This window comes from Cryptomeria japonica, chromosome 6, assembly GCF_030272615.1.
Source record: "Cryptomeria japonica chromosome 6, Sugi_1.0, whole genome shotgun sequence".
In the NCBI taxonomy this organism is placed as follows: Eukaryota; Viridiplantae; Streptophyta; class Pinopsida; order Cupressales; family Cupressaceae; genus Cryptomeria; species Cryptomeria japonica.
Genome location: NC_081410.1, coordinates 149,252 through 293,430, shown reverse-complemented (window position 1 = coordinate 293,430; position 144,179 = coordinate 149,252).

Here is a 144,179-nt window from a genome sequence, read left to right as displayed (position 1 = left end):
AAAAATAAACACAATATTATTAAATAAAATTGAAGGTAAACATAATTAGTTTTTTAAATAAATTAAAGTTAAAAAGTAAAATCATACTTCAACTAAAATATTAAAAATTTAAAGCTAAAGGGGTTGACCCCGCAGTGCAACGGTAAGTTGCAACCCACTGTTGATAGTGGGTCTTGTGTTTGAATCCCCACTCGTTCACTTGTGTGTGCCTATGCTGGAGGAGTTCATTAGTGCATGCTTTCGGTCCCATCGTGTAGCCCGTGGTTGGTGTTGTCTGTTAGAAGCGTTAATGCCTCACCCTATACAATACCCGTATACTAACGTGGTGGTCCTTGCGAAATGCTTGACATCGACTTACATCCTACAAATCGTGTGTCTTGTGACTGGCAATCTGACGAGGGTGTTAATGCCCCTTTCAATGCTAGCTGAGGCGGTAGGCAGATTCATTGAACGATGTGGTGCGACGAATAACACATTGAGCGATAAGGTGCGAGAGATATAAGGGGTTATGATGGAGTGATAAGGAGAGACCGTGGAGAGATAAGGAGAGGAGATTGGAGAGATAATGAGGTAATGGTTGTTGATGTTAGAACTAATTCTTAGAGGTGTTAATACCTCAGATATGTAAAAAGCGGGGATGAGGCCCCCCAGTTTATGACCTCACTTGCGATTGGACTAGGCTAAAAATCCATGTCGTCAATCATTAAAAAATAAAAAATAAAGCTAATTTTTTTTTTTCTATTAAAAGTCATGAGTAAAACCAAACTTAAAAAGTTAAAAAATAAAATGGAAAAGGTAAAATATTTTTTTATTTTGATTATGTAATTTTTAATCATTTTTTTATTTCATAAACTAAAATTTGAATGTTTTTAATGTGAAATATTTTGAAAGTTGATTTAAAATAATTAATAGATATTTGAAAGGAAAAAATTAAATATTTATATTATTAATTGATATATTTTTAAAGAATTACAATAATAATGAATATTTTCACTATTATTCAAATTAATATAAAATTTTAAGTTATAGATATAAGATTTCTATATATATTTAAAAAAATCAATCAAAGATTGAATTTGAAAATAAACCAAAAAATAAAAGTCATTTAACAAAATTATAATATAAATGAGTAAATAAAATATAAATATAAATAAGTGTATTAATTATTATTTAAATAAAAAAACACATTGTAAAATCAATCATTTGTTGAAACCAATTGATTTTGTTTGAACTATCTAAATTATTTTACATAAATTATTAATTATCTTTAAAATTAGTTTACTACTAGGAATTGAAGGGTGTATATTTTGACAAATTCAATTATAATTATCTTTAAAATTAGTTTAGTGGTAGGAAATGAAGGGTGTTTATTTCACAAATTCAATCAACAGATGATTATGACATCATCTTTTTGGTGTTTGTGAACCTTTCAACTTTATTATATTTCATTTATTTTATAAAAAAAACTTTAAAACAATCAAAGTCTAGCTACTACTATTATTACCTTAATATAACTACTTGTTAACCCATATAATAATCTCATTACATTTTCGCATTTGCTTCAAAATAAAATTTAGATGTTTCTTTGCACACCTGTTTTATCAATATGCTTTAAATAAATAATATATACTGATGCACATGAAAGCGGAATAGGCAAAAAACAAAGCTCAAATGATCAATAAGTTAGTCTCAACAAAAAACCAAAACAAAAGAACTCAAAACTTTCACATACATATTAAAAGAGAATAAAAAACACACAAATGAAAGTAAAATGAAAAGAAGAGAGAATAGACTCCTTAAGATTCTCCCAATGTGCTCTTGTTGCCTCTCCCTTGTTCTTCTCCTCTCAAAGATCCAAAGCTTGCTTGAATGTAGCCCTCAGTTTTTAGCATGAAGCCATGGATGTCAAATGAAGGATTGAGAATGGTTGAAAGTGTAATTCTATTGCTATGCAAATGTATATACTAAAATGCTATGAGAAAGCTAAGTAAAATGGTAATGCAACTATAATAAGAATGCTCAAGATGCGTCCTCCTTTGCTTGAGGAATAAGGCTCCTTTTATAGGCAAAATGGGTAATTGGATGGCCGAGATTGATTTGGCTTGGCAAGGGTTATGATTTCATGAGAGAGGCATGATCCTCAATCCATGTTTGCAACTTCCACCAATGCAATGGTGACAAGTGGCATCATGAAAGGGCTTGAGAGGAGAGAGAAGAACCATTTAGTACTTGAGGAGACATGAGGGTAACCTCATGTGGTTGGGTTATTGGATAAAGCTATTATCCAATGGTAAAGTTATTATCCAACGAGTAAACTGTTGTGTAAGGTTTATCCATGGTTATGCCTTGACTGAAGGGACAAGACCCATGTGGATTAACTTGTTGAAGAAGGAAAGCATTTAAGATTTTGTAATAGTCTTAAATGGGTGAGATGATGGGTTGGGAGTTAATTTGGGTTTAGGATTGTGCAAGTGAATAGAAGGGGGTTTAGGGTAATTTAGAAGGGCTTAGAATAATCTAGAAGAAGGTTAGTGGGCGAGTGGGCTTTGTAAGTGGGTGAAGATTTAGGGATTTTTTAAATAAATAATTTATTTACTCAAAATAATGGTGCAACTTGCATCATTTGTAGGAGAATGCAAGTGGATAAGGCTTTTTAAATAAATATTTGATTTATTTAAATAGGGATTTTGGCTAGGCATTTTATATAAATGTTTAATTTATTTAAATGAGAGGAAAATGGAATTAAATAAATTTATTAATTTATTTAATATTTGGACTATAGTTAGTAAATAAATTTATGAATTTATTTAATTAAATTAGAATAATAGGATTGAGATAATCATTGTGTATATCTGATATGTATGAGCTAGTCATCTTGTGTATATATGAGCTAGTCATCTTTTGTATACATGATGTGTGCTCGAGTTTCTCTCTATGCAATTGTGAAATTATTAAAGGATGTGGCCCTTGTGTATGTTTTTACACTACTTGATGACAATTAGTCATTGTTATAGTATGATTTCACTATGTTTAATAAATAGCCATAGTTTAAAGAGAGTACAAAAATCTCACACAAGAGGAGAGAACGAACTCCTTCTAACATTTAAAGGCAAACTACAAAGCCTCTAATTTTCCACCAAGAGATACATAGGCAAGGTCATCAAGAGTGAATCCTTGAGGCATAGGTCTAATTCCATGGGGGACCCTGACCTCAAGAGCTTACCGCCCTTGAGTGTAAACATGTGGTGGCATAGAGTTTTCACCATTGTGGTTTTTGAAGAAACTATGTGATGCAGAGCATCCTACAACCTCACACGAGTACCACTCAAGTAAGGACAAACTTCAACTCTCAACTCAAGCCAATCTCTAATCACACATTCACTCAAACAACTTCTGATTCAAGACACAAAACCTGATCACATAAACCCACTTAACTAATTTCTCATAACTCTCATACTTTCCACTTGAACACTATGACAACAACACTTGTTCTTCACCCTACAAACTCAATCTAGGAGTCTCACATCCCATTGTCCCCATCAAACACTTAATACTCGCTAAACAAACCAACCAACATTAATTCTAATCACTGTCCTACTCACTGTGACCTTCACAAAACTTGAACCAATCCCTAAACTCTTATATTTATTCCCTTTAAAATATCAAGACTTTTCCCACACCCTTCCAATACCTATTAACTCATCCAAACACAAATATTTACCTTTAACAAAGTTTAGTGTTTCTTTACTGTCAAAACAAGAAGTTGTTGGTCTTTTTGATAGACCCGCATTCAGTCAACTATATCTCTTGAACCTGAAAATATTTCTTCAATCACTCCTGTGAGATCCTTTTAAACTTGTTTCCCACAAACATATGTAAAAATGAGAAAAATCCAACGGTTAAAAATCAAGATATTTCCCCCTCATAGAGACTGTATTTTCTATTACAGACATTCATTCCCCTTCAACAAACCTTTCTCCTTCTCCATCCAAAACTCATGTTGCCTGCTTGCATGGTTGCCTGCAACTTTTGGGTAGGTAATGCACACTCTTCCCCATCTCCCTGCCAAACATGGGCTTAGACCATACGTAAAATGAAAAGGATATTACATTTTAAATGTCTTTGGTTTCTCTAAATGAGCGTTTGAACAGTAAATAAGAAACCAATGGATCTCTCCTAAAACTTAATGAAAATTGATTCCATAAAATCCAAAATATTATAGATTTTATGTTCTAATACATCATACAAATTGATCTTCAAAGACAATAACAAATGGATCAGAAATAAATGCTACAACTATAAGTTTAATTGTCTAACATGGAAAGATGCAGGGAGCTTTTTAATGTTTTATTAATCAGAACTTCATACATTGACTCCAACCCATTCCATCGGGCATTACATGCTTTTATAAACCTGTTCAATCCTCTAAAATTGATAACCAACTTGCAACCACCCATAAACCACTTTCTAATCGGTCAAATATACTGATTTTGTGTTGTCAAGTTGACAACTTTTAAACTTAGATAATTCCCCCCTTACATTCAAATGGTCAACATGAGATCTTACAAACATAATTTATTATTAAACCCTTAAACTCCCATTAAACCCTTACAATTAGCCCTTATAGACCACACTAGCCATATTGGCAACATTGACACAACTTGACACATTTGGATTCAAATTACTTTCAAATGGCTCTAATGGCCATAGTTACATCATGAAATGACCTTATAGGTCTTATTAAACTTCATATGCTCTTGGATCACCATGTGACCCTCATTGTGTTCCTTTGACTCCTAGGTGCTCTTGCACCACTATAAAATCAACACTTGTCAGCTAGAACAAGAAGCTTGGTCAATTGATGGTAAAAAACAATAGTAGTAATTATGAGGGGTTGTTGTTACGAGCTTTTAATCGATCAGTTAGGAGAAGCTTGTAACATCTATTACTAATGGTGTATTATATAATAGTAATTTCATTATATTGTTGTAATATTTTTTGTAGACACCTAAAAATGTCTCATTAATTCTACACTAATTATTCGTCTATTTAACAAAGTAATTATTTAATTATTTGATTAAACTAACTATTTCTTCTAATCATCACATTCAACATTTCTAATTATTCAATTTCTAATCTCAAATCATTTTAATCAGTTAACCCTATCTCAATTTTTTATTTTTTTTGATAGGTAATAGGTCGTAGCCGCATTATTATTATTATTATTATTATTATTATGTTTGATTAGATTGACCCAAGACCTTCTCCATCTTATGGAAGGCCAAGAGTCACAACTTAGAATTCCACTTTAGATGTCCCTATTGGGAATTGAACTTGGGTCTCCACAGTGAGAACCCAGTGTTTTAACCAGTTAAGCTCAACCCCTTGGACACCCTATCTCAATTATTAATTAAATATCAATTATTTAATTAATTGCAACATTTTCCTTAGTTAAATAATCTTTATTATTCAGTTAATTCCATTTCCTAAGTTTAAATAATTTCATTTAAATTTTTAAAATTAATTAACTTATTCCTCCAATTCCCCAAATGATAATGTCAATTAATTCCATCTAATTTCATTTCATATTTCCCCAAATTCAAATTTCACTTAATTTCATTTAATTTCCTATTTCCAAATTCACATTTCCCCAAATCTGAATTTCTATTAATTTCATGTGCATTTCAACATTCGAATGACCAAATTGAAATTGAAATTGAAAATGAAAATCAAATTCAATTTCAAATTCCTGCAACACATCAATCATCCTTTTTAACTCAAAATCAATTCATACTTCTAATCAATCAATTCAGTCATCTCCCCAATCTATTCAGTTCACTAATCAATCAAGTGAGTTGACTAATCCATCTATTTAGTCCACTCTTCAATCAATCCAGTTGACTACTCAATCAAATGAGTTAAAAAAACAATCAATTGAGTTCATTGATCAATCAATTTCAATTGTCTCCCAATCAACATTTGAGTTCTATTTCTCACCCTCTTTGTGTTGAAAATCTATAAATTCAACCTATTTTCATCAATTCAAATTAGCTTTTCTAGAATCATAGAATCACAGTCTTCAATATTGTTGCTTATCTTATGCAGGAAATCAAGTGCAATACCTGAGAGCCATCTACATCAACAACAATGGAGAAGAGCAATGGAAGCCTTGCTATGTCAATTGAGGGAATCTTAGATAGATCATTTCAATTTAATTAATAATTATCTTTATTTGATTGTTATTTAGAAGTAATAATTAGATTTAGAGTTGTGATTCATTCTTTGATAATCTGATTTATGCAATTTATGCAATTTATGCCTATTTACTGCCTGAAGACATTTTCAAATGGACAAAATTTCATATAGCATTTTTTGGGATATTGTTGCAATACAAATATGTGGTTATATGGCTCTACCAACTAAGTTACGTGTCCTTATAGGACCAACCCATCTTTGGTTTGGATGTGGCTGACGAAACATAGGTGGATATTTGATGATTACATTGTGATTTAGAAGAATTATATATAATGCATAGGAGGTCATTAGAAACTACAAAACCAACAATTGATAGTTATAGAAATTGTAATGTAATATGCCAACATTCTCCCACTTATAACATTGTTCTTAAAAATGTACTAAACAAAAATGGCAAAAACATAAATTCAATATATATTTGAGAAGATATTTCCTTGAAGAATTAAATCCTAAATCAAGTGGAATGGTGCAGGAGCACCCAGGAAGACAAGGTGGAGCAGGGTTACTAAAAGGCCCTCTGGAGGATTTGATGAAAAATGAAGACAAACAAGACCTATAAGGTCTTTAAATGATGTAACATGGTCATGTGAGCCATAAAATGTAGTGAAATGCAATGTAATGGTCAAAAAGTGTAAAATTGTCATTTTGAGCAATTAGGCCTAGAAAAGGCTAAAATTGGGTTTTTGGGATAGAAGTGTGTTTAGATGGATAAAATATGTTTATAAGGTCATATAATGACCATTTTAATGTTTTAGAAGTTTTATATATAGTTTTGGCAAGTTGACATACATAGTTGTCAAACTTGACAACTTTGGAGCAACTTTTTGTTGTCAAAAAGTTGTCAAGAATGCAAAAAGTTGTCATAAGTTAGTTATAAGTTGGTTTTAGGTTGGATTTTGACTTAGAAGGCCTTGAGGGTTATAAATGGATGAAATTGAATCATTTGTGGTGGTTGGTAAAGGTTTTTTGATCGGGTTTGGAGTTTTGAAGCAATAAAAATATGATTTTCATGTGTATTTTCCAGGTTTCCACATAGAACAGTCTGATTTTCCATTGTTTTGAGTGCTTTTATGAATTAGTTTTCATTCCTTCATGGTTGGAGATGTTTCTATAATTAAATAAGTTTATTTTGGCTTTGGTTTGAAGTGATTTTGTTTTGTTTTGGTGAATATGTCTAATTTCTTGTGAAAACAGTCATATCCCTGCCATAGGGTTAATAAAGAGCATGAAAATGTTGTATATTTTATTTCCAGATTGTTCTAACCCCAAAAATGGGTATGATGGTGTATTATATTGTATATTTTCATAATATTTTGTCTCAAGAGGCCATGCACAAGATGACATGTGCATTGTGGGAGTAAAGGTCTGAAATTTTAGGGGCAGACTGTTGCAGAAAATATAGTCCTAATACGGGAGCCATATCTCACATTTCCACCATTGGATTTTGCTTATTTTTAGATATGTTTTGTATATCCAAGCTATGAATACTTTCACCAGAGAGATCGAATAAATTTGTTCATTTTCAAAAGTTATGAGTGACTGTGCAAGGGTCTATCAATATGGCAGCAAGGTGGTAGTTTTGCAATGATTTTTCTTTGTCAATACATTGAGGCAGTTTGTAAAGTCTCAAAGGGTCTTGTATTGTTAAGTTTGAGTTGGGTCCATTTGTCTCCCTATCATGGAACTCCCCCAAGTTTCCTTGTGACCCTTTTTAAGGTGTAGCTTCAAGTTGAATCCTTGAGCTCTGAGTCCCAAACTCTTGAATCACATACATTGAATTATTCTCGACAAAAATCCTCCAAATTGTCTCTTAGCCCTCATAAGGGTGGAAATTATTGATCACAAGCTCGTGCTCTTTGGAAAACCATCCATACTTGAGCTCTTCACCAAACCCCAAACATGTCTCCAAAAATCAAACTTCACAATACATGTATTCTTTGAATCTGTCATCGTCCACAAGAAAGGCGAGAAGGGTAAATTTGGCCTCATTTTTACACTCCTCGAAAGTGAATTTGAGCTTTGCCAGAGGCCCTTGCGAGTAGATTATAACAAAAATCATGGTGGTTCCCATAGAAAATTATCGATTTGAGTGGATTTGAAGGTACCAGTGGTCAACTGACTATGGACCCCCAGTAAGTCCAGTTCTGACTTTTGCCTTTTTAGCTCATTTAATGTTTTTTTTAGCTAGTTGAAGTCAAGTCAACACAAAGGCACTAAAACTATGTTTTTGTGCTCTTGTCACTCGTTTTAGCTCCTTTGTGCCGCAATGGCACTATTGTAGGGTAGCTTTGGCGCTTTTGTCAATTTAGCGCCTTTGTTCTGTTGATCTAGCATTTTTGTATTCTTATTGAGATTTAGCGCTTTTGATAAGCTGTGTTAGCGCTTTTGCATTTTTTGATAAGTTTTAGCACTATTAAGAGGTTGATTTAGCACTTTTGCATTTCTGTAGCACTTTTGCTAGGTAAAATAGTACATTTGTGTGTTCTAGCGCTTTTGATAAGTAAAATATTGCTTTTGGCACTATTTTGAGTGTGTGGAAATATGATTGCCCTAGTTAGATTTGGATTGTGACAGTTAATGTCAGTTTGCTATTTTAGGTTGTTTGTTGCATTTGCGAGACTCGTTGTACCTATTGAGACTAGGCAATTGATGTAAATGTATGTTGTAGTCTAGGTGTTTGTGAGTCGAGTTACCTGTTGAGACTTGAGATACTTGATCAAAAAATATCTAATGTAGTCTAGGTATTAGTCGATTATATAAGCAAAGAAGTTGACATTGTCACTTGATTGTGTTTGTAGGAGGACCTAGGTGTGTTGCAAGCCTGAGAGAGGCATCCCGCCACTCAGTGTCTATAGGACTAGTTGTCTGAGATAGATATTGACTATACTTGTTCAATCAATTTGTATGATATGATGCACCTACCCGTGATTCAGATGAATCGCGGACTGTTGACTATGCTAGCCAAGAGATGGCATAGTGAGACTTGCTCCTTCCATCTGTCGATGGGAGAGATTTCAGTCACTTTAGAGTATATTTGGAGGATTCTGCACATACTAATCATAGGTGAGCTTGTGACCTATGATATGTTGATGGGTGAGGTTGCACTGCGGTGAATCTTCAGGTATCCTGATCTAGATGTGCATGACGGGTCAATGCAATGGGAGGCTATCATGGAGTTGTACGAGCCACTTCCTGTTATTCTCTCGGGTATTGCTAGCAGGATGCTATGTCTGAATTGGAGATTGCATGGATTATCCGTTGGCTGGGGATATGTGAGTGAGATGATGGTCAGCGATGGGACCTACTTTGCCTGGGGGCCATGTGTCTTGGCCCATCTGTACAGTGATTTGCATGATGTTGTGTATCATGAGAGGACCTTTTGGGAGTGGGGATCACATTGCTTCATATTTGGGCATGGGAGAACTTTGCCGTCCGTAGACTCATGTGTATGAGATTCAGGATAATTGACGAGCCCTATATATACATGTATGGAGGTGTGATGACTCATCCCCAAACAGGTAAGCTAGAGTATTGGCATCGAGCATTGGATGACCTAGACACAATTATCTAGCGGCCATACCTAGACTGTGAGTCATGGGAGGATGACGCAGAGGTGATGCCATATGTATATTTGTCTTGGTTTTTTCTTGGGAGGACATCATACATCATCAAGAGGCACTTGTCGGGTTGAGTGATGAGACAGTTTGGGTGGACACAAGGTATGCCGAGGGGATTAGGTGAGTATGCTCATGTGGTCCGAGAGAGATATCAGTGGGGACCTATGCTACCTTATGATCAGACCTTAGTAGAGTTTCAGAGCCTACAATTGAGGCCATGGGCGTATAGGGAAGTTATCGCAAATGCAGGGGTCACAGAGGAGTATGCACAATATTTGGTTGCACATCATTTCCTTGTATTTCTAATTCAGTGGAGCCATTCTTGCCATTTGAGGATGATCGGGCTCCTCGACAGGGCAGGAGGAGGAGGAGATTAGATGGGAGAGGGGATGGTGGATGAGGAGATGGGGGTGGAGGAGGTGGGGGTGGTGGAGATGTGGGAGGAGGTAGGAGAGGCAAGGGTGGTCACCTAGTTAGATTGTTACAGGCTCCACCTGCACAGGTAGCACCATCACCACCACCACTAGTAGTGGCAGAGCTAGCAGGACAGGAAGACCTTTAGGAGGTTATTCTAGTTCGATTACAAGCCCGTCTGACCATGGTTGAGGCTCAGATCAATGTTGTAGAGGCACAGTTGGATGACAAAGATGCAAAGATAATTCCCCAAGATGTACAACTATTTGCATGAGGAGTTGAGGTGAATGTTGTGCTCAGGGAGCATGATGATGCTATCGACCAACTAGCACCAAAATAGGAGAGGATTCAAATTTTGGAGTAGGTACAAGGTCAGGGGTTGACGATTGAGGCTATGAGGGAGATGTAGGGAGTTTGTGAGGAAATTTACTACTAGTGAGGTTTATATGAGTAGGTAATGCCCAACAGCCAGCAGGCAATGATCTACTCGTAAATGCAGTGAGCCAGATTTGAGCACTCGCATAGAGCATAGAGTAGCAAGGGTGTCATGGGTCCTCCTTGTCCTCTAGGAATTTCAACCGGTGGTACCCCTTCTACATCTAGCGAGAGTGCTACTTAATTTTTATTGTCCCTTGTATTTTGATAGTTGGATATATTGTTACATATTGATACTTAGATGACTCTTGGTAGCTGATATTTTTGACATCATTGTATCTGATGAGATACAATGATGATATGAGATGCTTATGTGATGATTTATTTCCTATGCAAGATGCTTGATATGTGATGGATCTTATGTGATGATACATTTATTTATGATGATATATGGTACATAATTTTTTGATATATGATGATGTATAAATGTAGACATTTTTTATTTATGACATGATGAATATGATATGATTCTGAGTTTGATGTTGTGATCTTATATTGACTTATATTCTAGGATGTATACATGTTGTGGATGCATATGTTGATAATTCGTTAATGAATGTGATGACTAATATGTAATAAATGCAATGTTTGATTGTTGATAAAATTTATGAAATAAAATTGGTTTCGTTGTTTTATGATAGTGATGTATGTAATGAATGAATGCATGTAATGATAATATTTTTAATAATGATATATGATTGATGATATAATGATGAATTTGACTAATGATAAAATTATATTTAAATTGGTAATTAATGAATTTAAATGATGAAGTTGAATGCAACGATAATGAAAAGATGAATGAATTTTGAACGATGAGGAAAAGATGAATTTGGTAATGAATGATGAATTTGAATGCAATGATAATGAAAAAGATGAATTTGATAATGAATGATTTGAATGATGAAGTTGAAATGCAATGATAATAAAAAGATGAATTTGATAATGATAATGATTTTGAATGATGAACTTGAATGCAATAATAATGAAAAGATGAATTTGATAATGATAAATTTATGATGAATTAATACAATATAATCTGAATGCACCTAAAATGCAAACAATAAAGATAATAAATGATGATGTCTGATGTTTTTGATAATGAAATAGCCCTAATGCAAAGGGTCCTAATGATAATGTGAAATGCCTTGTGTATTTTAGTACTCTTTCGTGAGTTTTAAGAATAGTCCTGCATACTTAGCTTTCTCATAGCAACATATTGTGTGCATATGCATGCCTACAAAATATTTATAATGTATGAATGAACAAATGTATGGGCAACTGTTACTATTTACTAAGTTGTCATTAATTTTATGTCCAAAGTCATTCTATATACTCTAGTCAGTTATTACTACTGAAATATTCAGTTGGTAAGAACAGAGCAGTCAGTTACAGAAGTTACAAGTCACAAAGCTTAGTATACACCGAGCTGTCTACTGAGTAACATTCTATCACTACCAAGTAGCAAAGAAAGTATACCTAGTTGATACACACCGAGTGAAATGTGTTAACAGATTCATTGAACCTAGACACATATGGGAAACGTGTTACAAAGATCGAGGAACAAGAAATCGTTAACACATTGGAAATTGCACTTATAGATTTTATATGATTTTGAGGACATCTTGGTGGAACCTAAAATTACAGGCAAAAACTTGGTAATTGATAACCGGATTGCTCAGGTTGGACAATCAATAAATTATTCTACAGGGAGTATATCTTACCCAAGAATATTTTTTGCAATGTGATTATATTTGGCATATAAATGATTTAAAAATAAAATATATTTTTACAAAAGGGCAGGGAGAGGGAGATGAACACTCAACCTCTCAACTCGACTTTCCTAACTACCCATACCTACCCTCCGCTTTTACCAATTGCTCTATTGTATTACTTGAAAATGTTTATTGGGGTGAATTACTATGGATAATAATTTGCAAATATTTCCACAAGATTTTAATTTATTAAAGTAATCTTGAAATGTGGAAATACATTTTGAAATATGTGATTTAAATAAATTATTTTTACCCTAAAACATTGGTAAAATATATATTAGGGTAAAATGTTATTTCATATAAATGGATCTTATTTTGAAAAATATGTTAAAAGGTGTGAAATGCAATAATGAAGAAAATTGAATTTCGATATTGTTATTACCTTTTTTACTCTCTTGTGAATTATTTTTGCCCTTAATCACTAAATTAAATACTTTAGGGTGAATTTTATTTATTAAGAGATTAATTAAAGGATAAATATTTATTGCAATGTTGTTTTATGTGCAGAAAGCTAAAATTCTTGGGCAAACATTAAAAAGGAGTATTCTTCATCCAAAATTACATTTTGACATTTTTTTATGATATAATATTTCTAATTATTACTTGTGAAAGGCATTTTGAAAATAATCTTATTTATAGCATCTTGATATACTTATGCAAGTGGTATTTTCTTTTTGCCTTTTAAGAAATTATAATTGTAATATTTTTTATCAAAAGGGAAAATATATGTGGTATTGGATGACCTAAATTGGGTGTTATATATTACTATGTCATCTTATATTCTCTTAATATTGTTTTCACCCTAGATAAATAATTTGAACATATTCATTAGGGTGAGTCATTTAATGTTTGATTGGTTTTTGCAAAGGTTACTTCATATGATATAATATTTCCAACCCAAATTAAAGATTACCAAAAGGTGAGAAAGTATTGTAACATTATTGGAAGGGAAGTATTTTCTTTTACTTACTATACAAAATCTTTTACCTTATGTTATTTAATAAAAACTATTATTGGAATAAATATTTACAAGTGTTTAATACTTTGATTTAAGTGAATTATTGTAAATAAGTATTTTACATAGGGTAAAATGATTATAGCCTAATCTAAAGTGGAATATATTTTAATCTTTAATTAATAAGGGTTTTGATTGGTTTATTTTATGTGCAGGAGATATTGAATATTTACGGGAAGTATTATCAAAGCGAAGGATAAAGCATATATTATTAAAGCGTTATTTAGTGTGTATTTTAGGGATTCAAATGTAATTATCTCTGTAAACCAAAGGGTGTGTCCTTTGGAAAAACAACTGTCTGTAACTCCCTCTTGTATGCAAAAGGGTGTGTCCTTTCACATATATCTTTTGGATCAGGTATTTATAGGGAGTCTTTTTCAATTAAGAAAAAAAAAAAGAGACAATTCATAATCTGTCAGGCTGCCAGTAAGGGCTATGGGACGTTTGTATTGGAGAAGTCTGTAGGAATGGAAGTATCATTTTGAGCAATCACTGTGTAATGGAGTATCTGTAAGTGTAGCTATTGTATGCATTCATTCTCGAGAAATTAATATACAAGATTCGTTGTTTCAATTCCAGAATTCATGTATACTTTTGTGTTGATGAATTTCATTTTGTCCTCTTGATAAATCTGATAAAGGGTTTAATACAGTGTGCCACCACAAGTTGTTATAATTAAATATAAGATTTGCTTCTTCATGTTCTTATAGCACTTAATGGAACCTCTGTATTGATAGTCTTGTGCTACAAGTTGCCTGAAAACTATCTCAAGAGTTTAATGAAATTATTTGTCCACAAAGTATCGTGCATATTCCTGGATAGAGGCACTGGTCTGTCATTTATTTCTGAGATTTTGATTTGTATGCATAAGGTCCTTATAGAGAAACATTCTTCCATATCCTATTTTAACTAACCCTTGCAGATTTCATTCAAGTCCTGAAAGCATTTCATTTTCAATATACAATATCTTTAACATACACTTTTATTCATATTTAGTTCAGTTTTCAAAGTATTCAGCTAAAGCACATGATATAGCATAGTTGCAGAACACTAATTTGCCAGTTGTGTAAAATTGCTTAGAGACTTAAATCCACATTTAAATAACTCTTTTGTGCTTGAGAGGGAAGGGTACACCCGCCTAGGTCTTGTGGAGCCTGAAGTGCAGAGGGATTTGGTCTTCGACCATCCTTGTTCGTTGCCCAAGGCTGATTGGATTTCCTAAGGAGTTGGCAAGTCTTTGGGTTTTCCAATCTGTGGTTTTGGGCACCAACACATCTATCCAATGAAATAATTTTGTATGGATATTCATTTAATGAATCATGTTTGTAAGATCGAAGCATGAACAAGATCACTGTCACAAGACGTCTATTTATACAACATGAATTGAGGATCAAAAATATATTTGTGTGAAGCAAGACATATGTGAAAAGCAAAATCATGGGAAAGCACAGAGTGTTATGACTGTTACGATTGATAGAGATACATAGAGGTCACCGAGAAGGATTTCAGAGAACAGTCAAGGAACAGAGTAAACAGAAGAGTTTACCGAGTTAATTTATGATTTACCGAGGTATGCTATAAGCAAGGTAATTTCATTTTGAGCACATAGAATGTGCTATAACATTTCAGATGTGAAGTTGCATATATTTGGTAAGATTTTGATTGTAATATTTTGAGTTGTAAGAGAAACCTTTAATAGGGTAAAAGACTCTAACAAAGTCTATAAATTGTAAAGCCTTTAACCAGGTGCAACATTTAGAATAAGTGTTGTAAAATCCTTTAGCAAGGTAGATCTAAAGATCTTGATACTCCTAACAGGGTAAGCTATCAGAAATAGCTAAACATGTAGCCCTAACCGAGCAACCTTTATTATTGCAATAGTGAAGTTATGGGTGCCATCCCCACTGCAGTTTTTCTCTCTAACAAGGAGTTTCTGCGTAACCAAAATATATGTGTTATGGAGTGAATCATGTATGATTGTTATTTATTTGTTTTAGCATTGTATTATGTTACAGCAGTTTTCAATTTATGCTTAAGAATAAAGTTATTGTTGAAGAAAAGATTTGAAGTACCGATTCACCCCTCCCCTCTCATGATGTTTTTGATAATGAAATAGCCCTGATGCAAAGGGTCCTAATGATAATGTGAAATGCCTTGTGTATTTGAGTACTTTTTTGTGAGTTTTAAGAATAGTCCTGCATACTTAGCTTTCTCATAGCAACATATTGTGTGCATATGCATGCTTACAAAATATTTATAATGTATGAATGAACAAATGTATGGGCAACATGAAACAAAATGCAATATATACAAATGAGATGAAATTGGCAATCCATGGCCATTCATAATGCTTTATTTCCTCATCAAGCGTGGTAGTACCGATCTTGGTCAAGGTATTAGAAACCAAGGTTCAACACTCCACCTATAAACAAACATCGCAAACAAGAAAGGTTCCCCTCCGTTCTGGCTCATATACTCCTGCTCAAGGTATATGTTGTAATCAGTAAGCCATAGGGACCCATGACCTTGTATTGTTTTCATAGGATCTCGTAGCTCAGTGAACTTCCCATGTAGACACCATGAGTATTTTTCCCAGAACTTCATTGGAACAATCCACAAACAAAAAACAAAGAAAAATATAACAGGAACCATCCCGACCACTCTAATCATTTGTGGATATCTTGGAGTAGTAATGAACTTGATATAAAATGTAGTAATCTGTCCAAGTTCCCATCATCCAAATAAAATCTTGTCAGTGGTTCTCGTTTGAAAGTTGCTAACTGATATGCCCTAGAACCAAAGACAGCGGTGATGGCATATGGACCTAGCCAATTGGATTTAAATTTTCCCTAGTGTTCTCTATTTGGTTGATTGCAAGGATTCTCTCCGAGAAAAAGATCTCCTACCTCAAATGTGTGAGGTTTGACCCTATGATTATAGGTTCTCCTAATGTGTTGTTTATATGCTTTAAGGTGATTGTAGGCAGCTTGTCATCTCTCATCAAGAAGTTCTATGTCTTGAAGATGGGAGATTCAGTACTCTTCATCATTAATAAAATTGTGTTTGGAGACCCACAAGAATGGTAATTCAACCTCAATAGGCAAGATAGCTTCTACTCCATAGACAAGTGAGTATGGGGTGGTGCCTATAAGGGTTCAAATCCTAGTTCTATATGCCCATAGTGTGGGATTCAAATGAATGTGCCAATGACAATCGACATCATTAACTATCTTCTTTAAGATCCTTAATACGTTCTTGTTTGAGGCTTCCACTTGACCATGTCATTATGGGTATTATGGGGTGGAGAAACGGTGTTGGATATGAAATGTCTCATAGAGTTCTCGGAAATCCTGATTTTTGAAGGGAATCTTGTTATCTGTGATGATGGACATGAGTACACCATACCGAAAGATAATGTAGTTCAGTATGAATGAGACGATCTACTTGCTAGTGACTTGGGTGAGTGGAACACCTTTGATCCACTTTGTGAAGTACTCAGTGGCGGTAATGATGAATTTATGACTTGTAAATGAAGATGGATGGATTTTATCCACAAGGTCAAGTCCCCATTAATAAAAGGGCCATGGTCTTGCCATGGGTTGTATTTCCTACACAGGTGCATGTATCAAAGCTCTATGTACTTGGCACTTCTTGCACTTTCTGACAAATTAATAGGAGTCTTTTTCCATGGAGGGCCAATATTATCCTATCTGCATGATCTTTTTAGCCAATGAAGGACCGCTTGATTGGACCCCATAGATACCTTGACGTACTTCTTCTAAAGTTGTGGTCACCTCACCTTGCTCTAAACATCAAAGGAGAGTAATATCAAGACCTCATCGGTATAGGGTTTTGGGAAGGATGGTGTATCAGGCCGATTGGCATAGGAAGGTTTTTCGTTGATTGTTCGATTGGTTTGGCAAAAGGATTTTATCATGTAGGTAAGCGTAAAATTCACCATACCATGGGGAATCAGGATGGAGGAGTTGATATACCATATTGGATTCTAGGATATCATAAACTGGGATCCAAAGATGTTCAATTAAGAACTTGTAGCATGTTGAGTTATGTGGAAGATCGAGAAGAGAGGCTATTGTAGCCATTGCATCTAAAGCTCTGTTTTGCTCATGAGGAATCTGATCAAGTTCCATTGTATGACCATTCGTAGTTATGTGACCAAGGCCTCATACTCTATTATGTTGTTTATGCATGGGAAGGTGAGACTATATGTACCTGTATCATTGAGTTCCAGCCATGGGATAAGTTATTTCAATTCACAATGAGTGTTGATGCCCACCCTGATTATCTATACTCGTATCCATGTGGATTAGACACTAACTCATTGGCAGTAGGGGCTAAGTCCACTTCAATATCTTAGCACCTATCCTTTGTCGATAGATCAGGCACTACATCTCCTCTAGTTGCCACTCTCTATTATACGACGTATATGCCATGGGAGGAGGGAGTGGGTTACTAAATGTCTACATTATCAAAAAAGAATAATATCTCTTGGATTCGACATCATCAGTCCAGGGATTTCTACGCACAAGCACTCAAAATGGTTGTCCATTATCTTGGGTCGGTTAGGCGGGGGTTGGGAATTCATAATGAATGAAAGGAAGAATAGCACCACCCTACCTAAACTTAGCTAAAGAAGGATTCCTTTGTGAATAAATCAGTAGGCTTTGCAAATGCATGCTTTCTCTTTCCGAATGGATAGTCTTTTTATCTATCATAATTCTCATGTCGAAATGATATTTCATGTTGTACTGTATATGTAACTGCTCTAGCTACCTCTAGACTCTACAATATCTGGCATGAGATAGCTGCTTTTTTATCTTACCTGTGGTCCTTAAGCTACCTTAGCTCGACTCATACGATGTTGCTTGGTGTTTAGGCATCGAGACGTAAAAGGAGAATATAACCTTTACTGCCTTGTGTTCTCTTTGTGCTATCTATTATAATTATATATGCTCTGGTAGAACCTTTAGCTCAGGTTGAAAGACACAACCTTGATCTTGATTGGGTTCCGTCATCTCTTGCTCCTTCCTATAGAGGTTTAGGGGAGATCATCTTCAATGATAGCACGTCGTTGCTCCTCACTGTTACTATGTTACTTTGTTCACTAATATATAAGAACATACCTATATCATATCAAGTATGTAATAGATGGATACATAGGGATTATCCATGTCCATATAGAGATGGGGTTCATTGGGATGGGCATCGCACCCATATCTATACTTCCCCACTATACTCCCAGCAGGATTCACCCAATAAGTTAATGACATATAGGAGAAAGGAGGAACCTAGGGGCTAAGTATGCCTTCTTGGTTTAAACAGTTAAAGAGATAGAGACTACCGATGATGCATGCCTTATTTGGTTGGTCCATCAACCAAAACTCCTCTTTGCATATGATATGTTGGCATAGGAGATCAATCGGCTGTGGATCGATTTCAATCGATTCTACTTGCTCCACTGTCGCTAAATCCTATTTGCGCACCTAAATCCACTAGACTTGATGGACTTGGCTATGCTACTACTCTACCTATGTATCAGACCATGCCTTTTCCCCAACAACCTCTATTATGCCATTGGAAAAAGAGGGGTGGGCTCTTCCGATGTTTGGAAAGGAAGAATTAGAACTGAAGTTCACACTTCTAGGCCATTTACTTAGTTGTGCAAGGTCTCATCTATAGACGTACATTGATCATAAATCAACCCCTCACTCTTCTTACCCTCCTTATTTAAGCTTCCCTTACAAAGACTTCTAGCTATTGGTCCTACATGAGCTATCCACTCCATCCCACCTTTCGCGAAGTCATTATCACTGCTTGGGGTAAGCTACAAGCCCCTACATAGCTCCAAGGATGAGCCCTGTAGAAATCCGTCCAAAGCACTTCAAGAAAGGGCTCTCTCTAGTATAGGTACTATTGTATTGGTTCGAACTGTCTGGGCTAGGTCTTTGTGTCATATTACTAGCTCTGGGTAGTGTAATAGTGGTTTCATTTGGTTGAATCAATATGCGTGTGCTTCAGTGGCTTACGATCAGGGGTATTACCTCGGTGCTACTCTTGGTATTACTAATACTTTTTTCGGTGCACTCCAACTTTATGGAAAGAGCAATGCAAGCAAAGGTTCTACCCATACCTATGGATCAACCAACAATGCCCTATGTAAGTCATCTATAAACTCAGAAATACCAATGCCACTATAAAAGGTAGGGCAATCAAACAGATATGAAAAGCCAAGTTATCCCTCAGAATAGGAGCAATGGCACTAGCACCACTTGCAAATGGCGTATTTTATGGGTTAGGTCATCACTAGCTAAGGGGACAACTAAACCAACTAACCACGAGAACATGCATTAACCCTCACCTATTAAGTTGGTTGGTGTTATGACTGAACCGACTAACCTAGACGAGTTGCCATCTACACCTCCCAACCTATATACATAGGTTGGTTCCCATCCACACCTCCTCACAGAGGCTAGTCTCCCATCTAAACTACCTAAGACACGACGGTGGCTAGCTTACCTAATGAAAGAAACACAGGACACGACTAAGCTTACTGGCTAACCTACCTCACTACCTAAACTTACTGGATAACCTAGAGCTTAGGGCATGCCTACTTGCCCTTAAAATAGTAGGGGCTTTGTCCACTTTGATATCTTCTTTCCTGAGCGATAGCATAGGCGGGTGATACACATGCTACCGATTACTACTCTTCCATTCCTATGATCTGCTTACTCAATATCTTCCCTTTATGAATTAGTCACTAGACTTAACCTTTAATGACCTCAAATTGAATAGACCAAATGGAGGGTTTGACGTCTCTCTTCTCTCCCAGCAAAGGCACGATCTATTGCAACATAGTCAGTTGATTCACCACCATCATTTTAAATAGAAGAAGGGGTTTCACCAAATCGAGATCAAGACCTACCCTCAATGCGAGCTGTGCCAATTTCATATCCTTCAGGTGTAGGGGCAAAGCCAAAGCTAGTAAGAGTTTCGCCACCATCAATAGTACTTTTAGTTCTATACTATTAGGATCCAAATGCATATGCATATTAAGTTTCATTCATTAGGTATCCAACGCTAGTGGAAGCAACACCCCTTCCTACCCCAGTCAATTCAATTTACCTTGATGACTTAGAACCACAAACGGGAACCCCCTCACTAAAGGAAGATGCTTGTCAAAATCCATTCATTGCATATCATCTAGGTGCAAATCGAGATACCCTATGAGATAGTAGGGCAATATTTATCATTGTTGACCCAAATTAAGGTCTGGATGTTGCAGTTCGAAAGTGAGATGCAGAGTCCCTGGTTCGAGATCCTGTGCCAGAACCGGAATTCCTTTAGATGAGTCAACAACCCTTGCCAGATATAGGGATAGGGGTGGCAGATCCAATTCTAGGTACAGATTCTTTAGTTGTAGAGCCAATTTTAGTTCTAGTTGCCCTACTATATATAAGGGGATCTAGTTTAAGCTGATCCACCCATTGATTGCCTGCAGAGGAAAAGGCAGGATAATTCTAAGGGATAGTTATAGATCCACTAGGTTCAGACCGAGAAGACCCTGTAGTGAAGGCAAAGGTAACAATAAGAGAGGCTCTAATTGCAGTTGATTCAGGACCAACATCCTTGTCAATTTGAATTCCAAAACCTATATATTCAATCCACCCCATAGCCCTACTATTCTAAGGGTAGGAAAAGATTCCCCAACAAACTCTCCAGTAGCAAATCTACTATAGCTCCTGCCATCTGCGGATGTAATTAGTGTTTTATTCCATATCCTCTACGGGGTGATATCACACCTTGATATAGTCCTTTGTATCTATCCCCGATCGATCACTTTTATGCAAATGCAAAACCAATTAGTGATCAAGCAGATTTAGTAGTTGCATCCCTAGTTCCAGAGTCTGTAGATCCAAAGCTAGTCGATGCCCCATTATAAGTTAAATAAGTACAAGTCACTGGGGTAGGAGCAAAGGCCCTTTAAGCAATGGGAAAGGTATAAATTTTATCACCATAGCTAGAAGTTTTCACTACCAGTGGCAAAGGAAGTAGGGACATAGGTAGGCACATAGCCTTTTCCATAATCTATTTATCCAAAGTCTGGTATAGGTCAAGATAGAGATCAAGCAGGTCCATATCCAGATTAGGTTGACCTAGCATAAGCATCGCCTATTTAAAAATATAGACAAAGATAGCTTCAGCAACGAATCTCATCCTTGCATAGCTTGTTATAATCCTGACAATTTAAGTATCTGGTGAAGAACCACCACCCTGCACAGATGCAGTAGATTCACCCGTATTTCAAAACCAAGATTGAGATCGAGTAGCAAATTATCCAGTCGAAGAACCAGAAGCAGAGGAATAGGCAGAGGTAGTAGTTTATTTAGTAAAATGCCCATTACTACTTATTGTGTTAGGCCCAATATGGAAAGCTAATGTACTGAGAGGGGAGGGGTGAATCAATACTTCAAATCCTTTTATTAACAATATCTTTACTGTTATGCATAAACCCAAAACTGCTGTAACATAACATAAAGTTAAAACAAATAAATAACAATCATACATGATTCACTCCATAACACATATATTTTGGATACGCAGAAACTCTTGGTTAGAGAGAAAAACTGCGGTGGGGATTGCACCCACAACTTCACTACTGCAATAATAAAGGTTGCTCGGTTAGAGCTACATGTTTAGCTATTTTTGATAGCTTACCCTGTTAGGAGTATCAAGATCTATTAGATCTACCTTGCTAAAGGATTTTACAACACTTAATCTAAATGTTGCACCTGGTTAGAGGCTTTACAATTTATAGACTTGATTAGAGTCTTTTACCCTGTTAAAGGTTTCTCTTACAACTTCAAAATTTTCAATAAAATCTTTACAAATATCTGCAACTTTACATCTGGAATGTTATAGCAAATTCTATGTGCTCAAAATAAGATTACCTTGCCTATAGCATACCTCGATAACCCATAAAGTAACTCGGTAAACCCTTTTGTTTACTCTGTTCTTTGACTGTTCTCTGAAATCCTTCTCGGTGACCTCCGTGTCTCTGCAACAGTCATAACACTTAGTGTTTTCTCATGCATCGCACATGTCTTGCTTCATACACTTATGTATATCCATGTCTCTCACTTTTATCTTTAATCCATGTTGTATAAATAGATCTCTTATGTCGGTGATCTGATTCATTGCTTCGATCTTACAAACATGATTTCTCAAATGAATAACCATGCAAAAAATTTCATTGGTTAGATGACCTCAAAATCATACACAATCTTTAAGTGCAATTTTCAATGTGATAACGGTTCTATGTTCCTCGATCTTGTAACACATTTTCATATGTGTGTCCAAGTTCAATGAATATGGTAACACATTTCACTCGGTGTATATCAACTCGATGTATCATGTTTGTTGCTCAGTAGACATGGAATGATACTCGGTAGACAGCTCGGTGCATACTGGGCTCTATGACTACTTTCTTCTATAACCGATTGTTCTGTGCATACCGACTGAATATTTCGGTAGTAGTAACCGACTAGAGTATATAGAATGACTTTGGATATAAAACTAATGGCAACTTGATAAGTAGTAACAATCTCCCCTTTTGACATTAGTTGAGATGTTTGACAAAACTACTTTCAAAGTCATAACTCAATAATCTATATACTTTACAAAATTTGACTACACTGACAGTATATACATTAGTTGATGAAATAGTATATCCAGATATACTCCCCTTATCAATATATTGTACAAAACTCTTGTTCTTTGCTTACTGTTCTATTCACTGCTCGGTTCACTACTCTTGGATACTCTGCTCACTCTGCTCGGTATACTCCCCCTGTATACTACACTGCTTTTTTTTGATACTATACTTTGATGCTTTGAATACTATATCACTTCCCCTTTTTGACAAACATCAAAATTTATTTACCATTCAGTGGTGGCAACTGGTCAAAAATGGATTTGTACTTTGTCCTTGCTTCAGTGAGAGCGACAGAGAGGGCATCCTTTACACTGCCCATTAAAGAATTTTGCACTTGAATATCAACCAATAATGATATTAAGCCATCTAAAGTACTTCCCTCTTGTGTAGTAGATAGGTATGTGGCTCGGTTGATCTGTTCTTGGACGAAGGAAAGATGAGGAAGGAATAATGTCTGAAGTGTCATTATGTCCATCCTTATCTTGTGTTCTTCATTTCTTAGGTCCAATTGTTGAGCCATGAGCTGTTGTAACTTTGTATAAAAATTCTGAACTGAATTGGGCTCTGGGGTCAACTTATTTGAGAGATCGGTGATCTCTTTCTCAATTGCTTCAGTTTTATTTTTGATGTCTTTAATGAATAAAGAAAATGTACAGAGTTTCTAAAATAAAAAGAGAATGTGCTTGAGTTGAGGGGACAACTCAGCAATAAATTTGACAAGTTTAACTTTGCCAATAGCTATAGCTTTTTGTACCTCTTCTATCATTTTAGCAGTGAGCTCCTTGTCTTTTAGCTTGCTCAAATATTTCGATGCATCTACTCCAGATGTCAGATGTCTCTATCTTTGTTAGGAGTTCATCCAGTTGAACATGGATGGTTGCATCTGTTGTCACTGTAGCTTCAGGTAGCATATCTGATAATAGTGTCTTTACCTTCTAAAGTACTTTATTTTTCTTTTGTATGGCCATTTGTTTTTCCTGTTCGACCTTTGCTTTGCATAGTTCACCGAATTCAATGAGTGCTTGCCCTTTTAATTTTGATATTTCTACATTGGGCAACACTATTGGTTTCGATATATCTATCTTGAAACTATGCTTTTTCATCTTCCTTTCCTTAGATTTGGCCGGTTGAACCAATACAATGGCTTGTGAGGCTTGATGACCCTCGGTAGGTTGCTCAGTAGAGGCAACACTTTGGTCGGTTTCTTTAGCCTCTGTAGTGTCCTTTGGTGTCTCGGCACTTGGTGTCTTAGTTGCAACATTTTCAGTTTTAGAAGGTGCTTGAGAGGTCTATTCTTGAGTAGTACCTTCTCCTGTTGTAGACTTGTGACCTTCAATGCCTTGATCTGTATCCTGAGGGGCTTCGGTTGAGACAGGTTGATTGACCGGTGGATAAGGTTGAACTTGTTCCAAAACTGATTCACTGGATACAAGTTTTGCATATGCATTGCCTTCTATCATTTCCTGTTCAGGTGCCTCTGTATCCATGATATCTTCATCTATTTAAATAATGTCAGCAGGGTCTTGCTCGGTGACATCAACTATTTCAACTTCAGCTTTCTCACCAGCATCCTTGAGTCGAAAGATTTCCTGCCACTTTTCTTTTGTCTCATTTTCCATTTCAATATACAGGCCATTCATCGGTTTCAAGGCTTTTTGTTTGACGAGGAACTTTGTGTGGTAGGTTGTCATATGTTCTTTTATTTCAACTACCGACATGTCTGGAAAGAGATGTACCAGACTTCTTTCTCTGATCTGTTTCTCTGAGTCCATTGCATATTTCCACCTATTATCAATATGCAAATATAATTCTTTTGGAAGAGAATTAGAGACTTCTAATGGGACCAATCGAAATTTTAGAAGTGTGCAGATGATAGCTTCTTCAATTTGTCTCTTTTCATTATCAGATCTGGTTTCATACTTAACATATCTGAATCCTCCAATTCCACCATATTGCTTTAGATTTGCACAAAAATTTTCAACACTATGTACATTGTCCTTTGTACTCTTAACAATCAGAAATTTGTTTGCATCCTCAGATTCGGTGTCACTAGACTCTTTTGCCAAAATGAGTCTCTGAGTAGATTTCTTGTAAGTTTTTGTTACCTTGGGAACAATAACACTCTTTGTTTTCTTACTTGGTGAAGCTGCATATGCTCTTGTGTTAGGTCGCTTTGCTAGAGCAGTTGGTGAGGCCTTTGATGTATCCTGTTTCTTTCTTTCAACACTTTTCCCTTAGGCAATTCAGTGCTCAGTGTTACAGCTGCCTCTTGGGCTTCAAATTCCTCTTTGGTAATGGCTATAGTGCCTTTGACAGGTGTGGAGGAAGAATCTTCTTTGAATTTATCTGATAATGCCTTTATCATCTTTGTTGCCTTTCTTGTAGCTTTGGGTACTACAATGCTCATTTTTGCTTTTTCTTTCACTTCTTCATAGGTTCCATACCTCAGCTCGGTAGCATGCCTTGGTAATGTAAGAAATGCATCAATTTGTTGTTGTGTGATGTCAAAATCAATCTCGTAACCGATAGGTGGCAAAGATTGAGTTCTTGGTTCCACAACATTCGCATAACAGTAATCAGTGTCCACTTCAAAACATATGTCATCTTTGTATTTTTCCACTAGCTTGGGTGGAATTCGGTACCTGTTATGCATTTTCTCTTGAAACTTACTGAAGTAATCAACCATAATAGCAGTAAAATTATCACCTAGACGTTTTATGTAGTCATTGATTTGATGGGTGATTGGTCGGTGTAGCTCCCAAACAACTTTACCTACTATTGGAAAGAATTTTTCAAAATAGAAAAATATGCATACAAGTAGTGATCCAAACTTTAGTGTATTAGCCGAGTTGTTCTTCTTCGGCTTCCTGATGGTGTTCAGATTCTCAAATAGGTTTTTCAGCAACACCTCACATAGATCAATTTTCATGCCTTTCTTCACAATTTTATATACTAAGTCTACTGTTGCACAGGGTACACTGTTTTCCCTTGCCGATTGGAAGAAACAGTAACCAATCACTCTAATGGCAAATTTTAGTTCTGCATCAATGACATTGTTCAATTTTAGTCCTCTACAATCTGATTCTACTCCGGTTAAACCGATCAATTCCTTCTGTGATATCATTTTATGAGCTTGGGCATGATCATAAATAGGGTAACTGGTGATCAAATGAATGATTTCCTTGGTAATCTTAAACGGTTGCTCTTCTAGCCACATGAAGTCACCATGAACTCTGCTCAGAACAAACTTGACCCACTGGGGTTTGAACACATGGGGACAGGTTAGGGCTTCAATTAATCCCTTGATCTTAATGTGCTCATACTTGCTATCCATTTTACCATCGGTGCACAATTCATCATATGTGTCTTTGATTTCAACGTGACCAAGTTATTCAACACGACATTTGGTGAAGAATCTCACATCCTCGACTAATAACACTCTATCTAGGATGAGTGAAAATGCGGTTTTGTCATCTGGTTCAGATGCAACTTTGGGAGTTAAAGAGTATTTTACTGAGGGCTTTTCAACATTCTTAACAACAATGGGATCTTGGATCTTAGGTGCCATTTGTAGATTTCAAATAAAAACTAACAAAAGATCCTTAGGGTTTGAGGATTTTCAAACGGCAGACGCTTCACACTTAGCAGATAATAACAACTTGATAAGATCGGTAAACCAGCTTAACAATGCATTGAAATTGATGTAAATACCTTGAATTTTGCTTTGTAGGAGGTTTGATCGCCTTTGGTTTGCTTTGCTCTGCTCTCTCGAAAACTTGGTGAGTGAAAAATGACCACGTAAAAGCTTTAAGTACACAATATACCTTATCAGGCTTCGTGCAAGTTAGGTAAAAAACATTAAATGCACTTGGTTCCACTAAAATTTCTTTCCTTTTTTTGTGCTTTAACCGAGTAACCAAACTTCCTTCATTTATCGACTTGACAGGCTTCCTGTATTCACCACTTGACAGGTTTCCTGTATAGTGCTCCAAAAGACTTTGATAGAATTTCAAACTTACTTCTACATCTTAACTATGCAGATTTTGAATTAAGTACATAATAAAATAGGAACTGTTAAGATTTAATCTTGACAAAATGCAATCCCTTCATACCTGTATCGATTAATTTGGAATAGGAGCACCTAACTCGGTAGGTAAGGTGCTTTCTTCATTTGACACAATTTCTTTCTTTTTCCAAATCATCTTTAATTTTTCTTTTATTTCCTCAGTGTCTTTTCTAGGTTGATCTCTGCAATCTCCAGCCAAGTGTCCAACTTTGTGACAATGAAAACATGTCATACCAGGATTTCTTCATGATCTTCGGTTGTTCATCCCAAACCTTATAAAGCAGTTGGCACTTATATGTCCATATCTTCCACAACATTCACACCATATCCTTGTATTGTAATCCCATGGTACTGCAACATATTATCTGTTAAGATCTCTGTGGGTTCGGTAGCTTCCAGTATTTGCTTGGTGTGCATACCACATATAGTTCTTTTGCTTATACCAACACTTCTCGGTACTATGTCTATATCTATTGTAGTTTTTACAAAACCCTTTGAATTTTTCCTTCTTATAATTGTTAACATACTTTGTCCTACATTGGTTAAATGTGTGACCATATTTATTGCAATTGTGACAATAATTATTAGACTTAGTGACATTCGGTTGCTTACCTTTTATGATTTGGCACATGTTGGTAGTATGACCTTGATTTCTACAGTAGTTACTGTAGACATCCAAAATTGTTATGTCTAATTAAATAAATATTTTATTTATTTAATTATCTAAGCCTAATTCTTCTATTAATTAAATAAATCTTTATTTATTTAATTAATTCATTTATCCTCTTCTAGCCTTATTTCTCATTTAAATAAATACATTTATTTATTTAAATTATCCTTTTCCTAAATTAAATAAATATTTATTTATTTAATTGATCTCATTTCTTCTATTAATTAAATAAATCTTTATTTATTCAATTAATTCATTAGCCTTTTTCTACCCATGACACATGTCATTCATCTCTTAATTCCTACACTACCTACCTCTTTCATTATTTTATTATTTCTTCTACCTACCCTCTAATCATAGCCGACCTCCTTTTACACCTCTCAATCTTATCCCTCCATTTCATATTCGTGTCTTCTATATAAGGAGATGCTTCCTTCATTATCAAACCCTAATCAACCTAGCTAATCATTTTATGCACTTGACTACACTACGATCCTACTTGCAACCACATTCTGTTCTTTGTTGAGCTCTCGTGCACATAAAATCTGAGAGCAAATATATCAAGCAAGATCAATGGAGATAGGAAGAATGGAGATCAAAACCCTATTGGACATGTAATGGTATAATCTTTGTGATTTCATTTGATTTGCATTGTCTTAGGTAATCTTCATATGTTATGGTGGATCTTTGTTGTTGTTAGGCTAGGGTTTGGTGGTTGAATTCATTTAGCCTTTCAATTTAGTTATTATTGTTATCCATTTTCACCATAAACATTTTGGCATGCCTCGAGGGACATGGATTTTTGTTAGATCTGTGTTTTTTGTAGATTTTTCTAACCCTATATTGTTGTTTTGTAAAACAATTTGGAGAATAACCTTGTGCAGCTAGGGTTTTGGACCAAAAATCAAGATCTTGGAGAGATTTGATCATATCTCACAAACGGCTACGAAATTTTGCACCAAATTTTGTTTGCAGGTTGAAGAAAGTATCAGGAGCTCTTAATACAAAATTCAGATTTTTTGGAGCACAATTTCATTTTCTATGATTTTTTTATGATTTTTCATAAAAAAATAATTTTGAGAGCAAATGAGAGAATTGTTTAGATTTTCTTACATTTTTGGAAATCTCTCATAATTATACACAGGATCTGTTTTTTGTGATTTTAATTTTGATGCAAAATATTTCCCTAAAAATCAAATCTTAAAAAATTAGGGTTTTTCCTTATTTTGATCAGATCTCACAATGATCACAAACGGCTTCAAATTTTGGCATCAAATTTTTTTTACAAGTCAAGAAAAGTATTAGAAGGATTCAATAAAAATTTCAGATTTTTTGGATCAATTGTTCAATTTATATGATTTTTTTATGATTTTTCATAAAAAATTAATTTTGAGAGAAAATTAGCGAATTTTTTGGATTTTCTTACATTTTTTGAAATCTCTCAAAATTATACATAGGATATATTCTTTGTGATTTTAAATTTGATGCAAAATCATTCCTTGAAAATCAGATCTTTGAAAATTAGGGTTTTGCATTATTTTACTCATATCTCACAAACTACTTGGATTTGTTGTAGAAATTTTTTTATCTAGGTTTGGAAGACCATCAGGACTCTCCAGTAAAAATTTCAAATTTTTTGGATCGATTTTGCATTTTATATGATTTTTCATAAAAAATTAATTTTTGGAGCAAATTAGCAAATTTTTTGGATTTTCTTACATTTATGGAAATCTCTTGAAATTTTACAGGTGGTCTTTTTTTATGATGAATTAGATATTTGAATTGGTCAACAAAATGCATTGTTGAAGGCCCCTATTTCGCAAAGTCTTTTGGATCTAAAATTTACCTAACTTGTGTGCTTGCAGGAAGGGGTGATCATTTGAAACAATCCAAACTACTAATAAATCTTTGTTGCAGGTCCTTGGCAAGGGTTTTTGGATTTTTATTATGTGCCTTATTTTCATAGACTAGCAAACACTTCAATTGGTGCACTAAAATTGAATCATTGTCTTTTGTGTCTTGAGCAATAGGCTCCTTTTGTTTAATCTTTAGAGGGCCTGTCTTCCCGTGTGGTCATTAGGACTACTAGTGAGAAGAGAACGACCCAAGTGGTAGCAAAAGAAAAGTCATCTTCTTCCAAACCACTATAAATAACTGTATTTATGGTGAAAACTATGAATAACGTGTGCTGATTAGTTCATACCGACACTATGTCTTCCCATAAACCCGTTTGTTCAAATTTATTTGATCAGTTGTAGGGCGTAACCCCTACCGGCTGGGAGCCTTTGTATTTACAGAGCTGAAAGTGCCGCATGTATGGCCACACGAGCGGATGCCCTTACTAGCACCTTTTTGTTTTAGAAGCCCAAATCCTTCTAGTTGTTGGGGCAGGAGGTCGGACCTCTAGTAGCGGCCCACACACATACAGTTCTTAGTAGAGATACAAAGTTCGCCACTGGGAGTTTTTGTGGGGACTGATGCTTGGCTGACCTGAGAAGTGAGTGCCGAGAGTGGAGCCAGTGAAGTCAAGAATCTAAGTATCCGCTCTGAATAGCATAGCCTCGGGGGTAAAACCCCATGTGAGATCAACAACTATTGTCTTGGCCAGCCATAAGAATTGTGCTTGACTTATTTTAAACATTCAAACATTCAAGACCAAACAACAAAACATTGTGTCTTTTGTGTCTTCAAGTGTATGCAAAATAAATTTACATCAAACAACACACTTTTCTTGGAGTCATTGTCAGTCTAAACACTTGCAAACATTGAGTCCTCATCAACATTGTGTCCTCTTGTCATGAAAAACAGTCAAACATTCAGATTTGGTCACAACCAACAACTTCACAAATTGGAAAAATTTTACAGTCCAGCAAATAAGAGCAATCAGTTTCAGAATTCTTGAGCTTCCTAGGTTGTTTCTCTAGGTTTTCATCTAGAATTCAACTTGTCTTTGGGTCTCACACAGTCCATCATTGCTTCACATCTTGCTTTACATTCACAATTGTCTAAACTTGAGTCAAAAGGTCACTTGCTTGTCCTCATCATACTTTGTCAACACACTACATATAACAACACTTTGCTAAGTGGTCCCTCATCAAGGTCTATCACCTTTGGGTCTCATTTGGTCTTACTTAGAGTCAAGGTCAACTTACCTAATCAAGTGAAACTATCTTCTCTTTGGAAGTCACACCTACTCTACTACATACATACTTGGTCTTACACTTTGGACATTGCAAGTACACCTTAGATTCATTTACACTCCATCCAACTCTTGGTCTTCCATACTTTTTCCATTTTCATCTAGTCTCACACATCTTGGTCAATACCTAGTTCATGGTTGAAACTCGTCTTCAAAAATCTAGGAGAGAAACTAAAGAGGCTCAAGAGTCCGCAAACATGAGTTCTTATGAGTATGACAATGATGTCTTTTTCAATACTGATCATACTACATTACCTGACGTGGATGCCTATAGAAACATTCCAAATGTTGAGAACATGAACACTACAAACAACAATGATACACAAAATGACAATATAGACAACTTTTCAGTACATTCAACAGATGTGGAAGAATCCATTATGGACCCCCACTTCAATCGCCTGATTGAGGAAATAATGAGGAGAGATAGACAATACTTCTTACAAATGATGGCACAAAGTGGAGCCAAGATACCTCATGATTTTGACATGTCTCAAATAATGGAAAATCAACCTTTGCAACAAACTCACTCCAACATGGATCAAAGGAGGCCTAATAGTGGAGGAAATAGAGGACCACATCTTGTGCCTGAATCACAATCATCTTTGTTTCAAAAACCAGTGGTCCCACATACACATGGTCAAGCATATGATACTCACCTTCGCAGACCATTATGGAAGTCTTATGCAGAAAAATATGCTCAATCACATACAAATGCTAAGGATCAACCACCAAAGCAATTGGATATTCAAAGGCATGCTCAAAATTTGTACACAAGGAAACCCCATGTCAAATTTGGGGGCAACACATTAGAACATGACATGCCTGTAGAGTATGGTATACATGGACAAAATAGATATTTCGTTCCTCAACATGAATCTATACCAAGTGGTCCATATATGCAGCATCACTATAGACCTCCTCCATATGAACATGTGTATGATCAATATCATCCATATATGCAACATGTTTCTCCTCCAATTGGTGCCTCAAGCATGGGGTATGGTCCAAGAAGTTGATCTCCACCTAAGAGCAATTTGGAGCAACAAATCAGGGACTTACAAAAGAAAATGGAGGACATAAATACACCGAAGCCAACATACACAATGAGAGACATATGTCCTTATCCATTCGACAAGAGCATTCCAATGCCTCCATTTCCTACACACTTTGTGACGCCTAAATTTGATAAGTATAGAGGAAAAGGGGATCCTAAGGCACACATAAGGCAGTTTTTCACAACTTGCATTGAAGTAGCTTCAGAAGAGACATATTTGATGAGATTATTCCCACAAAGCTTAGGTGATCAAGCTATGGAATGGTTCTCCCAACTCCCACCTAGTATTAAGTCATGGGGTGACTTAGTAGAGGCATTTATTCAACGTTTCTCCTACAATATAGAGACAGACATATCAATCACTACTTTATGCAACACCAAGCAAAAAGAGGGAGAGTCTTTTGCATCATTTTTACAAAGATGGAGGAATCTAGTTAGCAGATGCTCTTGTGAAATTTCACAAAAACAAATGGTAGAGATGTTCATACAAAAAGTTAACAAAGCCATTGGCTATGATCTAAGGAAAGCTTGTTTGTCCACCTTCAGGGACGTTATTGAAAAAGGCTTAGCAATAGAAAAGGTCCTAATTGAGCAAGGAGTCATTAAGATATTTAACGAGAACAAAGATGACTTTAAAGGAAAAGACAAGCCAAGATTTTGGAATAAAAACAAGAACACAGTCAATGATGGTGTTGTTGATGCCAATACAGTGCGACCCAAATTCATCTTTTCGGGATCAAGTTCTACAAACAATCAAGTGAATACTCAAACAACTTCTAGATCACGAAGGAAGTACACTCCATAGGGAGAACCACTTGAGTCAGTCTTCAAAAAGTTAGTGGCAAACAAGGTAATCACAATTCCAGATTTTCCTCCATAAGAACCAAAGGTTAAACCAAATTGGTGGAATGATGATGAGTATTGTGAATTTCATAAGAGCAAGGGTCATAAGACACGAAATTGTCATCGACTGAAGAACATCGTACAAGATCTCATTGATAGAGGTGACATTGAGATTGAGGGACACTCATCCAATCAAGAACATGAGATGTTTAAGGAGCCATTCCCAAAGCATGACAAGGGAAAAGCTAAAGGCACAGATGATCAAACCAACTATACTAGAGCACCTTACAACTATGATTCAACCATCAATCACATCTCGATGGATAATTATGTCTCTACTATTATCATCAAGGACAAAAACCCTGAGAATCCTACTCAGAGACCCAAGATTGTCCTAAAAGGTGTTGGATCTTCTTCCGAACCTACTTCTGAATGTCATGTTACAACCCGTCGAGGTAAAATTACTTTGCCAGGTGCTTCAACTAAAAACACCGCTTCTTCATCAACCAAACCTGAGTATGACCTTGTAGAACAGTTAGGGAAGACACTCGCACTCATCTCCATACTTGAGCTTTTACGCATATCCCCTGCTCATAAAGATATTCTTGACAAAATCTTGAGAGACACCACCATTCCTACTGATCTGAACATGGACCAGTTTCAAGCCATGGTGGGATACCTATCTGTTCCACATTCCCTTACATTCACAGAAGCCGATGACGCCTCTGTAAGTCAGCCACATAATGCACCACTACATGTTGAAGCCTTCATACACAAACATCAAATAAAGCGAGTCCTAATAGATGGAGGAGCTGGTCTAAACATTTGTACATTGAGCACAATTAAACAATTGGGATATTCTGATAAAGCTGTGAATTCTACAAACAAAATTACCATCAAAGCATATGATGATGAAGAGCGTTCATCCAAGGGTACAGTCACCTTACCTCTCAAAGTTGGGCTAGTTATAAAGGATGTGGTTTGTCAAGTCCTTAACCTTGATCTCACATACAACATACTCTTGGGACGTCCATGGATTCATGAGATGAGAGCAGTCCCGTCTACATATCATCAATGTATCAAGTTTCCTCACAATAGAGTTGAAGTGACCGTCAAAGCTGACCCAAATCCATTCATATATTGCAACAATCTGCGACCTAGATCAGAAATAACAATACCAGTCAATCGAGAAGCTATTCCTTCATCAGCATATGTTGATTCAGAATCCTTAAAAGCTTCTACATCAAAACAAGCAGAGATCAAAGAAAAGTTCAAGTTTAGAGACATGGGATGTGGTGAGTATATCTTTCATGTCGATCAACTCCTACTATCTCCTAAGACATTTATTCAACAAGAACAATCTATAAACAATTTGCAAGGAATTGGGTGTGAACCACCTAGGGTTGTGGCTACTAAGTCGGAATGCAAATCTCCTCTAGTGGTGCAAGCATCTCTTGATATCAATAGTCCCAAGAGTGGTTCCAGCGAAGAATCTATTAAGTGCATCGCTAGTCCTCTTGAGAACTCACATAGCTTTACCATATCATCCACTCATTCCATTTCCACTCCACTCCCAGACTTGGATCAACAAGAATTACAAAAGCCCTTACTAATTGGGGATCAAGAATCAAGCTTTGAAAAGAAAAATCTAAAAGTCAATAATAAAGAAAAGTCTTTTAGTCCAAATCAAAATCAAAAGCTACTAGACTCCACAAAAATGAAAGTCAAGGATAAAAATCCTATGAAGTAAAAAGAGCAAGAGTTGATCTCCCCTAATATCAAAATAACTGGGGGCAAAAGTTCTAAAATTTCAAGTCAAAAAGCATACTTTTTGATCCTAAGTCTCCATCATGCTATCCTACTTTCACTTCTTTTCACAGTCACAAGCCTTCATTACTCATCCACTTGTTCCGCACATCCTTTCCCTTCTAGTGATACATCATGGACCTTTAATGGAGCTTCCTCAAGGGACTTTGTTGTCAGAGATTCCCAAACTTCTTTAGGTGACACGCATATGGGCCTACGTAGTCCACACACTAGTAATTCTATCTCAGTTCCTTTATCAAGGAAGACAGTCACTCAAGCTACACATCATTCACTCAAGGAACAATGCAGTTACAATCACAAAGTCAAGCCTCGCACATTTGAGGTAGGTGATTTGGTTCTCAGAGAAAATCCCAAAAATTAGCAAGACAGAGAGAAGAAGGGCAAGTTCGAACCAAATTGGCTTGGTCCTTACATCATTATAGCAGCTTATGGATCTGGGGCATATCACCTCTCAATTACAGAAGGTGAACCTTTGGAGGATCCTATCAACAGCATGCACCTTCGCAGGTTCTACACATAGCTCTTCAGAGTATCCTAATTTAAAAATACAAAAAAATTCAAAAATTTCAAAAATACAAAAAAATTATAAAAATATAAAAAAATCGTTACTTGGTGAAAACCTGGCAAACAGGCACCTTGTGACACAAAAAACATTGAAAAATCGAAAAAAGTAAAGAAAAAAATTTCGTCCAATGGTGAAAACCACTTCAGTGGCGCCCTGGGCAAGTACCATGGTGAAAACTAGGTCACCAGCGCCATGCGTAGAGACATTGCTCCTCCCTCCTTCAGGATTCACTTTCATCCCTTCACTTTGCACACACTCACAACCTATTCATTCATGACAAACTTACCCATTCCCATCATGGCTTGTTATTGATCTACCCAAGATTGGTTAGCCATTCATAATAAACCTCCCTTTCCATCCATAATAAATCAAATCCTATCTGTGGCTACGGCAAATCCTATGTCTAGTGATGGGTGTGGAACTAAGAACATCACATGTTTCGAGGAGTACAGTTTCTTCCAGCTTCCTTCAATCTATTCGTGCACAATCCACAATAAAGCAACATTTTCATCGCCAGTCCGCAATAAGGTCTCATCTTCTTCGCAATAAAATATCAGTTTCATGGATTCAGTCAGTTTCAGATGAGACAACAGCAACAATGAGCTTCAACAAAATCAAATCTTTCCACAAACTTAGACAACATATGGTTTCATGCTATCTATCCTTTCTGTGAAAGTAAACATTGTGACCACAATCAAATAAGACTTATACAAGTGACAAGAGACACTAAACTTGAGGACTACAGTGGATGTTGGTGTCGAGTCTTGGTTTTCTTTTGATTTTATCTTTAGGTGACATGTCTTTTAGCTTTTCTGGGATGTCTCTAACTAGAGATTCTATCTCCAGGATGTCTTTGACTAGAAAGGTGAGGATGGGGTATCATCACCTATTTGTATTTGCTGTCTGTGGATTGTCTTTTAGTAATGCTATGACTTGTCCAAAGATATGAGGACACTGTGAGTCTAGTGTGAACTGGGGCATTCCTTGTTTGTAACTGTCTTATCTCCATGCAAACAGGTACAATGACTTTCTGGGTCGAACATATGCCTCAATTTTCATAACCTACTTGCCATAATAAAGCTCAATGATGATAATGCACAAGAATCTCTTCCATGTTCATATCTTCTATCTTTCATCCCCCTTTCTTGATTGACTTCCATCGTCCTTCTTGAGTCCATGTAGCCTGCTATCACATGATTGAGTATATGACACACCAAAAATATTTGCATTTCATGTAGTTGCACCTGCATTACCACATATAAGCATTTCATACATACATATAGATATCACAACTGCATCACATACTGCACACAACACCTGTTAGCACAATTTACATTTGCATTATCATATTCATCTGCATTACATACATTCACATTTGCATCATGCATACACATATAAAACATAAAAGAACAAAAAAATATATTGCATTGCATCATATACATATTTGCATCCATATCATAAGCATCACATAGAAACATACATCACATAGGTATGCATGCATATAGCTACCGCAAAGATGAATCATCTCATATGTATATATAAAGTGTCATGATACAATGATGTCAAAATCATATGACTACAATCACCCGCAGGTGTCTACATCATCATACAAAATGGTACAATACTGATACATAGGGAGCCCTCTACGGCTATGATGAATTCCCTTCCTCAGAGCTGGCTGGCCTCGACAGAGTCTGAGCCCTAGAAGGACCCACCCCAAGATCATCTCTCCTGGCCCTTATGTCCCCTGCAACCACCCCTCGTGTCGCCCTATCCGGACAGAGGAACCCACTGATAACTCCTGCCAACACTGTTGGTAGTGCTAATCCTGTCCATGTCATGGTATCCCATGCCACATGTCCCACCCTCATCTCCAGTCTCGGATCCTAGAACACTAGTCTAGGGGCATCCCTGTCTCCATCTCGATCGTACAGAATTAGCTCCCCATCGATCGGTATCTGCAGAATCCTGTATACATCCTCCAAGGTGACTGTCATCTCCCCCATCGACAAATGAAAAGTGCAAGTCGCAGAGTGCCACCTCTCTGCTAGTGCAGTCAGCAGTCTTATGTTCGCTCGAAACTCAGGCACATACAGAATATGTCTCAGATCCATAGCCTTAATAGCCGCTCGGTCCTCGAAGGTCAGCTCAGGTCGCAAACTCTGCGTCGACGGGAATCTCTCCCGTGACTCCAACATAGGCAAATACTCCTGCAGTCAAGAAAATCAATCATGTTAGTCATCGTGGCATTCAATGTTCATCACAAAATGCTACTTTTTATCTAAATGCATATGGCATTCTATCCTAGTGACACTCCCTGTTCATCACAAAGTGTTGCTATCTATCCCAGTGACACTCACTGTTCATCACAAAGTGTTGCTTCTATCCTAGTGGTACTCCCTGTTCATCATAAAGTACTACATGTTTTGCACTCCCTGTTCATCACAAAGTGCTCCTCACATTTGCACTCATTGTTCATCACAAAGTGCTGCTCATATTTCAGTACTCCCTATTCATCACAAAGTACTATATCTTGGTACTCACTGTTCATCACAAAGTGCCTCGATCAATTCTAGTCTTCCCTAGAGGACCTGCTCGAGTGTATCCTCTTAGCAACTTATCTAATCGAAAGCGTATGTTCCTCACAAAACAGTCGATTTGGCCTAGAACACACAAATTCACATTTTTTTTTTTGGACATAAACGTGCTTTCCTGACACAAACGCGGTTAAAGACTGCACAGATGCACTTGGAAGACACAAACGTGTCTATGTTCTGCACAGATGCGCCTGGGAGACACAGACGTGCCTTCTTGGCACAGACACCCCTACACTGCACAGACGCAGCCGCATTCGACGCAGACGCATTTCCAAACACAGACACACTTGGTACAAACCCAGACGTGCCTAGCGGACATAGACGCGCCTAGCACCAACGCAGACGCGCTTAGACATTTTTTGACATTTTTGGACCCTAACCTAAAGCGCATTTATTTCCCTATCTACCATGCATTAATGACAACAATAAATGCATCAAAGTACAAGGAGGTTTTGTGGTACTTACTGGCTCTCCTGCCTCTGCTGGCCTCTGAAATCAGCGAACGCGATCGAATCAGTGAGCCATTGTCATCGCTACTGATTGCTACTGCTCTATTTTCACTCTACACTCTGCTCTCGTGGATGTGTGGATGACAATGAGGATGTCTTTTGCCCGTGGTCTATCTTATAGCCTACCCTCACCTTAGCCCTCGTTTCCCGAGTCAGTCTTCTTTATCCCATGACTCTGTCACTTTATCCGGTCAGTCCATTCTATCCCGTCTTTCTTATCGAAAGATTGTCTGCAATCTTTTCAGACATTTTCATCCAATCTCTCGAGGGGGCATATCATTCCCATCTTTGGGCAACTCTGTATCAGTTCATATTATCTTCTTTGAAACAACGCAACAAGCCGCATTGTCTCAAAGAGGGGCAAAATGTAGACACCCAAAATTGTCATGTCTAATTAAATAAATATTTTATTTATTTAATTATCTAAGCCTAATTCTTCTATTAATTAAATAAATCTTTATTTATTTAATTAATTCATTTATCCTCTTCTAGCCTTATTTCTCATTTAAATAAATACATTTATTTATTTAAATTATCCTTTTCCTAAATTAAATAAATATTTATTTATTTAATTGATCTCATTTCTTCTATTAATTAAATAAATCTTTATTTATTCAATTAATTCATTAGCCTTTTTCTACCCATGACACATGTCATTCATCTCTTAATTCCTACACTACCTACCTCTTTCATTATTTTATTATTTCTTCTACCTACCCTCTAATCATAGCCGACCTCCTTTTACACCTCTCAATCTTATCCCTCCATTTCATATTTGTGTCTTCTATATAAGGAGATGCTTCCTTCATTATCAAACCCTAATCAACCTAGCTAATCATTTTATGCACTTGACTACACTACGATCCTACTTGCAACCACATTCTGTTCTTTGTTGAGCTCTTGTGCACATAAAATCTGAGAGAAAATATATCAAGAAAGATCAATGGAGATAGGAAGAATGGAGATCAAAACCCTATTGGACATGTAATGGTATAATCTTTGTGATTTCATTTGATTTGCATTGTCTTAGGTAATCTTCATATGTTATGGTGGATCTTTGTTGTTGTTAGGCTAGGGTTTGGTGGTTGAATTCATTTAACCTTTCAATTTTGTTATTATTGTTATCCATTTTCACCATAAACAGTTGCAAATAGACTTCTTTCTTTTGATGTTCTTCTTGATTCCAGCTTGCTTTGATGATTCTCCTCTCTCGGTAGTATGGATTCCCTTCTCGGTAGAGTCTTTTCCTTTGTAACCGAGTCCTACATCTTTGTTGGGTCATCTTGTATTCAGTTGCTCATCCAACATCTTTGATGCTTCATAACTCTTCTTCAATGTTTCTTTGGATTTCTTCTCTGTTTCAAGTTCATTGGTCAACCTTGATACTTCAAGTTTCAATGCTTGATTCTCATCATCTTTCAGATTGCTTCATGATGTGCATAACCTAGTTGATCTGACAGGTTTTGTTGAATTCCAGTCAACCTTGTGATTTCATCATTCTTATCAGATACTAAGGCTTCAAGTTGTTGTTTCTCTGTTTCTAGATCTCTTACTTTATCCTTGGTTGTCCTCAATGCATCAAGATTTTCAGTCATCTGTGTGCTGAAATGTTCATGTTCTCTTTTCATTGCTTTTAGTTGATTAGCCAGTGCTTTGTTCTTTTCTTTCAATACTCCAATCATTTCTTCAGTCTCTTCAGCTATACTGTTCTCAGATGATGTCTCAATTTGTTCCACTAACTCTTGAGAGTCCTGCAAATCATCAAATAATCTTCTTCTCACTTTTAGAGATTTTTGCATTTGCCTTTGCATGTTTGCAATCACTTGATTAGCATGATCCAACTCTTCTTGCAGATACACAATCCTCCGAGATTGTTTATAGCCTTCCATTGATAAGATCTTTCTCTTTAGGCAGTTAAACCCTTTTCCAAGATTCAAGCTCTGATACCAATTGTTAGGCCCAATATGGAAAGCTAATGTACTGAGAGGGGAGGGGTGAATCGGTACTTCAAATCCTTTTATTAACAATATCTTTACTATTATGCATAAACCAAAAATTGTTGTAACATAACATAAAGTTAAAACAAATAAATAATAATCATACATGATTCACTCCATAACACATATATTTTGGTTACGCAGAAACTCTTGGTTAGAGAGAAAAACTGCGGTGGGGATGGCACCCACAACTTCACGAATGCAATTGCAAAGGTTGCTCGGTTAGAGCTACATGTTTAGCTATTTCTGATAGCTTACCCTGTTAGGAGTATCAAGATCTATTAGATCTACCTTGCTAAAGGATTTTACAACACTTAGTCTAAATGTTGCACCTGGTTAGAGGCTTTACAATTTATAGACTTGATTAGAGTCTTTTACCCTGTTAAAGGTGTCTCTTACAACTTCAAAATTTTCAACAAAATCTTTACAAATATCTGCAACTTTACATCTAGAATGTTATAGCAGATTCTATGTGCTCCAAATAAGATTACCTTGCCTATAGCATACCTCGGTAACCCATAAAGTAACTTGGTAAACCCTTCTGTTTACTATGTTCTTTGACTGTTCTCTGAAATCCTTCTCGGTGACCTCTGTGTCTCTATAATAGTCATAACACTTAGTGTTTTCTCATGCATCACACATGTCTTGCTTCATACACTTATGTATATCCATGTCTCTCACTTTTATCTTTAATCCATGCTGTATAAATAGATCTCTTATGTCGATGATCTAATTCATTGCTTCGATCTTACAAACATGATTTCTCGAATGAATAACCATGCAAAATATTTCATTGGTTAGATGACCTCAAAATCATATGCAATATTTAAGTGCAATTTCCAATGTGATAATGGTTCTATGTTCCTCAATCTTGTAACACGTTTTCATATGTGTGTCCAGGTTCAATGAATCTGGTAACACGTTTCACTTGGTGTATATCAACTCGGTGTATCATCTTTGCTGCTCGATAGACATGGAATGATACTCAATAGACAGCTCGGTGCATACTGGGCTCTATGACTACTTTCTTCTATAACCGACTAAATATTTCTGTAGTAGTAACCGACTAGAGTATATAGAATGACTTTGGATATAAAACTAATGGCAACTTGATAAGTAGTAACATATTGCTGACACATTGAAATGCTCCATGCCCTAAAAAGGTGCATCTAGTTTTTCTTCTAAAATTGACAAGTATGTCTGGTTCCAGATTCAGTTTTGTTGCCCCTTTTATGTCGTAAATAAATCGCTAGGTTACAACATGCTTCTAGCTCTCTAACAGTTGTTGATTTTGATCAAATTCCAAAAGTAAATCCATTTGCAGATTGAGTTAAAGTTCCATAAATTGGTCGATTTAGATGCAGATGCAGATTGAATTCCATAAATTGACTAAAAGCCAATTACAAAGCTAGTAGCATCTCTTCTGGGTTGAGAGCCATAAACCATCCCATAAAAAGATCCAGAGCTATTTCATCGAGTAGATTCAGTAACATTCAAGCCAATAACAAGAGAGACAACACACCTTCACTTGGTTAAAAAGTCCATTTCATAATGACTTGCCCTTTGATTGCTTTACAGTCCACACAATTTATGTCGAACTCACTGAGGATCATAACCCATCTTGCCAAGTGGCCTATGAGTACTGCTTTACTGAGTAAATATGAGTGGATCTATCTTTGTGATGAGTTGTATCTTATGCGTCAACAAGTAGTGCCTCAGTTTGGTTGCTGCCAAAATTACTGCGAGACAAGCTCGTTCAATAGGTGTATAATTGAGTTTAGACCCTACTACTAACATGGAGATGTAGTAGATTGCACATTCTTTTCCTTCGACAGTATGTTGTGCTAGTAATACCCCTAAGGCTGTGGCCGTAGCTACTATGTATAATAACAAGGGAATGTCTGGAGATGGTGATGTTAGTAATGGCGGTGTCGTCAGGTTGTCCTTAAGCTGTTGGAATGCTTGCTAGAAATTCTCTTCCCATTTGAAGTGGACATTCTTATGTAGCAAATGTGTGAAGGGATGACAGTTATTGACCAATTGTGAAATGAACCAACGGATTGATTGTAGCCTCCCTAGTAATGTTCTCAACTGGCTGATGTTTTTAGGAGGTGGCATCTCCATGATTGCCTTTGCTTTTGCAAGGTCAACCTAATTCCTTTGTTTGAGACAATGTATCTTAGGATCTTTTTGAAGGTCACTCCAAAGACACACTTCTCAGGATTGAGGCAAACATTATATTGTTCTAGTCTAGTGAAGATTTTGTCCAATACTGCGAGGTGACAATCTCTTGTTAATAAGTTAGCTAGTAAATCATCCACATAGTCTTTCATTAGTGTATGCATCATGTCATGGAAGATGGTAGTCATTGCCTTTTGATAGGTGTCTCCTGCATTTTTGAGACAAAATGGCATCACATTCCAATATTATTCTCCTCATTGGCATGTGAAATTGGTTTTTCTGTTGATCTTCTGGGGCAATCTTAATCTGGTTGTATCCTAAAAACCCATCCATGAGAGATAGCATAGAATGCCTCGTCGTTAGGTCCATGATCATATCAATGTTGGGTAGAGGGAAGTCATCCTTAGGACATTCCTTGTTTAGATCTATGAAATTTGTACAGTTATGGATGCCCCCGGATCGTTTTGCCACTGGAATGATGTTGGAGATCCATTCTGCATAGTCAATTGGTCTTATGAAACCAACATCTAATAGCTTTTTGAGTTCAACTTTCACTAAGAGTGCGATCCGAGGGTGCATTTTCCTGAGCTTTTATTTTACAGGTTTTTCTCCTTTTGCTACGGCCAAGTGATGAATTACTAGATCTGTATCCAGTATGATCATGTCTACATATGACTAAGCAATGTTTATTTTCTGCTTCTTAAATAATTCCAAAAAGCAAGGATCCTCTAGGTGAGTGAAGGATGCTGCTAAATGGATTTTATGAGGGTTCCCCTCTGATCCCAGATTGAGTTCCTTGGTCTCTTCTATGAGAATGGGTGATCTCTCTTGATTCATGTTGAAGGGGAGAATGTCAAACCTTGCATCCTTCGGTACCTTAGAGAGCTTTTCACCTTTGGATGTGTCCTTCGTTTTTACTTTTCTTGGATCCAAAAATACCACAGTGTGGTTTTCACTTGAAGATCTTGTTTTGATTGTAATATTTTTGCGACTAAAAGGTTTAGCATTCTCTCCAAAGCAAGTCATGTTGTTGAGTTCAATAGCATACCCTACCTTGTGATCCATGCTTGGTATGTTATCTCATAATTCAAGAAAGTCTATTATCGCCTCATCGATTTGGAAGGTGTCAAGGCATGAAGGGTCTTGTTGGTCCCAGTCAACAAGTTTGGGGTGGATGATGGGCATTGCTTCATCAATTATGGCTAGGATGGGGGTATTAAGGTCATTGTCAGTACTGTCCTATTTGTAATCAAGCTCGGGAGGTGACCTGTCTCTCCTAGAAGTGTCTTTAGTATCTAGATCCCAAAAGGTCTTGATCCATGCCTCTCCTTCAACTCCTTTATCTTGAAAAATATCAAGAGACTCCTCTTCAGTTTCATGTAAAGCTAAAGTACCCATTCATGTGAATCTATCTCAAAATCACTTTATAGAGCTTTGTCACTGCATATTATAGGGATGTTTGTAGGTGTAAAAGGTTTGTCAACAACTATTATAGGTGTTGTATTTGATGGGGTTGTTGGTGTTGCTTGAGTATCTGAAATGGGAAAGAGTGGTAATATTGAAGGGATTGTCTTTTGTGCACCATAACCCTTTTGCTTGTTTGTTGTATGTGCGAGCTTTGATTGACAAGTCCTTGCATGACTTGGATTTTTCGATGTTGTAGGTTGGTCTACAATGGACATTGTCCTGATTCTGGAAGGGACGAATTTAGAAATTGGCTACTTTTGTTTGCTTGTAAGCCTGAGCTTATAAGAGCCCCCTAAACTAGAATTGAATCTGAGTCCCATTTTATCTCTTTGTTGTAACAAGGGTTGTAATGACTCTTGTACACCTTTCTTGTGGGATCCTAATGCACTATGGTCGTCATAGCCCATCTTTTGAATCATGGTAAAACCTTTACAATACTTCTTTGTAGGGATCTTGATCTGTTATTTACCTTTATCTGAAAGGGTCCTTATAGATCCACCCTGCCAAGTCTTCATCAATAGTTTCTTGTTCTTGTGATCTTCCTAGGATGAATCCATTGAAGTGTATCAATATTGGTTACAACAAGTGGCTTGAGTTCAAAATTTTTGGTTTGCCATGAGTCCTAGGTGAGAGGGGTAGTTGGCCAATACATAAAATTTGGCTAGTGTTATACTCTCCTAGGCTTTCATCCTTTACCTTCATCTTTAGCTTGTCTTTTTTGGGTGTAGGGATTAGTGTACTAGTGAGAGAAGTTGGGTGGACATAGGATGATGAGGTGATGGCTTCTCTATTGTTGGATACCATGATATCCGGTTGATGTCTTCTATTTGTTGGCAATATTACAGTATAACAGACAATGAAAGATTGTTGACATTTCAATAAGGATATTGAGAAGGTTGTTGATGATTATGGACATAACTGATTAAAGATGTTTTACTATCTTGATATTATTATTTTGTCATTGATGTCAAGAAATTGATTTTCTAATTCAGTATGATGTTGCCATATCTTGAGAAGTATGATACGAAGTTTATAAAGAAGTCGGTAAAAGGTACAGTAAAGAATATGATGAATAAAGGGATGAATAAGGTATTCAATGGGCAACTACTACCGAGTCAGACAATGATGAGATCATGATGTTTTAGATTGTTTTAACATCATACATATGTTGTAAATGTAAAGGTTAATACTATATTATGTTACCATGCAAAGAACCTAGTCGGTAATCCCTAAGGTTATTGCTATCGGTTAATGAAGGCAGAATGTCTATTGAGTGAAGTTTAGTATTTACCAAATTACAACCGAGCTATAACAGAATGCATTAAATGTTTACATGTGATATTTAATGAAAGATGTTGATGAGCTGGAGCAGATCAATGATTGGTAAGTTGTGGAAGAAGTTTGTTAACGAATCTAAGGCAATGGAAAGTCGGCATGAAGATCTACAGCTCAGATTGAAATGCAATACCCTAACACAAGTTCCAAGGTGACAATGCAAGTTCCAAGGCGGGGTAAAATGTTTTCAGATCGAAGGATACATTGAACCTGGACAAGATTGAAGATCTGATGGCTATGATTGATTATGGGAAATGTGATCAATGAGATTAAGCGGTTAGAAGATTGTTTATAAATAGGAAATTGTTGATAAACAATGTATGCGGGCAAGTGTATGCATAGGGATGCTACATAGTGATCACCGAGCACAAAAGCTTGAAGACCTGTTAGAATAACAGAGTATAGATGCCCAACAGATAGATAAGATTAGTTCTATGTCTAGATTGTATTGAACAAATAGGAATCTACTTTAGCATTTTAGATGTGAAGTTGCAGATAGATTTTTATTACCGTTATTTTGTGAAAGTGACAAAAAATCTCTTAAGTGAGTGGACTTAACATTCTTATATGTAAATCCTCTAGCAAGGTGACATTCTGATTGAGTGTTTGAAATCCTTTGATAAGGTCACTTCTAACAAAGTGAAGATCCTAACAGATCTGAGGGAAATCCCTTAACCGGGTCACATCTAGCAATGTGTTTGTAATCTTTAACAGGATTTGCTTTTAACTGAGCATACTCTAGAAGAGTATATTTCTTAGTGGGTCTAAAATCCCACAGTGGTTTTTCCCTGTTTGGGTTTCCACGTTAAATCTAGTGTTATGAGGTTTATATTATTCATATGCTTTTGAGTTTGCATGTTTGACAATTTTTTGGTTATATGACTGATATATATGTTACCGAGGTTGAATCTGATGTTTTTATGGATGATTAAGTTTGTATGATTCACCCCCCCCCCTCTCATCTTGTTGGCTATTGGATCTGTACTTACATTAAGTATCATAACTATCAATTGGTATCAGAGCTTTGGACTCTGAAAGGAAAGTTTAAAGGCACTTGAGTTAAAGATCCAAAGATGTATAAGAGGGATGCACCGAAGCTGAACAAGTCAAGTTTCTCCACATGGCAAAAAAGGATGAAGCTACATCTATTAGGAGTTGGAGAATATGTTGTCTATTATTTGGAGAATGATTTCATCACACCGATCACCTATCCATTGGCAATGGAAGAGATAAAGGCAAAGCAAGAACATATTCAAGCAATGATTGAAATAACATCTGCATTGACCGACTCAGAATTTAATGATCGAGAAGGCTGCAATGATGCAAAGGCAATGTGGACTAAGCTCATATCAGTATATGGAGGAGATGAACATGTTCAAAGAGAAAAAGTGGATAGTCTAAGAGGACAACTTGAATCTATGAGGATGAATGAAGGTGAGAACATAACTCAGTACAGTACAAGACTAAAGGAGATTGTAAATCAAATCAAAGGAGCAGGAGGAACTATTGAAGAAAACGATGTAACAAGTAAGTTGTTAAGAACCCTTCTACCTGCCTATGCAATCCAAGTCTCTGCAATCCATGAATTAAGGTCTGTACCCAATATGCTAGTTTCTTTAGATGCTACTATTGGTAAGCTACATGCATTTGAGTTAAGTAATTTTGATAACAGTGGGTCATTGGTAAATAAAGTTGAATCTGCATTCAGTTCTTTTCATATCGATGAAACTAATGATTACAATGATAGAAAGTATAAGTACTCTGAAGGGAATCACAGTGGAGCAAGTGAAAGATTTCGCAAAAACATGGAGGAGGTACACAAACTGTATGAGGAAATTAGAAAGCAAGAAGAGTTTGAAGTACTATTAGCCAGAAGGCTACCGAGAAGAAAAGGTAAGTATAAAGGAAAGCTACCTTTAAAATGTTTCAACTATGATAAGATAGGACATATGGCTTCTAACTGTCCTAACAAAGAATCTAGTGAAAAGAGAGATTACCGAGATGACAGATAGAAAGATAATCATTACAGAGGACACCGAGATTTCAGGAGAAGAGATAAAAAGACATGCCTGATAGCTGATGAAGAATCTAATGATGATAAATCAGATGAGACTGATACAGAGGAAGTTGTTTATGTGGCTATCAAGGATGGATTAGATGAAGAAAGGTATGAAGAAAAAGCCCTAATATCTCACATAAACACTAATGATTCTTGGATTATAGATAGTGGATGCTCACATCATATGACATGAGATAAACACAAGTTTGTTATGTTAGAAGATTATGATGGAGGCTATGTTAGATTTGGTAATGATGCACCATGTCCGGTAAGAGGTAAACGATCCATAACACTTCTTGATAATGCAAGATGCAATGATGTTTATTGGGTTGAAGGTTTGAAATACAATTTGTTGAGTGTAGCATAGCTAAACAACACAGGTTACCGAATAGAATTTCAGAAAGGAATTGTCAAAGTTCATGACAAGAATGGAAAGTTAGCTACTACCGGGACACAAACAAAAGGTAACACATTTCACCTCGATTCAACTCGGAATAAGTGTTTGCATGCAAAGATAGATGATACTTGGTTATGGCATAAAAGGTTTTGTCATGTTAATTTTGATAATCTGATCAAAATAAGTAAGAAGCACCGAGTAAGAGGTCTACCAAATCTTGAAAAACCTGAGAATGTTATGTGCCGAGGATGCCAGATGGGTAAGATGACAAGATCAAACTTTACAAGTAAGTCCTACACTTGTAAGGGAATTTTAGATCTTGTGCACACTGATCTTTGTGGTCCTATGAAAGTTCAAAGTTATTGTGGTGATAAGTATTTCATATTATTTATGGATGAATATTCAAGGATGATGTCAGTAATGTTTTTAAAAGAAAAATCAGAAGCTTTTCAAATGTTTAAATGGTACAAGGCTAGAGTTGAAAATGAAACAGGAAGACAACTGAAATGTCTCAGATCAGATAGAGGAGGAGAGTTTACTTCTGATGAGTTCAACCTATTTTGCAATGATCATGGTATAAAAAGACAAGTCTCTGCACCAAGGACTCCATAGCAGAATGGGATAGCTGAGAGAAGGAACATATCTATTGTGGATTGTGCTAGAACACTAATGATTGAGAAGAAGGTTCCACAAACATTTTGGAGAGAAGCAATAAGCATAGCTGTCTACACCTTGAACCGAGTTCAATTGAAGAAAGGTACTTTGAAGACACCTTATGAGATCTGGTATGATAAGAAACCTAATGTTAGTTATTTTAAAATCTTTGGGAGTAAATGCTATGTTCATAAAGATGATAGAAATGGTAAGTTTGATCAGAAAAGTGAAGAAGGAATATTTCTAGGTTATTCTTCTAGAAGCAAAGCATCTAAATGTCTGATCAAATCATCTAACAAAATAGTAGAAAGTGCAAATGTGAAAATTGATGAACTTGCAGAAAGAAATGATGAAGGTAATTCCAAAGAACCAGAAGACTATGATGAATTTGTCTATGTGCAAATGAGAAGTCCTACCGAGATAACTATTGAAGAAAATGAAAGAAATATCCAATTACTGAGTGATGAAGAAGATCATACAGAGCCTACCAAGCCTGTATTAGCCAAGTATGTCAGAAGAAATCATGCACCAAGTCAGATTATAGGAGATAAGGATGATCCAGTGATGACAAGGAACAAACTGAGACAGAACACATGTTTGATATCTGAATTTGAATCGAGAATAGTGAAAGAGGCATTTAACAGTGAAGATTGGATAAATGCTATGATAGAAGAGATTGATCAAATCAAGAAGAATGACACATGGACACTGGTCCCAAGATCGAAGGAAAAAAATGTAATCGGTACAAAGTGGATCTTTAGAAACAAGCTAAATGAAAAAGGTGAGGTCATTCAGAACAAAGCAAGACTAGTTTGCAAAGGTTATGCCCAAGAAGAAGGAATTGATTATGGTGAGACTTTTGCACCTATGGCAAGACTTGAAGGAGTAAGAACATTGTTGGAATATGCTGCTTACAAGAATTTCAAGGTATATCAAATGGATGTCAAATCTGCATTTCTGAATGGTATGTTAGAAGAAGAAGTTTTCATTGAACAACCTGAAGGATTTGTTGAAGGAGAAAATAAAGATCAGGTATGTAAGTTGAACAAAGCTTTATATGGTTTGAAACAAGCACCAAGAGCATGGTATGAAAGATTGCACTCTTATTTGATTAAGATTGGTTTTATAAGGACAAGTGAGAACAACAACATGTACATGAAGAATGATGAAAATGGAATACTAATTCAGCCATATTTGTTGTTGATATTATATTTTGTGGAAATGACTCTTTATGCAAGAACTTTGGAAATGAAATGAGCAAAGAATTTGAGATGTCATTAATCGGTGAGATAAAGTATTTAATAGGTTTACAGATATTGCAAACGAAAAATGAGATTTTCATTACCCAATCCAAGTACATAAAGGAAATCTTGAAGATATTTGGAATGGAGGATTAAAAACCAGTAAGTACTTCTATGACTACCAACTGTAAACTATCAAAGAATGATGAATCTGCATCTATTGATGAAACACTTTACCAATCTATGATTGGAAAGTTGCAATATGTTGTTCACAGCAGGCCAGATATAGCACATGCAGTAGGTATTGTTGCAAGATTTTCTACAGATCCTAAGGAAACACACATGATGGCAATCAAAAGAATTTTCAGATACTTAAAAGGCACTGAAGATTATGGCTTAGTATATCAAAAAGGAAATGATTTTAATTTAAAATTTTATACTGATGCTGATTGGGCAGGCAACATTGATGACAGGAAAAGCACAAGTGGAGGAGCTTTCTTTTTAGGATAAAGACTACTGAGTTGGCTTAGCCAGAAACAAGGATGTGTTTCTTAGTCAACAACAGAAGCTGAATATGTTGCTGCAGCACTGAATTGTACCAACATTGCATGGATCAAACAACTGTTAGAAGGTATAAATGAGAAAGTTACCGAGCCTGTAACTATATTCTATGATAACACTAGTGCCATTAATATTTCAAAGAATCCTGTTATGCACTCTAAGACAAAGCACGTATCTATCAAATATCATTATCTTAGAGAAGAAGCTCAAGAGAAGAAAGTGGTGTTGGAATATGTTAGCACAAAGGAGAAAATAGCAGATATCTTCACCAAGCCACTACCAAAGGACACTTTTGAATATCTCAGAAGTAAGTTAGGGGTCCTACCCCTATCTTCTACTCACTGACCGAGTTCGGTGAAAGCATCAATTCGATGACTCTCTTGAATATCTTTTGGGAGTTGATGCTGGAGTTATACACTTTAGAAGGTTTTCTAAAAGTGTACTGGAATAATACAGAGAATTATACAGGGAATAGGAATTGAAGGCAAATGCTTTGACCGAGACTCAGTTGATACACAACAGCAGGAAATAACTTCTTACAAATAGAAATTATGTTTTAGTTCTTTTCTTTTTGGCATTGTTGTCAAAGAGGGAGAAGACCTACCAAGGGGGAGAAGACTAATGTATGGAGAAGACTGAGAGAAGACTACAGATTGAAATAAAGACTAAAAATAGAGGAGAAGTCTAATGTATGGGGGAGAGCATTTCAGCATTTTAGAATCATAGCAATCAGAATCTTTTAAAGGTCAAATCAATTGGTTTTGCCATCAATGCCAAAGGGGGAGATTGTTGGCAATATTACAGTATAACAGACAATGAAAGATTGTTGACATTTCAATAAGGATATTGAGAAGGTTGTTGATGATTATGGACATAACTGATTAAAGATGTTTTACTATCTTGATATTATTATTTTGTCATTGATGTCAAGAAATTGATTTTCTAATTCAGTATGATGTTGCCATATCTTGAGAAGTATGATATGAAGTTTATAAAGAAGTCGGTAAAAGGCACATGAAAGAATATGATGAATAAAGGGATGAATAAGGTATTCAATGGGCAACTACTACCAAGTCAGACAATGATGAGATCGTGATGTTTTAGATTGTTTTAACATCATACATATGTTGTAAAATGCAAAGGTTAATACTATACTATGTTACTAGGCAAAGAACCTAGTCGATAAACCCTAAGGTTATTGCTATCGGTTAATGAAGGTAGAATGTCTATCAAGTGAAGTTTAGTATTTACCGAGTTAGAACTGAGCTATAACAGAATGCATTAAATGTTTACATGTGATATTTAATGAAAGATGCTGATGAGCTGGAGCAAATCAATGATTGGTAAGCCATAGAATAAGTTTGTTAATGAATCTAAGGCAATGGAAAGTCGGCATGAAGATCTACAGCTCAGATTGAACCGCAATACCCTAACACAAGTTCCAAGGTGACAATGCAAGTTCCAAGGTAGGGTAAAACATTTTCAGATTGAAGGATACATTGAACCTGGACAAGATTGAAGATATGATGGCTATGATTGATTATGGGAAATGTGATCAATGAGATTAAGTGGTTAGAAGATTGTTTATAAATAGGAAACTGTTGATAAACAATGTATGCGGGCAAGTGTATGCACAGGAATGCTACATAGTGATCACCGAGCATAGAAGCTTGAAGACCTGTTAGAATAACAGAGTATAGATGCCCAGCTGATAGACAAGATTAGTTCTATGTGTAGATTGTATTGAACAAATAGGAATTTGCTTTAGCATTTTAGATGTGAAGTTGCAGATAGATTTTTATTACTGTTATTTTGTGAAAGTGACAGAAAATCTCTTAACCGAGTGGACTTAATAGTCTTATATGTAAATCCTCTAGCAAGGTGACATTTTGATTGAGTGTTTGAAATCCTTTGATAAGGTCACTTTCAACAAAGTGAAGATACTAATAGATCTGAGGGAAATCCCTTAACCGGGTCACATCTAGCAATGTGTTTGTAATCTTTAACAGACTTCAATTCTCTACCGATAAACCCTGTCTTCCAGTAAACCAAATCACTTAGATGACAAAACAAAACATCAGGAACATTAGTAATCATCATTTGACATCAGTTGCCATCAATGACAACATAAATAACTGATCAAGTCATCTAATCACAAAATCTCAATCTGTTCGTCACAAATAGACTTATATCCTTTACCGGTGTAGTCATCCATCTTCAACCGCATCATCTCATTCTATATCACTTATGTCAAATGCCAACATAGCTACACTCACACATTTTGATCTTGGAGAGGAGAAGAACAAGGAAGATCTATCTAGCAACATGGGAGCATTTTAGGGAGTTTCTTCCCTCTTTTATTGTGTTTATGCTTCATTTTGTATGCTTTAATCTCTTTTGATATGCATTTTGGAGGTTTTAGTTCATTTGTTTTAGTTTTTGCTTGGAAACTAACATATTGACTCTTGAGCTTTGTTTGTGACTATGTCCCCTTTTCAGTGCATCATTTTCGTGAACTCTACGTTAATCAACACTAAAAATTTAATTTTATTTAGCTAATCTTTTGAAGCTTGCAGATTTTTAGGCACAGGTTGTGCTTTGGCACTTTTGTCACATGGATTAATGCCTTCGTCGCTCGTAATAGCACTTTTGTGCTATGTTTTAGTGCTTCTGTAACTATCTTTTTTACTTATAACTGTCTGTTTGCTTTAATATAATGCTTTTGTTAAATAGTTTAGCGCTTTAGTTACATTTTAGTGTTTTTATTGCGTAGTATAGGATTTTGTACTCTGTTATGGCACTTTCGTACTATTACCAATCTGACGCTTTGGTAATAGGCAGAGAGCCAAAATCTGTAACCTCAAAGAAGTTTTTAGGCTTTTGAGCCCACCATTTGGACTAACACTTTGAATGTTTTGCAGGTACTAATGTTGTGTGCGGGTCCTTAAGGAGTTAGTTTAGTTTACCTTTTTGTTTACAAACTTTATTTTTTTACAAAGGGATTAAAAAGAACTCAACATTTTAGTTTGGTGTTTAAAAAAGAATCTCATCTTTCCTTTTTTTACAAAGGACTTAAAAAGAACAACAAACAAATTTTATTTTCTTGCAAAGTAAAAAGAACCTCATATTTCACTTTGGTGCAAGCTAAAAAGAACTCAACATTTTAGTTTGTTGCAAGTAAAAAAGAATCTTATTTTTATTGTATAACGGGTTTAAAAAGAACAACAAACAAACTTTCTTTTTGCAAAGCTAAAAAGAACTTCATTTCCTTTGGTGCAATCTAAAAAGAACAAGAGAAATTTTACTTTTTTTTCTACAAAAGGATAAAAATAAAATCTCACATTTCATTTGTAAGGTAAACATAAAAAAGAAACAAATCACGTTGCTTTTTGCTACACGACTTTATTTTGTTGACCAGGTTTACTTTCCAAGTTTTTCAAAAAGTTCAAACATTGCAATTGTTGGTTAAAAAGAACAACTCATTTTTCTATCTTGGATAAAAAGAACCCCGTGTTTGTTGGAGCAACATCTCCAAGTAGCATTTTAGACAATATTACAATGATGGGATTAAAAGAACAAGTATTTATTGTGATTCAAAAGTGATAGGCATATGCTCTTTTCTTAATTGGGTAATCAAAAAGCTAAACTCACTCTATTTTCTTTCTTTTACCTTATTGTCATTAGGATAAATCCTTTAGTAGGTGTGCCCTCCCGAGAAGCCCATAAGGTCAGTGAGAGAGGAACAACCTAAGCGGGGAATGACTAACGCTAGGTAATCCAACCCACTATAATCAAATATGGATATGATGAAAATAATGTCCAACAATAGTTTTGCATTGATAGCCTTCCCCCAGTATCCTTGAGATACGTAAAGCCTTTGTTCTAAATGTTGGTAAGCCTCCTAAGGGAGTTAATCTTTGATGCACCGAAAAAAACACTTTCTATGAACCTTAAGCATAGAAGCCCAACTGAGTAGTTATCCAAAGATTTATAATATCATAATGCAAGGGTGGGGAAGAACTCTCCCCCAAGACACTCACCATACATCTCCCAATAAAATGATCCAATTGAGGAGCATTTCTCTTTGGTTCAATTTCTGGAGAAGACAAAAAAATAGATGCACCTTAGGGTGTGACAGTGTTGTTTGAGCTAAAGGAGTATCAAGATGTGGGCTATGATATTATAAATGACCTTTTGACCTTAGAAGTGTCTATCGAATGTTTCTTGCAATTGTTCAAAAACTTATGAAAACAAAAGAGGATTTGAAAATATCCTCAAGCGGATTTGAAAAGATCGTAACATACACATTTCATCAAAGGTTACCAAAGGAAAAGAAGTGTTTATATGTGCTTGTGTGCTTTCCATGTCTTCTTGTCAAAGAGATCAAACATTTGAAACAAGTTGCACTACAACAACAATCTAAACAAATAAATTACCACATATTTTGCAAATGCATCGTATCATCAAATCCCTCAAGCATATCAAGAAATCCATATATCGTCATCTTGAGAAGAAAAAACCAAGCCAAAAAGAGATCTTAAAGAAGAGGAAATTTCTCTATATAAACCACAAATTCTTGTTCGAACATTGAACCTTCCTTCAATGTTTTCATGATTATCTACATGGGTTTGATGAGGAATTTTTAAAACACGTGCCTTTCAACAAAGATCTGCCTTTTCCCAATCTCTCAATTAAAGTGGTAAAATCTCATTGTCATATCTACCTCAACCAGAAATCACTTATTGAGTCACCCTCCATATAGACTAGTCTTTCATCAATTCATCTTCTTAATCTTTCCACAAATTCACAATCACACTTCAAATTTCACAAACTCTTTCACATCTCATCTTCCACATTTCCTTGTCATTCATTGCAAATCATTCCAAAATTAAAACATCATAAACCTATTCTAAAGTCATTTCCTCCTCACTTCAAAATAATTTCCACATCACTCATCAAAATTCATAATCACCTATTAGAAACCTCCATCTTCCACATTTCATCATCTTAAGTCACTTTCAAATTCACACATCTTCCATATTTCATCTTCTTAAGTCATTTTCAAATTCACACATCTTCCATATTTCATCTTCTTCAAATTCACACAATCATTCCAAAATTTACACTCATTCCAAAAACATCAAAAATCAATTCCAATCTCAACACAAAAAGGTTTTGTCCTTAGTTATTTTGGGATATTTCTACTCACATCAACAAAAATAATCTCTAGTGTGTCTCTACATCTAGGATCAACCATCCTAAGGGACATTACTAAGCATCTAGATAGGTTAAAACTAGTTCATGAGTGCATCCTCTCATATCTAGGTAGCTTATGCTTATAAAGCCTTGCTACACCTCATCTCATAATTGTTGAAGACCAAGCAAATCAATCTTCAAAAGGAATTTGTTAAGATCCAACCCTTAGTAAAAGAAATCACTCATCCATACAAATTTCATCACCGTCATCAAATCTTGGAATCATAAGAAGGGGATCAACCACCCACTTTTCACGCACCTCACTTCCACAAATACAAAACTTTAACATGGCTAGGACTAGGTCTTAAAGTCAGAGACAACCACATTATAAATTATGGGAAGAGGAAGAGAACATTAATCCCTTTGCAGGAAGAGAAAACCCAAACACTCTTACATAACCACAAATAGAAGAAGCAACTAGTAATCCCATATTTAACAAACTCTTTGAGAAAATTCTCAGAGGGAATGCTAATGCTCATTTCCAAAGACTTGCTCAAGAGGGAGAAAGACTCCCTCCAAAATTTTATGTATTGCAACTTAGTGACGCACCAGGACAAGCCCAACATAGCCATTGACAAGAAAGAAATCAAGACGACAAGAGGGCGCAGAACACCCACGACAATGACAATAACTATCAACAAGGGAATGCCCCACCTCCTCCCACATAAAATGGATATGTTGGGATAATAGATACAAGACCTCACCCAACAAGTAAATTCAAGAAGGTCACAAAAGCAGTATGCTCTCAAAGATATATGTCCCTATCTATTTGATAGGAACATGGTCATGTCCCCTTTTCCACGCAATTTTGAAACACCGAAATTTGACAAATACAAAGGGAAAGGAGATCCAAGGGACCATGTGAGAGAATTTCGCTCTGCATTCTTAAAGGTGGCATATGATGAAACATATTTAATGCTCCTTTTCCCTCAAAGTTTAGGTGGGTCGACCATGCAATGGTTTGCATGCTTGCCTGGCAGAATAAAAACATTTGAGGACCTAGTACAAAAATTTATCACTCATCATATGCACAACATAGAACATGATGTGTCCATGGTTGATATATGCAATACAAAACAAAAGAATGGAAATTTATTCTCAACATCATTGCAAAGATGGAGACACTTGTCTAGAAAACATTATTTTCCTATTCCTGAGGAACAATTAGTGAAAATATTCATTTCAAACCTAAATGAAGAGATGGAATTTCACTTAGAGGTCAAATATTCATATTATTTCAAGGATGTAATAGCTCAAGGACTCAAAATCGAGAAAGCCCTTATCAAAAAGGGACTTGTCAAAATATACAAAGACAACAAGGATGGTCGACGACCAACCTACAATAGTGACAAACCCAAATTTTGGGCCAAGAACAAAAGCATCATTACTGAATGTTATTGTAGAAACACGAACTATCAAAAGTTTCCAACCTATAGTCAAAATTGCAGAGCAAGCAGATAATTATAACAACCACAATATGGGTAAGTGCACAAAGTTGTGTCCACTTAGTGTGGAAGTTTTACACTTAGAAAAAAAAGGCAAATCTCAGAGAACGCATGAGAAATGAAACGGGATCTTGTTTCCCGTCGGGATCTCGAGCCAAAATTTGAAACGGGATCCTATTTAGCTTCGGGATCTCGAGCCTAGATCTAAAAATGGGGTCCCGTTTCAAAAACAAAATGGGATCCCGTTTTAAAAAAAATTAAAAAAAATAAAATAAAAAATAAAATAAAAAATACAAGCTATATATACATGAAATATAAGATTTATATATAAGTCACATTTCTCTTTGTCTTTTTTTTCCTTTCTATCTCACTTTGTCTCCTCTCTCCCAAAATCTAAAACTATGTCTCTACCTCTCTCTCACGTCCTTAACTCTTTACTCTTTATCTTCGCTATCTCTATACACCTCCCCTTACCCCCTACCTACATAACATAGGTCCTATTATGTCACAATAGGTCCTATTATGACATAATACCCCTTAACAAGTCCTAGTAAGGGGTATAAAGTCATAATAGGTCTTCTTAAGGGGTTTTATGATATAATATGACCTATGATGTCATAATAAGACCTATGATGACATAATAGGACCTATTACATCATCATAGGTCATATTATGTCATTATTAGTCCTATTATGACATAATACCCTTTAATGGGTCCTACAAAGGGGTATAATGTTAGATCCTCTTAAGGGGTCTTATGACATTATAGGACCTATTATGACATAATAGGTCCTAATATGTGATAATCGATCTTATTATGTCATAATAGATCCTACTAAGGGGTCTTATGTCATAATAGGTCCTATTAAGGGGTCTTATGACATAACAGGACACTATTAAGACATAATAGGTTGTATTATGACACAATAGGACCTATTATGTCACAATAGGACCTATTATGTCACAATGTGACCTATTATGACATAATAAATCATATTATGACATTATAGGTCTTATTATGTCACAATGTGACCTATTGTGACATAACATGTCGTATTATGACATTATAGGTCATATTATGTCACAATAGGTCTTGTTATGACATAATACCCCTTAACTCTCTCTAAAAGTACCATATCTCTCTCAACCAACTTATCTTTCTCTACATATGTCATAATAGGTCCTACTAAGGGGTCTTATGTCATAACAGGTCCTAGTAAGAGGTATAATGTTATAATAGGTCCTCTTAAGGGGGTCTTGTGACATAATATTATGACATAATAGGTCGTATTATGTCACAATGGGACCTATTATGACATAATAGGTCATATTATGACTTGTTAATGGGTATTATGTCACAATAGGTCCTATTATGACATAATACCCATTAACAAGTCCTAGTAAGGGGTATAAAGTCATAATAGGCCCTTTAAGAGGTTTTATGACATAATATGACCTATGATGTCATAATATGACCTGTGATGTCATAATAGGACCTATGATGACATAATAGGACCTATTATATCATCATAGATCCTATTATGTCATTATTAGTCCTATTATGACACAATACCCTTTAATGGGTCTTAGTAAGGGGTATAATGTCATAATAGGTCCCCTTAAGGGGTCTTATGACATAATAGGACCTATTATGACATGACAGGTCCTCTTAAGAGGTCTTATGACATTATAGGACCTATTATGACATAATAGGTCCTATTATGTGATAATAAACCCTAGTATGTCATAATAGGTCCTGCTAAGGTCCATCTTATGTCATAATAGGTCCTAGTAAGAGGTATAATGTCATAATAGGTCCTCTTAAGGGGTTTTATGACATAATAAGTCCTATTGTGTGATAATATATCATATTATGTCATAATAGGTTCTACTAAGGGGTCTTATGTCATAATAGGTCCTAGTAAGAGGTATAATGTCATAATAGGTATTCTTAAGGGGTCTTATGACATAATAGGACCTATTATGACATAATAGATCATATTATGTCACAATAGGACCTATTATGTCATAATAGGTCATATTATGACATTATAGGTCCTATTATGACATTATAGGTCCTATTATGTCATAATAGGTCCTGTTGTGACATAATACCCCTCAACTCTATCTAAACATACCATCTCTCTCTTCCAACCAACTTATTTCTCTACATATGTCATAATAGGTCCTACTAAAGGGTCTTATGTCATAATAGGTTCTACTAAGGGGTCTTATGATATAATAGGTCGTATTATGACATAATAGGTCGTATTATGACATAATAAGTCGTATTATGTCATAATAGGACCTATTATGTCACAATGAGACATATTATGACATAATAGGTTGTATTATGACATTATAGGTCCTATTATATCACAATAGGTCATATTATGACATAATACCCCTTAACATGTCCTAGTAAGGGGTATAAAGTCATAATAGGTCCTCTTAAGGGGTTTTATGACATAATATGACCTATGATGTCATAATAGGACCTACGATGACATAATAGGACCTATTACATCATCATAGATCATATTATGTCATAATTGGTCCTTTTATGGCATAATACCCTTTAACAGGTCCTATTGAGGGGCATAATGTTATAATAGGTCCTCTTAAGGGGTCTTATAACATAATAGGACCAATTATGACATAACGGGTTCTCTTAAGGCGTCTTATGACATTATAGGACCTATATGACATAATAGGTCCTATTATATGATAATCAATCCTATTATGTCATAATAGGTCCTACTAAGGGGTCTTATGTCATAATAGGTCCTAGTAAGAGGTATAATGTCATAATAGGTCCTCTTAAGGGGTATTATGACACAAAATGACCTATTATGTCACAAAAGGACCTATTATGACATAGTAGGTCGTATTATGACATTATAGGTCCTATTATGTCACAATAGGTCTTGTTATGACATAATACCTCTTAACAAGTCCTACTAAGGGGTATAAAGTCATACTAGTTCCTCTTAAGGGATTTTATGACATAATATGACCTATGATGTCATAATAGGACCTATGATGACATAATATGACCGATTATGTCATCATAGGTCCTATTATGTCATAATTAGTCCTATTATGACATAATACCCTTCAATAGGTCCTACTATGGGGTATAATATAATAATACATCCTCTTAAGGGGTCTTATGACATAATAGGACCTACTATGACATGACATGTCCTCTTAAGGGGTCTTATGACATTATATGACCTATTATGACATAATAGGTCTTACTAAGGGGTCTTAAGTCATAATAGTTCCTATTAAGAGGTATAATGTCATAATAGGTCCTTTTGAGGGGTCTTATGACATAATAGGACCTATTATGATGTAATAGGTCGTATTATGTCACAATAAGACCTATTATGACACAATATGACCTATTATGACACATTAGGACCTATTATGTACCAATGGGACTTATTATGACATAATAGGTTGTATTATGACATTATAGGTCCTATTAAGTCACAATTTATAATATCTTCTAAAATCTAGAATTTGTATATTATAACTCCTAGAGATCTGAAACCATTCTCAAACATCCTGCTAATATATACATAAAATATAACTTAAAGTATAAGAAAGGAAAAAGACAAAGGGAAATATGACTTAAACTTAAATTTAATATTTCATGCATATATAGTTTGTTTGTTTGTTTTTTTTTGTTTTTTTTAAATTTAAAATAAATAAATAAATAAATTAAAAAAAAAAAAATTAAAAAGGGAAACAGGATCCCGTTTCAAAACGAGATCCCGTTTGCTAAACATTTTTTTAATTATTTTAAAAAACGAAACGGGATCCCGTTTTGTAAACGAGATCCCGTTTCTAAAAATTTAAACTTTGGTTCGTTTGTAGCTTCGGTTTTGGCTTGGGAAATGGCTTGGAGAGCCGACCCTTAGGCTTGGACCTGGTTTGACCTGCAACTTGAAGGCCAAATCAATCTTCATATAAAATAATGACTTCAAAAATATATATCCGAACACCAAATTTTTTAGAATTTTTTTAAACAATAAAAACCCATTATAGTAGAGACTGTCTAGATTCTAAATATGTAATTTTAAAAAAAAATCGATCAATAGTTTTATTTTTGAAATAATTACTAATGAAAGAGGTCTATAAACTCGAAATAACATGGTTTTTTAATTTTTTAATAACTTTTTTGTTTCTAAGTTTTTTGAAAAAATAATTATATGGCATCAAACTAGAGACAATTCTATACAGTTTTAAAAAAATAAAAAATGTTAAGTTTAGGTCAAATTATGCTTGCCGCACACAAGAATTTTTCAAAACAATGATTATGCCCAATAAAAAATTAACAAAAAAAAAAATGCAGAAAAAAATTACAAAAAAATATTCTCATCAAAGGTGAGTGAGTTATAGATCTTTTCCCAAAAGGATTTATAAAAAATAGTTTCATTTAGGTCAAATTATGCTTGTCGTACACGGGCATGGTATGGCCCTGAAAAGTGACTTTTAAACTATAGGTTTTAGTAATGCCTATTCAAACTTCATTTTTAAGATCTGGGTATTAAAATAAATTACATATTTGGAAAGTAGACTTTGAGCACTACATTTTCTATTACTGAATTTTTTCAAGATTCATTCTTTAAGTGCCTCAAATATTTAGGTCAAACGGGATGAAATCGAAAAAAAAGGGAAAAAACTTCCACTTTTTGGCCAAAAAGTGGACACAACTTCTTGCACTTACCCATATAAATCAAGGTAATCCCCCAATCAACCAAGAAAACCAAGCTCCCAACACATAGCAAGAGGCACCTAAAAACAGATACCCTACCTACAAACCCAATCGAACATACACACCGTTGGGAGAATCTATTGAAAATATATTACGACAACTTGCATCTTCCGATCTCATCACATTACCCAAAACATCAAACTATGAACCACATGTTTAACCTTCTTAGTGGAGAGATAACGAGTATTGTGAATTTCACAAAGGAAAGGACACAAAACAAATAACTGTCGTCGGTTAAAAGATATCGCTTAAGACCTCGTTGATCGAGGGGACATAGAAGTCGATGGCCATAATGCAAAAACTTCTAATACAGATCATACCATGTTCAAAAATCCACTCCCATCATATGAGAAAGGAGGTCCCTCCCATCAAGGTAAGAACCAAGATAATGTAGCGAACTATACATGCGCACCATATACCTATACTCTCAATAACCTTTATGATGCAATAAACTAATTGTAACCATAATAATCAAAGGCAAAGATCTCACATGCAACTTTGTTAATCGCTGCAAGAAAATTACCATACTAGGAGCACCATCAAGAGCGGCATACGTGCCCAGATATTTTAACCTGGTGGACCAATTGGATAAGATGCCAAAACTCATTTCCATATTAGAGCTTTTGTGCCTATCACTCTCACACAAAACCATCTTAGACCAATCTCTCCAAAAAGCGTTAGTTCCCTCCGACCTAAATATAGATCAATTTCAAGCCATGGTTGGAAGTCTCAAATCATCACCATGTCTCACTTTCACTGAGAATGATGATGTGTCATTTCAACAACTGGATAACGTCCCTCTCCGCATTGAGGGATTCATGCATAAACACATAATCAAGCAAGTATTGATTGACAATGGAGCCAAACTTAACATTTGCACATTGCAGTTAATCACAACATTGGGATATGTAGAGAATACAATGGATGTCAGAAAGAAGATCACCATAAAAGCATATGCTGATGCAAAATGCTCTTCTAAAGGGTGTGTTACTCTACCAATAAGGATGGGGCCCATGGTAACGAATGTGGTTTGTCAGGTCCTAGACCTCCCTCTTCTATACAATCTCCTACTAGGTAGACCATGGATTCATGCCATGCAAGCAGTACCATCCACCTACCATCAATACACAAAATTTCCATACAATGGGGTAGAGATTACTATCCTAGGTAATGCCAATCCATTCGCCTTCTGCAATAACATCTGTCACCATCTAGATATCAGGATACCTAGCAATAAAGTAGCCACCACTTCATCATCATATGTCCACCCAACTTCTCTCACCAGTACATTAATCCCTATACCTAAGCATGACAAGTTAAAGATGAAGGTAACCAACAAAGGCCTAGGAGAATATAATACTAGCCAAATTTTCTGTGTTGGACATGATAGTCCTGAAAAATGACTACAAAAATTTGATGTCCCTGGAAATGTTTTACTCATTTTGAATTAATGTTTCTCTCTGTTTTTACCCTCAAGGTTTATGGTTTTTAGGTTTATGTGTTCTTGGGTGAACCTTTTGTTTTAAACCTAAAGCATGTTATGTTTCTTCATTACCTTTTTCACTTAAACATGAGAGTCTTTTCCATCATTGAAGGGGACTGTGTTCCTTTTCCTAGGCGTTATTTCTTCTACTAGCCTTTTAATTTTTCCTAAAGCTTACATCTTTTTCACTATGGTTGGGCCCCTTTTAATTTTTCTCTGGGTTTTTATTTTTCCTAAAGTATAAATTTAATGTTTCACCTTATATCTCCATGAGTAACTATCAAGCAACTAAAAGTTCCATGAATTTTCACGTGCATCAAATGGACGATGATGTTATGACCCAAGCAGAAATATGCTCGAAGGATAGCGACAAGTATTTGTTGGCATTACAATAGAAAGGAGATTGTTGGCATTTCAATAAGGATATTGAGAAGGTTGTTGGAGATTATTTATATAACTGAAGAAGGATGATTACTGTCTTAATAATATTATTTTTTCATTGATGTCAAGAAATTGATTTTCTTATTCAGTACGATGTTGCCATATCTTGAGAAGTATGTTTTGATGAGTATTAAGAGGTCGGTAAGTAACACAAAAAGTATGTGATAATGAAGGGAAGAAATAAGTTATTCAATGAGCAACTATTACCGAGTTAGACAATGATGAGATCATGTTGTTTTGATTGTTTTGATATCCTACATATGTTGTTGATTATAAGTTTAATACTGTACTATGTCAGCGAGCAAAGAATCTAGTCGGTAAACCCTAAGGTACCTAGTCGGTAAACCCTAAGGTTATCGATATCGTTTAAAGAAGGCAGAATATCTACCAAGTGAAGTTCAGTATTAACTGAGTAACAACCGAGTAATAACAAAATGCATTGGATGAATAAAAGCATTATTTAATGAAGGATGCTGATGAGCTGGAGTTTATCAGATGATTGGTATGTCACACAAGAAGTTTGTTAAGGATCTACGACAACCGAAAATCAAGAGGAAGATCTACAACACAGATTAAATCACAATAACCTAGCACAAGTTCCAAGGCGAGGTAAAATGTTTTTCAGATCAAAGGATACATTGAACCTAGTTAAGTTTGATGATCCAATGGCTAAGTTTGATCATGGGAAATGTGATCAAGGAGATTAAGCAGTTATAAATTGTTTATAAATAAGGAATTGTTGATGAACAATGCATGCAGGAAAATGTATGCACAATGATGCTACAGTAATGTTTACCGAGCACAAAAGCTTGAAGATCTGATTGAATAACAGATTGAGAAGCCCAACAAGCCCAACAAGGGACAAGATAAGTCTTATGACAAAATTGTTTTGAGCACATAGAATCTGCTTTAGCATTTCAGATGTGAAGTTGCAAATATATTTTATTACTATTATTTATTTTGTAAGTGACAGGAAATCTCTTAACCGAGTGGACTTAACAGTCTTATTTGTAAACCCTCTAACAAGGTAACATTCTAAATGAGTGTTTGAAATCCTTTGACAAGGTCACTTCTAACAAAGTGCAAGACTCTAACAAGTTTGAGGGAAATCCCTTAACTGGGTCACATCTAGCAATGTGTTTGTAATCTGTAACTGGATTAAGCTTTTAACCGAGCATACTCTAGAAGGGTATATTTCTTAGTGGGTCTGAAATCCCACAGTGGTTTTTCCCTATTTGGGTTTCCACGTTAAATCTGGTGTTAAATGTGTTATGATGTTTTAAGTGTATCTGTTTATGAGTATTTAATGATTTACAGTCATAGTTGCATATCAGTAAAGGCTACCAAGGTTGAATCTAGTGAATATATTGTATTGTGAAGTTTTCATGATTCACCCCCCCTCTCATCTTAATTAACAATTGGTATCAAATCCTTGGACTCCGAAAGAAAAGTTTAAAGGTACTTGAGGCAAAGATCCGAAGATGTATAAAAGGGATGCACCAAAGTTGAACAAGTCAAGTTTCTCCACATGGCAGAAAAGGATGAAGTTGCATTTATCAGGAATTGGAGAATATGAAACATATTATTTGGAGAATGATTACATAGCACCTAGCACCAACCCGATGACAATGGAAGAGATAGAGGCAAAGCAAGAACATATTCAATCTATGATTGAAATAACATCTGCATTAACCGACTCAGAGTTTAATGACCTAGAAGGCTGTAATGATGCAAAGGCGATGTGGACCAAGCTCATATCTATATATGGTGGTGATGAACATGTTCAAAGAGAAAACGTAGATAGTCTAAGAGGTCGACTTGAATCCATGAGAATGAATGAAGGTGAGAACATAACCCAATGCAGTACAAGGTTAAAGGAAACTGTCAATCAAATCAAAGGAGCAGGAGGAACTATTGAAGAAAAGGATGTAACAAGTAAGTTGCTTAGAACACTTCTACCTGCTTATGCCATTCGAGTCTCTACAATCAATGAATTAAGGTCCGTGCCAAAAATTCCAGTCTCTTTGGATGCTACTATCGGTAAGCTACATGCATTTGAGTTAAGTAATTTTGATAACAGTGGGTCCTCGGTAAATAAACTTGAATCTGCATTCAGTTCTTTTCATATTGGTGAATCTGACGATTACAATGATAGAATGTATAAGTATACTGAAGGAAATCATAGTGGAGCAAGTGAAAGATTTCGCAAAAACATTGAAGATGTACACAAACTATATGAAGAAATAAAAAAGCAAGAAGAGTTTGAAGCATTATTAGCCAGAAGGTTACCGAGAGGCAAAGGTAAGTATAAAGGAAAGTTACCTTTAAAATGTTTTAACTGTGATAGAATAGGACATATGGCTTCTAACTGTCCTAACAAAGAATCTAGTGAAAAGAGAGAATACCGAGATGACAGACTGAAAGACAACCAATACAGAGGACACTGAGACTTCAGAAGGAAAGATAGAAAGACATGCCTAGTAGCTGATGAGAAATCCAATGATGATAAATCTAATGGGACTGATACAGAGGAAGTTGTTTATGTGGCTATCAAAGATGGACCAGATGAAGAAATGTATGAAGAAAAATACCTAATATCTCACATAAATAAAAATGATTCTTGGATGATGTATACTGGGTTGAAGGTTTGAAATACAATTTGTTGAGTGTAGCACAACTAAACAATACAGGATACCGAATAGAATTTCAGAAGGGAATTGTCAAAGTTCATGACAAGCATGGAAACCTGTCTGCTACCGAGACACAAACAAAAGGTAATACATTTCATCTTGACTCAACTCAGAACAATTGTCTATATGCAAAAATAGAAGATACTTGGTTATGGCATAAAAGGTTTTGTCATGTAAATTTTGATAACCTAATCAAAATAAGTAAGAAGCACCGAGTAAGAAGTCTACCGAGCCTAGAAAAACTTGAGAATGCTATGTGTCGAGGATGCCAGATGGGTAAGATGAAAATATCAAGCTTTACAAGTAAGTTCTACACTTCTAAAGGAATTTTAGATCTAGTACACACTGATCTTTGTGGTCCCATGAAAGTTTAAAGTTATTATGGTGATAAATATTTCATATTATTTGTGGATGATTACTCAAGAATGATGTCAGTTACGTTTTTAAAAGAAAAATCAGAAGCATTTCAAATGTTCAAATGGTATAAGGCTAGAGTTGAAAAAGAAACACAAAGACAGTTGAAATGCCTAAGATCTGATAGAGGAGGAGAATTCATTTCTGACGAATTTAATCTATTTTGCAATGATCATGGTATAAAGAGACAAGTATTTGCACCGAGAACTCCACAACAAAATGGGATAGCTGAGAGAAGAAATGGATCTATTGTAGATTGTGCCAGAACCCTGATGATTGAAAAGAGGGTACCTCAAACATTTTGGAGAGAAGCAATAAGCACTATAGTTTACACCTGGAACCAAGTACAACTGAAGAAAAGAACTTTGAAGACACCATATGAAATCTGGTATGATAAGTAACCCAATGTAAGTTATTTTAAAATCTTTGGAAGTAGATTTTATGTTCACAAAGATGACAGAAATGGAAAGTTTGATCAGAAAAGCGAGGAAGGAACATTTCTTGGTTATTCTTTTAGAAGTAAAACATTTAAATGTTTGATCAAATCATCTAACAAAATAGTAGAAAGTGCAAATGTGAAAATTGATGAATTTGTAGAAAGAAATGATGAAGGAAATTCCAAAGAACCAGAAAATTATGAAGAATTTGTTTATGTTCAACCGAGAAGTCCTACCGAGAAAGCTGCAGAAGAAAATGAAGATAATATCTAGTTACCGAGTGATGAAGAAGATCATACAGAACCTATCGAGCCTATATTAGCCAAATATATATCAGAAGAAATCATGCATCAAGTCAAATTATAGGAGATAAGGATGAATTAGTGATGACAAGGAACAAACTGAGACAGAACACATGTTTGATATCTGAATTTGAACCGAGAATAGTAAAAGAGGCATTTAGTAATGAAGATTGGATAAATGCTATGACAGAAGAAATTGAACAAATCAAGAAGAATGAAACATGGACACTGGTCCCAAGACCGAAGGACAAAAATGTAATTGGTACAAAGTGGATTTTTAGAAACAAGCTAAATGAAAAAGGAGAGGTCATTCAGAATAAAGCAATACTAGTTTGCAAAGGATATGCTCAAGAAGAAGGAATTGATTATGGTGAGACCTTTGCACCTGTGGCAAGACTTGAAGGAGTGAGAACATTGTTGGCATATGCTGCTTTCAAAAATTTCAAGGTATATCAAATGGATGTTAAATCTGCATTTTTGAATAGTATACTAGAAGAAGAAGTTTATATTGAACAACTTGAATGATTTGTTGAAGACAAGAATAAAGATCGGGTATGTAAATTGAACAAAGCTTTATATGATTTAAAGCAAGCACCTAGAGCATGGTAGGAGAGACTGCACTCTTATTTGATCAAGATTGGATTTATAAGGACAAGTGAAAATAGCAATATGTACATCAAGAGTGATGAAAACAATGGTATACTACTTTCAGCCATATTTGTTGATGATATTATTTTTTGTGGTAATGACTCCTTATGCAAGAATTTTGGAAATGAAATGTGCAAAGAATTTGAGATGTCATTAATCAGTGAGATAAAGTATTTTATAGGTTTGCAGATACTACAAATGAAAAATGAGATTTTGATTACTCAATCCAAGTATATAAAGGAAATCTTGAAGAAATTTGGAATGGAGGATCCTAAACCTGTAAGCACTCCTATGACTACCAATTGTAAACTATCAAAGAGTGATGAATCTGCATCTGTTGATGAGACACTTTACCGATCCATGATTGGAAAGCTGCAATATGTGGTTCACAATAGGCCAGATATAGCACATGCAGTAGGAAGAGTTGCAAGATTTTCTGCAGATCCCAAAGAAACTCATTTGACAGCAATCAAGAGAATTTTCAGATACCTGAGAGGCACTGAAGATTATGGCGTAGTATATGAAAAGAGGAATGATTTTGATTTAAAAGTTTATACTGATGCTGATTGGGCAGGAAACATTGATGACAGAAAAAGCACAAGCGGTGGAGCTTTCTTTTTGGGAGAAAGACTAGTAAGTTGGCTTAGCAAGAAACAAGGATGCATTTCACAGTCAACAGCTGAAGTTGAATATGTCACTGCAGCATTGAATTGTACCAATATAGCATGGATCAAACAACTGTTGGAAGGTATGAATGAGAAAGTTACCGAACCAGTAACTATATTATGTGATAATACTAGTGCCATTAACATTTCAAAGAATCCGGTAATGCACTCTAAGACAAAGCATATCTCTATAAAGTATCATTATCTCAGAGAAGAAGTTCAAGAGAAGAAAGTTGTGTTGGAATATATTAGTTCAAAGGAACAAATAGCAGATATTTTCACAAAGCCATTGCCAATGGACACTTTTGAGTATCTCAGAAATCAGTTAGGGGTCCTACCCCTATCTAGTACTCACTGATAGCGTTTAGGGTTAAGGGTTTAGGGTTTTAGGTTTTAGGGGTTTAGGGTTTAGGGTTTTGGGGTTCGGGTTTGGGGTTTGGGTTTAGGGTTTTGGGGTTTAGGGTTTTCGGGTTTCAGGTTTCGGGTTTTGGGGTTTAGGGTTTAAAGATTTTTGAAGCACTCGCAATGAAGCTAAAAAACCAGAAGAATTTAGACTTAGGGAAAAAAAAATTTAACTTCGAAAAAAAATTTATAGAGAAAATTTTCAACTTAGAAAAAATTAAACATAGGAAAAATAGACGAGTTTAGAGTAGACATTAAAAATATTTTTGATTCATTCCAAAACATGTTTCGCCTTTACAGGCTCATTAGTTGGAAACAAAAAAGAAAATAAATACAATGTCATGGTTTAAATAATGAGTGGAAAACAAATCCACAAACATTAAAAAACCAGAAAACTAAACAAGTCTAAAACCACTAGAAACTAAAACCATGGTTTTATCAAAATTCAAATTTGAAAATTTTGAATTTGAAAACCATTTACAAAGAAAGATTCTAAAAATGCCTGAATGAAAAAGGCAACTACCAAGGTTTGAAATTTGAATTTCAAACCGTTGCAATGCAAGTTTCTAAAAATTGCCCAAATGAATAAGGCAATAATTTGAAAAAACAATCTTTCCAAATCTTTCCAAATCTCACCAAAAACTGAAATAGGCAAGTATTCAAAAAGATGAAGAAACTTGCCAAAATCGTCATGTGTAAAGCAATCTTTCCAAATCCCACCAAAAACTGAAATAGGCAAGAATTTGAAATATGGAGAATCTTTCCAAAATCATCATGAGATCAAGAATCTTCAAGAGATCAACTCAAAATTCGAAAACATTCTTAATTAAAAATTTAAATACTTTCCAAAATTAAAATTAAAATTCATAAATTCATAAGATAAAGTCAAAAGGTCAAAAATAACATAATGTTATTTTTGAAAATAATTATAAAGTTTAATTTTCAAATTTGTAAATATTTAATATTGAGTAAATCAATATTAAATAAATTTGAATTAAAACTTTAGAATTAAGGAAGACTTTAAATAATGAATTATATCATAATTTAAATTAAATTTTTTAAAAATAATTAAATTAAAAATTAAAAAATGGAATTAAGAGTTAAACCTACTTCTCGAAACAAAGGAACCAAGCTTCCTAGGATTTCTCCAAGAAATCCGAAGAAAAGGAATATGTTGCAGCACGGGAACTTTCTGGCAGAGCCTAAAAAGTTTAGGGTTTGGGGTTTGGGGTTTGGGGGTTTAGGGTTTAGGGTTTTTTAGGGTTTAGGGTTTTCGAGGGTTGAGGGTTGTGGGTTGGGGGTTTAGGGTTAAGGGTTTAGGGTTTAGGGAGCCCTGAGAAAAATAAAGAGCTCTAATTCGCAGGGAGGATTAAAGATTTGGCGATGAAGAGAAGCAGCGACATGGCAAACATCAAAGGCAAACGTGTAGCGAAAGAGTTTAGGGTTAAAAATTTATGATAAAACACTTGCTGCAAAGATGTAAACCATAAAAAAGAGATGCTAAATGGAACAATGAATTCATTAAAAATAACGTCCATACATGTTTCAGGGGAATCTCACCCCCTCATTAGTGGACTTGGTTACAAATAATGAGGAACAAAGGGGTATTTAAAGGAAAAAGTGGAGACAAATCCACTTAACCTAACCCACCAATAAAGCAAACTCAACTCCTCGAAAAATGAGGGTCTCAAACCTAGGACAAAAACAAACACCCACATAGACATGGGAATGCGCAGGAACTTTTTGGCACGCAGGCCGAATAAGTTTAGGGTTTAGGGTTTAGGGATTAAATATTTTTGGAACACTAGCAGCGAAGCTAAAAAATCAGAAGAATTTAGACTAAGAGAGAAAAAAATTTAACTTAGAAAAAAAAATTTCGACTTAGAAAAAATTTTAACTTAGAAAAAATTAGATATAGGAATAATAGACAAGTTTAGTTTAGAAAAGACATGGAAAATATTTTTGATTCATTCCAAAACATGTTTCGCTTTTACAGGCTCATCAGTTGGAAACAAAAAAGAAAATAGTTACAATGCCAAGGTTTTAAATAATGAGTGGAAAACAATCCACGATCATTAAAAAACCATAAAACTAAACAAGTCTAAAAACCACTAGAAACTAAAACCATGGTTTCCTGAGATTCAAATTTGAAAATTTGAATTCGAAAACCAATTTACAAGGAAAGATTCTAAAAATGCCTGAGTGAAAAAGGCAACTTTCTAAGTTTGAAATTTGAATTTCAAACCGTTACAAAGCAAGTTTCAAAAAATTGCCCAAATGAATAAGACAATAATCTGAAAAATATCTAAATCTAAATCTTTTCAAATCTCACCAAAAACTGAAAATGGCAAGTATTTGAAAGATGAAGAAACTTGCCAAAATCTTCATGAGTTCGAAATCCCTCCAAAACTGAATTTAGGAAAGAATTTGAAAGATGAAGAATCTTTCCAAAACCAATCATGAGATCAAGAAACTTTCCAAAAATGAACAAGAGATCAACTCAATAATTCAAAAAATATTCTTAATTAAAAATTTAAATACTTTCCAAGTTTTAAATTTAAATTCGTAAATTCATAAAATAAAGTCAAATAGTCAAAAATAACATAATGCTATTTTTGAAAATTAATTAAAAAGTTTAAGTTTCAAATTGGTAAATATTTAATATTGAGTAAATCAATATTAAATAGATTTGAATTAAAACTTTAGAATTAAAGAAGACTTTAATTAATGAATTAAATTTAAATTAAAATTGTTATGAAAATACTTAAATTTAAAATTAAAAAATGCAAAATGAACTAAGAGTTAAACCTGCTTCTCGTAACAAAGGAACCAAGCTTCCAAGGATTTCTCCAGCAAATCCGAGGAAAAGGAATATGATGCAGCGCGGGAACTTTCTGGCAGAGCCCAAAAAGTTTAGAGTTTAGGGCACCCCCCAAGTTCATCGTTTTAGTGTTCTCGCTAAAATCAAGCTTGAGGACAAGGGGGGTCCTCTTTCTTATCTTAGGTGCAGACACCTTGTGAAGAAGCGCAACTTTGTCCTTTGTAGAAACCTGAGAGAAGCAATGATGAAGAAACATTCTTGTGTAACCTCGAGACCGTAATCTGAAATAGAGCATCTTCTTGAGACGAACAAAACCAGCAAGATTAGATTCCCGAAGAAGGAATCTCCTGAGCTCACTAATGATAAATGAGCGTTTCTGATGCAAGGGATGCCAAGATGAAAAGGGAATGTACTGGTAAGCATTCAACTCCTTCTGAAAGCACTGAGAGGAGAGAATATCGGTGGCATCAAAATCTGAACCCTTGAAGAAACGGATATCCAGAAGCACAACTGAGGTAGAAGAGATAACTGGAGTGATATTAATCTCTGGATAATAACTGGCATAAGCAAAAAGATATTGGTGAAGAGAATCCTCTGAACCACCCCAAACACCTACTGCATCATCAATGTATCTTCTATAAAACAGAAGAGGAGATAAATCCACAATAGAAGATAGCTTGCTTTCCAAATGACATAGAAACAAACAAGCATAGACCACTGCAACATTACTCCCCATAGCTGTACCTCTGATTTGCTTATAAATCAACCCATCAAATTCAAGGAAATGATAATGTAAAACCAACTCCGCAAGCCTCATGATCAAAGGAATGAGGGAAAGGTTCAACTTGTGCTCTGCAAAGTAAAGAGACAACATTTCTTTCAAGGCAGTAAGACCCAAAGCAGTGGGTATACTAGGATAAAGAGATTCTACATCGAATGAAAAGAGGAAACAATCTCTAGGGAAAGAGAGAGATCTCAAGTCCTGAAGCAGTGAAAGGGAATCTGCAAGATGGTTAGGTTGAGCCAACAAAATTGGGAGAAGCATAAAATGCAGAAACTTAGAAACAGGCTCAAGGAAGTATCCTGAATAAGAACAAATAGGTCTACCAACCAAGGTGGGCTTATGAATTTTAGGCAAGAGGTAAAAAGCACATGGACGTGCTTGAGAAATTGGATTCTTCAAAAGGAATCTTTCGACATTCTTAAGGAAAAAAGAATATCTAGAAAGAATAGCTTGAAGTTCAATTTGCATTACCTGCCAAGGTACCTCTTCAACCAAACAGTAAACATTATGATCACCAAGTTGCCGCTTGCCCTCATTAACATACCAGGATTTATCCAAAACCACAAGACCCAAATTTTTGTCTGCTGGTTTGATAATTATGGAAGGATCTCTTCGAAGAGATTTGAGGGCTTTGAGAAGCCTGGAAGGTAGCATAGGAGATGCAGAAAAAGAGACACCTGCCATTTTTTGAGAAACAATACTCTCCCCAACTTTAATAATGTCTTCGAGCTTCAACGATGGATTCGGAGGATTCCAAGAAGAGTTGGAAGACCGAAACTGATATGGAAAAATGCTTGAAAAAGCAAGATTAATATCAACAGGAACAACTGGATCTTCGCCGAAAAAAGCACGAAGACGGATCCTTCTAGCAAAAGCTCTGTATTCTAAAAGAATATCTTGAGGCAACATAGGGGGAGGACGGGGAATATACTTCAACCCGAGGCCAAGAACTCTCCTCTCATCAAAAGAAAGATGTCGCGAGGAAAGATTATGAATAGCCGGATTAGAAATCCGACGTTCAACCTCAGCAGGAGTCTTTCTAGAGAAAAGAATATAAGAGAAGATTCCAAGGCTAATGACAGGTCCCCAGAAACTTACACGAAGTCGGGAGCGAAAGCTTTTGGAGGAGCCCTCTGAACAGAGCGACTTCGACCCCGATTGAAAGCAAACTGGCGTCCTTGATTCTGTCTTTGATTCTGAAAAAGCATTGGATCCTGTCTTTGAAAACCCCCAAAGTTCTGAATCAAATTCTTTCCAGAAGAGGGATTTTTTAATAGTCCCTTGTTTCCGAAGGAGGAGGAGGGCGGTTCTGCAAACTGGATAGACCGACCTCTTCTCTGCCTTGATGGGGATCTTAAGAGCTGCCTTCCAGAGACAGTTGATGTGTTCCTCCGGGTAGAAGACCCGGAGCGAAGCCCCTTTTTTGGCATAGAAGGCTTCTTTTGCTGTGAAAGCTTGTTTTGCTGAGAAAACAAATTCTGTTGGGAAGACAATTTCTTCTTCTTATTCTTATGATTCTTAGACTTTGCCTTAGTCTTAGAAACATCCACAGAATTAGGAGACACGGCAGCATGAACCTCCTTTTGAATTTGTTTCTGCAAATCTCTCTGAAGAGAAGAAAATTTATCATTTATTAGTTCAGCAATAGATTTCTCTTGAGGTAATTGATCTGCATCCACCATGGATTGATCACAGGCCTCTTGCCTAGAAATTTCAGCAGCATCCTGAACAGACTGTTTAAGGACTTTGGCTAAAACAAAATCATTACATTCAGCTATAAAGAAATCTTTAGCAAGCTTATGCCAATCAACAGTAGGTACAGAAAAATCACCAAGAAAAATTTGCTTATCAATAACATCTATGGCAGATTGTAAAGAACTCAAAAAAGAATTTACAAATTTCTCAATGGCAAGAACATGATTTTTAGAAGTAATATCCATAGCTTCAATATAAGAGAGAAGAAATTTTTGGTTTACATCAGCCTGAAGGCTTTCGAAGCTGGAAACTAGAAGATTATTTCCCTTGGAATCATTAATAGTCACCTTCGGAGGCTTCATTTGAAGATTTTTAGGAAGCGAGCCAGCATCTTTAAAAACTCGGAGTTTTCATAAAAACTCAACAGATCTATCTGCAACAGAATGTAATCTCTTATATTCCTTCAAAGAAGAAATAATGAGGGAAGAAATTGCATCTGGGAGATCACTGGGTGGCTTCTTTGACTGATTGGAAGAATTTTTATGACAACGAGAAGCATCGCCATCTACATTATCCTCCACATTAATAACAGAATCAGCATTAATTTCAACACCAGCAGGAAATTCATTATTTGCAACTGAATTTGCTTCGTGACCGACATCATTGATATTACCCACGGCTCTGAGTATTTTTCTATAGGCGGCCTATGCATTTAATTCCTCGCGGGAGGTGTGAAATTTGTTTTTATTTCCATGTGCCTTGCGGGCTCCATGGTGTGCGTGGGCTGCAAGATTGTCGTGGGTTTCATGAGCCTCACGGGCTTCATGGTCCGCGAAGGCTTCATGAGCGTCGCGGGCACCATTACTCGTGCAGGCTCCATCACCCACAGTGGCAGCAGCCTTCGCGTGGGAAGAAAACTTTGCGTGGGGGTTGGGGAAGCCAAGGGACCCGCCACGATGTACTCCGCCAGCAAGAAGATCATCTCCAGTGACAAAACCAACGCGAGCATCAGCAACATCAACTTGTTCAATGTGAACCCGATCAACAGCTTGATCATTGTGAACTCGATCAGAACCGGAAGACGATTCAACACCCCAGAGGGAGCGACGGATTTGATCCAAATTTTCATCAATATTTTCAATTTGGTTATCCCGAGTTTCTTTTTCTTGATCAAGTCGGTGAACAATTTGCAGCAGATGATTTTGAATAGCAGAGAACATGGAAACATGAGGATCCACTTCAGATAAAGAAGGAGCTGAGTCTGGATCAAAAGAAAGAGCAGCACAAGAGCGTGTGCGAATTTGGTGACCAGAGGCATCATTCACAGGGCCTGCAGTTGATGAAGGTCTCTCAACTACAGGAATGTGGGTAGTAGTTGCATGGTCAGACACTGGTTTTTTAGCTGGGGCCATCGTGTGAAAAAAAGTTTAGGGATTAAAGATTTTTGGAACACTAGCAGCGAAGCTAAAAAATCAAAAGAATTTATACTAAGAGAGAAAAAATTTTAACTTAGAAAAAAAAATTTCAACTTAGAAAAAATAGTCAAATAGTCAAATATAACATAATGCTATTTTTGAAAATTAATTAAAAAGCTTAAGTTTCAAATTGGTAAATATTTAATATTGAGTAAATCAATATTAAATAAATTTGAATTAAAACTTTAGAATTAAAGAAGACTTTAATTAATGAATTAAATTTAAATTAAAATTGTTATGAAAATACTTAAATTTAAAATTAAAAAATGCAAAATGAACTAAGAGTTAAACCTGCTTCTCGTAACAAAGGAACCAAGCTTCCGAGGATTTCTCCAGCAAATCCGAGGAAAAGGAATATGATGCAGCGCGGGAACTTTCTGGCAGAGCCCAAAAAGTTTAGGGTTTAGGGTTTAGGGTTTGGGGTTTGGTGTTTAGGGTTTGGGGTTTAGGGTTTGGGGTTTGGGGTTTAGGGATTAAATATTTTTGGAACACTGGCAGTGAAGCTAAAAAATCAGAAGAATTTAGACTAAGAGAGAAGAAATTTTAACTTAGAAAAAAAAATTTCAACTTAGAAAAAATTTTGACTTAGAAAAAATTAGATATAGGAATAATAGACAAGTTTAGTTTAGGGTTTAGGGTTTGGGGTTTGGGGTTTAGGGTTTGGGGTTTAGGGTTTAGGGTTTAAGGGTTTAAGGGTTTAGGTTTTTAGGGTTTAAGGGTTTAAGGGTTTAGGGTTTAAGGGTTTAAGGGTTTAAGGGTTTAGGGTTTTGGGTTTAGGGTTTAGGGTTTGGGGTTTGGGGTTTGGGGTTTAGGGATTAAAGATTTTTGGAACACTGGCAGTGAAGCTAAAAAATCAGAAGAATTTAGACTAAGAGAGAAAAAATTTTAACTTAGAAAAAAAAAATTCAACTTAGAAAAAATTTTAACTTAGAAAAAATTAGATATAGGAATAATAGACAAGTTTAGTTTAGGGTTTAGGGTTTGGGGTTTGGGGTTTGGGGTTTAGGGTTTTAGGGTTTGGGTTTTAGGGTTTAAGGTTTAGGGTTTAGGGTTTAGGGTTTAGGGTTTGGGGTTTGGGGTTTAGGGATTAAATATTTTTGGAACACTGGCAGTGAAGCTAAAAAATCAGAAGAATTTAGACTAAGAGAGAAAAAATTTTAACTTAGAAAAAAAATTTTCAACTTAGAAAAAATTTTAACTTAGAAAAAATTAGATATAGGAATAATAGACAAGTTTAGTTTGGGGTTTGGGGTTTAGGGTTTAGGGTTTAGGGTTTTAGGGTTTGGGTTTTAGGGTTTAAGGGTTTAGGTTTTAGGGTTTAGGGTTTAGGGTTTTTTTTTTTTTTGTTTTTGTTTTCCTTTTAGGGTTTAGGGTTTGGGGTTTGGGGTTTGGGGATTAAAGATTTTTGGAACACTGGCAGTGAAGCTAAAAAATCAGAAGAATTTAGACTAAGAGAGAAAAAATTTTAACTTAGAAAAAAAAAATTCAACTTAGAAAAAATGTTAACTTAGAAAAAATTAGATATAGGAATAATAGACAAGTTTAGTTTAGGGTTTAGGGTTTGGGGTTTGGGGTTTGGGGTTTCGGGTTTAGGGTTTAGGGTTTTAGGGTTTGGGTTTTAGGGTTTAGGGTTTAGGGTTTGGGGTTTAGGGCTTAAAGATTTTTGGAACACTGGCAGTGAAGCTAAAAAATCAGAAGAATTTAGACTAAGGGTTTAGGGTTTAGGGTTTCGGGTTAGGGGTTAGGGGTTTAGGGTTTAGGGTTTTGGGTTTAGGGGTTTTGGGTTTAGGGGTTTGGGTTTTGGGTTTTGGGTTTAGGGTTTAGGGTTTTAGGGTTTCAGGGTTTAGGGTTCAGGGTTCAGGGTTCAGGGTTTAGGGTTTTGGGTTTTGGGTTTGGGGTTTGGGGTTTAGGGATTAAAGATTTTTGGAACACTGGCAGTGAAGCTAAAAAATCAGAAGAATTTAGACTAAGAGAGAAAAAAATTTAACTTAGAAAAAAAAAATTCAACTTAGAAAAAATTTAGGGTTTAGGGTTTAGGGTTTAGGGTTTACAAGAAATAAAATTTCAAGTGGCTGCAATTGAAAAAATTCGAACTTAGCAAACTTGGAATGAAAATTTGTATTCATTATTGAAAATGCCCAAACATGTTTCAGGGGAGTTTCACCCCTTCATCAGTGAACTTGCAAATTACATTACACAAGCGGGGTATAAATAGGGTTTAGGGTTTAGGGTTTACAAGAAATAAAATTTCAAGTGGCTGCAATTGAAAAAATTCGAACTTAGCAAACTTGGAATGAAAATTTGTATTCATTATTGAAAATGCCCAAACATGTTTCAAGGAAGTTTCACCCCTTCATCAATGAACTTGCAAATTACATTACACAAGCGGGGTATAAATAGGGTTTAGGGTTTAAGGGTTTAGGGTTTAGGGTTTTAGGGGTTTAGGGTTTACAAGAAATAAAATTTCAAGTGGCTGCAATTAGGGTTTAGGGTTTGGGGTTTGGGGTTTGGGGTTTAGGGTTTAGGGTTTTAGGGTTTAGGGTTTAGGGTTTAGGGTTTAGGGTTGAGGGTTGAGGGTTGAGGGTTTAGGTTTTAGGGTTTTAGGGTTTAGGGTTTAAGGGTTTAGGGTTTAAGGGTTAAGGGTTAAGGGTTTAGGGTTTAGGGTTCAGGGTTCAGGGTTTAGGGTTTTAGGGTTTCGGGTTTAGGGTTTCGGGTTTGGGGTTTGGGGTTTGGGGTTTGGGGTTTGGGGTTTGGGGTTTGGGGTTGGGGGTTGGGGGTTTAGGGATTAGGGTTTAAAAAAATTAGCGTGTAAAAAAATTTAGGGTGTAAAAAAATTAGGGTTTAGGGTTTAGGGTTTAGGGTTTAGGGTTTAGGTTTGGGGTTTGGGGTTTAGGGTTTGGGGTTTAGGGTTTAGGGTGTAAAAAAATTTAGGGTGTAAAAAAATTTAGGGTTTAGGGTTTAGGGTTTGGGGTTTGGGGTTTGGGGTTTGGGGTTTAGGGTTTTAGGGTTTGGGGTTTGGGGTTTGGGGTTTAGGGTTTAGGGTTTAAAAAATTTAGAGTTAAAAAATTTAGAGTTAAAAAATTAGAGTTAAAAAATTTAGAGTTAAAAAATTTAGAGTTAAAAAATTCAGAGTTAAAAAATTCAAGAGATCATTGGCTGCGAAGGAAGAAATCCAGAAAAAACATAAAGAGTAGACAAATAGCTAAGAAAGGAAGATGCAAATTTTCATTGAGCTGTTCAAAACTAGTTTCGGGGAATTCACCCCTCATCAGTTGAACTCAAACTGAAAAATACATGTAAGGGGAGGAGATTAAATAGAAAGTGGAAACAAATCCATTGTTTCTAAAATCATCCTCGAAAAACTAAAAAGTCTACTCAAGTTACAAAATATGAATATTACAATGCTTCTAGAAGATATGCCCATGTGTCTTTTTTCAAAAATGATTAATAATTAATTAGTAATTAATAGTTAATAGTTAAAAAGTAACTATTAACAAATAATTAATAATTAAAAAATTAATTAGTAATTAATAGTTAAGAAGTAACTATTAATAAGTAATTAATTAATAACTATTAAAGTAACTATTTAAATTAACATTAATAATTAATAATAAGAATTATTAATTATTAATAGAAATAGTTAATTTAAATAGTTAATTTTAATCATGAGGCATAGATCTATGAGACAAAGGTCTATGAGAGAAGAATCTACTTCTCGTCAAGAACGAGCCAAGTCGTCGAGGGTTACGCCAACAGATTCTCGGAAGAGAAATATGGCGAAGCGCGGGGACTTTTTGGCAAAGCCGAAAGAGTTTAGGGTTTAGGGTTTAGGGTTTTTAGCAGTAAAATTTCAAGTGGCAGCTCAAGAAAAAATTCTAAGTTAGCAAAACTTGGAATGCAAAAATGAAACCATTTTATTGATTTAGGGTTTAGGGTTTAGGGTTGAGGGTTGAGGGTTGAGGGTTGAGGGTTGAGGGTTTAGGGTTTAGGGTTTAGGGTTGAGGGTTTAGGGTTTAGGGTTTAAAAAATTTAGAGTTAAAAAATTTAGAGTTAAAAAATTAGAGTTAAAAAATTTAGAGTTAAAAAATTCAGAGTTAAAAAATTTAGAGTTAAAAAATTCAAGAGATCACTGGCTGCGAAGGAAGAAATCCAGAAAAAATATAAAGAGTAGACAAATAGCTAAGAAAGGAAGATGCAAATTTTCATTGAGCTGTTCAAAACTAGTTTCGGGGAATTCACCCCTCATCAGTTGAACTCAAACTGAAAAATACATGTAAGGGGAGGAGATTAAATAGAAAGTGGAAACAAATCCACTGTTTCTAAAATCATCCTCGAAAAACTAAAAAGTCTACTCAAGTTACAAAATATGAATATTACAATGCTTCTAGAAGATATGCCCATGTGTCTTTTTTCAAAAATGATTAATAATTAATTAGTAATTAATAGTTAATAGTTAAAAAGTAACTATTAACAAATAATTAATAATTAAAAAATTAATTAGTAATTAATAGTTAAGAAGTAACTATTAATGAGTAATTAATTAATAACTATTAAAGTAACTATTTAAATTAACATTAATAATTAATAATAAGAATTATTAATTATTAATAGAAATAGTTAATTTAAATAGTTAACTTTAATCATGAGGCATAGATCTATGAGACAAAGGTCTATGAGAGAAGAATCTACTTCTCGTCAAGAAGGAGCCAAGTCGTCGAGGGTTACGCCAACAGATTCTTGGAAGAGGAATATGGCGAAGCGTGGGGACTTTTTGGCAAAGCCGAAAGAGTTTAGGGTTTAGGGTTTAGGGTTTTAGGGTTTTAGGGTTTAGGGTTTGGGGTTAGGGTTTAGGGTTTAGGGTTTTAGGTTTTAGGGTTTAGGGTTTCGGGTTTCGGGGTTTAGGGTTTAGGGTTTGGGGTTAGGGGTTAGGGTTTAGGGTTTTAGGGTTTAGGGTTTAGGGAGAAGGTGAGGATTATGGAGAGACCTTTGCACCAATTTCTAGATTAGAAGGAGTGAGAATGTTGCATATAAGGGATTTAGGGTTTAGGGTTTAGGGAGAAGGTGAGGATTATGGAGAGACCTTTGCACCAATTTCTAGATTAGAAGGAGTGAGAATGTTGCATATAAGGGATTTAGGGTTTAGGGTTTTGGGTTTAGGGTTTGGGGTTTGGGGTTTGGGTTTTAGGGTTCGGGGTTGGGTTTAGGGTTTAGGGTTTCGGGTTTAGGGTTTAGGGTTTGGGGTTTGGGGTTTTGGGTTTGGGGGTTTTGGGTTTCGGGTTTAGGGTTTAGGGTTTAGGGTTTCGGGTTTCGGGTTTTGGGTTTCGAGTTTAGGGTTTCGGGTTTAGGGTTTCGGGTTTCGGGTTTCAGGTTTCGGGTTTCGGGCTTGGGGTTTGGGGTTTGGGGTTTAGGGTTTAGGGTTTTAGGGTTTTAGGGTTTAGGGTTTAAGGTTTAGGGTTTAGGGTCCCTCTCCCTGATTACAAAGATTAGCACGAAGGCTCTGATACCAACTTTTGGAAAGGTTGGGCAAGGTAAACCAGAACAAAGCCTAGGCTTAGGGTTTAGGGTATGGGTTTAGGTTTTAGGGTTTAGGGTTTAGGGTTTAGGGTTTAGGGTTTTAGGGTTTGGGGTTTAGGGTTTAGGGTTTAGGGTTTAGGGTCCCTCTCCTGGATTACAAAGATGAGCACGAAGGCTTTGATACCAACTTTTGGAAAGGTCGGGCAAGGCAAACCAGAACAAAGACTGGGCTTAGGGTTTAGGGTTTGGGGTTTGGGGTTTGGTTTTGGGGTTTGGGTTTGGGTTTAGGGTTTAGGGTTTAGGGTCCCTCTCCTGGATTACAAAGATGAGCGCCAAGGCTCTGATACCAACTTTTGGAAAGGTCGGGCAAAGGCAAACCAGAACAAAGCCTGGGCTTACCAAAACCAAATACTCTTTCAAAGTTGTCTATTACAAACTGCGGAATTACAAATTAGACACGATTTCAAACTAAAAACTTAGACTCAAAACTAATGTAATACAAGCAAATTTCATAGAAAATATGTGATGCCTTCCTCATAGCCTTGGAGTCCCCTTTATAGAGTTTGGGAGTCGGTTGAGGCTTACAGATTGAGGACACTTGGCATGCATCGGACAGACCGACCGGTGAGTGGAGACCGCACTCACGAAGAGATAAGATTCTGTATGTACACATCTTTCGTGGTGACAGCTACCTTGGATTCGGATAACCTTATCTTTTATTTATGGACAAACATGTGGGACCCCTACACGTGGAGGGTTGCTTTACAGCCGAAAGCAAATACGGCAAGGAATCTTTGATCATGAGATTTCAAACTCGTGCCTACTTTATCGTGAGTGGGCTTACGGACCCTAGGACAGGTGGGTCAGACCTTTGTTGGTTTGATTACATGGCCGATAATAACCATGATGATTGACAGACCAACTCATTAGTCGGTGTCAGTCCAGCCATCTGAGTCATCTTCCTGAGGAAGCTGACTATCTGGTAGATCACCGTAAAGTGCATGATTGACCGTGGCTGAGTCTGGACTGCTTGGTTCGGAGAGAAGAAGAGCAGGAGGAAGTTCATCGTACCATGCCAGAGTCTGGTAAATGTAGTGATTCCAGACTGGGCCTCTTCGATGGTCATTGTCTCGAGAAAATTGGTGAAAACAATACACCCAGGTTGAGACATTGTAGTTGACGATCAAGCGAATTTGGTCGATCATTGGGATGTTTAGATATATCCCTTGAGGTCCAAAATTATTGATCAGATCCCGATTCCAGAGAGTATTTTGGAGAGCTCAGAAACTGAGTCGATATATTCGTCCGTGAATATGACCTCTATTGGGATCAGATTGATTTTCTCCCAATTGCTCATTCTGTGGTGCTTCAAATATATTTCTGCACCATAAAAATCCATTATCAATTAGCAGCGTATAAAAAGTATTGGGAAGAGCAGGTACCTCATTAAAATTTATTTCCCACGGATGGGAAATGTATTCAGTAGGATCACAATGGGTACAACCCCATTCCAGCTGCTCAGGATGGGGATCTTGCCATCTGCCTCCTTGAGAGGAGGGCCCATAGAAGTCAGCGACTTCATTGGCCTCGAAGGAGGTCTTGCTGAGGAGGAAATTGATGCGAAGTTGTCGTCGGATTTGCAGCAACGTTCTTTCGCCTGGAAAAAGATCTTCATAGAATCTAGTTCTCTTCATCAGTGCCATTGAACTCTCTTGAGAGGAAATCTGCAAAAACGTTTTTAGTTCCTTTCAAGTGTTCAGTTCTGTAGTCGAACTGAGTTAAATACTCAGCCCACTGGAGAAGCCGGTTCCTTGCAACCTTCTTTTTAGTTGTTGCGTTTAGAAAAGACTGAAGGTTGTTTAGGTTAGACCGTACCAGGAACGGCTGATCATGGATGAACAGTTCAAACTGTTCAAATGCTTTTACCACCGCCAAAATCTCTTTATGAGTTGAGTGGTATCGTTGTTCTGCACCTTGGAATGTGCCAGACGCATATCGTACAGGCACTTCAGTGCCACTTGAATCCTTTTCCTTAAGTACTGCGCCCCAACAGTGTTCTGATGCATCGGTTTCCACTATCTTTTCACCTTTTCCTGGCAGGTGAAGTGGTGCGAGAGTGGAACAGGTGTCCTTTATTCGCTGGATGTCATCATTATGCGCACTTGTCCAAGCTGGTGGGTCTTTTCAGAGCAGCCGATTAAGATTCCGTCGTGCTTGAGCTATAGCCGGATAGTGTCTTGCAATATAATTGATTAATCCAAGAAATCTTTCAAGGTCTTTTCTTGTCTTTACCTTTATTTGATTGATCCGCTTGAGGATATGATCTTGAACTTGGATTTCGCCACCTGGCAGGAGACGTGTCCCGAGAAAAATGATTTCCTTTTGGAAAAAATGGGACTTATCCGGATTGATGACTAAGCCGTACTCCAGACATACTGCTTTTAAGATTCGGAGCGCCGAAAGGTGCTCTGAAGGGGTCTTACTGAAAAGAATAATATCATCAATATACGGCACCATTATTTTGAAGTGGGGTCGGAAGATCCGATCCATGTGCCCTTGAAATATTGTTGGCGCGGTCTTGATCCCAAAAAGAAGAACTGTCCATTCATACAGTCCTTGTGGGACCGAAAAGGCCATCTTGTATCTATCTTCTGGCTTGATCTTTATCTGCCAGAAACTTTTGGTTAAATCAAATTTGGAGTATAGGTTAGAACCCTGAATTAAACTCTAGATGAAATCCATTGAGGGTAAAGGATGCTGATTGGATTCCAGAATCTTATTAAGCAGCTTGTAGTTAACCACTAGCCGTTTTTCTTTCAGCTCATTCCCATTTTCATCCATCTTTGGAACATACATTGCGTGACAGAAAAATGGGGATTTAGATTCCTAGATTAAACCAAGTTGCAGGAGCTTTTTGATTTCTTTTGCACACTGGTTTTGTTCTTCCCTATTCATCAAAAAAAAATAGCTTTAAACACAGGGGTCAGTTCCTTACCGGATTCATCCTTTTTAAGGGGAAGGGAGCACCAGAGATCTCTCTTCAAATGACTGAGAACTTTGCTCATGACTTCCTGTGAGAATTCCTGTTGAATTTGTTGAATCTCAGATTCAGCTTTCTCCATCTTTTTTCCAATCCAACTCGTTCTGTCCTTCTTCTGTTGTTTCTGGTAAGAATTAGGAATGGGGACAGACATACATTTGGTGGAGCTGCATTCATAATTTATTAATCTTTTAAAAGAATTTCCTCGGAATAAAACTTCACTTGATGCAAATGTGTATGGTTCCCATACACGCATGGTGGAAGCTCCGATGGCTAAATCATGGTCAGGTAATTCAGTATGTACAAATAATAAGTTATGAATAGAATAGTCAGGAAAAAGAATAGGGGCCCAGCATTGCCAATGTGACATGCGAAAATTCCCTCCAAAATTAATACCTTGTCGGCTTGGTTCCCAGTTCCCTTGCGGGAAACAGTGCCATCTGGCAAGGTTCAGGTTAGCTTCAGTATCTAGCATAGATAGTAACTTATACTGTTGAATACCGGGAAAACAAATTGTTACCTCAATTGTAGGATAGATTGTAGAAGCCATGAAGGAACTTTTGCTTCTTCGATCATACTGTTCCTCATCATCAGAACTGTCTCTGTTCAGGAAATCTTTGAACTTCTGATCTGAAATTTTATTCTGAATTTGTTCAAAAATGGCTTCCTCTTCTTCTGTCATCCCAGAGTCCAGGTCAATTGTTTGACCAAATCGAACTCCTTTTCTGCTGAGAGAAAAAGATTGATGCAGGACCTTCTGCGTGGATCTGGAAGATGATTCTTCTTGAAATTCTACTTGATACAGGCGTTGAGAGAATTCTTCTAGCACACTTTCTTGTTCTTGTGCTATACTGATCTGATCTTCTTTTTCTTCAGCTTGAAGCCATGTTAATTCCAGCTTGGCTTCTGTTAGTACACGTTCCAGTTGATGCATACGAGCATGGCGCCATTTGCGCCGATCTGGAACATAGTTCTGAGTCGTTGTACGGTACTCAGTCCTAATCTGACTTGCTTGCCTTTCTTCTGCTTCAGCAGCAATTTCTTGAATGCACCGTTCACAGCGAGCTTCTCTGGTTTCAATTTCATCAACCAGACCGTCAATGAACCTTTGAAGCTCAACTAGATCTGTTTCTCTTTGCTTCTGAACTGCAATTCCATCACTGAAACTTTGTATTTTAAGGAGCAATTCTCTTTTCTATGTTAGAGCTTCTTCTAGTTCTTGTTCTTTGGTTTTACCCAAAGTGGATCCTCTTGCCATTAATACGGAGAACACAACGTCTTTAGAATAGACGTCAAGTTCTTCTTCTTCTCAAGAAGAAGAAGCAGTTTCTTCTTCTGACTGTTCTGAATGAAAATGTAAACATTCTTCATCTGATTCAGAAGGAGTGTCATCAAATAAGATATCCTCTTCTTCCTTGATACCCATTTTCAGTGCCATACTGGATTTCTTGATTCCTTTCTTGGAACCTTTCTGTGGGCATTTATTGGCATAATGAGATCCTTTACAAATATAACAGGTTGGGGTAAACTTCTTACCAACCTTTCTTGGAAAGCTATTGCGCTTCTTAAAGAATCCTTTCTTTGGCTTTGAGACGCATGCTTCACATTTTTGAGAAACTGTGGTTTTTCCACGGAGTTTCCCTTTCTTCAGACTTGTCCACTTACTAGTACTGATTCTTTTCTCAGGAGGGTCGCAACCAAATCCTTTCTTTGGAATCAGGACTTTAAGAACATTGTCTCTGAGTAAGGGCCGAACTTCTCTGATTGCTCGGGCATCTTCATCTGCCTGGAGAATCTCTGCATTGAGTTTGTCAATAAACTCAAACATTTCAATCATGGTCACTTCTGGCCATGCTTTATTCTGTACATGGAGGGACTCACAAAACTTGTTATAATACAAATCCCGGACATGGTGTATACTTTTCAAGAATATAGTGCCTAATCTTTCAGACATTTGTGCACCAGAAGAATTAAAATTTACAAATTGTGCCTGAAAGTATTTCGGTAAGTATTTTATTTCACAGCATTCCAATGTCTCAAATTTCTTCAAAAATTTGGCTTCAAGAGTTGGAATATTACCTACAAACTATCGACACAGTTCACCTGCTACTGATGACATACCTTACTGAATCAAGGTTTGTCGTAATGGTGCATCTAGACCCTTCCATACTGTTGCAGCAAGTCCCGTCATTGAGTTAACCGCCATTTCAACGATCTCTTCAGGAGGAGTGTTGGGGAACTTGAGTTGCTGGTTGTCGACCCAGCTCTGCATTGCTTCAATGGTGCTTTTATTTTTGACAGGGTCGTATGAATCCATGGTCGTCCATGATGGAAGTAGCGTACCTTGGCTTTTGACATTTGACAAATACGGATTAGGTCCGGGTTGGTTAGCTGATCCACTAGCCTGTGTCTTTGCCATAGAGCTAGACTTTGGTATGAACTGACCACGTCTTGAATCCCATCTTTGGTTGGGATCTGGTTCAAGAAAGACTTGCTTTCGGACTTCCCGACCTAGTCTTTCTGCAGAGGTTTCTCCCAGAGGAAACCTTCTGGTTGTTGGTGCAGAGGTGCCTTCTGCAAATGGACTGTGAAGAAAATTTTCAACCTTGTTAACAACTTCCTGCATCTGTACATTGCTGTCAGTCCCATGGACTTCTAAATTAGCCATTCTGATAGATATTTCATCTAAACAAACAGCATTTCTATTCGTCAGTTTTGCTATGGATTTTACATCTTCATGTATGGCTATGGCTGCTTTGGCTACCTTTTGGGCAACTACTTTTGCCTCTTCTGCAGCCTGTTGAGCTTTCTTGAGTTCAGTCTGGTGATGGCCCCACCAGTTCTCTGCACGCTGAGCAAAAACTTTAAATTCCTTACGGAATTCTTGTATCTCATATTTAAGGTAGATGTCAAAGTTTTGACGATCTTCCTTGATCTATGCAAGGATTTAATCCTTTTGCTCCATTGTGGTTGCTTTATGATATCTAACCTCATCACGAACTTCTACAGCAACCCTGAGTGTTCTGAGGTTGACCAGAGACTGGTGTCTAAGACAAATATTTGTCCAGTTCATCATTCTAGTCTCAGTTGTTGATTCAGTGCCTACTGGGTTAACTCTTTGAGGCCAGGCCTGAATCCAATACTTTCCTGCCTTGTCATATCTGACGAAATCTGCAAACTTTGGCAGGGTTCCAGGTTTATAGGATAAACCTCCTGGAATGACGAGTTCTTCTTCCTCATCTTCTCCTTTGAGATGTTCAGGTTCTTCAAAATTTACAGCACTGAGCATATTGCTAGTAAAAACATATACAAAATTTTTTAAACAACTTGGGCACTTGATAGGGCCCACTGGATCTTCTACAAGATTGGCATGCTTACAAGGCTCAATCGGCCATGCCGTATCTCCTAGAGTAGATCTTTGTCCCACAGTATATGGTTCTTTTGGCTCTGGGTGTGAATCAATGTTTCCGCGGAACTCAAATTGACAGTTAAGGCATCTGACTGTTCCGAAAACATCCACAGACTGCACTTTTGGGTGCATACATTTTGGCATGCTAAAGACACTTTTACATTTTGGACATTTACCGGTGCCTGAGTGATGGTAGATTGTGGCTCCTGCATGGTCACATACAGGTGTAGTATCAGGAGGAATTACTTCTCTCCTAATCTCAGGAGCTGCAAATCTCTAGGAAGAGGAACGCGAGAATGGTTCCATATTCCTTTGAGATGAGGAACGTGACATAGGTTCCTCAACTGTATAAGCTCGGGAGGATGAAGCAGAGGTTTCTCCCGTTCTGGGTTTGAAAACCGACTGACTTGCTCTGAAGTGCAAAATTGTTTTACCCCCTGTTTCTTCTATATGGGATATTTCTACTGGATCTGGGTTGTTCTTCTTTGTGAACAGATCCAATGCCCATTGATTGGGCAGTTTAATATCTTTCCAGTGAATGGCCTGAGGGGCCATGATCTTTGACCCTCTGCAATTTGTGTTTCAACTTACACTATGACCTGCACCTATTGGTTGTCCATCTATTATGGGTTTGAGCAAAAAGGGCATAGTGGTATTAAAGAGTCTGTAGTAGATTCGGAAGTGGACTACATGAGAGATTGCATCTTTATCCATTTGAAGATAATTAGTTGCAAATTTAAAAGATAAAACTTTGTTCAAATGGGGGTCCTTCAGGGAGACAGAGAAGTTGGGATAGCAGTCAAACATACAGGATCCCTGACTTAAACTTTTCATGACTCCGCCCAGTAAGGCATCACTGGTGCGCTTATGGCGTTCATCTGCTAATGCTAGGAAGGCAACTACAGGTAAGCCATCCCTATATTTCTTTTCTAGTCCTATGCGGACTGCAGACATATGCATATATTGATAAGCCTTTTCATCAGTTTTTGCCATATTATGCAAGCGCATTAATTCTTCATTACCTAGTAACTGAATTGTTTCTGTACACATACCAATATATCTCGAAACCCTAAACCCGAAACCCTAAACCCAAAACCCAAAACCCAAAACCCAAAACCCCCAAACCCAAAACCCTAAACCCCAAACCCCAAACCCTAAACCCTAAACCCAACCCCGAACCCTAAACCCTAAACCCTAAACCCTAATCTCTTGAAGTTTTTAACTCTAAATTTTTTAACTCTGAATTTTTTAACTCTAAATTTTTTAAGTCTAATTTTTTAAACCCTAAACCCTAAAACCCTAAAACCCAAACCCCAAACCCCAAACCCCAAACCCTAAACCAACCCTAAACCCTAAATCCCTTATATGCAACATTCTCACTCCTTCTAATCTAGAAATTGGTGCAAAGGTCTCTCCATAATCCTCACCTTCTCCCTAAACCCTAAACCCTAAACCCCAAACCCTAAACCCTAAATCCCTTATATGCAACATTCTCACTCCTTCTAATCTAGAAATTGGTGCAAAGGTCTCTCCATAATCCTCACCTTCTCCCTAAACCCTAAACCCTAAACCCTAAACCCTAAAACCCTAAACCCTAACCCCTAACCCCTAACCCCTAACCCTAAACCCCGAAACCCTAAACCCTAAACCCCAAACCCTAACCCCAAACCCTAAAACCCTAAACCCTAAACCCTAAACTCTTTCGGCTTTGCCAAAAAGTCCTCGCGCTTCGCCATATTCCTCTTCCGAGAATCTGTTGGCGTAACCCTCGACAACTTGGCTCCTTCTTGACGAGAAGTAGATTCTTCTCTCATAGACCTTTGTCTCATAGATCTATGCCTCATGATTAAAATTAACTATTTAAATTAACTATTTCTATTAATAATTAATAATTCTTATTATTAATTATTAATGTTAATTTAAATAGTTACTTTAATAGTTCTTAATTAATTACTTATTAATAGTTACTTCTTAACTATTAATTACTAATTAATTTTTTAATTATTAATTATTTGTTAATAGTTACTTTTTAACTATTAACTATTAATTACTAATTAATTATTAATCATTTTTTTAAAAAGACACATGGGCATATCTTCTAGAAGCATTGTAATATTCATATTTTGTAACTTGAGTAGACTTTTTAGTTTTTCGAGGATGATTTTAGACACAGTGGATTTGTTTCCACTTTCTATTTAATCTCCTCCCCTTACATGTATTTTTCAGTTTGAGTTCAACTGATGAGGGGTGAATTCCCCGAAACTAGTTTTGAACAGCTCAATGAAAATTTGCATGTTCCTTTCTTAGCTATTTGTCTACTCTTTATGTTTTTTCTGGATTTCTTCCTTCGCAGCCAGTGATCTCTTGAATTTTTTAACTCTAAATTTTTTAACTCTGAATTTTTTAACTCTAAATTTTTTAACTCTAAATTTTTTAACTCTAATTTTTTAACTCTAAATTTTTTAACTCTAAATTTTTTAAACCCTAAACCCTAAACCCTAAATCAATAAAATGGTTTCATTTTTGCATTCCAAGTTTTGCTAACTTAGAATTTTTTCTTGAGCTGCCACTTGAAATTTTACTGCTAAAAACCCTAAACCCTAAACTCTTTCGGCTATGCCAAAAAGTCCCCGCGCTTCGCCATATTCCTCTTCCGAGAATCTGTTGGCGTAACCCTCGATGACTTGGCTCCTTCTTGACGAGAAGTAGATTCTTCTCTCATAGACCTTTGTCTCATAGATCTATGCCTCATGATTAAAATTAACTATTTAAATTAACTATTTCTATTAATAATTAATAATTCTTATTATTAATTATTAATGTTAATTTAAATAGTTACTTTAATAGTTATTAATTAATTACTTATTAATAGTTACTTCTTAACTATTAATTACTAATTAATTTTTTAATTATTAATTATTTGTTAATAGTTACTTTTTAACTATTAACTATTAATTACTAATTAATTATTAATCATTTTTTAAAAAAGACACATGGGCATATCTTCTAGAAGCATTGTAATATTCATATTTTGTAACTTGAGTAGACTTTTTAGTTTTTCAAGGATGATTTTAGAAACAGTGGATTTGTTTCCACTTTCTATTTAATCTCCTCCCCTTACATGTATTTTTCAGTTTGAGTTCAACTGATGAGGGGTGAATTCCCCGAAACTAGTTTTGAACAGCTCAATGAAAATTTGCATCTTCCTTTCTTAGCTATTTGTCTACTCTTTATGTTTTTTCTGGATTTCTTCCTTCGCAGCCAGTGACCTCTTGAATTTTTTAACTCTAAATTTTTTAACTCTGAATTTTTTAACTCTAAATTTTTTAAACCCTAAACCCTAAACCCCAATCCCCAAACCCTAAAACCCTAAACCCCAAACCCCAAACCCCAAACCCTAAACCCTAAACCCTAAATTTTTTTACACCCTAAATTTTTTTACACCCTAAACCCCAAACCCCAAACCCCAAACCCTAAACCCTAAACCTAAACCCTAAACCCTAAACCCTAAACCCTAAACCCTAATTTTTTTACACCCTAATTTTTTAAAACCCTAAACCCTAAACCCCAAACCCCCAACCCCAAACCCCAAACCCTAAACCCGAAACCCTAAACCCTAAACCCTAAACCCTAAAACCCTAAAACCCTAAACCCTCAACCCTTAACCCTTAACCCTTAACCCTTAACCCTTAAACCCTAAACCCTAAAACTCTAAAACCCTCAACCCTCAACCCTCAACCCTCAACCCTAAACCCTAAACCCCAAACCCCAAACCCCAAACCCTAAACCCTAATTTCAGCCACTTGAAATTTTATTTCTTGTAAACCCTAAACCCTAAACCCTAAACCCCTAAAACCCTAAACCCTAAACCTTAAACCCTAAAACCTAAACCCTATTTATACCCCGCTTGTGTAATGTAATTTGCAAGTTCACTGATGAAGGGGTGAAACTCCCCTGAAACATGTTTGGGCATTTTCAATAATGAATACAAATTTTCATTCCAAGTTTGCTAAGTTCGAATTTTTTCAATTGCAGCCACTTGAAATTTTATTTCTTGTAAACCCTAAACCCTAAACCCTAAACCCTATTTATACCCCGCTTGTGTAATGTAATTTGCAAGTTCACTGATGAAGGGGTGAAACTCCCCTGAAACATGTTTGGACATTTTTAATAATGAATACAAATTTTCATTCCAAGTTTGCTAAGTTTGAATTTTTTCAATTGCAGCCACTTGAAATTTTATTTCTTGTAAACCCTAAACCCTAAACCCTAAACCCTAAACCCTGAACCCTAAATTTTTTCTAAGTTGAAATTTTTTTTTCTAAGTTAAAATTTTTTCTCTCTTAGTCTAAATTCTTCTGATTTTTTAGCTTCACTGCCAGTGTTCCAAAAATCTTTAATCCCTAAACCCCAAACCCCAAACCCCAAACCCTAAACCCTGAACCCTGAACCCTGAACCCTGAACCCTAAAACCCTAAACCCTAAACCCAAAACCCAAAACCCAAAACCCAAACCCCTAAACCCAAAACCCTAAACCCTAAACCCCTAACCCCTAACCCGAAACCCTAAACCCTAAACCCTTAGTCTAAATTCTTCTGATTTTTTAGCTTCACTGCCAGTGTTCCAAAAATCTTTAATCCTTAAACCCCAAACCCCAAACCCTAAACCCTAAACCCTTAAACCCTAAAACCCAAACCCTAAAACCCCAAACCCCAAACCCCAAACCCCAAACCCTAAACCCTAAACTAAACTTGTCTATTATTCCTATATCTAATTTTTTCTAAGTTAAAATTTTTTCTAAGTTGAAAATTTTTTTTCTAAGTTAAAATTTTTTCTCTCTTAGTCTAAATTCTTCTGATTTTTTAGCTTCACTGCCAGTGTTCCAAAAATATTTAATCCCTAAACCCCAAACCCCAAACCCTAAACCCTAAACCCTAAACCCTAAAAAAAAATAAAAAAAATAAAAACCCTAAACCCTAAACCCTAAACCCTAAAACCCTAAAACCCAAACCCTAAAACCCTAAACCCTAAACCCTAAACCCCAAACTAAACTTGTCTATTATTCCTATATCTAATTTTTTCTAAGTTAAATTTTTTTCTAAGTTGAAAATTCTTTTTCTAAGTTAAAATTTTTTCTCTCTTAGTCTAAATTCTTCTGATTTTTTAGCTTCACTGCCAGTGTTCCAAAAATCTTTAATCCCTAAACCCCAAACCCCAAACCCTAAACCCTAAACCCTAAACCTTAAACCCTAAAACCCAAACCCTAAAACCCTAAACCCTAAACCCCAAACCCCAAACCCCAAACCCTAAACCCTAAACTAAACTTGTCTATTATTCCTATATCTAATTTTTTCTAAGTTAAAATTTTTTCTAAGTTGAAATTTTTTTTTCTAAGTTAAAATTTTTTCTCTCTTAGTCTAAATTCTTCTGATTTTTTAGCTTCACTGCCAGTGTTCCAAAAATCTTTAATCCCTAAACCCCAAACCCCAAACCCCAAACCCTAAACCCTAAACCCAAAACCCTAAACCCTAAACCCTAAAACCCTAAACCCTAAAACCCTTAAACCCAAAAAACCTTAAACCTTAAACCCTAAAACCCTTAAACCCTTAAACCCTAAAACCCTTAAACCCTAAACCCTAAAACCCTTAAACCCTAAACCCTAAAACCTTAAACCCTTAAACCCTAAACCCTAAACCCCAAACCCCAAACCCTAAACCCTAAACTAAACTTGTCTATTATTCCTATATCTAATTTTTTCTAAGTTAAAATTTTTTCTCTCTTAGTCTAAATTCTTCTGATTTTTTAGCTTCGCTGCCAGTGTTCCAAAAATCTTTAATCCCTAAACTTTTTTTCACACGATGGCCCCAGCTAAAAAACCAGTGTCTGACCATGCAACTACTACCCACATTCCTGTAGTTGAGAGACCTTCATCAACTGCAAGCCCTGTGAATGATGCCTCTGGTCACCAAATTCGCACACGCTCTTGTGCTGCTCTTTCTTTTCATCCAGACTCAGCTCCTTCTTTATCTGAAGCGGATCCTCATGTTTCCATGTTCTCTGCTATTCAAAATCATCTGCTGCAAATTGTTCACCGACTTGATCAAGAAAAAGAAACTCGGGATAACCAAATTGAAAATATTGATGAAAATTTGGATCAAATCCGTCGCTCCCTCTGGGGTGTTGAATCGTCTTCCGGTTCTGATCGAGTTCACAATGATCAAGCTGTTGATCGGGTTCACATTGAACAAGTTGATGTTGCTGATGCTCGCGTTGGTTTTGTCACTGGAGATGACCTTCTTGCTGGCGGAGTACATCGTGGCAGGTCCCTTGGCTTCCCCAACCCCCACGCAAAGTTTTCTTCCCACGCGAAGGCTGCTGCCACTGTGGGTGATGGAGCCTGCGCGAGTCATGGTGCCCGCGAGGCTCATGAAGCCTTCGTGGACCATGAAGCCCGTGAGGCTCATGAAACCCACGACAATCTTGTAGCCCACGCAGACCATGGAGCCCGCAAGGCAAATGGAAATAAAAACAAATTTCACACCTCCCGCGAGGAATTAAATGCACAGGCCGCCTGTAGAAAAATACTCAGAGCCGTGGGTAATATCAATGATGTCGGTCATGAAGCAAATTCAGTTGCAAATAATGAATTTCCTGCTGGTGTTGAAATTAATGTTGATTCTGTTATTAATGTGGAGGATAATGTAGATGGCGATGCTTCTCGTCGTCATAAAAATTCTTCCAATCAGTCAAAGAAGCCGCCCAGTGATCTCCCAAATGCAATTTCTTCCCTCATTATTTCTTCTTTGAAGGAATATAAGAGATTACATTCTGTTGCAGATAGATCTGTTGAGTTTTTACGAAAACTTCGAGTTTTTAAAGATGCTGGCTCGCTTCCTAAAAATCTTCAAATGAAGCCTCCGAAGGTGACTATTAATGATTCCAAGGGAAATAATCTTCTAGTTTCCAGCTTCGAAAGCCTTCAGGCTGATGTAAACCAAAAATTTCTTCTCTCTTATATTGAAGCTATGGATATTACTTCTAAAAATCATGTTCTTGCCATTGAGAAATTTGTAAATTCTTTTTTGAGTTCTTTACAATCTGCCATAGATGTTATTGATAAGCAAATTTTTCTTGGTGATTTTTCTGTACCTACTGTTGATTGGCATAAGCTTGCTAAAGATTTCTTTATAGCTGAATGTAATGATTTTGTTTTAGCCAAAGTCCTTAAACAGTCTGTTCAGGATGCTGCTGAAATTTCTAGGCAAGAGGCCCGTGATCAATCCATGGTGGATGCAGATCAATTACCTCCAGAGAAATCTATTGCTGAACTAATAAATGATAAATTTTCTTCTCTTCAGAGAGATTTGCAGAAACAAATTCAAAAGGAGGTTCGTGCTGCCGTGTCTCCTAATTCTGTGGATGTTTCTAAGACTAAGGCAAAGTCTAAGAATCATAAGAATAAGAAGAAGAAATTGTCTTCCCAACAGAATTTGTTTTCTCAGCAAAACAAGCTTTCACAGCAAAAGAAGCCTTCTATGCCAAAAAATGGGCTTCGCTCCGGGTCTTCTACCCGGAGGAACACATCAATTGTCTCTGGAAGGTAGCTCTCAAGATCCCCATCAAGGTAGAGAAGAGGTCGGTGTATCCAGTTTGCAGAACCGCCCTCCTCCTCCTTCGGAAACAAGGGACTATTAAAAAATCCCTCTTCTGGAAAGAATCTGATTCAGAACTTTGGGGGTTTTCAAAGACAGGATCCAACGCTTTTTCAGAATCAAAGACAGAATCAAGGACGCCAGTTTGCTTTCAACTGGGGTCGAAGTCGCTTTGTTCAGAGGGCTCCTCCAAAAGCTTCCGCTCCCGGCTTCGTGTAAGTTTCTGGGGACCTGTCATTAGCCTTGAAATCTTCTCTCTTATTCTTTTCTCTAGAAAGACTCCTGCTGAGGTTGAACGTCGGATTTCTAATCCGGCTATTCATAATCTTTCCTCGCGACATCTTTCTTTTGATGAGAGGAGAGTTCTTGGCCTCAGGTTGAAGTATATTCCCCTTCCTCCCCCTATGTTGCCTCAAGATATTCTTTCAGAATACAGAGCTTTTGCTAGAACGATCCATCTTCGTGCTTTTTTCGGCGAAGATCCAGTTGTTCCTGTTGATATTAATCTTGCTTTTTCAGGCATTTTTCCATATCAGTTTCGGTCTTCCAACTCTTCTTGGAATCCTCCTAATCCATCTTTGAAGTTCGAAGACATTATTAAAGTTGGGGAGAGTATTGTTTCTCAAAAAATGGCAGGTGTCTCTTTTTCTGCATCTCCTATGCTACCTTCCAGGCTTCTCAAAGCCCTCAAATCTCTTCGAAGAGATCCTTCCATAATTATCAAACAGCAGACAAAAATTTGGGTCTTGTGGTTTTGGATAAATCCTGGTATGTTAATTAGGGCAAGCGGCAACTTGGTGATCATAATGTTTACTGTTTGGTTGAAGAGGTACCTTGGTAGGTAATGCAAATTGAACTTCAAGCTATTCTTTCTAGATATTCTTTTTTCCTTAAGAATGTCGAAAGATTCCTTTTGAAGAATACAATTTCTCAAGCACGTCCATGTGCTTTTTACCTCTTGCCTAAAATTCATAAGCCCACCTTGGTTGGTAGACCTATTTGTTCTTATTCGGGATACTTCCTTGAGCCTGTTTCTAAGTTTCTGCATTTTATGCTTCTCCCAATTTTGTTGGCTCAACCTAACCATCTTGCAGATTCCCTTTCACTGCTTCAGGACTTGAGATCTCTCTCTTTCCCTAGAGATTGTTTCCTCTTTTCATTCGATGTAGAATCTCTTTATCCTAGTATACCCACTGCTTTGGGTCTTACTGCCTTGAAAGAAATGTTGTCTCTTTACTTTGCAGAGCACAAGTTGAACGTTTCCCTCATTCCTTTGATCATGAGGCTTGCGGAGTTGGTTTTACATTATCATTTCCTTGAATTTGATGGGTTGATTTATAAGCAAATCAGAGGTACAGCTATGGGGAGTAATTTTGCAGTGGTCTATGCTTGTTTGTTTCTATGTCATTTGGAAAGCAAGCTATCTTCTATTGTGGATTTATCTCCTCTTCTGTTTTATAGAAGATACATTGATGATGCAGTAGGTGTTTGGGGTGGTTCAGAGGATTCTCTTCACTAATATCTTTCTGCTTATGCCAGTTATTATCCAGAGATTAATATCACTCCAGTTATCTCTTCTACCTCAGTTGTGCTTCTGGATATCCGTTTCTTCAAGGGTTCAGATTTTGATGCCACCGGTATTCTCTCCTCTCAGTGCTTTCAGAAGGAGTTGAATGCTTACCAGTACATTCCCTTTTCATCTTGGCATCCCTTGCATCAGAAACGCTCATTCATCATTAGTGAGCTCAGGAGATTCCTTCTTCGGGAATCTAATCTTGCTGGTTTTGTTCGTCTCAAGAAGATGCTCTATTTCAGATTACGGGCTCGAGGTTACACAAGAATGTTTCTTCATCATTGCTTCTCTCAGGTTTCTACAAAGAACAAAGCTGCGCTTCTTCACAAGGTGTCTGCACCTAAGATAAGAAAGAGGACCCCCCTTGTCCTCAAGCTTGATTTTAGTGAGAACACTAAAACGATGAACTTGGGTGGTGCCCTAAACTCTAAACTTTTTGGGCTCTGCCAGAAAGTTCCCGCGCTGCATCATATTCCTTTTCCTTGGATTTGCTGGAGAAATCCTTGGAAGCTTGGTTCCTTTGTTACGAGAAGCAGGTTTAACTCTTAGTTCATTTTGCATTTTTTAATTTTAAATTTAAGTATTTTCATAACAATTTTAATTTAAATTTAATTCATTAATTAAAGTCTTCTTTAATTCTAAAGTTTTAATTCAAATTTATTTAATATTGATTTACTCAATATTAAATATTTACCAATTTGAAACTTAAACTTTTTAATTAATTTTCAAAAATAGCATTATGTTATTTTTGACTATTTGACTTTATTTTATGAATTTACGAATTTAAATTTAAAACTTGGAAAGTATTTAAATTTTTAATTAAGAATGTTTTTTGAATTATTGAGTTGATCTTTTGTTCATTTTTGAATTATTGAATTATAGAGTTTGGGAGTCGGTTGAGGCTTACAGATTGAGGACACTTGGCATGCATCGGACAGACCGATCGGTGAGTGGAGACCGCACTCACGAAGAGATAAGATTCCGTATGTACACATCTTTGGTGGTGACAGCCAGCTTGGATTCGGATAACCTTATCTTTTATTTATGGACAAATGTGTGGGACCCCTACACGTGGAGGGTTGCTTTACAGCCGAAAGCAAATACGACAAGGAATCTTTGATCATGAGATTTCAAACTCGTGCCTACTTTATCGTGAGTGGGCTTACGGACCCTAGAAGAGGTGGGTCAGACCTTTGTCGGTTTGATTACATGGCCGACAATAACCATGATGAGTGACAAACCCACTCATTAGTCGGTGTCAGTCCAGCCGTCTGAGTCATCTTCCTGAGGAAGCTAACTGTCTGGTAGATCACCGTAAAGTGCATGATTGAGCGTGGCTGAGTCTGGACTGCTTGGTTCGGAGAGAAGAAGAGCAAGAGGAAGTTCATCGTACCATGCCAGAGTCTGGTAAATGTAGTGATTCCAGACTGGGCCTCTTCGATGGTCATTGTCTCAAGAAAATTGGTGAAAACAATACACCCAGGTTGAGACATTGTAGTTGACGATTAGGCGAATTCGGTCGATGATTGGGATGTTCAGATATATCCCTTGAGGTCCAAAATTATTGATCAGATCCCGATTCCAGAGAGTATTTTGGAGAGCTTGGAAACTGAGTCGATATATTCGTCCATGAATATGACCTCTATTGGGATCAGATTGATTTTCTCCCAATTGCTCATTCTGTGGTGCTTCAAATATATTTCTGCACCATAAAAATCCATTATCAATTAGCAGCGTATAAAAAGTATTGGGAAGAGCAGGTACCTCATTAAAATTTATTTCCCACGGATGGGAAATGTATTCAGTAGGATCACAATGGGTACAACCCCATTCCAGCTGCTCAGGATGGGGATCTTACCATCTACCTCCTTGAGAGGAGGGCCCATAGAAGTCAGCGACTTCATTGGCCTCGAAGGAGGTCTTGCTGAGGAGGAAATTGCTGCGAAGTTGTCGTCAGATTTGCAGCAGCGTTCTTTCGCCTGGAAAAAGATCTTCATAGAATCTAGTTCTCTTCCTCAGTGCCATTGAACTCTCTTGAGAGGAAATCTGCAAAAATGTTTTTAGTTCCTTTCAAGTGTTCAGTTCTGTAGTCAAACTGAGTTAAATACTCAACCCACCGGAGAAGCCGGTTCCTTGCAACCTTCTTTTTAGTTGTTGCGTTTAGAAAAGACTGAAGGTTGTTTAGGTCAGACCGTACCAGGAACGGCTGATCATGGATGAACAGTTCAAACTGTTCAAATGCTTTTACCACCGCCAAAATCTCTTTATGAGTTGAGTGGTATCGTTGTTCTGCACCTTGGAATGTGCCAGACGCATATCGTACAGGCACTTCAGTGCCACTTGAATCCTTTTCCTTAAGTACTGCGCCCCAACAGTGTTCTGATGCATCGGTTTCCACTATCTTTTCACCTTTTCCTGGCAGGTGAAGTGGTGCGAGAGTGGAACAGGTGTCCTTTATTCGCTGGATGTCATCATTATGCGCACTTGTCCAAGCTGGTGGGTCTTTTCGGAGCAGTCGATTAAGATTCCGTCGTGCTTGAGCTATAGCCGGATAGTGTCCTGCAATATAATTGATTAATCCAAGAAATCTTTCAAGGTCTTTTCTTGTCTTTACCTTTATTTGATTGATCCGCTTGAGGATATGATCTTGAACTTGGATTTCGCCACCTGGCAGGAGACGTGTCCCGAGAAAAATGATTTCCTTTTGGAAAAAATGGGACTTATCCGGATTGATGACTAAGCCGTACTCCAGACATACTGCTTTTAAGATTCGGAGCGCCGAAAGGTGCTCTGAAGGGGTCTTACTGAAAAGAATAATATCATCAATATACGGAACCATTATTTTGAAGTGGGGTCCGAAGATCCGATCCATGTGCCCTTGAAATATTGATGGCGCGGTCTTGATCCCAAAAAGAAGAACTGTCCATTCATACAGTCCTTGTGGGACCGAAAAGGCCGTCTTGTATCTATCTTCTGGCTTGATCTTTATCTGCCCAAAACTTTTGGTTAAATCAAATTTGGAGTATAGGTTAGAACCCTGAATTAAACTCTAGATGAAATCCATTGAGGGTAAAGGATGCTGATTGGATTCCAGAATCTTATTAAGCGGCTTGTAGTTAACCACTAGTCGTTTTTCTTTCAGCTCATTCCCATTTTCATCCATCTTTGGAACATACATTGCGTGACAGAAAAATGGGGATTTAGATTCCTAGATTAAACCAAGTTGCAGGAGCTTTTTGATTTCTTCTGCACACTGGTTTTGTTCTTCCCTATTCATCAAAAAAAAATAGCTTTAAACACAGGGGTCAGTTCCTTACCGGATTCATCCTTTTTAAGGGGAAGGGAGCACCAGAGATCTCTCTTCAAATGACTGAGAACTTTGCTCATGACTTCCTGTGAGAATTCCTGTTGAATTTGTTGAATCTCAGATTCAGCTTTCTCCATCTTTTTTCCAATCCAACTCATTCTGTCCTTCTTCTGTTGTTTCTGGTAAGAATTAGGAATGGGGACAGACATACATTTGGTGGAGCTGCATTCATAATTTATTAATCTTTTAAAAGAATTTCCTCGGAATAAAACTTCACTTGATGCAAATGTGTATGGTTCCCATACACGCATGGTGGAAGCTCCGATGGCTAAATCATGGTCAGGTAATTCAGTATGTACAAATAATAAGTTATGAATAGAATAGTCAGGAAAAAGAATAGGGGCCCAGCATTGCCAATGTGACATGCGAAAATTGCCTCCAAAATTAATACCTTGTCGGCTTGGTTCCCAGTTCCCTTGCGGGAAACAGTGCCATCTGGCAAGGTTCAGGTTAGCTTCGGTATCTAGCATAGATAGTAACTTATACTGTTGAATACCGGGAAAACAAATTGTTACCTCAATTGTAGGACAGATTGTAGAAGCCATGAAGGAACTTTTGCTTCTTCGATCATATTGTTCCTCATCATCAGAACTGTCTCTGTTCAGGAAATCTTTGAACTTCTGATCTGAAATTTTATTCTGAATTTGTTCAAAAATGGCTTCCTCTTCTTCTGTCATCCCAGAGTCCAGGTCAATTGTTTGACCAAATCGAACTCCTTTTCTGCTGAGAGAAAAAGATTGATGCAGGACCTTCTGCGTGGATCTGGAAGATGATTCTTCTTGAAATTCTCCTTGATACAGGCGTTGAGAGAATTCTTCTAGCACACTTTCTTGTTCTTGTGCTATACTGATCTGATCTTCTTTTTCTTCAGCTTGAAGCCATGTTAATTCCATCTTGGCTTCTGTTAGTACACGTTCCAGTTGATGCATACGAGCATGGCGCCATTTGCGCCGATCTGGAACATAGTTCTGAGTCGTTGTACGGGACTCAGTCCTAATCTGACTTGCTTGCCTTTCTTCTGCTTCAGCAGCAAGTTCTTGAATGCGTCGTTCACGGCGAGCTTCTCTGGTTTCAATTTCATCAACCAGACCGTCAATGAACCTTTGAAGCTCAACTAGATCTGTTTCTCTTTGCTTCTGAACTGCAATTCCATCACTGAAACTTTGTCTTTTAAGGAGCAATTCTCTTTTTTGTGTTAGAGCTTCTTCTAGTTCTTGTTCTTTGGTTTTACCCAAAGTGGATCCTCTTGCCATTAATACGGAGAACATAGCGTCTTTAGAATAGACGTCAAGTTTGTCTTCTTCTTCTTCTTAAGAAGCAGTTTCTTCCTCTGACTGTTCTGAATGAAAATGTAAACATTCTTCATCTGATTCAGAAGGAGTGTCATCAAATAAGATATCCTCTTCTTCCTTGATACCCATTTTCAGTGCCATACTGGATTTCTTGATTCATTTCTTGGAACCTTTCTATGAGCATTTATTGGCATAATGAGATCCTTTACAAATATAACAGGTTGGGGTAAACTTCTTACCAACCTTTCTTGGAAAGCTGCTGCGCTTCTTAAAGAATCCTTTCTTTGACTTTGAGACGCATGCTTCACATTTTTGAGAAACTGTGGTTTTTCCACGGAGTTTCCCTTTCTTCAGACTTGTCCACTTACTGGTACTGATTCTTTTCTCAGGAGGGTCGCAACCAAATCCTTTCTTTGGAATCAGGACTTTAAGAACATTGTCTCTGAGTAAGGGCCGAACTTCTCTGATTGCTCGGGCATCTTCATCTGCCTGGAGAATCTCTGCATTGAGTTTGTCAATAAACTCAAACATTTCAATCATGGTCACTTCTGGCCATGCTTTATTCTGTACATGGAGGGACTCACAAAACTTGTTATAATACAAATCCCGGACATGGTGTATACTTTTCAAGAATATAGTGCCTAATCTTTCAGACATTTGTGCACCAGAAGAATTAAAATTTAAAAATTGTGCCTGAAAGTATTTCGGTAAGTATTTTATTTCACAGCATTCCAATGTCTCAAATTTCTTCAAAAATTTGGCTTCAAGAGTTGGAATGTTACCTACAAACTGTCGACACAGTTCACCTGCGACTGATGACATACCTTGTTGAATCAAGGTTTGTCGTAATGGTACATCTAGACCCTTCCATACTGTCGCAGCAAGTCCTGTCATTGAGTTAACCGCCATTTCAACGATCTCTTCAGGAGGAGTGTTGGGGAACTTGAGTTGCTGGTTGTCGACCCAGCTCTGCATTGCTTCAATGGTGCTTTTATTTTTGACAGGGTCGTATGAATCCATGGCCGTCCATGATGGAAGTAGCGTACCTTGGCTTTTGACATTTGACAAATACGGATCAGGTCCGGGTTGGTTAGCTGATCCACTAGCCTTTGTCTTTGCCATATAGCTAGACTTTGGTATGAACTGACCACGTCTTGAATCCCATCTTTGGTTGGGATCTGGTTCAAGAAAGACTTGCTTTCGGACTTCCCGACCTAGTCTTTCTGCAGAGGTTTCTCCTAGAGGAAACCTTCTGGTTGTTGGTGCAGAGGTGCCTTCTGCAAATGGACTGTGAAGAATATTGTCAACCTTGTTAACAACTTCCTGCATCTGTACATTGTTGTCAGTCTCGTGGACTTCTAAATTAGCCATTCTGATAGATATTTCATCTAAACAAACAGCATTTCTATCCGTCAGTTTTGCTATGGATTTTACATCTTCATGTATGGCTATGGCTGCTTTGGCTACCTTTTGGGCAACTACTTTTGCCTCTTCTGCAACCTGTTGAGCTTTCTTGAGTTCAGTCTGGTGATGGCCCCACCAGTTCTCTGCATGCTGAGCAAAAACTTTAAATTCCTTACGGAATTCTTGTATCTCATATTTAAGGTAGATGTCAAAGTTTTGACGATCTTCCTTGATCTATGCAAGGATTTAATCCTTTTGCTCCATTGTGGTTGCTTTATGATATCTAACCTCATCACGAACTTCTACAGCAACCCTGAGTGTTCTGAGGTTGACCAGAGACTGGTGTCTGAGACAAATATTTGTCCAGTTCATCATTCTAGTCTCAGTTGTTGATTCAGTGCCTACTGGGTTAACTCTTTGAGGCCAGGCCTGAATCCAATACTTTCCTGCCTTGTCATATCTGATGAAATCTGCAAACTTTGGCAGGGTTCCAGGTTTATAGGATAAACCTCCTGGAATGACGAGTTCTTCTTCCTCGTCTTCTCCTTTGAGATGTTCAGGTTCTTCAAAATTTACAGCACTGAGCATATTGCTAGTAAAAACATATACAAAATTTTTTAAACAACTTGGGCACTTGATAGGGCCCACTGGATCTTCTACAAGATTGGCATGCTTACAAGGCTCAATCGGCCATGCCGTATCTCCTAGAGTAGATCTTTGTCCCACAGTATATGGTTCTTTTGGCTCTGGGTGTGAATCAATGTTTCCGCGGAACTCAAATTGACAGTTAAGGCATCTGACTGTTCCGAAAACATCCACAGACTGCACTTTTGGGTGCATACATTTTGGCATGCTAAAGACACTTTTACATTTTGGACATTTACCGGTGCCTGAGTGATGGTAGATTGTGGCTCCTGCATGGTCACATACAGGTGTAGTATCAGGAGGAATTACTTCTCTCCTAATCTCAGGAGCTGCAAATCTCTGGGAAGAGGAATGCGAGAATGGTTCCATATTCCTTTGAGATGAGGAACGTGACATAGGTTCTTCAACTGTATAAGCTCGGGAGGATGAAGCAGAGGTTTCTCCCGTTCTGGGGTTGAAAACCGACTGACTTCCTCTGAAGTGCAAAATTGTTTTATCCCCTGTTTCTTCTATATGGGATATTTCTACTGGATCTGGGTTGTTCTTCTTTGTGAACAGATCCAATGCCCATTGATTGGGCAGTTTAATATCTTTCCAGTGAATGGCCTGAGGGGCCATGATCTTTGACCCTCTGCAATCTGTGTTTCAACTTACACTATGACCTGCACCTATTGGTTGTCCATCTATTATGGGTTTGAGCAAAAAGGGCATAGTGGTATTAAAGAGTCTGTAGTAGATTCAGAAGTGGACTACATGAGAGATTGCATCTTTATCCATTTGAAGATAATCAGTTGCAAATTTAAAAGATAAAACTTTGTTCAAATGGGGGTCCTTCAGGGAGACAGAGAAGTTGGGATAGCAGTCAAACATACAGGATCCCTGACTTAAACTTTTCATGACTCCGCCCAGTAAGGCATCACTGGTGCGCTTATGGCATTCATCTGCTAATGCTAGGAAGGCAACTACAGGTAAGCCATCCCTATATTTCTTTTCTAGTCCTATGCGGACTGCAGACAGATGCATATATTGATAAGCCTTTTCATCAATTTTTGCCATATTATGCAAGCGCATTAATTCTTCATTACCTAGTAACTGAATTGTTTCTGTACACATACCAATATATCTCGAAACCCTAAACCCGAAACGCTAAACCCAAAACCCAAAACCCAAAACCCAAAACCCCCAAACCCAAAACCCTAAACCCCAAACCCCATACCCCATACCCTAAACCCTAAACCCTAAACCCTAAACCCTAATCTCTTGAATTTTTTAACTCTAAATTTTTTAACTCTGAATTTTTTAACTCTAAATTTTTTAAGTCTAATTTTTTAACTCTAAATTTTTTAAACCCTAAACCCTAAATCCCTTATATGCAACATTCTCACTCTTTCTAATCTAGAAATTGGTGCAAAGGTCTCTCCATAATCCTCACCTTCTCCCTAAACCCTAAACCCTAAACCTTAAACCCCAAACCCTAAACCCTAAATCCCTTATATGCAACATTCTCACTCCTTCTAATCTAGAAATTGGTGCAAAGGTCTCTCCATAATCCTCACCTTCTCCCTAAACCCTAAACCCTAAACCCTAAAACCCTAAAACCCCAAACCCTAACCCCTAAACCCCAAACCCTAAACCCTAACCCCAAACCCTAAACCCTAAAACCCTAAACCCTAAACCCTAAACTCTTTCGGCTTTGCCAAAAAGTCCTCGCGCTTCGCCATATTCCTCTTCCGAGAATCTGTTGGCGTAACCCTCGACGACTTGGCTCCTTCTTGACGAGAAGTAGATTCTTCTCTCATAGACCTTTGTCTCATAGATCTATGCCTCATGATTAAAATTAACTATTTAAATTAACTATTTCTATTAATAATTAATAATTCTTATTATTAATTATTAATGTTAATTTAAATAGTTACTTTAATAGTTATTAATTAATTACTTATTAATAGTTACTTCTTAACTATTAATTACTAATTAATTTTTTAATTATTAATTATTTGTTAATAGTTACTTTTTAACTATTAACTATTAATTACTAATTAATTATTAATCATTTTTGAAAAAAGACACATGGGCATATCTTCTAGAAGCATTGTAATATTCATATTTTGTAACTTGAGTAGACATTTTAGTTTTTCGAGGATGATTTTAGAAACAGTGGATTTGTTTCCACTTTCTATTTAATCTCCTCCCCTTACATCTTCCACAGACCCTATGTCTCATCCTACGCCTGATTCTGACAAGGAGAGTACCATTAACGACCTTCACCATAACGTCTTAACCCTCACTGATACATCTCCCGCACTTAACCTAATCGATGAAGTAATGCCCATTATCCACCCTGAACTCATCGAATGGAACCAATCAAATCCTCCATGTCTTGACCTCTTCCAAAACGATGAGGCTATCATTGACTTTTTGGAATTACGGGATAATTTACCAAGCAGGGATCACAAAGCTGGATTCGCCATTGAACTTAATAGCGCAACATACTTCAGGGCGGATGCCAAACCTTTCAGCTGCAAAAATATAACAATAAAACATGGATCTTTCAGTGAAAACCACACTGTGGCACTGTTTGATCCCACAAAAGTAAAAAGAAAGAGCGTATCCAACGGTGAAAACCTCTTTGAGGCACCTGAGGATGAAGGGTTTGACATTCTCCCTGCTAATGCACAACAGGAACGATCAATGATTCTCATCGAGGAAACCAAAGAATACAATGTGGGGACTCCTGAAAATCCTCATATCATACATCTAGCATCTCTTCTCACTCCAGAGGAACAACCTAAATTTATAGAGTTCTTCCAGAAGTGTCAGATCAACTTTGCATGGTCATATGCAGACATGCCTAGGCTTGATCCTGATTTAGTCATGCATCACCTCACCGTAGCAGAAGGAGCCAAACCTGTCAAGCAGAAGCTTCGTAAGATGCATCCCCAAATTGCAGTGCTAGTCAAAACAGAACTCAAGAAACTCCTAGATGTTGGTTTAATTAGGCCAATTGATTATGTAGAATGGATCTCCAACATTGTGCCTGTCGGCAAACCAAAAGGGGGCATCCGCATTTGTACTGACTTCAGAGATCTGAATAAGGCATGTCCTAAGGATGACTTTCCCCTACCAAATATCGACATCATAGTGGATCTAACAGCAGGACATGCGATGCTTTCACTCATGGATGGCTTTTGTGGCTACAATCAGATAAAAATCGCACCCGAAGATCAACATAAGACAGCCTTCACATGTCCATGGGGCACCTACTGCTGGAATGTAATGCCTTTTGGTCTAAAGAATGCAGGAGTGACCTATCAAAGAGCAATGACCACCATCTTCCATGACATGATGCATACTATGATGGAAGATTATGTGGATGACTTACTAGCAAAATTACTTACTAGAGAAGGACATCTCCACATCTTAGATCAAATCTTTGATAGACTGGAACAATATCATGTTCGACTCAACCCAAAGAAATGTGTCTTTGGAGTGACCTCCGGGAAGCTTCTAGGATACATTGTCTCAAGCAAAGGCATTGAGGTCGATCCAGCAAAGGTTAAGGCAATAATGGACATGCCACCTCCAAAGAATATCAGTCAGCTAAGGACATTACAAGGGCGACTTCAATCCATCCGAAGATTCATTGCACAATTGGCTGATAAGTGTCACCCATTCACACACCTGCTACACAAGAACATCCGCTTTCAGTGGGATGCCCGATGCCAACAAGCATTTCAGACGCTTAAAGACTATCTCATGAATCCACCATTGTTGATGCCACCAGATCCAAGTAGACCGTTGTTACTTTATATCTCAGCGACAAGTACAACATTAGGTGTATTATTGGCACAACATAATGCAGAAGGCAAAGAGTGTGCTGTTTACTACATCTCTCGCATACTGGTTGGCTATGAACTCAATTACACACCTATTGAGCGAGCTTGCCTAGCAGTAATCTTAGCAGCCACAAAATTGAGACACTATCTGTTAACACACAAGGTACAACTCATTGCAAAGATTGATCCACTCAAGTATTTACTTAACAAAGAAGCATTGATAGGTCGCTTGGCCAAATGGGTGATGATTCTAAGTGAATTTGACATTGAGTACGTGGACCGTAAAGCTATCAAAGGGCAGGTCATTGCAGATCAGTTGGCCGATGCACCACTCATAGGCGATCATCCCCTCATTTCCAATTTTCCAGATGAAGAGATATTCATGATCACAGAAGTACAACCATGGAAACTATATTTTGATGGTTCATACACTAGGCATGGCTCAGGGGCAGGCATTCTGTTTATCACACCTCAAGGTGATAGCATCCCGAAGTCTTAAAGGCTCACATTTCCATGCACAAACAACATAGCAGAGTATGAGGCCTTGATCACAGGACTCAGGTTAGCCGTACAATGGAAATTACAAGAACTACAAGTATATGGCAATTCCCAACTAGTCATTCGACAAGCAACAGATGAATATCAGACCAAAGATGATAAACTCATGCCATATAAGCAAATGGTGGACACTCTAAAGACATCATTTACTACTATCACTTTTGAGCAGATACCAAGAGATCGGAATCGAGCTGCTGACGCTATGGCTACCATCGCATCTCTACTAGATCTTCCACATAATTCAACACGCTACGAGTTCTTGGTAGAACAGCTTTGGATCCCCGCTTATGATATCCCCGAATCTGAAATGATATGTCACCTTGTTGGTTCCGAATCCCCATGGTACGGTGAGTTCTACACCTATCTCCGCGATCATACCCTTCCTCCCAACCAATCAAATAACCAACGAAAAACCTTCATTCGCCAAACTGCTCGATATACCATTATTGCCGAAACCCTATACCGACGCGGTCTTGATGGTACTCTCCTTCGATGTCTGGAACAGGATGAGATAACAAAGGTTTTGGAAGAGGTACATGAAGGAATTTGCGGGACTCACTCAAGTGGTCCATCACTAGCCAAGAAGATCATGCGAGCTGGATACTATTGGCCATCTATGGAAAAGGATTCCTACTACTTTGTCAGGAAATGCAAGAAATGTCAAGTTCACGGTGACCTGATACATGCACCAGCACAGGAACTGTAACCAATCACAACACCATGGCCTTTTTGTCAATGGGGCCTTGACCTTGTGGGTAAGATTCATCCATCTTCATCCAATGGCCATAAATTCATTATTACCGCTACCGAATATTTCACAAAGTGGATCGAAGCTGTTCCACTTACCCAAGTCACCGACAAGCAGATCGCCTCATTCATCCTCAACTACATCATCTGCTGGTATGGTGTACCCATGTCCATCATCACACATAACGGTCTTCCTTTCAAAAATCAAGATGTCCATGAGCTTTGTGAGAAATTTCATATCCAACATCGCTTTTCCACCCCCTATTACCCACAAGGCAATGGTCAGGCCGAAGCATCCAATAAAAACATCTTGAGAATCCTAAAGAAGACAGTCAATGATGTCGGTCGTGATTGGCATGTTCAATTGAATCCAGCATTATGGGCATATCGAACTAGCATTCGAACCCCTACAGGTGCAACTCCTTATTCATTGGTCTATGGTGCAGAAGCTATCTTACCTATTGAGGTTGAGATACCATCATTACGAGTTTCCTTGTATAATCTCATCGATGATGAAGCATACAGAGTCTCACGTCTTCAGGACTTAGAGTTACTTGATGAGAAGTGACAAGCTGCATACAATCACCTCAAAGCCTATCAGCAGCACATGAGTAGAAGCTACAATCACCGAGTTAGATCTCGTACATTTGAGGTAGGTGATCTTGTTCTTCGAGAGAATCCTCGCAACCAACCAAATAGAGAACATCAAGGCAAGTTTGAATCAAATTGGCTCGGCCCATATGTTGTCACTGCTGTATTCGGGTCCAGGGCATATCAGTTGGCTACATCAAACGGAGAACCGCTCGCAGATCCAATCAATAGCATGCACCTCAAACGGTTTTATACCTAAGGTGTACAAGGCATCAGGCTCCCCTGCATATTAGAAAATACCAAAAACATTCAGAAAAATGTCCTAAAGAAAATACCAAAAACATTCAGAAAAATGTCCTAAAGAAAATACAAAAACATTCAAAAAAGTAAAGAAAAATCATGCATCCAAACGGTGAACAACCACTCCAGTGGCACCTTGGGTAAGTACGATGGCGAAAACCTGGCAAACAGGAGCCACTCGTAAAGGCAATGGGTCCAGTATCTTTTAGGCTCGTTGCGATCCCATTCATACATACACACATCCATCCATCTAACCATGGCTTGTTATAAATCTACAAATCCAAGAAAGTAGTACATGCATCCTGCATCCCGCTTTTTCATAAATCATGTCCAACTTGGGGGCAATGCCCTTACAATCTAGATGATGAAAGTGGATTCTACATTACTGGTGATTCATTGGCAAAAACATTCAAAAATGTCTCGCAAAATACAAAAACATTCAAAAATGTCTCGCAAAATCCAAAAACATTCAAAAATGACTCACAAAATCCAAAAACATTCAAAAACTATTACACAAAATCCAAAAACATCGAAAAACCCATCGAAAATCACACAAAAACATGGCAACAACTTGTACATATTCATTCAAGTAGATGTAAAACCAACATCAACACAGTACTCACACAATGACCACTTATCAATCGACCACAGAATCAACATCAACACTCAAAACTGTCTTCAACAAGGATGCATCCTTCCTTACCAAAACAAAGACAATATGACATTTTCTTTGACAAGAAAATTCTGTTTACGCTATCAAATACTTGGTTGATTTGTGAGTACAATCATTTGTTTATTTGTATCAGGATCTTTCAGCATTTGTTTTGTATCATTTGCGCAGTATTTTCTGATGAAGTTCTAGGGCATGTACTAATGGTGTCTACGTGGGAAGTTCACCAACCTACGTGATCTTATGCCAAATGCAGTCATAGATCATTACGGCTTGCTGACTACAGCGTATACCTCGACCATATGAGCATGAACCATTACCAAGGATCCTTATTCTTTATTCTTTATGTATATATTGTTTGTTTGTAGGTGCAATGCTCTTCCTTTGGTTCCTCCTACCTCATCCAAACTGGATAAAGGTTTTTTATCTCTTAGTACGGTATGAACTTGTCTCAGGATATGATCATCCTAAGATCAAGGAGGACGATCCAAGTCATGCATGAATAGAGATAATCCTTGTCTGTTCCGCAAGCAATACTCTGGTCGACTTGATCCCTTATATCAAGTCGTTTGTATTAACTTGCTATATAAAATCCATGTAAGGAATACTCAGGTCATCTTGAATCATTATGTCAAGATGCTTGTATTCTCTTCCAACATTTTAAAAGCTCAATGATGAAAATAGAGCACTATGGATCGTCATTCCATCTCATCTGTATATACTACATTCCGTTGCATTCCATCCATCCATACATTCATAATAGCTGCATATCATGCATACATAGTCATAATAATGCATACTCTATTTTCCTCTTCTTCCATAGGACTCGGTCCTAGTCCTCCATATCTTCTATCTAACATCAAATCCCCCCTCACCCTCCCTATCTTGATCATCAACATCATCCTAATCCCTTCGTCGCTTCCCATCCTCACTCATCCAAAAAAATTAAGCCAGTTACTCTGTCTACATAGATACATCGACTCCCACACACCTAGACTATCAATAGATACTCTGATCAAGTATCTTCGGGTCTCAACAGGTAATCGATTATGGTAATCCTAGACTACATTAGGCATTTATCATAATGACCTAGTCTCAACGGGGCTGCCATGATTCCCCCCAACCATCCATCACACGCACATACTATCAATTGATCAACCAATCAAACACAATCCAACGGACAATTACATCAATTGTCTACGTCTCAACGAGTATTTTGCTTCATATACCTTGACTTCATCGGGCAATTACATCAATTGTCTAAGTCACATTAGGTCACTTTGATTCACTTACTCAGACTTTATCATGTCCAAGCGACCAACTGACATCAACTATCACGCTTTGACTTGACCGGGGCAATTAAACCGATTGCACCAGATTGTCCAAACAATTTTGATCAATTGTATAGCATCAATCCAAACCCCACACTACATCTGCTATGTATCTCTTGCATGACCTCAGGGTACCCACTGGCTTGTTGTTTCTTCATATTCACTCCATTTTCTCCCATTCTCTCATCATTAGTTCTAAATTCTTCTATTCTACCTCCCCTCCACTTTTCATTCTTTTTCGAGAGATCGCCCGATTTTTCAAAAAAAATTGGCCCATCTCTCGAGGGGGCATACCACCCATTAAATTTACATTTTATGGGGCATTTCTTCACACTTATTTTTCTTTCTTTGAAACGACGCGATAAACTGCACCGTCTCAAAGAGGGGCAAATGTAGTCACATAAATCTGTCCACTTAATTAAATGAATACTTAGTATTTATTTGATTATTTAACCATCAATTAATAATTAATTAAATTAATATTTAATTAATTCATCTTAACCCTCTTCTCCTATTAATTAAATAAATTATTTGATTTATTTGATTTAATTCACTTAACCAAATTCATACCATTAATTAAATAAATAAATCATATTTGTTTAATTAAATCTTCTCTCACATTTAAATAAATTAATATTTATTTAAATCCCCCAAAAACCCACCTCTCACATTTAAATAAATAAATCATTTATTTAAATCACCTTTATCCTCCACCCACTTGTATTTTCCTACAAAAGCAAGTTGCACAATTATTTTAAATAAATAATTTATTTAAATCACCTTTATCCTCCACCCATTTGTATTTTCCTACAAAAGCAAGTTGCACAACTATTTTAAATAAATTATTTATTTAAAATCCTATTTATCCTCACCCACTTGAAACCTTTAATGGTTTCCCTTAAAGTATTCCAACTTGATGGCTTTAAAGTCTTCAAACTTGATGGCTTCCTTCTATAGTCTTCTTAAAACTTTAATGGTTTTCCTTAAAGTCTTCAAGCCTTTAATGGTTCCCCTCAAAGTCTTCAAGCATTTTAATGCTTTATCTTCCTTTTTCTCATTTAAATAAATTAATATTTATTTGAATATTTATCCAAATACAACTTGCACACATTTATTGAAATAAATGAATTTTTATTTTAATAAAATCCTATTTTCCCTCACCCACTAAATCCACTTGCAAAATCTAATCCCCTTCTAGATTCTTCTAACCCCTTCCTAATTAACTTAATCCATCCCCTAATTATTGTCACATTCCTAAGCAAAATGGAGTCACTTCTCAAAGCCTAAAAGTCTTTGATAACCATTAAAGGCTTTCAACCTTCAACCACTAAATGTCTCAAAGTCTTGGATAACCTTTGAAAGCTTCCAACCTTCAACCACTAAATGGCTCAAAGTCTTTGATAACCATTGAAGGCTTTCAACCTTCAACCACTTAATCCCGAAAGTCTCCAATAACCATTAATGGTTACCTCAAACCCTCCCACATGGTTAAAACATTTGTTTTGACTCAACCTCTACCCAACCCAAGGGTCTCATCAAGCCTTTAATGCTTTGACCATGATTATCTCTTAATCATTTGCACAAAGGTTTATCCTTGCATTAACTCCTAATCTAGTGGGTAATCCTAATTTAGGCTTGACCCTTACCTTCTAGATAACCATGAGGTCTCCTCAGACATTTAATGCCTCCAACCTCTTCTCTCAACCTAATCTTATGTTGACACTTGTCACCATTTCATTGGTGCAAATTGTGCATATGGATCCCCAACTTTCAAGCTTGACCCTTGATTAAACCTTTCAATCCTGGCCATCCATTGCTCCATTTTTCCTATAAATAGAGCCCATTCCTTCATAATCTAGATCCTGAAAACTTGTATGCATTTAGGCTATAGACATTTTTAGAGAGCATTTAGCATAGCATAACTAAAATCTTGTCTTTTTGGTAAAATCAATCATTTTAGCATCAATAGCATAGTATTTAGCTTTTCATTTCATATTTGAAGCTTAATATTAAATCTCAATCCTCCATAAGCATCCATAGTGCAAAAAGCTGCTGAGAGCTACACTCATTTGGGACTTGGAGAGGAGAGGAACAAGGGAGGAGCAACTATGAGCATCTTGATTAGCTATTTTATTCTATGTTTATATGCTTTCTATTTCATGCTTAATATCTCTCTTGATATGTCTGTTTAGGATAATCTTTTGTTGCTAACACTAACGTTTGATTCTTGTGCTCTTGTGTGTGTTGCTATCAAACAGATTTTCTAATCCTTTTTGCAGAGCATCAGAATGTTTTCGAATTTTGAGTTGATCTCTTGAAGATTCTTGATCTCATGATGATTTTGGAAAGACTCTCCATATTTCAAATTCTTGCCTATTTCAGTTTTTGGTGGGATTTGGAAAGATTGCTTTACACATGACGATTTTGGCAAGTTTCTTCATCTTTTTGAATACTTGCCTATTTCAGTTTTTGGTGAGATTTGGAAAGATTTGGAAAGATTGTTTTTTCAAATTATTGCCTTATTCATTTGGGCAATTTTTAGAAACTTGCATTGCAACGGTTTGAAATTCCAATTTCAAACCTTGGTAGTTGCCTTTTTCATTCAGGCATTTTTAGAATCTTTCTTTGTAAATGGTTTTCAAATTCAAAATTTTCAAATTTGAATTTTGATAAAACCATGGTTTTAGTTTCTAGTGGTTTTAGACTTGTTTAGTTTTCTGGTTTTTTAATGTTTGTGGATTTGTTTTCCACTCATTATTTAAACCTTGACATTGTATTTATTTTCTTTTTTGTTTCCAACTAATGAGCCTGTAAAGGCGAAACATGTTTTGGAATGAATCAAAAATATTTTTAATGTCTACTCTAAACTTGTCTATTTTTCCTATGTTTAATTTTTTCTAAGTTGAAAATTTTCTCTATAAAAAAATTTTCGAAGTTAAATTTTTTTTTTCCCTAAGTCTAAATTCTTCTAGTTTTTTAGCTTCGTTGCGAGTGCTTCAAAAATCTTTAAACCCTAAAGCCTAAACCCTAAACCCCAAAACCCAAAACCTGAAACCCGAAAACCCTAAACCCGAAAACCCTAAACCCGAACCCCAAACCCGAACCCCAAAACCCTAAACCCTAAACCCCTAAAACCTAAAACCCTAAACCCTTAACCCTAAACGCTATCAGTGAGTACTAGATAGGGGTAGGACCCCTAACTGATTTTTGAGATACTCAAAAGTGTCCATTGGCAATGGCTTTGTGAAAATATCTGCTATTTGTTCCTTTGAACTAATATATTCCAACACAACTTTCTTCTCTTGAACTTCTTCTCTGAGATAATGATACTTTATAGAGATATGCTTTGTCTTAGAGTGCATTACCGGATTCTTTGAAATGTTAATGGCACTAGTATTATCACATAATATAGTTACTGGTTCGGTAACTTTCTCATTCATACCTTCCAACAGTTGTTTGATGCATGCTATATTGGTACAATTCAATGCTGCAGTGACATATTCAACTTCAGCTGTTGACTGTGAAATGCATCCTTGTTTCTTGCTAAGCCAACTTACTAGTCTTTCTCCCAAAAAGAAAGCTCCACCGCTTGTGCTTTTTCTGTCATCAATGTTTCCTGCCCAATCAGCATCAGTATAAACTTTTAAATCAAAATCATTCCTCTTTTCATATACTAAGCCATAATCTTCAGTGCCTCTCAGGTATCTGAAAATTCTCTTGATTGCTGTCAAATGAGTTTCTTTGGGATCTGCAGAAAATCTTGCAACTCTTCCTACTGCATGTGCTATATCTGGCCTATTGTGAACCACATATTGCAGCTTTCCAATCATGGATCGGTAAAGTGTCTCATCAACAGATGCAGATTCATCACTCTTTGATAGTTTACAATTGGTAGTCATAGGAGTGCTTACAGGTTTAGGATCCTCCATTCCAAATTTCTTCAAGATTTCCTTTATATACTTGGATTGAGTAATCAAAATCTCATTTTTCATTTGTAGTATCTGCAAACCTATAAAATACTTTATCTCACTGATTAATGACATCTCAAATTCTTTGCACATTTCATTTCCAAAATTCTTGCATAAGGAGTCATTACCACAAAAAATAATATCATCAACAAATATGGCTCAAAGTAGTATACCATTGTTTTCATCACTCTTGATGTACATATTGCTATTTTCACTTGTCCTTATAAATCCAATCTTGATCAAATAAGAGTGCAGTCTCTCCTACCATGCTCTAGGTGCTTTCTTTAAATCATATAAAGCTTTGTTCAATTTACATACCCGATCTTTATTCTTGTCTTCAACAAATCATTCAAGTTGTTCAATATAAACTTCTTCTTCTAGTATACTATTCAAAAATGCAGATTTAACATCCATTTGATATACCTTGAAATTTTTGAAAGCAGCATATGCCAACAATGTTCTCACTCCTTCAAGTCTTGCCACAGGTGCAAAGGTCTCACCATAATCAATTCCTTCTTCTTGAGCATATCCTTTGCAAACTAGTATTGCTTTATTTTGAATGACCTCTCCTTTTTCATTTAGCTTGTTTCTGAAAATCCACTTTGTACCAATTACATTTTTGTCCTTCGGTCTTGGGACCAGTGTCCATGTTTCATTCTTCTTGATTTGTTCAATTTCTTTTGTCATAGCATTTATCCAATCTTCATTACTAAATGCCTCTTTTACTATTCTCGGTTCAAATTCAGATATCAAACATGTGTTCTGTCTCAGTTTGTTCCTTGTCATCACTAAATCATCCTTATCTCCTATAATCTGACTTGATGCATGATTTCTTCTGATATATTTGGCTAATATAGGCTCGGTAGGTTCTGTATGATCTTCTTCATCACTCGGTAACTAGATATTATCTTCATTTTCTTCTGCAGCTTTCTTGGTAGGACTTCTCGGTTGAACATAAACAAATTCTTCATAATTTTCTGGTTCTTTGGAATTTCCTTCATCATTTCTTTCTACAAATTCATCAATTTTCACATTTGCACTTTCTACTATTTTGTTAGATGATTTGATCAGACATTTAAATGTTTTACTTCTAAAAGAATAACCAAGAAATGTTCCTTCCTTGCTTTTCTGATCAAACTTTCCATTTCTGTCATCTTTGTGAACATAAAATCTACTTCCAAAGATTTTAAAATAACTTACATTGGGTTACTTTTCATACCAGATTTCATATGGTGTCTTCAAAGTTCTTTTCTTCAGTTGTACTTGGTTCCGGGTGTAAACTATAGTGCTTATTGCTTCTCTCCAAAATGTTTGAGGTACCCTCTTTTCAATCATTAGGGTTCTGGCACAATCTACAATAGATCCATTTCTTCTCTCAGCTATCCCATTTTGTTGTGGAGTTCTCGGTGCAAATACTTGTCTCTTTATACCATGATCATTGCAAAATAGATTAAATTCGTCAGAAATGAATTCTCCTCCTCTATCAGATCTTAGGCATTTCAACTGTCTTCGTGTTTCTTTTTCAACTCTAGCCTTATACCATTTGAACATTTGAAATGCTTCTGATTTTTCTTTTAAAAACGTAACTGACATCATTCTTGAGTAATCATCCACAAATAATATGAAATATTTATCACCATAATAACTTTGAACTTTCATGGGACCACAAAGATCAGTGTGTACTAGATCTAAAATTCCTTTAGAAGTGTAGAACTTACTTGTAAAGCTTGATATTTTCATCTTACCCATCTGGCATCCTCGACACATAGCATTCTCAAGTTTTTCTAGGCTCGGTAGACTTCTTACTCGGTGCTTCTTACTTATTTTGATTAGGTTATCAAAATTTACATGACAAAACCTTTTATGCCATAACTAGGTATCTTCTATTTTTGCATATAGACAATTGTTCCGAGTTGAGTCAAGATGAAATGTATTACCTTTTGTTTGTGTCTCGGTAGCAGACAGGTTTCCATGCTTGTCATGAACTTTGACAATTCCCTTCTGAAATTCTATTCGGTATCCTGTATTGTTTAGTTGTGCTACACTCAACAAATTGTATTTCAAACCTTCAACCCAGTATACATCATCACATTTAACATCATCCAAGAATCATTTTTATTTATGTGAGATATTAGGTATTTTTCTTCATACCTTTCTTCATCTGATCCATCTTTGATAGCCACATAAACAACTTCCTCTGTATCAGTCCCATTAGATTTATCATCGTTGGATTCCTCATCAGCTACTAGGCATGTCTTTCTATCTTTCCTTCTGAAGTCTCAGTGTCCTCTGTATTGGTTGTCTTTCAGTCTGTCATCTCGGTATTCTCTCTTTTCACTAGATTCTTTGTTAGGACAGTTAGAAGCCATATGTCCTATTCTATCACAGTTAAAACATTTTAAAGGTAACTTTCCTTTATACTTACCTTTGCCTCTCGGTAACCTTCTGGCTAATAATGCTTCAAACTCTTCTTGCTTTTTTATTTCTTCATATAGTTTGTGTACATCTTCAATGTTTTTGCGAAATCTTTCACTTGCTCCACTATGATTTCCTTCAGTATACTTATACATTCTATCATTGTAATCGTCAGATTCACCAATATGAAAAGAACTGAATGCAGATTCAACTTTATTTACCGAGGACCCACTGTTATCAAAATTACTTAACTCAAATGCATGTAGCTTACCGATAGTAGCATCCAAAGAGACTGGCATTTTTGGCACGGACCTTAATTCATTGATTGTAGAGACTCGAATGGCATAAGCAGGTAGAAGAGTTCTAAGCAACTTACTTGTTACATCCTTTTCTTCAATAGTTCCTCCTGCTCCTTTGATTTGATTGACAGTTTCCTTTAACCTTGTACTGCATTGGGTTATGTTCTCACCTTCATTCATTCTCATGGATTCAAGTCGACCTCTTAGACTATCTACGTTTTCTCTTTGAACATGTTCATCACCACCATATATAGGTATGAGCTTGGTCCACATCGCCTTTGCATCATTACAGCCTTCTAGGTCATTAAACTCTGAGTTGGTTAATGCAGATGTTATTTCAATCATAGATTGAATATGTTCTTGCTTTGCCTCTATCTCTTCCATTGTCATCGGGTTGGTGCTAGGTGCTATGTAATCATTCTCCAAATAATATGTTGCATATTCTCCAATTCCTAATAAATGCAGCTTCATCCTTTTCTGCCATGTGGAGAAACTTGACTTGTTCAACTTTGGTGCATCCCTTTTATACATCTTCGGATCTTTGCCTCAAGTACCTTTAAACTTTTCTTTCGGAGTCCAAGGATTTGATACCAATTGTTAATTAAGATGAGAGGGGGGGTGAATCATGAAAACTTCACAATACAATATATTCACTAGATTCAACCTTGGTAGCCTTTACTTATATGCAACTATGACTGTAAATCATTAAATACTCATAAACAGATACACTTAAAACATCATAACACATTTAACACCAGATTTAACGTGGAAACCCAAATAGGGAAAAACCACTGTGGGATTTCAGACCCACTAAGAAATATACCCTTCTAGAGTATGCTCGGTTAAAAGCTTAATCCAGTTACAGATTACAAACACATTGCTAGATGTGACCCAGTTAAGGGATTTCCCTCAAACTTGTTAGAGTCTTGCACTTTGTTAGAAGTGACCTTGTCAAAGGATTTCAAACACTCATTTAGAATGTTACCTTGTTAGAGGGTTTACAAATAAGACTGTTAAGTCCACTCGGTTAAGAGATTTCCTGTCACTTACAAAATAAATAATAGTAATAAAATATATCTGCAACTTCACATCTAAAATGCTAAAGCAGATTCTATGTGCTCAAAACAATTTTGTCATAAGACTTATCTTGTCCCTTGTTGGGCTTGTTGGGCTTCTCAATCTGTTATTCAATCAGATCTTCAATCTTTTGTGCTCGGTAAACATTACTGTAGCATCATTGTGCATACATTTGCCTGCATGCATTGTTCATCAACAATTCCTTATTTATAAACAATTTATAACTGCTTAATCTCCTTGATCACATTTCCCATGATCAAACTTAGCCATTGGATCATCAAACTTAACTAGGTTCAATGTATCCTTCGATCTGAAAAACATTTTACCTCGCCTTGGAACTTGCATTCCTTCCTTGGAACTTGTGCTAGGTTATTGTGATTTAATCTGTGTTGTAGATCTTCCTCTTGATTTTCGGTTGTCGTAGATCCTTAACAAACTTCTTGTGTGACATACCAATCATCTGATAAACTCCAGCTCATCAGCATCCTTCATTAAATAATGCTTTTATTCATCCAATGCATTTTGTTATTACTCGGTTGTTACTCAGTTAATACTGAACTTCACTTGGTAGATATTCTGCCTTCTTTAAACGATATCGATAACCTTAGGGTTTACCGACTAGGTACCTTAGGGTTTACCGACTAGATTCTTTGCTCGCTGACATAGTACAGTATTAAACTTATAATCAACAACATATGTAGGATATCAAAACAATCAAAACAACATGATCTCATCATTGTCTAACTCGGTAATAGTTGCTCATTGAATAACTTATTTCTTCCCTTCATTATCACATACTTTTTGTGTTACTTACCGACCTCTTAATACTCATCAAAACATACTTCTCAAGATATGGCAACATCGTACTGAATAAGAAAATCAATTTCTTGACATCAATGAAAAAATAATATTATTAAGACAGTAATCATCCTTCTTCAGTTATATAAATAATCTCCAACAACCTTCTCAATATCCTTATTGAAATGCCAACAATCTCCTTTCTATTGTAATGCCAACAAATACTTGTCGCTATCCTTCGAGCATATTTCTGCTTGGGTCATAACATCATCGTCCATTTGATGCACGTGAAAATTCATGGAACTTTTAGTTGCTTGATAGTTACTCATGGAGATATAAGGTGAAACATTAAATTTATACTTTAGGAAAAATAAAAACCCAGAGAAAAATTAAAAGGGGCCCAACCATAGTGAAAAAGATGTAAGCTTTAGGAAAAATTAAAAGGCTAGTAGAAGAAATAACGCCTAGGAAAAGGAACACAGTCCCCTTCAATGATGGAAAAGACTCTCATGTTTAAGTGAAAAAGGTAATGAAGAAACATAACATGCTTTAGGTTTAAAACAAAAGGTTCACCCAAGAACACATAAACCTAAAAACCATAAACCTTGAGGGTAAAAACAGAGAGAAACATTAATTCAAAATGAGTAAAACATTTCCAGGGACATCAAATTTTTGTAGTCATTTTTCAGGACTATCATGTCCAACACAGAAAATTTGGCTAGTATTATATTCTCCTAGGCCTTTGTTGGTTACCTTCATCTTTAACTTGTCATGCTTAGGTATAGGGATTAATGTACTGGTGAGAGAAGTTGGGTGGACATATGATGATGAAGTGGTGGCTACTTTATTGCTAGGTATCCTGATATCTAGATGGTGACAGATGTTATTGCAGAAGGCGAATGGATTGGCATTACCTAGGATAGTAATCTCTACCCCATTGTATGGAAATTTTGTGTATTGATGGTAGGTGGATGGTACTGCTTGCATGGCATGAATCCATGGTCTACCTAGTAGGAGATTGTATAGAAGAGGGAGGTCTAGGACCTGACAAACCACATTCGTTACCATGGGCCCCATCCTTATTGGTAGAGTAACACACCCTTTAGAAGAGCATTTTGCATCAGCATATGCTTTTATGGTGATCTTCTTTCTGACATCCATTGTATTCTCTACATATCCCAATGTTGTGATTAACTGCAATGTGCAAATGTTAAGTTTGGCTCCATTGTCAATCAATACTTGCTTGATTATGTGTTTATGCATGAATCCCTCAATGCGGAGAGGGACGTTATCCAGTTGTTGAAATGACACATCATCATTCTCAGTGAAAGTGAGACATGGTGATGATTTGAGACTTCCAACCATGGCTTGAAATTGATCTATATTTAGGTCGGAGGGAACTAACGCTTTTTGGAGAGATTGGTCTAAGATGGTTTTGTGTGAGAGTGATAGGCACAAAAGCTCTAATATGGAAATGAGTTTTGGCATCTTATCCAATTGGTCCACCAGGTTAAAATATCTGGGCACGTATGCCGCTCTTGATGGTGCTCCTAGTATGGTAATTTTCTTGCAGCGATTAACAAAGTTGCATGTGAGATCTTTGCCTTTGATTATTATGGTTACAATTAGTTTATTGCATCATAAAGGTTATTGAGAGTATAGGTATATGGTGCGCATGTATAGTTCGCTACATTATCTTGGTTCTTACCTTGATGGGAGGGACCTCCTTTCTCATATGATGGGAGTGGATTTTTGAACATGGTATGATCTGTATTAGAAGTTTTTGCATTATGGCCATCGACTTCTATGTCCCCTCGATCAACGAGGTCTTAAGCGATATCTTTTAACCGACGACAGTTATTTGTTTTGTGTCCTTTCCTTTGTGAAATTCACAATACTCGTTATCTCTCCACTAAGAAGGTTAAACATGTGGTTCATAGTTTGATGTTTTGGGTAATGTGATGAGATCGGAAGATGCAAGTTGTCGTAATATATTTTCAATAGATTCTCCCAACGGTGTGTATGTTCGATTGGGTTTGTAGGTAGGGTATCTGTTTTTAGGTGCCTCTTGCTATGTGTTGGGAGCTTGGTTTTCTTGGTTGATTGGGGGATTACCTTGATTTATATGGGTAAGTGCAAGAAGTTGTGTCCACTTTTTGGCCAAAAAGTGGAAGTTTTTTCCCTTTTTTTTCGATTTCATCCCGTTTGACCTAAATATTTGAGGCACTTAAAGAATGAATCTTGAAAAAATTCAGTAATAGAAAATGTAGTGCTCAAAGTCTACTTTCCAAATATGTAATTTATTTTAATACCCAGATCTTAAAAATGAAGTTTGAATAGGCATTACTAAAACCTATAGTTTAAAAGTCACTTTTCAGGGCCATACCATGCCCGTGTACGACAAGCATAATTTGACCTAAATGAAACTATTTTTTATAAATCCTTTTGGGAAAAGATCTATAACTCACTCACCTTTGATGAGAATATTTTTTTGTAATTTTTTTCTGCATTTTTTTTTTTGTTAATTTTTTATTGGGCATAATCATTGTTTTGAAAAATTCTTGTGTGCGGCAAGCATAATTTGACCTAAACTTAACATTTTTTATTTTTTTAAAACTGTATAGAATTGTCTCTAGTTTGATGCCATATAATTATTTTTTCAAAAAACTTAGAAACAAAAAAGTTATTAAAAAATTAAAAAACCATGTTATTTCGAGTTTATAGACCTCTTTCATTAGTAATTATTTCAAAAATAAAACTATTGATCGATTTTTTTTTAAAATTACATATTTAGAATCTAGACAGTCTCTACTATAATGGGTTTTTATTGTTTAAAAAAATTCTAAAAAATTTGGTGTTCGGATATATATTTTTGAAGTCATTATTTTATATGAAGATTGATTTGGCCTTCAAGTTGCAGGTCAAACCAGGTCCAAGCCTAAGGGTCGGCTCTCCAAGCCATTTCCCAAGCCAAAACCGAAGCTACAAACGAACCAAAGTTTAAATTTTTAGAAACGGGATCTCGTTTACAAAACGGGATCCCGTTTCGTTTTTTAAAATAATTAAAAAAATGTTTAGCAAACGGGATCTCGTTTTGAAACGGGATCCTGTTTCCCTTTTTAATTTTTTTTTTTTTAATTTATTTATTTATTTATTTTAAATTTAAAAAAAACAAAAAAAAACAAACAAACAAACTATATATGCATGAAATATTAAATTTAAGTTTAAGTCATATTTCCCTTTGTCTTTTTCCTTTCTTATACTTTAAGTTATATTTTATGTATATATTAGCAGGATGTTTGAGAATGGTTTCAGATCTCTAGGAGTTATAATATACAAATTCTAGATTTTAGAAGATATTATAAATTGTGACTTAATAGGACCTATAATGTCATAATACAACCTATTATGTCATAATAAGTCCCATTGGTACATAATAGGTCCTAATGTGTCATAATAGGTCATATTGTGTCATAATAGGTCTTATTGTGACATAATACGACCTATTACATCATAATAGGTCCTATTATGTCATAAGACCCCTCAAAAGGACCTATTATGACATTATACCTCTTAATAGGAACTATTATGACTTAAGACCCCTTAGTAAGACCTATTATGTCATAATAGGTCATATAATGTCATAAGACCCCTTAAGAGGACATGTCATGTCATAGTAGGTCCTATTATGTCATAAGACCCCTTAAGAGGATGTATTATTATATTATACCCCATAGTAGGACCTATTGAAGGGTATTATGTCATAATAGGACTAATTATGACATAATAGGACCTATGATGACATAATCGGTCATATTATGTCATCATAGGTCCTATTATGACATCATAGGTCATATTATGTCATAAAATCCCTTAAGAGGAACTAGTATGACTTTATACCCCTTAGTAGGACTTGTTAAGAGGTATTATGTCATAACAAGACCTATTGTGACATAATAGGACCTATAATGTCATAATACGACCTACTATGTCATAATAGGTCCTTTTGTGACATAATAGGTCATTTTGTGTCATAATACCCCTTAAGAGGACCTATTATGACATTATACCTCTTACTAGGACCTATTATGACATAAGACCCCTTAGTAGGACCTATTATGACATAATAGGATTGATTATCATATAATAGGACCTATTATGTCATATAGGTCCTATAATGTCATAAGACGCCTTAAGAGAACCCGTTATGTCATAATTGGTCCTATTATGTTATAAGACCCCTTAAGAGGACCTATTATAACATTATGCCCCTCAATAGGACCTGTTAAAGGGTATTATGCCATAAAAGGACCAATTATGACATAATATGATCTATGATGATGTAATAGGTCCTATTATGTCATCGTAGGTCCTATTATGACATCATAGGTCATATTATGTCATAAAACCCCTTAAGAGGACCTATTATGACTTTATACCCCTTACTAGGACATGTTAAGGGGTATTATGTCATAATATGACCTATTGTGATATAATAGGACCTATAATGTCATAATACAACCTATTATGTCATAATATGTCTCATTGTGACATAATAGGTCCTATTATGACATAATACGACTTATTATGTCATAATACGACCTATTATGTCATAATACGACCTATTATATCATAAGACCCCTTAGTAGAACCTATTATGACATAAGACCCTTTAGTAGGACCTATTATGACATATGTAGAGAAATAAGTTGGTTGGAAGAGAGAGATGGTATGTTTAGATAGAGTTGAGGGGTATTATGTCACAACAGGACCTATTATGACATAATAGGACCTATAATGTCATAATAGGACCTATAATGTCATAATATGACCTATTATGACATAATAGGTCCTATTGTGACATAATATGATCTATTATGTCATAATAGGTCCTATTATGTCATAAGACCCCTTAAGAATACCTATTATGACATTATACCTCTTACTAGGACCTATTATGACATAAGACCCCTTAGTAGAACCTATTATGACATAATATGATATATTATCACACAATAGGACTTATTATGTCATAAAACCCCTTAAGAGGACCTATTATGACATTATACCTCTTACTAGGACCTATTATGACATAAGATGGACCTTAGCAGGACCTATTATGACATACTAGGGTTTATTATCACATAATAGGACCTATTATGTCATAATAGGTCCTATAATGTCATAAGACCTCTTAAGAGGACCTGTCATGTCATAATAGGTCCTATTATGTCATAAGACCCCTTAAGGGGACCTATTATGACATTATACCCCTTACTAAGACCCATTAAAGGGTATTGTGTCATAATAGGACTAATAATGACATAATAGGATCTATGATGATATAATAGGTCCTATTATGTCATCATAGGTCCTATTATGACATCACAGGTCATATTATGACATCATAGGTCATATTATGTCATAAAACCTCTTAAAGGGCCTATTATGACTTTATACCCCTTACTAGGACTTGTTAATGGGTATTATGTCATAATAGGACCTATTGTGACATAATACCCATTAACAAGTCATAATATGACCTATTATGTCATAATAGGTCCCATTGTGACATAATACGACCTATTATGTCATAATATTATGTCACAAGACCCCCTTAAGAGGACCTATTATAACATTATACCTCTTACTAGGACCTGTTATGACATAAGACCCCTTAGTAGGACCTATTATGACATATGTAGAGAAAGATAAGTTGGTTGAGAGAGATATGGTACTTTTAGAGAGAGTTAAGGGGTATTATGTCATAACAAGACCTATTGTGACATAATATGACCTATAATGTCATAATACGACATGTTATGTCACAATAGGTCACATTGTGACATAATAAGACCTATAATGTCATAATATGATTTATTATGTCATAATAGGTCACATTGTGACATAATAGGTCCTATTGTGACATAATAGGTCCTATTGTGTCATAATACAACCTATTATGTCTTAATAGTGTCCTGTTATGTCATAAGACCCCTTAATAGGACCTATTATGACATAAGACCCCTTAGTAGGATCTATTATGACATAATAAGATCGATTATCACATATTAGGACCTATTATGTCATAATAGGTCCTATAATGTCATAAGACCCCTTAAGAGGATCTAACATTATACCCCTTTGTAGGACCCATTAAAGGGTATTATGTCATAATAGGACTAATAATGACATAATATGACCTATGATGATGTAATAGGTCCTATTATGTCATCATAGGTCTTATTATGACATCATAGGTCATATTATATCATAAAACCCCTTAAGAAGACCTATTATGACTTTATACCCCTTACTAGGACTTGTTAAGGGGTATTATGTCATAATAGGACCTATTGTGACATAATAGGACCTATGTTATGTAGGTAGGGGGTAAGGGGAGGTGTATAGAGATAGCGAAGATAAAGAGTAAAGAGTTAAGGACGTGAGAGAGAGGTAGAGACATAGTTTTAGATTTTGGGAGAGAGGAGACAAAGTGAGATAGAAAGGAAAAAAAAGACAAAGAGAAATGTGACTTATATATAAATCTTATATTTCATGTATATATAGCTTGTATTTTTTATTTTATTTTTTATTTTATTTTTTTTAATTTTTTTTAAAACGGGATCCCATTTTGTTTTTGAAACGGGACCCCATTTTTAGATCTAGGCTCGAGATCCCGAAGCTAAATAGGATCCCGTTTCAAATTTTGGCTCGAGATCCCGACGGGAAACAAGATCCCGTTTCATTTCTCATGCGTTCTCTGAGATTTGCCTTTTTTTTCTAAGTGTAAAACTTCCACACTAAGTGGACACAACTTTGTGCACTTACCCATATTGTGGTTGTTATAATTATCTGCTTGCTCTGCAATTTTGACTATAGGTTGGAAACTTTTGATAGTTCGTGTTTCTACAATAACATTCAGTAATGATGCTTTTGTTCTTGGCCCAAAATTTGGGTTTGTCACTATTGTAGGTTGGTCGTCGACCATCCTTGTTGTCTTTGTATATTTTGACAAGTCCCTTTTTGATAAGGGCTTTCTCGATTTTGAGTCCTTGAGCTATTACATCCTTGAAATAATATGAATATTTGACCTCTAAGTGAAATTCCATCTCTTCATTTAGGTTTGAAATGAATATTTTCACTAATTGTTCCTCAGGAATAGGAAAATAATGTTTTCTAGACAAGTGTCTCCATCTTTGCAATGATGTTGAGAATAAATTTCCATTCTTTTGTTTTGTATTGCATATATCAACCATGGACACATCATGTTCTATGTTGTGCATATGATGAGTGATAAATTTTTGTACTAGGTCCTCAAATGTTTTTATTCTGCCAGGCAAGCATGCAAACCATTGCATGGTCGACCCACCTAAACTTTGAGGGAAAAGGAGCATTAAATATGTTTCATCATATGCCACCTTTAAGAATGCAGAGCGAAATTCTCTCACATGGTCCCTTGGATCTCCTTTCCCTTTGTATTTGTCAAATTTCGGTGTTTCAAAATTGCGTGGAAAAGGGGACATGACCATGTTCCTATCAAATAGATAGGGACATATATCTTTGAGAGCATACTGCTTTTGTGACCTTCTTGAATTTACTTGTTGGGTGAGGTCTTGTATCTATTATCCCAACACATCCATTTTATGTGGGAGGAGGTGGGGCATTCCCTTGTTGATAGTTATTGTCATTGTCGTGGGTGTTCTGCGCCCTCTTGTCGTCTTGATTTCTTTCTTGTCAATGGCTATGTTGGGCTTGTCCTGGTGCGTCACTAAGTTGCAATACATAAAATTTTGGAGGGAGTCTTTCTCCCTCTTGAGCAAGTCTTTGGAAATGAGCATTAGCATTCCCTCTGAGAATTTTCTCAAAGAGTTTGTTAAATATGGGATTACTAGTTGCTTCTTCTATTTGTGGTTATGTAAGAGTGTTTGGGTTTTCTCTTCCTGCAAAGGGATTAATGTTCTCTTCCTCTTCCCATAATTTATAATGTGGTTGTCTCTGACTTTAAGACCTAGTCCTAGCCATGTTAAAGTTTTGTATTTGTGGAAGTGAGGTGCGTGAAAAGTGGGTGGTTGATCCCCTTCTTATGATTCCAAGATTTGATGACGGTGATGAAATTTGTATGGATGAGTGATTTCTTTTACTAAGGGTTGGATCTTAACAAATTCCTTTTGAAGATTGATTTGCTTGGTCTTCAACAATTATGAGATGAGGTGTAGCAAGGCTTTATAAGCATAAGCTACCTAGATATGAGAGGATGCACTCATGAACTAGTTTTAACCTATCTAGATGCTTAGTAATGTCCCTTAGGATGGTTGATCCTAGATGTAGAGACACACTAGAGATTATTTTTGTTGATGTGAGTAGAAATATCCCAAAATAACTAAGGACAAAACCTTTTTGTGTTGAGATTGGAATTGATTTTTGATGTTTTTGGAATGAGTGTAAATTTTGGAATGATTGTGTGAATTTGAAGAAGATGAAATATGGAAGATGTGTGAATTTGAAAATGACTTAAGAAGATGAAATATGGAAGATGTGTGAATTTGAAAGTGACTTAAGATGATGAAATGTGGAAGATGGAGGTTTCTAATAGGTGATTATGAATTTTGATGAGTGATGTGGAAATTATTTTGAAGTGAGGAGGAAATGACTTTAGAATAGGTTTATGATGTTTTAATTTTGGAATGATTTGCAATGAATGACAAGGAAATGTGGAAGATGAGATGTGAAAGAGTTTGTGAAATTTGAAGTGTGATTGTGAATTTGTGGAAAGATTAAGAAGATGAATTGATGAAAGACTAGTCTATATGGAGGGTGACTCAATAAGTGATTTCTGGTTGAGGTAGATATGACAATGAGATTTTACCACTTTAATTGAGAGATTGGGAAAAGGCAGATCTTTGTTGAAAGGCACGTGTTTTAAAAATTCCTCATCAAACCCATGTAGATAATCATGAAAACATTGAAGGAAGGTTCAATGTTCGAACAAGAATTTGTGGTTTATATAGAGAAATTTCCTCTTCTTTAAGATCTCTTTTTGGCTTGGTTTTTTCTTCTCAAGATGACGATATATGGATTTCTTGATATGCTTGAGGGATTTGATGATACGATGCATTTGCAAAATATGTGGTAATTTATTTGTTTAGATTGTTGTTGTAGTGCAACTTGTTTCAAATGTTTGATCTCTTTGACAAGAAGACATGGAAAGCACACAAGCACATATAAACACTTCTTTTCCTTTGGTAACCTTTGATGAAATGTGTATGTTACGATCTTTTCAAATCCGCTTGAGGATATTTTCAAATCCTCTTTTGTTTTCATAAGTTTTTGAACAATTGCAAGAAACATTCGATAGACACTTCTAAGGTCAAAAGGTCATTTATAATATCATAGCCCACATCTTGATACTCCTTTAGCTCAAACAACACTGTCACACCCTAAGGTGCATCTATTTTTTTGTCTTCTCCAGAAATTGAACCAAAGAGAAATGCTCCTCAATTGGATCATTTTATTGGGAGATGTATGGTGAGTGTCTTGGGGGAGAGTTCTTCCCCACCCTTGCATTATGATATTATAAATCTTTGGATAACTACTCAGTTGGGCTTCTATGCTTAAGGTTCATAGAAAGTGTTTTTTTCGGTGCATCAAAGATTAACTCCCTTAGGAGGCTTACCAACATTTAGAACAAAGGCTTTACGTATCTCAAGGATACTGGGGGAAGGCTATCAATGCAAAACTATTGTTGGACATTATTTTCATCATATCCATATTTGATTATAGTGGGTTGGATTACCTAGCGTTAGTCATTCCCCGCTTAGGTTGTTCCTCTCTCACTGACCTTATGGGCTTCTCGGGAGGGCACACCTACTAAAGGATTTATCCTAATGACAATAAGGTAAAAGAAAGAAAATAGAGTGAGTTTAGCTTTTTGATTACCCAATTAAGAAAAGAGCATATGCCTATCACTTTTGAATCACAATAAATACTTGTTCTTTTAATCCCATCATTGTAATATTGTCTAAAATGCTACTTGGAGATGTTGCTCCAACAAACACGGGGTTCTTTTTATCCAAGATAGAAAAATGAGTTGTTCTTTTTAACCAACAATTGCAATGTTTGAACTTTTTGAAAAACTTGGAAAGTAAACCTGGTCAACAAAATAAAGTCGTGTAGCAAAAAGCAACGTGATTTGTTTCTTTTTTATGTTTACCTTACAAATGAAATGTGAGATTTTATTTTTATCCTTTTGTAGAAAAAAAAGTAAAATTTCTCTTGTTCTTTTTAGATTGCACCAAAGGAAATGAAGTTCTTTTTAGCTTTGCAAAAAGAAAGTTTGTTTGTTGTTCTTTTTAAACCCGTTATACAATAAAAATAAGATTCTTTTTTACTTGCAACAAACTAAAATGTTGAGTTCTTTTTAGCTTGCACCAAAGTGAAATATGAGGTTCTTTTTACTTTGCAAGAAAATAAAATTTGTTTGTTGTTCTTTTTAAGTCCTTTGTAAAAAAAGGAAAGATGAGATTCTTTTTTAAACACCAAACTAAAATGTTGAGTTCTTTTTAATCCCTTTGTAAAAAAATAAAGTTTGTAAACAAAAAGGTAAACTAAACTAACTCCTTAAGGACCCGCACACAACATTAGTACCTGCAAAACATTCAAAGTGTTAGTCCAAATGGTGGGCTCAAAAGCCTAAAAACTTCTTTGAGGTTACAGATTTTGGCTCTCTGCCTATTACCAAAGCGTCAGATTGGTAATAGTACGAAAGTGCCATAACAGAGTACAAAATCCTATACTACGCAATAAAAACACTAAAATGTAACTAAAGCGCTAAACTATTTAACAAAAGCATTATATTAAAGCAAACAGACAGTTATAAGTAAAAAAGATAGTTACAGAAGCACTAAAACATAGCACAAAAGTGCTATTACGAGCGACGAAGGCATTAATCCATGTGACAAAAGTGCCAAAGCACAACCTGTGCCTAAAAATCTGCAAGCTTCAAAAGATTAGCTAAATAAAATTAAATTTTTAGTGTTGATTAACGTAGAGTTCACGAAAATGATGCACTGAAAAGGGGACATAGTCACAAACAAAGCTCAAGAGTCAATATGTTAGTTTCCAAGCAAAAACTAAAACAAATGAACTAAAACCTCCAAAATGCATATCAAAAGAGATTAAAGCATACAAAATGAAGCATAAACACAATAAAAGAGGGAAGAAACTCCCTAAAATGCTCCCATGTTGCTAGATAGATCTTCCTTGTTCTTCTCCTCTCCAAGATCAAAATGTGTGAGTGTAGCTATGTTGGCATTTGACATAAGTGATATAGAATGAGATGATGCGGTTGAAGATGGATGACTACACCGGTAAAGGATATAAGTCTATTTGTGACGAACAGATTGAGATTTTGTGATTAGATGACTTGATCAGTTATTTATGTTGTCATTGATGGCAACTGATGTCAAATGATGATTACTAATGTTCCTGATGTTTTGTTTTGTCATCTAAGTGATTTGGTTTACTGGAAGACAGGGTTTATCGGTAGAGAATTGAAGTCTGTTAAAGATTACAAACACATTGCTAGATGTGACCCGGTTAAGGGATTTCCCTCAGATCTATTAGTATCTTCACTTTGTTGAAAGTGACCTTATCAAAGGATTTCAAACACTCAATCAAAATGTCACCTTGCTAGAGGATTTACATATAAGACTATTAAGTCCACTCGGTTAAGAGATTTTCTGTCACTTTCACAAAATAACAGTAATAAAAATCTATCTGCAACTTCACATCTAAAATGCTAAAGCAAATTCCTATTTGTTCAATACAATCTACACATAGAACTAATCTTGTCTATCAGCTGGGCATCTATACTCTGTTATTCTAACAGGTCTTCAAGCTTCTATGCTCGGTGATCACTATGTAGCATTCCTGTGCATACACTTGCCCGCATACATTGTTTATCAACAGTTTCCTATTTATAAACAATCTTCTAACCACTTAATCTCATTGATCACATTTCCCATAATCAATCATAGCCATCATATCTTCAATCTTGTCCAGGTTCAATGTATCCTTCAATCTGAAAATGTTTTACCCTACCTTGGAACTTGCATTGTCACCTTGGAACTTGTGTTAGGGTATTGCGGTTCAATCTGAGCTGTAGATCTTCATGCCGACTTTCCATTGCCTTAGATTCATTAACAAACTTATTCTATGGCTTACCAATCATTGATTTGCTCCAGCTCATCAGCATCTTTCATTAAATATCACATGTAAACATTTAATGCATTATGTTATAGCTCAGTTCTAACTCGGTAAATACTAAACTTCACTTGATAGACATTCTACCTTCATTAACCGATAGCAATAACCTTAGGGTTTATCGACTAGGTTCTTTACCTAGTAACATAGTATAGTATTAACCTTTGCATTTTACAACATATGTATGATGTTAAAACAATCTAAAACATCACGATCTCATCATTGTCTGACTTGGTAGTAGTTGCCCATTGAATACCTTATTCATCCCTTTATTCATCATATTCTTTCATGTGCCTTTTACCGACTTCTTTATAAACTTCATATCATACTTCTCAAGATATGGCAACATCATACTGAATTAGAAAATCAATTTTTTGACATCAATGACAAAATAATAATATCAAGATAGTAAAACATCTTTAATCAGTTATGTCCATAATCATCAACAACCTTCTCAATATCCTTATTGAAATGTCAACAATCTTTCATTGTCTGTTATACTGTAATATTGCCAACAATCTCCCCCTTTGGCATTGATGGCAAAACCAATTGATTTGACCTTTAAAAGATTCTGATTGCTATGATTCTAAAATGCTGAAATGCTCTCCCCCATACATTAGACTTCTCCTCTGTTTTTAGTCTTTATTTCAATCTATAGTCTTCTCTCAGTCTTCTCCATACATTAGTCTTCTCCCCCTTGGTAGGTCTTCTCCCTCTTTGACAACAATGCCAAAAAGAAAAGAACTAAAACATAATTTCTATTTGTAAGAAGTTATTTCCTGCTGTTGTGTATCAACTGAGTCTCGGTCAAAGCATTTGTCTTCAATTCTTGTTCCCTGTATAATTCTATGTATTATTCCAGTACACTTTTAGAAAACCTTCTAAAGTGTATAACTCCAGCATCAACTCCCAAAAGATATTCAAGAGAGTCATCAAATTGATGCTTTCACCGAACTCGGTCAGTGAGTAGAAGATAGGGGTAGGACCCCTAACTTACTTCTGAGATATTCAAAAGTGTCCTTTGGTAGTGGCTTGGTGAAGATATCTGCTATTTGCTCCTTTGTGCTAACATATTCCAACACCACTTTCTTCTCTTGAGCTTCTTCTCTAAGATAATGATATTTGATAGATACGTGCTTTGTCTTAGAGTGCATAACAGGATTCTTTGAAATATTAATGGCACTAGTGTTATCATAGAATATAGTTACAGGCTCAGTAACTTTCTCATTTATACCTTCTAACAGTTGTTTGATCCATGCAATGTTGGTACAATTCAGTGCTGCAGCAACATATTCAGCTTCTGTTGTTGACTAAGAAACACATCCTTGTTTCTTGCTAAGCCAACTCAGTAGTCTTTATCCTAAAAAGAAAGCTCCTCCACTTGTGCTTTTCCTGTCATCAATGTTGCCTGCCCAATCAGCATCAGTATAAAATTTTAAATTAAAATCATTTCCTTTTTGATATACTAAGCCATAATCTTCAGTGCCTTTTAAGTATCTGAAAATTCTTTTGATTGCCATCATGTGTGTTTCCTTAGGATCTGTAGAAAATCTTGCAACAATACCTACTGCATGTGCTATATCTGGCCTGCTGTGAACAACATAATGCAACTTTCCAATCATAGATTGGTAAAGTGTTTCATCAACAGATGCAGATTCATCATTCTTTGATAGTTTACAGTTGGTAGTCATAGAAGTACTTACTGGTTTTTAATCCTCCATTCCAAATATCTTCAAGATTTCCTTTATGTACTTGGATTGGGTAATGAAAATCTCATTTTTCGTTTGCAATATCTGTAAACCTATTAAATACTTTATCTCACCGATTAATGACATCTCAAATTCTTTGCTCATTTCATTTCCAAAGTTCTTGCATAAAGAGTCATTTCCACAAAATATAATATCAACAACAAATATGGCTGAATTAGTATTCCATTTTCATCATTCTTCATGTACATGTTGTTGTTCTCACTTGTCCTTATAAAACCAATCTTAATCAAATAAGAGTGCAATCTTTCATACCATGCTCTTGGTGCTTGTTTCAAACCATATAAAGCTTTGTTCAACTTACATACCTGATCTTTATTTTCTCCTTCAACAAATCCTTCAGGTTGTTCAACGAAAACTTCTTCTTCTAACATACCATTCAGAAATGCAGATTTGACATCCATTTGATATACCTTGAAATTCTTGTAAGCAACATATTCCAACAATGTTCTTACTCCTTCAATTCTTGCCATAGGTGCAAAAGTCTCACCATAATCAATTCCTTCTTCTTGGGCATAACCTTTGCAAACTAGTCTTGCTTTGTTCTGAATGACCTCACCTTTTTCATTTAGCTTGTTTCTAAAGATCCACTTTGTACCGATTACATTTTTGTCCTTCGATCTTGGGACCAGTGTCCATGTGTCATTCTTCTTGATTTGATCAATCTCTTCTGTCATAGCATTTATCCAATCTTCACTGTTAAATGCCTCTTTCACTATTCTCGATTCAAATTCAGATATCAAACATGTGTTCTGTCTCAGTTTGTTCCTTGTCATCACTGGATCATCCTTATCTCCTATAATCTGACTTGGTGCATGATTTCTTCTGACATACTTGGCTAATACAGGCTTGGTAGGCTCTGTATGATCTTCTTCATCACTCAGTAATTGGATATTTCTTTCATTTTCTTCAATAGTTATCTCGGTAGGACTTCTCGTTTGCACATAGACAAATTCATCATAGTCTTCTGGTTCTTTGGAATTACCTTCATCATTTCTTTCTGCAAGTTCATCAATTTTCACATTTGCACTTTCTACTATTTTGTTAGATGATTTGATCAGACATTTAGATGCTTTGCTTCTAGAAGAATAACCTAGAAATATTCCTTCTTCACTTTTCTGATCAAACTTACCATTTCTATCATCTTTATGAACATAGCATTTACTCCCAAAGATTTTAAAATAACTAACATTAGGTTTCTTATCATACCAGATCTCATAAGGTGTCTTCAAAGTACCTTTCTTCAATTGAACTCGGTTCAAGGTGTAGACAGCTATGCTTATTGCTTCTCTCCAAAATGTTTGTGGAACCTTCTTCTCAATCATTAGTGTTCTAGCACAATCCACAATAGATATGTTCCTTCTCTCAGCTATCCCATTCTCCTATGGAGTCCTTGGTGCAGAGACTTGTCTTTTTATACCATGATCATTGCAAAATAGGTTGAACTCATCAGAAGTAAACTCTCCTCCTCTATCTGATCTGAGACATTTCAGTTGTCTTCCTGTTTCATTTTCAACTCTAGCCTTGTACCATTTAAACATTTGAAAAGCTTCTGATTTTTCTTTTAAAAACATTACTGACATCATCCTTGAATATTCATCCATAAATAATATGAAATACTTATCACCACAATAACTTTGAACTTTCATAGGACCACAAAGATCAGTGTGCACAAGATCTAAAATTCCCTTACAAGTGTAGGACTTACTTGTAAAGTTTGATCTTGTCATCTTACCCATCTAGCATCCTCGGCACATAACATTCTCAGGTTTTTCAAGATTTGGTAGACCTCTTACTCGGTGCTTCTTACTTATTTTGATCAGATTATCAAAATTAACATGACAAAACCTTTTATGCCATAACCAAGTATCATCTATCTTTGCATGCAAACACTTATTCCGAGTTGAATCGAGGTGAAATGTGTTACCTTTTGTTTGTGTCCCGGTAGTAGCTAACTTTCCATTCTTGTCATGAACTTTGACAATTCCTTTCTGAAATTCTATTCGGTAACCTGTGTTGTTTAGCTATGCTACACTCAACAAATTGTATTTCAAACCTTCAACCCAATAAACATCATTGCATCTTGCATTATCAAGAAGTGTTATGGATCCTTTACCTCTTACCGGACATGGCGCATCATTACCAAATCTAACATAGCCTCCATCATAATCTTCTAACATAACAAACTTGTGTTTATCTCATGTCATATGATGTGAGCATCCACTATCTATAATCCAAGAATCATTAGTGTTTATGTGAGATATTAGGGCTTTTTCTTCATTTCTTTCTTCATCTGATCCATCCTTGATAGCCACATAAACAACTTCCTCTGTATCAATCTCATCCGATTTATCATCATTAGATTCTTCATCAGCTATTAGGCATGTCTTTTTATCTCTTCTCCTGAAATCTCGGTGTCCTCTGTAATGATTATCTTTCTATCTGTCATCTCGGTAATCTCTCTTTTCACTAGATTCTTTGTTAGGACAGTTAGAAACCATATGTCCTATCTTATCATAGTTGAAACATTTTAAAGGTAGCTTTCCTTTATACTTACCTTTTCTTCTCGGTAGCCTTCTGGCTAATAGTGCTTCAAACTCTTCTTGCTTTCTGATTTCCTCATACAGTTTGTGTACCTCCTCCATGTTTTTGCGAAATATTTCACTTGCTCCACTGTGATTCCCTTCAGAGTACTTATACTTTCTATCATTGTAATCATTAGTTTCATTGATATGAAAAGAACTGAATGCAGATTCAACTTTATTTACCAATGACCCACTGTTATCAAAATTACTTAACTCAAATGCATGTAGCTTACCAATAGTAGCATCTAAAAAAACTAGCATATTGGGTATAGACCTCAATTCATTGATTGCAGAGACTTGGATTGCATAGGCAGGTAGAAGGGTTCTTAACAACTTACTTGTTACATCCTTTTCTTCAATAGTTCCTCCTGCTCCTTTGATTTGATTTACAATCTCCTTTAGTCTTGTACTGTACTGAGTTATGTTCAAACCTTCATTCATCCTCATAGATTCAAGTTGTCCTCTTAGACTATCCACTTTTTCTCTTTGAACATGTTCATCTCCTCCATATACTGATATGAGCTTAGTCCACATTGCCTTTGCATCATTGCAGCCTTCTCGATCATTAAATTCTGAGTCGGTCAATGCAGATGTTATTTCAATCATTGCTTGAATATGTTCTTGCTTTGCCTTTATCTCTTCCATTGCCAATGGATAGGTGCTCGGTGTGATGAAATCATTCTCCAAATAATAGACAGCATATTCTCCAACTCCTAATAGATGTAGCTTCATCCTTTTCTGCCATGTGGAGAAACTTGACTTGTTCAGCTTCGGTGCATCCCTCTTATACATCTTTGGATCTTTAACTCAAGTGCCTTTAAACTTTACTTTCGGAGTCCAAAGCTCTGATACCAATTGATAGTTATGATACTTAATGTAAGTACAGATCCAATAGCCAACAAGATGAGAGGGGGGGGGGTGAATCATACAAACTTAATCATCCATAAAAACATCAGATTCAACCTCGGTAACATATATATCAGTCATATAACCAAAAAATTGTCAAACATGCAAACTCAAAAGCATATGAATAATATAAACCTCATAACACTAGATTTAACGTGGAAACCCAAACAGGGAAAAACCACTGCGGGATTTCAGACCCACTAAGAAATATACTCTTCTAGAGTATGCTCGGTTAAAAGCAAATCCTGTTAAAGATTACAAACACATTGCTAGATGTGACCCGGTTAAGGGATTTCCCTCAGATCTGTTAGGATCTTCACTTTGTTAGAAGTGACCTTATCAAAGGATTTCAAACACTCAATCAGAATGTCACCCTGCTAGAGGATTTACATATAAGAATGTTAAGTCCACTCGCTTAAGAGATTTTCTGTCACTTTCACAAAATAACGGTAATAAAAATCTATCTGCAACTTCACATCTAAAATGCTAAAGTAGATTCCTATTTGTTCAATACAATCTAGACATAGAACTAATCTTATCTATCTGTTGGGCATCTATACTCTGTTATTCTAATAGGTCTTCAAGCTTTTGTGCTCGGTGATCACTATGTAGCATCCCTATGCATACACTTGCCCGCATACATTGTTTATCAACAGTTTCCTGTTTATAAACAATCTTCTAACCGCTTAATCTCATTGATCACATTTCCCATAATCAATCATAGCCATCAGATCTTCAATCTTGTCCAGGTTCAATATATCCTTCGATCTGAAAACATTTTACCCCGCCTTGGAACTTGCATTGTCACCTTGGAACTTGTGTTAGGGTATTGCGTTTCAATCTGAGCTGTAGATCTTCATGCCGACTTTCCATTGCCTTAGAATTCGTTAACAAACTTCTTCCACAACTTACCAATCATTGATCTGCTCCAGCTCATCAACATCTTTCATTAAATATCACATGTAAACATTTAATGCATTCTGTTATAGCTTGGTTGTAATTTGGTAAATACTAAACTTCACTCAATAGACATTCTGCCTTCATTAACCGATAGCAATAACCTTAGGGATTACCGACTAGGTTCTTTGCATGGTAACATAATATAGTATTAACCTTTACATTTACAACATATGTATGATGTTAAAACAATCTAAAACATCATGATCTCATCATTGTCTGACTCGGTAGTAGTTGCCCATTGAATACCTTATTCATCCCTTTATTCATCATATTCTTTACTGTGCCTTTTACCGACTTCTTTATAAACTTTGTATCATACTTCTCAAGATATGGCAACATCATACTGAATTAGAAAATCAATTTCTTGACATCAATGACAAAATAATAATATCAAGATAGTAAAACATCTTTAATCAGTTATGTCCATAATCATCAACAACCTTCTCAATATCCTCATTGAAATGTCAACAATCTTTCATTGTCTGTTATACTGTAATATTGCCAACAAATAGAAGACATCAACCGGATATCATGGTATCCAACAATAGAGAAGCCATCGCCTCATCATCCTATGTCCACCCAACTTCTCTCACTAGTACACTAATCCCTACACCCAAAAAAGACAAGCTAAAGATGAAGGTAAAGGATGAAAGCCTAGGAGAGTATAACACTAGCCAAATTTTATGTATTGGCCAACTACCCCTCTCACCTAGGACTCATGGCAAACCAAAAATTTTGAACTCAAGCCACTTATTGTAACCAATATTGATACACTTCAATGGATTCATCCTAGGAAGATCACAAGAACAAGAAACTATTGATGAAGACTTGGCAGGGTGGATCTATAAGGACCCTTTCAGATAAAGGTAAATAACAGATCAAGATCCCTACAAAGAAGTATTGTAAAGGTTTTACCATGATTCAAAAGATGGGCTATGACGACCATAGTGCATTAGGATCCCACAAGAAAGGTGTACAAGAGTCATTACAACCCTTGTTACAACAAAGAGATAAAATGGGACTCAGATTCAATTCTAGTTTAGGGGGCTCTTATAAGCTCAGGCTTATAGGCAAACAAAAGTAGCCAATTTCTAAATTCGTCCCTTCCAGAATCAGGACAATGTCCATTGTAGACCAACCTAAAACATCGGAAAATCCAAGTCATGCAAGGACTTGTCAATCAAAGCTCGCACATACAACAAACAAGCAAAAGGGTTATGGTGCACAAAAGACAATCCCTTCAATATTACCACTCTTGCCCATTTTAGCTACTCAAGCAACACCAACAACCCCATCAAATACAACACCTATAATAGTTGTTGACAAACCTTTTACACCTACAAACATCCCTATAATATGCAGTGACAAAGCTCTATAAAGTGATTTTGAGATAGATTCACATAAATATGAATGGGTACTTTAGCTTTACATGAAACTGAAGAGGAGTCTCTTGATATTTTTCAAGATAAAGGAGTTGAAGGAGAGGCATGGATCAAGACCTTTTGGGATCCAGATACTAAAGACACTTCTAGGAGAGACAGGTCACCTCCCGAGCTTGATTACAAATAGGACAGTACTGACAATGACCTTAATACCCCCATCCTAGCCATAATTGATGAAGCAATGCCCATCATCCACCCCAAACTTGTTGACTGGGACCAACAAGACCCTTCATGCCTTGACACCTTCCAAATCGATGAGGCGATAATAGACTTTCTTGAATTATGAGATAACATACCAAGCATGGATCACAAGGTAGGGTATGCTATTGAACTCAACAACATGACTTGCTTTGGAGAGAATGCTAAACCTTTTAGTCGCAAAAATATTACAATCAAAACAAGATCTTCAAGTGAAAACCACACTGTGGTATTTTTGGATCCAAGAAAAGTAAAAACGAAGGACACATCCAAAGGTGAAAAGCTCTCTGAGGTACCGAAGGATGCAAGGTTTGACATTCTCCCCTTCAACATGAATCAAGAGAGATCACCCATTCTCATAGAAGAGACCAAGGAACTCAATCTGGGATCAGAGGGGAACCCTCATAAAATCCATTTAGCAGCATCCTTCACTCACCTAGAGGATCCTTGCTTTTTGGAATTATTTAAGAAGCAGAAAATAAACATTGCTTAGTCATATGTAGACATGATCATACTAGATACAGATCTAGTAATTCATCACTTGGCTGTAGCAAAAGGAGAAAAACCTGTAAAATAAAAGCTCAGGAAAATGCACCCTCGGATCGCACTCCTAGTGAAAGTTGAACTCAAAAAGCTATTAGATGTTGGTTTCATAAGACCAATTGACTATGCAGAATGGATCTCCAACATCGTTCCAGTGGCAAAACCATCCGGGGGCATCCATAACTGTACAAATTTCATAGATCTAAACAAGGAATGTCCTAAGGATGACTTCCCTCTACCCAACATTGATATGATCATGGACCTAACGACGAGGCATTCTATGCTATCTCTCATGGATGGGTTTTTAGGATAGAACCAGATTAAGATTGCCCCAGAAGATCAACAGAAAAACCAATTTCACATGCCAATGAGGAGCATAATATTGGAATGTGATGCCATTTTGTCTCAAAAATGCAGGAGACACCTATCAAAAGGCAATGACTACCATCTTCCATGACATGATGCATACACTAATGAAAGACTATGTGCATGATTTACTAGCTAAATTATTAACAAGAGATTGTCACCTCGCAGTACTGGACAAAATCTTCACTAGACTGGAACAATATAATGTTTGCCTCAATCCTGAGAAGTGTGTCTTTGGAGTGACCTTCAAAAAGATCCTAAGACACATTGTCTCAAACAAAGGAATTAGGTTGACCTTGCAAAAGCAAAGGCAATCATGGAGATGCCACCTCCTAAAAACATCAGCCAGTTGAGAACATTACTAGGGAGGCTACAATCAATCCGTTGGTTCATTTCACAATTGGTCGATAAATGTCATCCCTTCACACATTTGCTACATAAGAATGTCCACTTCAAATGGGAAGAGAATTTCTAGCAAGCATTCCAACAGCTTAAGGACAACCTGATGACACCGCCATTACTAACATCACCATCTCCAGACATTCCCTTGTTATTATACATAGTAGCTACGGCCACAGCCTTAGGGGTATTACTAGCACAACATACTGTCGAAGGAAAAGAATGTGCAATCTACTACATCTCCATGTTAGTAGTAGGGTCTAAACTCAATTATACACCTATTGAATGAGCTTGTCTCGCAGTAATTTTGGCAGCAACCAAACTGAGGCACTACTTGTTGACGCATAAGATACAACTCATCACAAAGATAGATCCACTCATATTTACTCAGTAAAGCAGTACTCATAGGCCACTTGGCAAGATGGGTTATGATCCTCAGTGAGTTCGACATAAATTGTGTGGACTGTAAAGCAATCAAAGGGCAAGTCATTATGTAATGGACTTTTTAACCAAGTGAAGGTGTGTTGTCTCTCTTGTTATTGGCTTGAATGTTACTGAATCTACTCGGTGAAATAGCTCTGGATCTTTTTATGGGATGGGTTATGGCTCTCAACCCAGAAGAGATGCTACTAGCTTTGTAATTGGCTTTTAGTCAATTTATGGAATTCAATCTGCATCTACATCTAAATCAACAATTTATGGAACTTTAACTCAATCTGCAAATGGATTTACTTTTGGAATTTGATCAAAATCAACAACTGTTAGAGAGCTAGAAGCATGTTGTAACCTAGCGATTTATTTACGACATAAAAGGGGCAATGAAACTGAATCTGGAACCAGACATACTCGTCAATTTTAGAAGAAAAACTAGATGCACCTTTTTAGGGCATGGAGCATTTCAATGTGTCAACAATATGTTACTACTTATCAAGTTGCCATTAGTTTTATATCCAAAGTCATTCTATATACTCTAGTCGGTTACTACTATAGAAATATTCAGTCGGTTATAGAAGAAAGTAGTCACAGAGCCCAGTATGCACCGAGCTGTCTATCAAGTATCATTCCATGTCTATCGAGTAGCAAAGATGATACACCGAGTTGATATACACCAAGTGAAACGTGTTACCAGATTCATTGAACCTGGACACATATGAAAACGTGTTACAAGATCGAGGAACATAGAACCGTTATCACATTGGAAATTGCACTTAAATATTGTATATGATTTTGAGGTCATCTAACCAATGAAATATTTTGCATGGTTATTCATTCGAGAAATCATGTTTGTAAGATCGAAGCAATGAATTAGATCATCGACATAAGAGATCTATTTATACAGCATGGATTAAAGATAAAAGTGAGAGACATGGATATACATAAGTGTATGAAGCAAGACATGTGTGATGCATGAGAAAACACTAAGTGTTATGACTATTATAGAGACACAGAGGTCACCGAGAAGGATTTCAGAGAACAGTCAAAGAACATAGTAAGCAGAAGGGTTTACCGAGTTACTTTATGGGTTACCGAGGTATGCTATAGGCAAGGTAATCTTATTTTGAGCACATAGAATCTGCTATAACATTCTAGATGTAAAGTTGCAGATATTTGTAAAGATTTTGTTGAAAATTTTGAAGTTGTAAGAGACACCTTTAACAGGGTAAAAGACTCTAATCAAGTCTATAAATTGTAAAGCCTCTAACCAAGTGCAACATTTAGACTAAGTGTTGTAAAATCCTTTAGCAAGGTAGATCTAATAGATCTTGATACTCCTAACAGGGTAAGCTATCAGAAATAGCTAAACATGTAGCTCTAACCGAGCAACCTTTGCAATTGCAGTAGTGAAGTTGTGGGTGCCATCCCCACCGCAGTTTTTCTCTCTAACCAAGAGTTTCTGCATAACCAAAATATATGTGTTATGGAGTGAATCATGTATGATTATTATTTATTTGTTTTAACTTTATGTTATGTTACAACAATTTTTGGTTTATACATAATAGTAAAGATATTGTTAATAAAAGGATTTGAAGTATTGATTCACCCCTCCCCTC